Below are 144179 nucleotides of genomic sequence, written 5' to 3'. Positions count from 1 at the left end.
CAGTTACCCCTATATTATCTTTGAACAGTCGCTCACACCTATCCTTATCCTTTCTTTGTTTTTCCTCTGTGCTTCCTTCTATGCATTCCTCGACATTATATATTACCAGATTATTTTTCCTCTTTTCCTTTTCCATTATCTCTTTAACCTCTTCTCTAACTTCTTCCCTGATGGCTTCTATAGGCATATTAACTTGTCCTACCTGTGCCGAACCTATCGAGTCCTTTATTTCTATTATTGCATGTTCCAGTACCTGCAGCCTATCCATTAGCCTATCATTAATCTCCTTCATCTTTTTATACTCAACCTTCATATTCCTATATGATCCCCTACATTCTCTACAAAACCAAGAGAGACTTTTGTTATTCTGCAGCACTTTGTAATCTTCCCTGCTAATCTTTACACAACCATTGTGGAACCAAGACTCACAGTAGTCACAGGCGATTCCATATTGTTTCTTTGTTACCTCTCTGTCGCACATGGCACAGTCAGCCGGTTCCCTTTCCATTTCTTCGTCTAATGAGGTTTCTACATCCTCGTTCCTCACCATCTTCACCTTCGGCTTCGTTCCAGTCTTGCCCTTATTTTCCATTTTCGATTTTGAGCCCATAACACCTTTAAGTCCTTAATTTTCTTCACTTACATCAAATAACACAGGAGCTCACGTGCAACGTTTATCCTCTCCTGCAACGTTAAGAGGTTTTGCAGAGCAACGATTACAGTGTTTGCAGTACAGCGACCACGTCTTACGAACAGCTAAAAATTTGGAATAAAATACCCGTTTTCTATGCAAGCGGGACCTGGCCGCTAATCTACAAAGGCCCCCTAAAAACATATATTCATAGTAATGAGCAATTGGTTTGTATTCGTGTAGGAACAAATACTCTATGATTAATGCATTTTAGGTCAAAGCAACATTCCTGCTGTAGTGATTTGTACTAGATAAGAGAGATAAACTACCCTAGGCTAGGCTTTGACAAGCGTAATCTACGGTAACCTATGATAATCACTTCTCTTTATATAACAGCAATTAAAATCCAAAATACTTACTAGTGAGCACTCTGCCAAAAATTTCCAGCCATTTCGGAATTAAAACCAAATAAAGAGCCTTAATCGAAGAACAATAACACTAACGACACCTCGTAATGTTAGTAGTAAATATGGTTCCAGATTCTAGCTTTGCAACGGCTCCTTAAGTGATCTTGTAGAGTTTTTTTAATTATTATTATTATTATTATTATTATTATTATTATTATTATTATTATTATTATTATTTTGTCTCTTCTTGAATGACAAAATACTTTTTTTTTCTTTTTTAAAGTATCTTTACTGAACAGCAGTAGAGATTACCTCTGAAATACTCCCAAGTAGCTTATTGACATGAAAATAACTATTCAAAATATAATTTTAGCTTGTTTTCATCATGGTTTACAAATTTAAAGAATGGGTGCTTTCCTATAGACTTCTGTAGCACTTGATATTATCATCAATAGCATTAATTAGTAGTTTAAGAATTTGTATCTAGAAAATTTATAACATGTTCAAATGTTTTTATCACGCTTATATTTAGATATTTCTTTATATATAGTTTATTCTTAATCGGATTGTTGAACACCAAAATTTATATGAATATTAGCTAAGCCATGAAAAAAATCAGTTTCAGAAAATTAAACCACTATAGATTACATTGATGGTACAATCAGGCGTCTGTGAATTTTTCTTCACCATTAACCTCAGACACAAATTGATATGAATAAATTGGTTGTATTTTACTTGTTTCATTTTAGCTATAGAAAAAACTAATCTATGTTTATTTCTCCTATTATCCATTTATGTTTCAACTTGTGCAAGGAACATGGAAATGGTTTAAAGTATTTTTTTTACAATGATGCAAACTATAATTGTATCCTTTATCTAAGCCAAAATCTTAGTTGGAAAAGCAAGATGTTGTAAGCCTATGGGTTCCCTGGATAAGAAAATAGCCGAGTGAGGAAAGTAAACAAGGAAATTAATAAATTAGAATATATTTAATGAACACTCAAAAAATATTTTAAGAACAATACAAAATAAAAACAATGTTACTCTTTATAGCAATAAGTGGGTTATAGTATCCTGCTTTCCCAACTAAGGTTGTAGCTTAGAAAGTAATACATACATACATATACCAAGGCACTTCCCCCCATTTTAGGGGGTAGCTGACATCAAACAAATGAAACAAAAAAGGGGACGTCTCCTCTCTATGTTCCTCCCCGCCTGACAAGGGACTGAACCGAGTTCGGCTGGTACTACTAGGGTGGCACAGCCCACCCTTCCACATTATCCACCACAGATGAAGCTTCATAATGCTGAATCCCCTACTGCTGCTACCTCTGCGGTCATCCGAGGCACCGGAGGAAGCAGCAGGGCCTACCGGAACTGCATCAAAAGCGCTCGCCATTCATTCCTGTTTCTAGCACCACTCTTGCCTCTCTCCATTCTATCCTCCTATCACCCAGAGCTTCCTTCACTTCATCCATCCACCCAAATCTTGGCCTTCCTCTTGTACTTCTCCCATCAACTCTTGCATTCACCACCTTCTTTAGCAGACAGCCATTTTCCATTCTCTCAATATGGCCAAACCACCTCAACACATTCATATCCACTCTAACTGCTAACTAATTTCTTACACCCGTTCTCACCCTCACTACTTCGTTCCTAACCCTATCTACTCGAGATACACCAGCCATACCTTAGACACTTCATCTCAAACATTCAATTTCTGTCTCTCCGTCACTTTCATTCCCCACAACTCAGATCCATACATCACAGTTGGTAAAATCACTTTCTCATACAGAACTCTCTTTACATTCATGCCCAACCCTCTATTTTTTACTACTCCCTTAACTGCCCCCAACACTTTGCACCCTTCATTCACTCTCTGACGTACATCTGCTTCCACTCCACCATTTGCTGCAGCAACAGACCCCAAGTTACTTAAAACTGATCCATCTCCTCAAGTAACTCTCCATTCAACATGACATTCAACCTTGCATCACCTTCTCATACATCTCATAACCTTACTCTTACCCACATTAACTCTCAACTTCCTTCTCTCACACACCCTTCCAAATTCTGTCACTAATCGGCCAAGCTTCTCCTCCGCGTCTGCAACCAGTACAGTCTCATCCGCAAACAAAAACTGATTTACCTCCCATTCATGGTCATTCTTGTCTACCAGTTTCAATCCTTGTCCAAGCACTCGAACATTCACCTCTCTCACTACTCCATCAACATACAAGTTAAATAACCACGGTGACTTCACACATCCCAGTCTCAGTCCCACTCTCACCGGAAACCAATCGCTCACTTCATTTCCTATCCTAACACATGCTTTACTACCTTTGTAGAAACTTTTCACTGCTTGCAACAACCTTCCACCAACTCCATATAACTTCATCACATTCCACATTGCTTCCCTATCAACTCTATCATACACTTTCTCAAGATCCATAAACACAACATACACATCCTTACCTTTTGCTAAATATTTCTCGCATATCTGCTCAACTGTAAAACTCTGATTCGTACAACCCCTACCTCTTCTAAAACCACCCTGTACTTCTAAGATTGCATTCTCTGTTTTATCCTTAACCCTATTAATCAGTACTCTACCATACACTTTTCCAACTACACTCAACAAACTAATACCCCTTGAATTACAACACTCATGCACATCTCCCTTACCCTTGTATAGTGGTACAATACACGCACAAACCCAATCTACTGGTACCATTGACAACACAAAACACATATTAAACAATCTCACCAACCATTCAAGTACAGTCACACCCCCTTCCTTCAACATCCCAGCTCTCACACCATCCATACCAGATGCTTTTCCTACTCTCGTTTCATCTAGCGCTCTCCTCACTTCCTCTCTTGTAATCTCTCTCCCATTCTCATCTCCCATCACCAGCACCTCAACACCTGGAACATCAATTATATCTGCCTCCCTATTATCCTCAACATTCAGCAAACTTTCAAAATACTCTGCCCACCTTTTCCTTGCCTCCTCTCCTTTTAACAACCTTCCATTTCCATCTTTCACTGTCTCTTCAATTCTTGAACCAGCCTTCCTTACTCTCTTCCCTTCTTTCCAAAACTTCTTCTTATTCTCTTGATATGAATGACCCAATCCCTGACCCCACCTCAGGTCAGCTGCCCTCTTTGCCTCACTTACCTTGCGCTTTACTTCCACATTTTTCTCTCTATATCTTTCGTACTTCTCTACACTATTACTCTGCAGCCATTTATCAAAAGCCCTCTTTTTCTCTTCCACATTTACCTTCACTCCTTCATTCCACCATTCACTGCCCTTCCTCATGCTGCCTCCAACAAACTTCTTGCTACACACATCACTTGCAATCCCAACAAAATCTTCTTTTACTAACTTTCACTCCTCTAAATTACCAGTTTCACTTACTTTCCCTTCGTCATATGCCATTTTCAACTTTTCTTGATATTTACTTTTTACCCCCGTTTTTATTCGCTCTTCAACCCTCACTAGCTCTCTTTAACATCCACCTACTCTATTCCCCCATTCTTTGGTACAACTAATTTTCCTTCCACCAAAAAGTGATCAGACATACCGTTAGCCATACCCCTAAACATGTGCACGTCTTTCAATCTTCCAAACATTCTTTTAGTTATTAACACATAATCCATTAACGCCCTTTCTACCACTCTTCCATTTGCCACTCTTACCCATGTATACTTGTTTTTACCTTTCTTTTTGAAAAAGCTAGAACTTATCACCATCTCTTGCTCAACACATATATCTACCAGTCTCTCACCACTCTCATTTTCACCTGGTACACCATACTTCCCAATGACACCTACCTCTCCAGCACCCACTCTAGCATTTAAGTCACCCATGACAACTACATAATTCCTTCTACCCAGTCCTTCTACACACCTAGTTAATTCATTCCAGACCTCATTATGCCCATCTTCACTTCTCTAACAACCTGGCCCATACGCACTGACAAAAGCCCAAGATTCCCTACCAAACCTAACCCTTACCCACATTAACCTAGATGATATCTCCTTTCATTCCACTACTTAACCTGTCATCCATTCACTCAGCAATAAAGCCACGCCCTCTCTCGCTCTTCCCCTTTCAATCCCAGACACTCTACCAGACATTTCACCAAACATCACTTCACCCTTTCCTTTTATCTTTGTCCCTCACAAGGCCAATATATCCATCCTTCTATTCCTAAACATACTCCCAATCTCACATCTTTAACTCTCCATCGTACTACATCCACGCACATTCAAACACCCCAAAACTAGAATGCGGGGAGCAGGCACTCTCCCCCCAGCTCCACCTCTTTGATGTCTCACAGGATTATAATAATAATAATAATAATAATAATAATGATAATATAGTGAGGATAGAATGGTATTAAGAATACAAGGCTCTTATTGTTGTAGGAAGCTAATAGCTTCTAAGATGGTTTCCTACATTTTTGCTGAATCTCAAAACATATTGAAAATAAGTGGAATATTTTCAAATTACACAAAATAGAAATGTAGCTTGTATTTTCATACAAGCAAGTAAAGGTATCTTTTGTAGTAAAGAATTTTTACATAACTGTTTCTTCCACCTTTCCCCTTAAGCATCTATAGCCCTCCTCACTCATGAAATTACTCTCCAAACTACATTTAAATGCGTCTACTTTTATCTGATTTAGAGTTTTCAGTACAGTCCAAGTAAGATCATTTCCCTTTATACTTTTAGTATATGTGTATTGGTCAAAAACTTATTTTTCTCTCCAAAATAATTTGGTTTGTATCCTACTTGTTGAGCTCTAAGTAGGCTAGCAGTCCCAGCCTTCCTATGCCTATTTGACAGAGAAGACAAACCACAGTGAAAGTCTAGAAGCCCCTGAACATTTAACTATTTATTCATACTCATTTCCTTCATGTTATGGTTTAAAAAAAGGCGTGCAGCGTTAATAAATGTGGGTTATGGGAACGAGCAGTAGGCGATATATAAATAACATGCACGATTACATATTAATTACCAGGTGGTTTATTATATTGTGGTAGACAGTCCTCTATAATATACAAGGAAATATAAAGAGCGCACTATGTGGATACAGTACAACTAGCTGACTAGTTGAATGACTAAACAGAACAGAATTATGATATTTTAATTATAAAATAAATTTTTGAATATACTTACCCGGTGAATATATAATAGCTGACGCTCCGGCGGCTCGACAGAAAAACACAAAAACTCGCGAGCGATCGCTATGAAGGTTGCGGGTGTGCCCACCAGCGCCAACTATCGGCCAGATACCGCATATACATGTAAACAGCTCCAATTCTTCTCATCCCGCTGGGTCTCTATCGGGGAGGAAGGGGGGGGGGGGGGCCTTTAATTTATATATTCACCGGGTAAGTATATTCAAAAATTTATTTTATAATTAAAATATCATTTTTAAATATTTAACTTAGCCGGTGAATATATAATAGCTGATTCACACCCATGGTGGTGGGTAGAGACCAGAAATAATTAAGTTTACAGCGTATATGCTTAGAGTTTTTGACAGTTATATCATAACAAAACCCAAATATATATAGGTACCTGGTAAGGAAGTTGACTTAGACGATTACTCTGCCTTGTTAGTCTGTCTTCCTCACGAAGCCCAGCGATCCTCTTAGGATGCTGAAAGACTCCCAGGAGCTGAAGTATCAAGGGCTGCAACCCATACAACAGGACCTCATCAAACCCCTAATCTGGGCGCTCTCAAGAAATGACATTTGACCACCCGCCAAATCAACCAGGATGCGAAAGGCTTCTTAGCCTTCCGTACAACCCAAAAACAAGATTAACAACATTTCAAGAGACAGATTAAAAGGATATTGGAATTAAGGTAATGTAGTGGTAGAACCCTCACCCACTACTGCACTCGCTGCAACGAATGGACCCAGTGTGTAGCAGTCCTCGTAAAGAGTCTGGACATCTTTTAAGTAAAATGACGCGAATACCGACTTGCTTCTCCAAAAGGTCGCGTCCATAATACTTTGCAGAGATCTATTTTGCTTAAAGGCCACGGAAGTTGCTATAGCTCTTACTTCGTGCGTCTTAACCTTAATCAAGCATCGGTCTTTTTCATTCAAGTGAGAATGAGCCTCTCGTATTAAAAATCTGATAGAATATGACAAAGCATTCTTTGACATAGGCAATGATGGTTTCTTAACTGAGCACCATAATGCCTCAGATCCACCTCGTAAGGACTTAGTACGAGCTAAGTAGAACTTAAGAGCTCTAACTGGACACAGCACTCTTTCAAGTTCGTTGCCTACGATCTCTGACAGGCAAGGTATATCAAAGGACTTAGGCCAAGGACGAGAAGGCAGTTAATTTTTTGGCCAGGAAACCAAGTTGAAGTGAACATGTGGCTTTTTCTGTAGAAAAGCCGATGTTCTTACTGAAGGCATGAATTTCACTGACCCTTTTAGCCGAAGCCAAGCACACTAGGAGAAGCGTCTTGAGGGTGAGATCCTTCAGGGAGGCTGAATGTAATGGCTCAAACCTGTCTGACATGAGGAACCTTAGGACCACGTCTAAGTTCCATCCAGGAGTTGCCAAACGACGTTCCTTAGAGGTCTCGAAAGACTTAAGGAGATCTTGGAGATCTTTATTGTTGGAAAGATCTAAGCCTCTATGACGAAAGACCGAAGCCAACATGCTCCTGTAGCCCTTAATCGTGGGAGCTGAGAGGAAGCGAACATTTCTCAGATGTAAAAGAAAATCTGCGATTTGGGCTACAGAGGTACTGGAAGAGGACACAGATGCTGACTTGCACCAGTCTCGAAAGACTTCCCACTTCGACTGGTATACTCTGATGGTAGAAGCTCTCCTAGCTCTCGCAATCGCACTGGCTGCCTCCTTCAAAAAGCCTCGAGCTCTTGAGAGTCTCTCGATAGTCTGAAGGCAGTCAGACGAAGCGCGGGGAGGCTTTGATGAAAATTCTTTACGTGGGGCTGACGTAAGAGATCTACCCTTAGAGGAAGACTTCTTGGAATGTCTACCAGCCATTGAAGTACCTCGGTGAACCACTCTCTCGCGGGCCAGAGGGGAGCAACCAACGTCAACCTTGTCCCTTCGTGAGAGGCGAACTTCTGCAGTACCTTGTTGACTATCTTGAATGGTGGGAATGCATATAAGTCCAGATGAGACCAATCCAGTAGAAACGCGTCTATGTGGATTGCTTCTGGATCTGGGACTGGTGAGCAATAGATTGGTAACCTTTTGGTCAACGAGGTGGCAAAGAGGTCTATGGTGGGTTGACCCCAAGTCGCCCAAAGACTCTTGCACACGTCCTTGTGGAGGGTCCATTCCGTGGGTATCACCTGACCCCTCCGACTGAGACAGTCTGCCAAGACGTTCAAGTCCCCCTGGATGAATCTCGTCAACAGGGAGATGCCTCGATTTCTTGACCATATGAGAAGGTCCCTTGCGATCTCGTACAGCGTGAGGGAGTGTGTGCCTCCTTGCTTGGAGATGTACGCCAAAGCTGTGGTGTTGTCTGAGTTGACCTCTACCACTTTGTTTCGAAGAAAGCTTTCGAATTTCATCAAGGCCAAGTGGACTGCTAATAGCTCCTTGCCGTTGATGTGCATGCTCTTCTGACTTGAGGTCCACAGACCCGAGCATTCCCGACCGTTCAGGGTCGCACCCCAACCCAAATCCAACGCGTCTGAGAACAACACGTGGTTTGGGTTCTTGACTGCTAGGGATAGTCCCTCTCTCAGACTGATATTGCTGTCCCACCATTTCAGGCATGCCTTTACTGGTTCGGAGACTGGGATTGAGACCGTCTCTAACGTCTTGTCCTTGTTCCAGTGAGAGGCTAGATGGAACTGGAGAGGCTGAAGGTGTAGTCTCCCTAGCGAGACAAACTGCTCCAGGGATGAGAGAGTCCCTACGAGACTCATCCAACTCCTGACTGAACAACGTTCTCTTTTCAGCATTAGTTGGACTTTGAGCAGGGCTTGTTCTATTCGGGTGGCAGACGGAAAAGCCCGAAAAACTGAACTGCGAATCTCCATCCCCAAATATAGAATAGTCTGGGATGGGATCAGTTGGGACTTTTCTAGGTTGACCAAAAGTCCCAACTCCTTGGCCAGACCCAACGTCCAATGTAGATCCTGCAGACAGCGATGACTGGACGATGCTCTGAGAAGCCAGTCGTCCAAGTACAGGGAGGCTCGGATTCCCGATAGATGGAGGAATTTTGCCACATTCCTCATGAGCCTCGTAAACACGAGAGGAGCAGGACTGAGGCCAAAGCACAGGGCTCGAAACTGGTACACCACATTCCTGTAAACAAACCTCAGAAACGGTTGGGAATCCGGGTGTATAGGAATGTGGAAGTATGCATCCTGAAGGTCGAGAGAGACCATCCAGTCGCCTTCCATTAATGCTGTCAAGACAGCTTGGTAGACTTCATCGTGAAGTTTGTCTTGACAATGAACACATTAAGCGCACTTGCCTCTTACGTACTCCTGCAGTGAACGTGGCTGCCAGATCATTGGAGCCATCCCTGATAGTTTTGTTCCTGCAGAGAACGTGGCTGTCAGATTATTGGAGCCATCCCTGATAGCCTTGTTTATGCATGACATAATTGTACAGCAAAACTTCAATCGCTTGAAAAAACTCCTAACAGGAGATGGTCTAGCTCTGAAGCTGACCATAAAATCTTGGAGCGTCTCATGGCCAGGCGCCAGGGAGAGTCTATGAGGTTTGAGAAGTCTATCTGGGCAGAGGCAGGAACTCCCAAGCCGAGAACTTCTCCCGTGTCATACCAGACGCTCGCTCTATAAGCCAGTTTAAAAGGAGGGAAAGCAAAGGCTGTCTCCCCCAAACTCCTCCTGGTGTTCAACCAGTCGCCTAGCAAACGTAAAGCTCTCTTAGAAGAGCGAGAGAGCACTAGCTTAGAAAACAACGGCTTTGAAGTAGCTAGGCCTAGTGTAAACTCTGACGTTTAGGCGAACGAGGAGCAGCAGTTACAAAATGATCCGGACAAAGATCCTTAAAAATCAGCATGATTTATTTAAAGTCCATAGAGGGCTGAGCAGCTTTAGGCTCCTCTCCGTCTGACAGAGTCCACAAGGGAATATCAGTAGGAGGGGGATCAGCAACTTCCTCATCTGAAGGAACCTCGTCCGACAATTGCCGAGTCTCAAGCAAGGGAGAGACCTGCTGTGGTGGCAATGCTTGACAAGCAGAGTCCACACGCAAAGGAGCATCAGTAGCAGTCAAGGACGATACGTCATGTAACTGCTTAAAGGACTGACCAGCAACAACAACAGGTGCGGGAGGACGCTCGACGTCAACTCGAGACTGCCTTGACTGCCTAGACTGAGCAGTCAAAACAACTCTTGACTGCGGTGCTTGACGCTCAACGTCAAAACAAGTCAACTTCGCTGGTTGGCGAACGTCCTGAACGTCAACAAGAGCAAGCGGCAGCGGCTGAACGTCCACAAGCGGCTGAAAGTCAACACGGGACTGCATCGAGTGAGGCTCTACAAAACGTGATTGACGTGACTTTGTTGAACCTGCTCAGCAGAATAGTCCTCCATAAGAGAGGCAAGCTTATTCTGCATGTCTTGCAGTACAACCCATTTAGGATCAACGGGAATGGGTGCGGTAAGAGACGAGGGTAACGTCTGTGACTGCAAAACCTTGCCTACACTAAGACTCTCTGAGCCTGTGTTACGCTTCTGTTTAGGCGTCGAGCAGTCTTCCGATGACTGCACAGGGTCAGAGCTGTCCCAATGGCTACAACCAGGACGCTGGACCTGTCCTGAAGGGACTGACTTTCGCTTTAAGGGTCTCGAAACCTTGCTCCACGGTTTCTTACGCGATAAGCCTTCGGATGACGGGGAGAAAACCGTCTCGCTCGTCTTATGGTAGGGGCGGTCTTGACGAGACACGCCTGAAACCATAGAGGGAACGTCTGTTCGTTGTTTAAAGCCTCTCGAACCCATAAGTCCTACGACATTACTTCTCCCTGGGGCATGGGAGCTTGCAAGAGGTCTCGGACTAGGCGAACGACAGGCACGAACAGACGAACCCTCTGTCGCAACACTGATAACAATTTGAGCAATTATCACTTTATCACTACAATTTTCTGTTTTTGCACTTACTTCACTGAAATTGAATTTTTCAATAATTTCACATTAGGCATGAATAAAAACTGATTTCTACCTGAAGCACGCAATTCTCCCCTACCTCAAAAGGTTATAATTGCGAAATAAGTCGTATAATGTAAGCACATTAATACAAGCAAAAAAAGAGTAAACATATACTGTATATCAAATAAAACGGAAATATATAAAGTTAAAAGGATCATTGACTGAGGAGGAGACTAAACACTAGTTCATTAAAAACTACGTTTTCAATCTCTCACCGTACAGTGCCTTGGGACGAGAATAAAAACTAAAAACGTTTTATCCTTTCTCCCCGTACAGAGACTTGGGACGAGAGTAAAAAACTGACTCGAGAACAACGTTACTCGCTTGGGACGAGAATAAAGATCGGAACGTTCTCTCTTCCTCTCTCCCTCTCCGTCTCTCTCTCTCTCTCTCTCTCTTGATTTCACACAGAAGAGAAAAGCCCACTTACCCTTCGTCAATAAACAGGTTATTTGACCAAAGGAAAAAACTGAAAGGACTAAGAAATTGAAAATTAACAAGTTCCTTTAAATTAGTATTTAAAATATTTCAGTTTGAAAGCAGAATGAACAAAACGTCAGAATCGATTTACTCTTTCTGCAAAGTGAAACCGTGATTCTCTCTTTCTCTATCGTAACGATAGAACGCAAACTGCGTAGCATAAATAAACCAAACGTTAGTTCATCTTTGAAACAGCACGAAGACTATTCAAAGAAAATCTCATAAAATATCTACTAAAAAATATTCATTTAATAAGTTTTAAATCATTTGCTCTGTAAGAGTTATTAACGAAAATAAAAGTTGAAAGGGCTCAACGTTGTTTAACTTCGGTTTCCAAGTTAGGACCGCCTACTCTCGGATTAGGGGAGGAATAGGTAAGGCCGCATATAAACAAATCATTAAAATTTATCTTGATGTTTATTATAAATGGAAAGCTAATCGAAGAGGCCTAATAAAGGCGGGTGAGATATAAAATATATAGAGGAAAATCTATAATTAACAACAACAATTTATAACGTGATAAGATAATTGCTAAAAGCCTAAAACACACTTCCGTACTAAGGGAAGGGTCGGCCATTTTGAAAAGTCAAAGAAAGTCCAAAAAACAATCCAAAGTCATCAACAATTAAATCTATCCAAAAAGAGTTCAAGAGTTTAAGTTGAAGATAAAACACCTGCACTGCGAAAGCTCAAACCAAAAGGAAGTACTTCACCAAGACTGTTGAAAAATTTTATTTTTATAATAAAATAAATTTTTGAATATACTTACCCGGTGATTATATAAGCTGCAGCTCTGCTGCCCGACAGAAAAACTCTACGCTCAAAATCCGCCAGCGATCGCTATGCAGGTAGGGGGTGTACTTCAACAGCGCCATCTGTCGTGCAGGTATTCAGTACTCAATGTAAACACAGAACTCAATTTTCTCCTCGGTCCACTGGGTCTCTATTGGGGAGGAAGGGAGGGTCCTTTAATATATAATCACCGGGTAAGTATATTCAAAAATTTATTTTATTATAAAAATAACATTTTTCAATATTAAACTTAGCCGGTGATTATATAAGCTGATTCACACCCAGGGGGGTGGGTAGAGACCAGCATTAATTGTTTACATTATTATGAGCTAAGGATTTTGTATTTCATTTTAGCAGTTATTCAAAATAACAAACATAAAATAAATAAGTACCTGGTAAGGAAGTCGACTTGAACAATTACTCTGCCTTTTTTAAGTACGTCTTCCTTACTGAGCCTCGCGATCCTCTTGGGATGCTGAGCGACTCCTAGGAGCTGAAGTATCAAGGGTTGCAACCCATACTACAGGACCTCATCAAAACCTCTAATCTAGGCTCTTCTCAAGAAAAGAATTTGACCACCCGCCAAATCAACCAGGATGCGAAAGGCTTCTTAGCCTTCCGGACAACCCAAAAACAACAATAAAAAACATTTCAAGAGAAAGATTAAAAAAGGTTATGGAATTAGGGGAATGTAGTGGTTGAGCCCTCACCCACTACTGCACTCGCTGCTACGAATGGTCCCAGGGTGTAGCAGTTCTCGTAAAGAGACTGGACATCTTTAAGATAAAAAGACGCGAACACTGACTTGCTTCTCCAATAGGTTGCGTTCATTATACTCTGCAGAGATCTATTTTGTTTAAAGGCCACTGAAGTTGCGACAGCTCTAACTTCATGTGTCCTTACCTTCAGCAAAGCATGGTCTTCCTCATTCAGATGGGAATGAGCTTCTCGTATCAACAGTCTGATATAATAGGAAACTGCATTCTTTGACATAGGCAAAGAAGGTTTCTTAATAGAACACCATAAAGCTTCTGACTGTCCTCGTAAAGGTTTAGTTCGTCTTAAATAGAACTTAAGAGCTCTAACAGGGCATAAGACTCTTTCTAGTTCATTTCCAACCAAATTTGAAAGGCTTGGAATATCGAACGATTTCGGCCAAGGACGAGAAGGTAGCTCGTTTTTGGCTAGAAAACCAAGCTGTAAAGAACATGTAGCCGTTTCAGATGAAAATCCGATGTTCCTGCTGAAGGCGTGAATCTCACTGACTCTTTTAGCTGTTGCTAAGCAAACGAGGAAAAGAGTCTTTAAAGTGAGATCTTTAAAGGAGGCTGATTGTAGTGGCTCGAACCTTTCTGACATAAGGAATCTTAGTACCACGTCTAAATTCCAACCCGGTGTAGCCAAACGACGCTCCTTCGAGGTCTCAAAAGACTTAAGGAGGTCCTGTAGATCTTTGTTGTTCGAAAGATCTAAGCCTCTGTGACGGAAGACTGCTGCCAACATGCTTCTGTAACCTTTGATAGTGGGAGCTGAAAGAGATCTTTCCTTCCTCAGGTATAATAGGAAGTCAGCTATTTGGGTTACAGAGGTACTGGTCGAGGATACTGATACCGACTTGCACCAGTTTCGGAAGACTTCCCACTTCGACTGGTAGACTCTAAGAGTGGATGTCCTCCTTGCTCTAGCAATCGCCCTGGCTGCCTCCTTCGAAAAGCCTCTAGCTCTAGTGAGTCTTTCGATAGTCTGAAGGCAGTCAGACGAAGAGCGTGGAGGCCTGGGTGTACCTTCTTTACGTGTGGCTGACGTAGAAGGTCCACTCTTAGAGGAAGAGTTCTGGGAACGTCCACCAGCCATTGAAGTACCTCGGTGAACCATTCTCTCGCGGGCCAGAGGGGAGCAACTAACGTCAACCTTGTCCCTTCGTGAGAGGCGAACTTCTGCAGTACTTTGTTGACAATCTTTAACGGGGGGAATGCATAAAGGTCTAGATGGGACCAATCCAGTAGAAAGGCATCTATATGAACTGCTGCTGGGTCCGGGATTGGTGAGCAATATATTGGGAGCCTCTTGGTCATCGAGGTTGCAAAGAGATCTATGGTAGGTTGGCCCCATGTGGCCCATAGTCTCTTGCACACATCCTTGTGTAGGGTCCATTCTGTTGGAATGATTTGACCCTTCCGACTGAGGCAATCCGCCATGACATTCATGTTGCCTTGAATGAACCTCGTTACTAGAGAAAGGTTTAGATCTCTTGACCAGGTGAGGAGGTCCCTTGCGATCTCGTACGTCATAGAATGGGTCCCTCCTTGCTTGGAGATGTACGCCAAGGCCGTGGTGTTGTCTGAGTTCACCTCCACCACCTTGCCTTGAAGGAGGGACTTGAAGCTTTTCAAGGCCAGATGAACTGCCAGTAGCTCCTTGCAGTTGATATGTAACGTTCTTTGATTTGAGTTCCAAGTTCCCGAGCACTCCCGACCGTCTAATGTCGCACCCCAGCCCGTGTCCGATGTGTCCGAGAAGAGAACGTGGTTGGGGGTCTGAACAGCCAGGGGCAGACCCTCTCTGAGGTTGATGTTGTCCTTCCACCAAGTCAGTGATGACTTCATCTTCTCGGAAATGGGGATCGAGACCGCTTCTAGCGTCTTGTCCTTTTTCCAGTAAACAGCTAGGTGAAATTGAAGGGGACGGAGGTGTAGTCTCCCTAACGAAATGAACTGTTCCAGGGATGAAAGCGTCCCTATCAGACTCATCCACTGTCTGACTGAACATCGTTCCTTCTTTAGCATGTTCTGGATGCATCCTTGGGCTTGACTTGTTCTGGGGGCCGACGGAAAAGCCCGAAAAGCTTGACTGTGAATCTCCATCCCTAAGTACACTATAGTTTGGGATGGGACCAGTTGGGACTTTTCCATATTGACCAGGAGACCCAATTCCTTGGTCAGATCTAGAGTCCACTTTAGATTCTCCAGACAGCGACGACTGGAAGAAGCTCTTAGAAGCCAGTCGTCCAAATAGAGGGAGGCTCTGATATCCGCTAAATGCAGGAATTTGGCAATATTCCTCATCAGCCTCGTAAATACAAGAGGAGCTGTGCTTAGGCCAAAGCACAGGGCTTGAAATTGGTAGACAACCTTTTCGTAAGCGAATCTCAGAAAAGGTTGGGATTCTGGGTGGATGGGGACGTGAAAGTAAGCGTCCCTTAGGTCTAAAGAGACCATCCAGTCTTCCTTCCTGACCGCTGCTAGAACGGACTTTGTGGTCTCCATGGCGAACGTCTGCTTTGTGACAAAGACATTCAGCGCACTGACGTCTAGCACCGGCCTCCACCCTCCTGTCTTCTTTACCACTAAGAAGAGACGGTTGTAGAAGCCCGGGGATTGATGGTCCCGGACTTTGACTACCGCTCCCTTTTCTAGTAAGAGAGACACCTCCTGCTTCAAAGCAAGTCTCTTGTCTTCCTCTCTGTACCTGGGAGATAGATCGATGGGAGATGTTGCTAGAGGGGGTTTGCGTACAAACGGGATCTTGTACCCTTCTCTGAGCAACTTCACAGATTGTGCATCTGCGCCCTTTTTCTCCCAGGTCTGCCAGAAGTTCTTGAGTCTGGCTCCCACTGCTGTCTGAAGAAGGTGGCAGTCAGACTCTGCCTTTAAAGGACTTGGTACCTTTCTTCTTCCCACGTCTCCCTTCGGCACGAGCACCTCCTCTGCTGGAGGCTCTGCCACGAAAGGGCGGAATGAATCTGGACGCTGGAGTGTCCATCCTGGGTCTAGACAAGGTAGGCAAAGGGGTGGCTTTGCGGGCAGAGGACGCAACCAGGTCATGGGTGTCTTTCTGAATCAAGGAGGCAGCAATCTCCTTTATCAAGTCCTCTGGGAAAAGGCACTTTGAGAGAGGAGCAAACAGAAGTTCCGATCTCTGACACGGTGTTACTCCAGCTGACAGGAAAGAGCAAAGGTTTTCCCGTTTCTTGAGGACCCTGGATACGAACGAAGCCGCAAGCTCACTGGATCCGTCACGTATGGCCTTGTCCATGCAGGACATAATGAGCAAGGAAGCTTCCTTGTCAGAAGGGGAGATCTTCCTGCTCAAAGCTCCCAGACACCAGTCCAAAAAGTTAAAGACCTCGAAGGCTCTAAACACTCCTTTCAACAGATGGTCTAAGTCTGAAGGAGACCAACAAATCTTAGAGCGTCTCATGGCTAGCCTGCGGGGAGAGTCTACTAGACTTGAGAAGTCGCCCTGGGCAGAGGCTGGAACTCCCAAGCCGAGAACTTCTCCCGTGGCATACCAGACGCTCGATCTGGAAGAGAGTCTCGCAGGGGGAAACGTAAATGCTGTCTTCCCAAGGTTCTTTTTGGACTGCATCCAATCTCCTAAAACTCGTAAAGCTCTCTTGGACGAGCGGGTGAGGACGAGTTTCGTGAAGGCAGGCGCTGATGACTGCGTGCCTAAAGCGAACTCTGACGGAGGAGAGCGTGGAGCCGCAGGCACAAACTGATCAGGAAACATCTCCTTGAACAAAGCAAGAACTTTTCTAAAGTCCAAGGAGGGTTGCGTGGTCTTGGGTTCGTCGATGTCCGTATGCGGGTCGTCAATGTGTGCAGTGTCGTCATCATCAGAGAGTCCATCATCTGAAAACTGAGGAGGAAGCGGCAAAGGAGTAGGAATCGGCTGGTCAGCTGAGTCCGGCAGCACGGGTGCACGCGTGACTGAACCGGACGCAACGTCATGGAACTGTTGCCCAGTCTGTGAACTGGCAACAACCATAGCAGCGCGGGGACGCATAGCGTCTACTCCAGACTGTCTAGTCTGCTGTGGGCGAGTAGAGGTAACCACACTGGGTTGCGGAGGTTGACGCACCGCGTCAAAACAAAACAACTTAGGTTGTTGTTGTACCTCGCGAACGTCAACGGAAGGTTCCGTGCGTCGCTGAACGTCAACATGCGGCTGGCAGGGTACACTGGAACGCATGGGTGGCGGGACTCTCACAGCTGGAGTGCGGGAGAAGGTAGCCTCAGCGTCCACCGGACGCACAACCGTGGTTGGTTGTAGGCTAGAGGTTGGTGCAGCGTCAACCTTCTCCGCACGAAAGTCCTGCATCAATGACGTTAACTGTGACTGCATGGTCTGCAGCAAAGACCACTTAGGGTCTACAGGAGCAGGTGCGGCAACAGACGGTGTTACTGCCTGATGCGGTACCGCTTTACCTCTCTTAGGAGGTGAGCAGTCGTCGGAAGACTGCAGCGAGTCCGAACTGACCCAGTGGCTACAACTGGGCCGTTGGACTTGCGCGGAAGGGACCGACTTGCGCTTAAGAGGCCGCGAGACCTTGGTCCATGGTTTCTTATGAGAAACCTCTTCCGCAGACGAGGAATAAATGGGCTCTCTCGTCTTCGTGTGGGTGGGGCGATCTTGGGTAGATACGCCCGAAACCACGGAGGGAACGTCTGTTCGCTGATTAAAGCCTCTCGAACCCTTTGGTCGTACGACATTGCTTCTCCCCTGGGCTTGGGAGCTTGCAAGAGGTCCCGGACTGGGAGGACGACAGGCACGAACAGACGAACCCTCAAGCGCAACACTATCCACAACACTACCACTCACTTTATCACTACCCACTGCACTCTTGCACTTCAGCTCCTTGACGTCTGCCATGAGCTGGTTACGGTCACTAGCCAAGGACTCGACTCTCTCACCCAGAGCCTGAATGGCACGCATCATATCTGCCATCGAAGATTGTTGAGTGCTAGAAGGGGGATCAGGAGCAACCACTACAGGGGAAGGAATAGGTTGTGGGGCATGAGGAGAGGAAAATTCAACGGAGCGAGATGAACTTCTCCTGACTCTATCTCTCTCTAGCCTACGTGTATATTTCTGGAATTCGAGAAAATCGAATTCCGAAAGCCCAACGCATTCCTCACATCGATCTTCCAATTGACAGGTTTTATCCCGACAATTGGAACAAACGGTGTGAGGATCGATAGAGGCCTTCGGAAGACGCCTTGAACAGTCCCTAGCATTACACTTTCTGAATTTAGGGACTTGAGAAGGGTCAGCCATTTTGAATTAGTCAAAGGGGAATTCAAAAAACTATCCAAGTCGTCAACAAATAATCCGATATCAACAAAAGAATGCAAGGATGTATTGAAGATAACGTCTGCAAAGCGAAAGCTCAAAACTAGAAATGTGTACTTCACCAAAATATGTGAAAACCAATCCAGTAAGCAACAGCGAATTTAGTAGGTCTTGCCGGTGGCACGACAGAGAGAAAATTGAGTTCTGTGTTTACATTGAGTACTGAGTACCTGCACGACAGATGGCGCTGTTGAAGTACACCCCCTACCTGCATAGCGATCGCTGGCGGATTTTGAGCGTAGAGTTTTTCTGTCGGGCAGCAGAGCTGCAGCTTATATAATCACCGGCTAAGTTTAATATTGAAAAACTCCAGGTTAACAGCGAGTAATGGTACGTCTTGTCGATCAGACCGACAGAGAAGAATTGGAGCTGTTTACATGTATATGCGGTATCTGGCCGATAGTTGGCGCTGGTGGGCACACCCGCAACCTTCATAGCGATCGGTCGCGAGTTTTTGTGTTTTTCTGTCGAGCCGCTGGAGCGTCAGCTATTATATATTCACCGGCTAAGTTAAATATTTAAAAGAAGGTATTCACAGTTATGAACCTTATATCATAGAGAGTTGGGGAAGAAGATAAGGGTGGAAGGATCAGGTGGAAAAGTCTGAGAAGGATAAAGAAAGCATGTTTTTTTTCCTTTTCCTGACTCTCAACCCAGGCTCTGCATACAGAGCAGGCGAGATCTGAGCAACCAAAGCGATGATGCTCTCCCGAGGGGAACGGTTGGTCCAACAGGAACCACAACAATGGGGAACAGTCTCATCAGGGAGAGGGAAGGCACAATCACAGGGTCCCATAACACAGTAACAAGCGAGATTAAAGGCACAGAGGGAGCAGGGTTTAGGGGGATAGGACCCCCAGTAACAGGGGAAGGAGTGACTAACACAGCGAGTGACTGGGTCAAAGTTGACGAATTGGGTAATCCCAAGCACAAGGGCAACACAAACTTTTGGGCCTAGGACAGATGTCACCTTATGAGCTTTAACAGTCCTTTTGAGATGGAGGGGTACCAATGGGGTAATTGATACAAGATGCAATCACACCTTCCACTATTGACGTCACAAGGGAAGATACTAGCACTGGGGGATGCTGGATAAAAGGTAGCCTTAGTTACCAGCTCCCTCAAGTCATAGAGGGCCTACCTGAAAGACTTAAGGAGGCCTAAGCTTCCTTAAGATCAAATTCGGTGTTAGCATACTGCACAGAAACAGGTGAAGACGTTCTAACAATTAATAGGGTGAGGAAAATACTGGGGTACCCCACACAACACCAGAATCTAAAAATACTGTCGATGTATATCCGAGGGCTCCCTGCTCCCGATGCATACTTTCCGGGGACTGAACCAGGGGCATATGTGCAAGGGTGGCAGTAGCAGACACACTCACTGAGGAGATGGAAGAAGTAAGACTTTTTTGGTGTATTTTTGAGAGTTGCTAATACAGACCCCAAAGATTTATCTCTCTTAATCCCCCTCAGGGTGTACGCCTGCCACTGCACAGAATATCATGACCTAAACTCTGCATATGGTCAGTTACTTTTGTCAAGTTGCATATTATCAAAACTGTTCTAGTTGGTTTCCAACCTTTCATCTTCTCCAGGGGCTTTTTGACCTGTTCAGACATTAATGCTCTATGGGTACCTCTATTGTATCACAGCCCTAAAGCATTTGTTACTGCACTAGTGAAATATTTTTTCTAATATCTCTAATTGTACTAAAATGTTATTTTCATTAGTAAAATAAATTTTTGAATATACTTACCCGATAATCATGTAGCTGTCAACTCCGTTGCCCGACAGAATTCTACGGACGGGATACGCCAGCGATCGCTATACAAGAGGGGGGTGTACTCACCAGCGCCATCTGTGGCCAGGTACTGCAGTACTTCTTGTCAACACCACCTCAATTTTTCCTCGGTCCACTGGTTCTCTATGGGGAGGAAGGGTGGGTCAATTAAATCATGATTATCGGGTAAGTATATTCAAAAATTTATTTTACTAATGAAAATAACATTTTTCAATATTAATCTTACCCGATAATCATGTAGCTGATTCACACCCAGGGGGGTGGGTGAAAACCAGTGTACATGTTAATCAAGAAGCTAAGTATCCCGTATTTCATATTATCAGTTATTCAAAATAACAATGAAATTATAAGTACCTGGTAAGGAAGTCGACTTGAACCATTACTCTGCCTTTAATAAGTTCGTCTTCCTTACTGAGCGCAGCGTTCCTCTTAGGAGGCTGAACAACTCTAAGGTGCTGAAGTATAAAGGGCTGCAACCCATACTAAAGGACCTCTACACAACCTCTAACCTAGGCGCTTCTCAAGAAAGAATTGACCACCCGCCAAATCAACTAGGATGCGGAAGGCTTCTTAGCCTACCGTAACAACCCAAAAACAACAATAAAAGCATTCAAGAGAAAGGTTAAAAAAGGTTATGGGATTAAGGGAATGTAGTGGCTGAGCCCTCACCTACTACTGCACTCGCTGCTACGAATGGTCCCAGGGTGTAGCAGTTCTCGTAAAGAGACTGGACATCTTTGAGATAGAATGATGCAAACACTGACTTGCTCCTCCAATAGGTTGCATCCATAATACTCTGCAGAGAACGGTTCTGTTTGAAGGCCATCGAAGTAGCCACAGCTCTCACTTCGTGTGTCCTTACCTTCAGCAAAGCAAGGTCTTCATCCTTCATGTGAGAATGAGCTTCTCTAATCAGAAGCCTTATGTAATACGAAACTGCGTTCTTGGACATAGGCATTGAAGGTTTCTTAATGGCACACCATAAGGCCTCTGATTGTCCTCGTATAGGTTTTGACCTTTTAAGATAGTACTTTAGAGCTCTGACGTAGCAAAGAACTCTCTCTAGCTCGTTACCCACCATGTTGGAAAGGCTAGGAATTTCGAACGATCTAGGCCAAGGACGTGAAGGAAGTTCATTTTTTGCCAAAAACCCGAGCTGTAAGGAACATGTAGCTGTTTCGGATGTGAATCCTATGTTCCTGCTGAAGGCGTGAACCTCACTAACTCTTTTGGCTGTTGCAAGGCAGACGAGGAAAAGAGTTTTGAGAGTAAGGTCTTTGAAAGAGGCTGACTGGAGAGGTTCAAATCTAGGAGACATAAGGAACCTTAAGACTACGTCTAGATTCCAGCCTGGAGTGGACAAGCGACGTTCTTTAGAGGTCTCGAAAGACTTAAGGATGTCCTGTAGATCTTTGTTGGAGGAAAGATCCAAGCCTCTGTGGCGGAAAACTGTTGCCAACATACTTCTGTACCCTTTGATCGTAGGAGCCGAAAGAGATCTAACATTCCTAAGATGCAACAGGAAGTCAGCAACTTGGGTTACAGAGGTACTGGTAGAGGAAACTGCATTGGCTCTGCACCAGCTTCGGAAGACTTCCCACTTGGATTGATAGACTCTGCGAGTGGATATCCTCCTTGCTCTGGCAATCGCTCTGGCTGCCTCCTTCGAAAAGCCTCTAGCTCTAGAGAGTCTTTCGATAGTCTGAAGGCAGTCAGACGAAGAGCGTGGAGGCTTGGGTGTACCTTCTTTACGTGAGGTTGACGTAGAAGGTCCACTCTTAGAGGGAGAGTCCTGGGAACGTCGACCAGCCATTGCAGTACCTCTGTGAACCATTCTCTTGCAGGCCAAAGGGGAGCAACCAACGTCAGCCGTGTCCCTTCGTGAGAGACGAACTTCTGAATAACTCTGTTGATGATCTTGAACGGCGGGAATGCATATAGATCGAGGTGGGACCAATCCAGCAGAAAAGCATCCACGTGAACTGCTGCCGGGTCTGGGATTGGGGAACAGTACAATGGGAGCCTCTTGGTCATCGAGGTAGCGAACAGATCTATCGTTGGCTGACCCCACAAGGCCCAAAGCCTGTTGCACACGTTCTTGTGAAGGGTCCATTCTGTGGGGATGACTTGACCCTTCCTGCTGAGGCGATCTGCCGAGACATTCATATTGCCTTGAATGAATCTCGTTACCAGCGTGAGGTTTCGACTTCTTGACCAAATGAGGAGGTCCCTTGCTATCTCGTACAGCTTCCTCGAATGAGTCCCTCCCTGCTTGGAGATGTACGCCAAGGCTGTGGTGTTGTCGGAGTTCACCTCCACCACCTTGTTTAGCAGGAGGGACTTGAAGTTCATTAAGGCCAGATGTACTGCCAACAACTCCTTGCAATTGATGTGAAGCGTTTCCTGTTCCTTGTTCCATGTTCCCGAGCATTCCTGTCCGTCCAAGGTCGCGCCCCAGCCCGAGTCTGATGCGTCCGAATAGAGATGAAGATTGGGGGTCTGAACAGCTAACGAGAGACCCTCCTTGAGAAGGATGTTGCTCTTCCACCACATGAGAGTAGTCTTCATCTCTTTGGTAACAGGAATAGAGACCGCTTCGAGCGTCATATTCTTGTCCCAGTGAGCTGCTAGATGGTATTGAAGGGGGCGGAGGTGGAGTCTCCCTAACTCGGTGAACAGGGCTAACGATGACAGGGTCCCTGTTAGACTCATCCACTGTCTCACCGAGCATCTGTTCCTCTTCAGCATGCTCAAGATGCACTCTAGGGCTTGGTTGATTCTTGGGGCCGACGGAAAAGCCCGAAAAGCTTGACTCCGAATCTCCATTCCCAGGTAAACGATGGTTTGGGAAGGAATAAGCTGGGACTTCTCTAAGTTGACCAAAAGACCCAGTTCCTTGGTCAAGTCCAAAGTCCATCTGAGACTCTCCAGATAGCGACGACTTGTGGGGGCTCTTAAAAGCCAGTCGTCTAAATAAAGGGAGGCTCTGATGTCCGCCAAGTGGAGGAATTTCGCAATATTCCTCATCAGTCGCGTAAACACCAGAGGTGCCGTGCTTAGGCCAAAACACAGGGCTTGGAATTGGTACACAACCTTTCCAAAAACGAATCTCAGAAAAGGTTGGGAGTCTGGATGAATGGGGACGTGAAAGTAGGCGTCTTTCAGATCCAACGAGACCATCCAGTCCTCCTGCCTGACCGCTGCTAGGACCGACTTCGTCGTCTCCATAGTGAACGTCTGCTTGGTGACATAAGCATTGAGCGCACTGACGTCCAGCACCGGTCTCCAACCTCCTGTCTTCTTGGCCACCAGGAAGAGACGGTTGTAAAAGCCCGGGGATTGATGATCCCGGACTATCACCACTGCCTCCTTCTGTAACAGGAGCGACACCTCTTGATGTAACGCTAGCCTCTTGTCCTTTTCCTTGTAGTTGGGAGAGAGGTTGATGGGAGAAGTGGTCAGAGGGGGATTGCGGCAGAATGGGATCCTGTAACCCTCCCTTAGCCACTTGACAGACTGGGCGTCTGCACCTCTTCTTTCCCAAGCTTGCCAGGTCTTGAGTCTGGCTCCTACAGCTGTCTGGAGAGGAGGAGAGTCAATGTTTGCTTTTCGAAGACTTGGTACCTTTCTTGGACCTGCCCCTGTGACCGTCTGGGCGGGTACTTCCTCGGCTGGGGGCTCTGCCACGAAAGGGCGGAATAAATCTGGTAGCAGGAGTATCAGCCACTGGGGTGCGGTAAGTTCTTGGTACTGAAGGTGCAACCTTAGCCTTCCGTGCTGAAGAGGCCACGAGGTCATGCGTATCCTTCTGTATAAGAGCCGCAGACATTTCCTTGATAAGGTCCTCAGGAAACAGGAACTTAGAAAGAGGAGCAAAAAGTAACTGTGACCTTTGGCAAGAGGTGATACCAGTGGAAAGGAAGGAGCAAAGTTGTTCCCTTTTCTTGAGGACTCCCGATACAAACATAGAGGCAAGTTCGCCGGAACCATCGCGAATTGCTTTGTCCATACAGGACATGATCAGCATGGCCGAGTCTTTGTCAGAAGGGGCAGTCTTCTTGCTCAAGGCCCCCAGGCACCAGTCGAGGAAATTAAAAATTTCAAAGGCGCGAAAGACTCCCTTTAAGAAGTGGTCCAGGTCAGAAAAGGTCCAGCAGACCTTAGAGCGTCTCATAGCCGACCTTCGTGGAGAGTCAACCAAACTTGAGAAGTCAGCCTGGGCAGAGGCAGGGACCCCCAAGCCTGGTTCCTCTCCCGTGGCATACCAGACGCCCGCCTTAGAAGTCAGCTTAGGAGGCGGAAACATAAAAGACGTCCTTCCCAGTTGCTGCTTGGACTGCAACCAATCCCCTAACATTCTCAAAGCTCTCTTTGATGATCTAGCGAAGACAAGCTTAGTGTAGGCAGACTTAATAGGTTGCATGCCTAGAGAGAACTCGGATGGAGGAGAACGAGGGGTAGCAGAAACAAAGTGTTCAGGGTATAACTCTCTGAACAGAGTAAGGACCTTGCGAAAGTCAATGGAGGGTGGCAATGACTTGGGTTCCTCCACATCAGATGAAGGATCATCCAGGTGAGCAGCTTCATCCTCAGAAACCTCATCACCTGAGGGTTGAGAAGCGAGAGGTAACGATAAAGCGGTATGCTGAATGGCTGAATCCTGAAGAACGGGTGCATGCGCACTTGCGGATTCATCCTCAAGTCTCTGCTGAAGAGGATGAGGGCTGGTAATGACAAAGTCATGAGGCTGGGATGAAGGAGGTTCTGCGGGGGTCTGAGGAGCAAGCGTGGTGAGAGGCGAATGCTGTAAAGCATGAGGCTCATGCTGCATAGTCTGCGGTTCAAGTTGAATGGGAAGCGGCTCAAGCTGAGAAGAATGTGGTTGCTGCATGCGTTGAGGTGGCTGCCTCATAGCATGAGGTTCCTGCCTCAAGAGTTGCGCTTGCCTCAAGGGTTGAGGTGGCTGCGCAGAGAGAGGCTCTTGTCTCACGAGTTGAGGTTCTTGCCTCAAGAGTTGAGGTGCTTGCCTCGAGAGTTGAGGTTCTCGCCTCGAGGAAAGTGGAGGTGGCTGCCGCAAGAGTTGAGGTTGCTGCCTCAAGGATGGTGGAGGTTGTCGCACCGCAAGAGGTTGCTGCCTCGAGGATGGTTGCAACGCATGAGGCTCCTGCCTCAAGGGTAGAGGAGGTTGCTGCAAAGCATAAGGCTCCTGCCCCAAGTGTTGAGGAGGTTGCCGCGTGGCAAGAGGCTCCTGCCTCAAGGAAAGTGGAGGTTGCTGCACAGTGCTGGTATCTGGCAACTCCCAATGCGGCAGCTCACGCATGGAGGTAGCTTGAGGAACCTCAACATCATACGTCTGGCAGGCTGGACTGCGCAGAGGTGGAGGAGCGCTCGCAGGAGGAGGTGTGTTAACCTTCTCTGCCTGAAACTCCTGCATCAACACCGCAAGCTGCGACTGCATAGTCTGCAGCATAGCCAACTTGGGATCAACAGAAGTTGAGGTCTGTTGAGGCATAGCTTTAACAGAAGTTGAGGTCTGTTGAGGCATCGCTTTACCTCTCTTAGGAGGCGTGCAGCCATCCGATGACTGCGGCGAGTCCGAACTAGCCCAGTGGCTACACCTGGGCTGTTGGACTCGCGCGGTCTGGACCTTATGCTTAAGAGGCCTTGAGACCTGGGTCCAGCGTTTCCTCCCGGAAACATCTTCTGCAGACGAGGAAATTAAGGGCTCAATCGTCTGAGAGTGGAAGTGACGATCTCTATAAGATACGCCCGCAACCACTGAGGATACTACTGTGCGCCGATCAAGGCCTGCCGAACCCTTTTGCCCTTCGACATTGCTTCTCCCCTGGGCTTGGGAGCTTGCAAGAGGTCCCGGACTGGGAGGACGACTGGCACGCACAGAAGTATCCTCATGCGCAACACTGACACTGACACTAGGCACAGCACTGGCACTACCACTTCCCACTGCACTTTTCACTTTAAGTTCCTTGACATCTGCCAAGAGAAACTTGTGGTCACTCACTACCGACTCCACCTTATCACCTAAAGCCTGAATGGCACGTAAAACATCTGACATATCAGGCTGAGCACTAATAATAGGTTCGGGGGTAGCCACTACAGGGGGAGGAAAAGGTTGAGGATCATGGGGGGAGGAATAAAGCAAAGAGCGAGCAGAACTCCTCCTAACTCTCTCCCTCTCTAACTTAGTCGTATACTTGAGGAATTCAATAAAATCAAATTCCGAAAGCCCGGCACATTCCTCACATCGATCTTCCAACTGACAGGATTTTCCCCTACAGTCGGAACAAACGGTGTGAGGATCAACCGCGGCCTTCGGAAGACGCCTATTACAAGTCCTAACACTACATCGTCTTTGGGTAGGAGCTTGAGAATGGTCGGACATCTTGAATCAGAGAACAGTCAAGGGAGGTTTCCAAATTAAAGCAAAGATCGTTATACCATTAATCAAAATCAATCCAAAAGCTATCTAAGCTAAGGGAAAAGCTTCCTGTATAGCGAAAGCTGAAATCTCAGAGCAATACTTCACCAAAACCGTGAACAAAGACTCCAAAATCATAAGCATATCCATGTAGGTCTTGCCGGAAGCACGACAGAGGAAAAATTGAGGTGGTGTTGACAAGAAGTACTGCAGTACCTGGCCACAGATGGCGCTGGTGAGTACACCCCCCTCTTGTATAGCAATCGCTGGCGTATCCCGTCCATAGAATTCTGTCGGGCAACGGAGTTGACAGCTACATGATTATCGGGTAAGATTAATATTGAAAAAATTAATTTAACCTAATTTTTCTTTAAAAAAAGAGAGGCCCCTCCATACAGATTTTTTTTTTACCAGTGATATTGTAAAAGACAGCATGAGATTAAACAAATTCATACTCAATACATTTATTTAATCAACCTGAGTATTTCCATACAAAAATTCTAGATTTTTCACATATACTTCGCAAAACATTTGTAAGATTGTGATTGCAGAATTTCTATGTCATCATAAAAAAAAAAAAAAACTGAAAAATAAAGCACATCCATCCACAGAAGAACACCAACATGAGATACTTCATATCTAACAAACTTATAAACAATACAAAACAAAAACAAACTGAAAAATAAATGTACAAGAGACGAGCGTTATCTGTCAACTCAATCACGGGTACCTGTCACTTTTCTTTACACTGACCAAATACTGTATAAGTTGAATCCAAATAAATTTAAAAAAATTTAGGTTTACACTAAAGCGGGGTTTAGGCTACATGGTCGAACGGTTCGTTGAACCCCGTTGTCGCACCTGCTTCTCAAACGGTTCAAAGAGATGGAGTCAGTTACAAATGCATAGGATTCGTTGAACCCCATTGTTGCATCTACTTGTCAAATGGTTCAAAGAGGTGGAGTCCGTCACAAATACATAGGGTTCGTTGAACCCCGTTGTCGCACCTTCTTGTCCAACGGTTCAAAGAGGGGGAGTCAGTCACAAATGCATAGGATTTGTTGAACCCCGTTGTCGCACCTGCTTGTCAAACGGTTCAAAGAGATGGAGTCAGTCACAAATGCATAGGGTTTGTTGAACCCCATTGTCGCACCTGCTTGTCAAACGGTTCAAAGAGATGGAGTCAGTCACAAATGCATAGGGTTTGTTGAACCCCATTGTCGCACCTGCTTGTCAAACGGTTCAAAGAGATGGAGTCAGTCACAAATGCATAGGGTTTGTTGAACCCCGTTGTCGCACCTGCTTGTCAAACGGTTCAAAGAGGTGGAGTCAGTCACAAATGCATAGGATTTGTTGAACCCCGTTGTCGCACCTGCTTGTCAAACGGTTCAAAGAGGTGGAGTCAGTCACAAATGCATAGGATTTGTTGAACCCCGTTGTCGCACCTGCTTGTCAAACGGTTCAAAGAGATGGAGTCAGTCACAAATGCATAGGGTTTGTTGAACCCCATTGTCGCACCTGCTTGTCAAACGGTTCAAAGAGATGGAGTCAGTCACAAATGCATAGGGTTTGTTGAACCCCGTTGTCGCACCTGCTTGTCAAACGGTTCAAAGAGGTGGAGTCAGTCACAAATGCATAGGATTTGTTGAACCCCGTTGTCGCACCTGCTTGTCAAACGGTTCAAAGAGGTGGAGTCAGTCACAAATGCATAGGATTTGTTGAACCCCGTTGTCGCACCTGCTTGTCAAACGGTTCAAAGAGGTGGAGTCAGTCACAAATGCATAGGATTTGTTGAACCCCGTTGTCGCACCTGCTTGTCAAACGGTTCAAAGAGATGGAGTCAGTCACAAATGCATAGGGTTTGTTGAACCCCATTGTCGCACCTGCTTGTCAAACGGTTCAAAGAGGTGGAGTCAGTCACAAATGCATAGGATTTGTTGAACCCCGTTGTCGCACCTGCTTGTCAAACGGTTCAAAGAGATGGAGTCAGTCACAAATGCATAGGGTTTGTTGAACCCCATTGTCGCACCTGCTTGTCAAACGGTTCAAAGAGATGGAGTCAGTCACAAATGCATAGGGTTTGTTGAGCCCCATTGTCGCACCTGCTTGTCAAACTGTTCAGGGATGGAGTCGGTCACAAATGCATAGGGTTTGTGGACAACAAAGCCCTGCCCACAAAAGTCAGACGAGAACAGACTTTCTTCGAACCGTTCGATGAAAGTGTTCGACAACCAAATACCCCGTTTACACGTTCGAACATCACTTCAAACGCTTGTCTGTTGAACCACAATCGACGAACCGCTTGACCGTGTAAACCGGCCTTAAGAGAATGAAGGCACTCCAGCATTCATGAAGCTTACTAATTGAGCTAAGGAGGGAGATATATACATACAGTAAAGACAAACTTACAATTACAATAAAGTACAAAACAATGAAATAACAAATCATTGTAAAGCCAGGCTTACTTCATGTCCAGTTGAACAGCAGGAAAAACCATACAGTACTTTTAAGTTCATTCCTAAAAATTTGATAACATGTCTTTGATATATTTAAAGCCTCCATTCTTTTACAATTTAAAGAAAAACCTTCTCTGTACAATATAAATTTAACATCTCCACATTGCTTTGCAAAGGAGAATATACAACATTGCATTGATGCATTGCAAAGACTGCAAAACAAACAGTCACATAACTTAGACTACGTGATATACTGTACTACGCTATACTGTACAAGTACTAGCAGGGTATATACTGTACTATGCTATGCAAGTACTAGAAGGGTGTCAACACTCCATATATGCATATTTGCTCTTAACATAATTTACTTTGTACATCATTACAAAATACAGAAAATCTATTTTTTCTATTCCCTACAGCTACTACATTCTAAAGTTAGACAATTTACCAATGAACTTTATTAAGACTGCAATAAACCTGAAAGGGGCTACCCAACAAAGTGTCTAAAATCATAAGTTCATGAGAAAATAATGTAACTGCTCCCCATTCTATAAAAAGAAAGTATTGATTATTTCTTAGACTTTGAAATATAGCTAAGTCAAATATAAATAATTGGGATAAAATTCTGGCTCCTGTTGGCTACTTGAAAACAAATCTGTATAAACATTTCCCCCATAGTCTAAGTAAGTCTTAATTGGAATAAAGTACTTACACTTGTATGACAAATCTGAAAAATCCTTAGGATCACTCCAATTATTATCAATTTAGGGAAAACTAATATGGTTACATAAATTTTCTGTAAAATTCATGCACCCTTAAAATAAAGTGCTAATAAAAAACAAAATTACCTAAAAATTTTTCTAGTATTGAAACCAAAGGACAGTACACTTATTATTTTTGCCCTTTGATTCTCAAATAAAACATAAGACAAGAAATAGATAAGAAACATGTCCTGAGACAAGGTTTACTAATCATTCTCCCAGAGCCAAAGAAAAGCTCTCCATCCTATCATGAGACTTCTGGTTTAAATGGTAAGAAAATCATCATTTAGATTTCTTACTCAAACAAAAAAAATGTGGATTAAGAGATGAATGTAATGCAGGTAATGTTACTCTTTTACGATATATTCTAAAAACTTTCTTCTAAAAGCAATTTTGTTTAGCAGGTGCTAGTGTTTGTCTGGTCAGTTGTGGTTGTATTACAAATATGAAAAAATATTGATTAAAATTGAACATATCTTACATTATCATGATATGATATCTTTACAGAGCTGAACAGGCACATTTTTTATAAACCTCAAACTCTAATTACAGTATTGTACCACCGTCCTTTTTGCTTTTCCTTCTTCAAAAGCTCTCAACCATTTCCCCTTCTACAAAATACCTAACGTCTTCCGTCTCCCCTCTTCTATAAATAAAAATGGCAATAAAAGAAAAAGAGACATTATCAATGACCTGTGCCCAATTTATTTTTACATATACCTAGTTAAAAAATTGAATGCACAAACACACATAAAAGTAAACACTATACAGTATATATAACATTCATTTATACATACATCTCAACTCGTATCAAACATTCAAGGCATATTAATATGAGACTTGGAGATAGTGTTTCACTACATCCGAAAAATTCTATGCATCACATGAGTCTTGTTTGTACAGTACTTGCCCATGAAAAATGCCTGTAAGGGGAGAATTTTTCTTCATAGATCAATTCACTACTTGAAATACAATTTGATTTTGTAAGCTTGTATCCTGATTTGTTCATATTCAAAGTTACTTGTAAACTGGGGAAATACATTTTACAGTATGAGTATGATATGACCTGACATGCTTATTGCTAAATGGTAGTTTAGAGTTGCTGATAAAAGTCATTGTTTATCCATTTGATTTTTCATTATCGTATTAAAGTACGGTACTATTATTATTCTCATAATGACAGTACAGTATTATGTTATTACTATAGCAATAAGCAGAAAACAGTACAATGCAGTACTTGTATTTCTTATATGAGAGAGAGAGAGAGAGAGAGAGAGAGAGAGAGAGAGAGAGAGAGAGAGAGAGAGAGAGAGAGAGAGAAAGAGAGAGAGAGAGTATTACAATTTAATATACTGTAATGTACTAAATTATTATTATTACAGTACAGTACATTCACTACTGTAATGTATTTTACATCTAAAGTACAATTACAGTTCTTAAGTAGATAGTTACAAGTATGGTAGATAAAATTCCTAAGAGTTCAATTTGCCTATTAAAACACAAATAACCACAAGTTCAAACTCTACATGTAGCGGAAGGAGGCAGCAGTTCTCACTCAAATGGAAATCTGATCTTATCTATTGATTCCTAAAGATGTTTACTGGTATCTCTTATTTTGAAAAACAGAGGGTTTTTTTATGAAAACATCCCTCGTTTAAACATCTTTAATAATAGAACAACATATTTATCAGGATACAGCGTATATAAACTACGGGGTCACTCCTTTCAACTGGTAGAAATGTATTTGGTACAGATTTAAAAGTACCAGAGCAGATCTTCAGTCTTTCACTATGAATAGACTCCAAAGATTTTAAACTTACCTCTCACTCCAGAGCTAATCCAGTAGATCAGTCCCACATGTCAAAATGAGTAAAGAGTACTCGGTGATCTCTATTTACGTTAATAAACGATAATGACAAGAATGGAAGGATTTACAGTACAACCTTATACCTTTTCACTGGTATTACATATACACAAAATACACTCAAGTACAGTAAACATTACAGTATTATGAAAAAGTATAAAAAATCAAACTTATCTCCATTAAAGGGAAAAAAAATTTCACTCAAAACTATCAACAAAAGAGAGAGAGAGAGAGAGACTGACTATTCATGCACAATAGTTGAGTTTGTCTTTAGAGTTTTGTGGGCATAAATTTCAAGGACTTCATGTATTGTAGGTTTGACATGAAATAGATATATAAGTTCAAAACTTTATGTATATCTGGACATATATAAAAAAAAAGGTTTGACATGAAATACTGTAGATATATAAGTTCAAAGCTTTATGTATATCTGGAAATATAGAAAAAAAATAAACATGACTAAAACACTTGGAAATAAGAAAAAACTACTGTATTATACTTGTACTGTATATGCCCATATTTAACTAACAATGCAGGAAAATTAGTTATCTATTAAAATGTGAATCTAGGGTAAAATAACACATTATTTACAAAAATTGTGAAACATTGAGCCCAAAAATCTATTAACAGGGAAAACATGAAAGATTTCTCTCTCTTATTTTTCAATGAGAATCTACGGTATTACTTATATCTCAATTTCATTATTTCAAATACACTTTACTTGGCGATATGGGTATCATAAGTGTTCTTTCACTAAAACTGAATTTAAGGAAAACTAGTTTTGAATAAAATTCTATACTACTGTTAAACTTTTATGTTCTTTACCCTTACTTACTGGTAAACAACAATGGAAAAATAGTGCCATGTATTACTGTATAATCATAGGTTAGCCTACAGGGTATTAGGACATAGGTTTTATTATAATGAAACATTGCCACTATGCAACATGGTAATATCAATCCCATGTCAGCAGGGTTTTGGATGCATGACAGATAATAGTTTGAGCGCTTGCTTCTCCAAAAAAATAAGGCACTACTCTCAGACACATTTCATAAGTCTTCTATACTGTCTCGCAGTTGTCATAATTTTTATATGATCATAATTGTACTGTTCGTTCAATGGTCAACCTTATCATTTGCACAATCATAGAAAATGGCTCAAAAGTGAAGTAAGTCATTTAAAAAAATGTTCTTCTTTAAACATATTCCCTTACTTATAAAAGTATTAAAGGATGATTGCATATTGTCAGAAAAATAAGCTAGCAAACTTAAAATATATATAGATTCCTTCATATCTGCAATATTATTGGAAAAAACAACAGATTTCTTTATTAAAGATTTTTCTTGTGTCTAACTTTTAAAATATCTTTAGTTTCAATTTTATATTCCCTTTCTAAAGATGGCTTATTTAGGAACAGACAGGGGACATAGCCTACTGCATTGCCCTTACAAAATGTTTTAAGTGATGAGATAAAACAAGATAATAATACTTTATAATCAAATACTTCCTTACTTAATTTTGAGTTAATAAGCTATTACATTAGAAGTCCGTTTCATAACCTCATGAAATTAAAAATACTAAATTTCACATCTCTACACAAACCTCTCCCTTCCACAATTATATGAGTTATATGGCATCTGTCATGACAGGAAAAAAACCATTGACTCTTAACAAGAAGGGTGCTAACAACCATGAAATCAATCAAATCTAGACGAACAGCAGTAATACCACATCTCTTGTTTCTCGCCATGATCAAGGGTTTTTAAACAGACAATTTTTAATCTGTTACACCACTTCCATATGCTTGTAGTCAGAGAATTAAGAACCTAGATACTGCATTGCATAACATTATTCTTCTTCTTCTTCTTTGTCTGCATCTTTTCCCACGTCTATGTGGGGTCGATGTTTCTGGTCAGAAGAAGAAGAAGAAGAATGTAATGCAATACAGTATCTAGGTTCTTAATTCTCTGACTACAAGCATATGGAAGTGGTATAACAGATTAGAAATTGTCTGTTTAAAAACCCTCGATCATGGCGAGAAACAAGAGATGTGGTATTACTGCTGTTCGTCTAGATTTAATTGATTTCATCGTTGTTAGCACCCTTCTTGTTAGAGTCAATGTTTTTGCATAACATACAGCACAATATAGATATAAGCTATGTTTTATAAAAGCTACACTAAAGTAGAGAATATCATTCCAAAATAGTACTGTAACTTTACAATTCCTTTCTTGTATCTCCCACTTTAGTAAATAAAAGCGTAATAAGAATTACAAAAAATACTTATCACACAAACCCTTCTCTTAAACTATGGTTTAAATTTCACACTCATTCAAGCATAATTTGATAATATTTTAACACTATTAGACCAAAAAGTAAGCTTCACTTGCTGGATGTTTTTATATATCATTATCAAATACATATACAGTATTCCAACACATACATTTAAATAAAGTATAATTATAAAAACCTTGGTGCAAGAAATGAGAAAAAAAAACCTCATCAAATTTTGTAAATCTAAAAAACTGAAAAGTTATTCCTGTGGTGAAGGGATGTTTGAATAAAGTCAAGTGTATATAATAGTATGAAAAGTAAAGGAAAAAATCAGTTATTGAATAATATTTTTGTAATTTTGTGAGAAACCAAAAAGAAAATAAAAAAAATTAAATTAATAAGAAAATATCTAAATGGAACACATCTCTGTTACAAGTTGAACCTTTAATTTGGCAGCATTGAAGTCATATGCTTATTTACATAGCAATATTATTTTTTAAAACATAATACTAAGCTCAAAGTAGGATAAATTGTGTTACAACCAATAATGTTTTTAAACAATATTTAAATGCTTAAAGTACAGATTACTTAAATCTCAGTGACAAGCTAGTTTTCATACACCGTACACACAATTACGGTTTAGTTTCATACCATTTTGAGCTATCTGAGCTGTAAGAGATAAGGGTTGAAATGTGAAAAATTTTCAATAAAATTTTTGTATAAAAGGAATTAATGATTATGTTTTATCAAGATTGCCCAAACTGATATAATGATTAACAGATCTCACATTTTCAATAAAATATTAGGCAGGAACTTGCTGAAACGTTACAAGTAAAGTAAGTAAAGAGTTTTCTAAATTTAGTTTAGCAAGTTATTTCTCATTTACTCAATAATTTGTATAATTCTTCATAATGCCTTACCCCTAAAACATCATATTTCCTTGTCCTTATTACTTTTGCAGCCATTATATATGTGTTAATTTTCTTTCACAAAACTAAAACAGATTCAACAAAATTTTGTATTCATGCCATGCAGCACATGATTAATTATTACAATTTTTATAATAAAACAAAAAGTACTGTCAAAATATTACTTTGATAAAGTTCTAGTATCAAAACAATAACAATATAACAAATTATAATAGCTACTTCAATTCAGTAATTCATTTGTACCTGTAGTAATATCATTTCATATCATATAACACTGAAATGATAGCACTGCTGAAAAAAAAAACAGCAACAAATATCTCTAGATGGTTTAGTGATTAGTGAATAAAAAGCAGTAACTAGCTTAACTATTTGGAAACATCTCATGGATTGGATTAACGAAATTATTTATGTATCGTGGCATAGCATCAGCTATCAACTATTGTACTGTTTGATAAATGTATCAAGCACAGAATTAATATCTCTCTTCCCCCATCATAAAGAATAAATGCAGCCTAAACTAGCTTACCTCAATTTGAATGAATCATAGATGGTCTCATTTCCTAATAAACAAAATAAAAATTTTCTAGTATAATTTAATCACTTTATGAATTATAGTCTTCAACATTTGCAATATTTAAAAAATAAAGAAAATAACTGTACTTTGTTGATTGAATGTCATGTGTTTGATGAAATAATTAAGGAAATTTGTGGCGATATTGATACGTCTCCAAGTAGCTACTTTGAGTAAGTTACCACAGTACTGCACTTCCTTTACATAAAACCACTGTACCACACTCCCTTATGCAGCGTTCACACATATTGACTTTTTGCCATCCAAGACATGACGTCGCACATTCCAGAGAAAGCGTCGTTGTGAGGCCGTCCACATAGCACAACCATGTCCAACCTTTTCCTCTTTTTTATACCAGCTGCCCCCATTGTATACAGGTCAGTGTCTAGGAAATAACTAAAGTAGTGTTGCCGTTTACTCTAGACAGTGAAAGGTCGTCATGTCTGTACAGGTTCACCGAGTCCTGTGCACATTTCATACCATACATGACACTTTCTTGTGCCGTTTTAAATGGGAGCTATGATGACCAAGGATGGTACGTGTGAAGCGGCCATAGATGCCTGTGGTGATTTGAATGCATGACGTCGTGTTGCAGACGGCACTCGATACGTGTGAAAGTGACCTTACGTGAAACTAACTTTCATTCATACTGGGTTTAGTTCTCATAGCTATATAGGTTTGAACATATCTATCTTATTTTATATTTCTTGTGTAATTAAGGGTGACTACGATATAAATAAAAGTATGACACCTAATTGCACTGCTCAGTTGGTGGATCTGCAAAATGATGGCAGCAAACCAATAGAGGTGTCAGACCACAAAAATATGGCTTAGAGAGGTTCATCCTATATACCTGTATAAAAAATGCTATCATCTTTCCCTAAAAACACATGAAACTATACAGGTATTACAACCTTCAATATGAATTCATGGCAAGCATTTGCATTATCAAAAGTAAACTCAAAACACTATTTGCAAATTTGTCACTTGTGTTACCTTAATATCTTAAATAAAGATTGGCTTATTCCTGTGCCAAGAATTTCTGATGTTCTTCAAAATATTTGTGCATACATTAAATCTCTACGGTACAATCAACATGGGAATCATGTAATACCTTATCAAGTTTCAATGAGTTTCTAAGGCTATATGTCATTCCCCTTGTTCCTTCTACTATTTGTTTATAAGTAAAATATATTGACCAAAGTACTGCCTATGCAAAAATAAAGCTCTTGATTTTCTCATAAATTCTATATACTGTAAGTTCTCCTAGCTACATAAAATTCAGGCAACAGACACAACAAATTAAACCCATTGACGTGGCAGTACTAAACAGATATGCTGCCCTCCCTGAATTTAGATTTCCCAATCAGGACATTGGCAAGAACTGAGAGTTGTTCTTCCTTGTATATTCGCTGGACTTCCTTTATCCTTTCGGGCAAATCATCACCTCGGCCAATTAATACACCACGGGCTCCTAATCCTTCAACAGCCTTGTGATAGTCACAGTACTGGAAATGAAATAACAGACAATACAATGTTAAGCAAAACAAACTACAAAATATATCAAGAGTTATCTACATTATCTTAATAACAATTTAAATAGACCTTTCTGGGTGAGTTACTAGGGAATAATCTGATCAAAATCAGGTTATATGAATATTTATTATACATATTAAAACCAATAAAATATAAATATTACAGTTCATAATATGCAATCTATTCAGTTGCAAGTGTTTTATATCTTAAAAGACTGAAAAAGAAAACCATCCAAAACTTGATGTTAACTTCCTGTTGGCTACAAGCTATAGTTTTCATTATCATTAATATTAAAACCAAACAAGCTGCATATATAGGTGGAACAGCAAAATTATACAAGTCCAAGGACCATAAAAGGGAAAGCATGCTTGAATGGAAGAAGAAATTTAGAAGTTGATAAATCATACCAGATAAATAAAGAAATACAAATGATAAACTCCAAAGTAAAATAAATAAGTTAAAATAAACTTGTGTAACGTTGCTTATTATAAAGGTACTGAACCTTACATAAGAAAAAACAACTGTTTGAACTGACAGGTAAAAATAGTCTTTCAAGGTGGATGGTACCTTTAGAGAAAATATGAATACAAAGGATGTTCCCATAATAACGCTTTTAAACTTCATCCACATTACAATGAGCTTTCTGAAAGACTGGGTTAAAAGGAAAGCAACCACATCTCACAGACCTTACGACATTAGATGAATCTATTATGGAAGGTCAATACACAATACCTGTAGCAACTCCTATAATTCTGTGTTGAGCAATTCACCGAGTCAAGTAGAAATAAGAATAAGGATCTTATTAAAATACTGGGTGTATCAATAGAAAGATGGGAGTTGTACTCAAGAAGTGTTATATGAAAATCTAGTTTTGAGAATTAGATAACTTAAATACCTACATATTCATATGATGTCTTTGACTTACATATTCATGTGCTATTCCTCAATAAAAGTGAAAAAATCTGACCATAGCAGAATGAAAATACTGTAAAACATTTAAAAAATACTTTATATTTTTTTCCAGCTATACAAGCCCCGAGGCCTTTAAATGTGGAAATATGTTCAGCAGTGCTGAAACGGGTATTGAATCATCAACGGAGTAATAATTGGTTAATGACAGGTGGCACAAGGGGAACCCCTTTAACCCACCTTATGCAGAATTGCAACTTCTGTCCTTAAGCTAGGACTGAGAGGAAGGGGGGTTAAAGGAGGGAAATCTAATTCAAAGTACTAAGATTTTTAAAGCTAGGAAAATTACAAATTACTTTAATATTTTTGTTATTTGTTCATATGCACATCCAACCATTGATTTTTCTTATAGATATGGAAACACTCTTTCATAAGTGAGAGGAAGGCTATGAAGAGAGACTTGTCAGGCTGTTGAACATGAAAATATTCTCTGCAAGTTTGAACTTAATAAGTTCCAATGATTCAACAGCCTAATCAGGGAGATCAATACAAAACCTGGTCACAACTGGAATAAAACCTATAGAATACTAAGAAGTAATGAGCCTTATGATGAATGAGGCATGGCTGTTAGAATCACCTGTACACATAGTATTACATGCAGCATGGTACTGTCAGGGAAAATCTGAATACAAACGATGGTCGGAGTTAGGAAAAAACTTATGCAAGATGCACAATGAACTAATTGAACAATGCTATCAGAGATTAATACCTAGATCAGGAATAAGAAATTTAATAGACAAGAAGTTCTTGTCCGACAAATTAAGATGAGATTCAGCAGCTGAAGACAAAACAGGAGAAGACGACTCAAAACAAGGCTGAATGAAAGAATCAAAACACTTCTTCAGAATAGATTAATCACTAAAAATCTTAAAAGACTTTCTCAATAAGCCAATTTTTGTACAACTGAAGAAGATACATACCAAATGTGATTCTCAAAAGTAAATTTGCTATCAAGAATTACACCTAAAATTTTAAAACATCATATAGAGTTAAAGAAATATTACCAATGCTGAAATCTGGATGTTTAGGAGCCCCTGTCCTCGACCTACTTATAATAAGATCTTGAGTTTTGTTAAGATTCAACTTCATGCTCCATAATCTGCACCATGCACTAAGTTTTGCTAGATATCTATTGAGGGATTCAGCAAAGCCACACCTACATTCAGGAGATGAAATTGATACAAAGAGTAGCATCATCTGTATATGCAACAAGCTTATTTTCTAGGCCAAACCACATGTGTAAGCCTACAGGTACTCTTCATTTAGCGACACTTCGTTTAACAACAAATTCAAAGTTACGATGGCTTTTTTTGAGCCGGCCAGTATCTGTTTAATGGTAATCTCGTGAAGTTACGACACACGGCATGCAGTGGCAGCACAGTTGTGAGCGTAACTGTATGCAATTGTGTGTAACACCAACTAACGTGAGTCAAAACTTTGTTAGATCAAAGAACCTCCATTTTTCTACATATGTCAAGAGAACCTGTGCTTCTTGTTTTGCAGGGTTTGTGCAGAGTTAAAGCCTTGGTACTACCAACTTCCAGCAGGTACTCTCATAAAGGCCACACGATCAATGAAGAGACTCGGTATAGACTTCACGGGACCTCTACCTACTGCTTCTTGTAATCCATACATGCTTACAGCTGTTGACGAGTATTCACGGTTTCCATTTGCTTTTGCATGTCTTAACAAAAGTACCGACACTGTAATTAGATGCCTGGAGCTGATATTTAACTTGTGTGGGGTGCCAGGTTATATTCACTCTGACCAAGGTGCATCCTTTATGTCAAAATATGTTAGGGAATATCTTTTGAAAAAATGGGCGGTGACAAGCCGCACAACTCCACATCACCCAGATGGGAATAGCCAGGTAGAGATTCAATGGCAATACATGGAAAGCAGTCAAGCTAGCTCTCGGGTCATGGAACTTGCCTGATAGTCCAATAAAACTAGGACTTCCAGAAGAACTACGTTCTTTAAGGTCGCTGCTGTGTACGTTTATAGATACCACCCCTCATGAGCAGTTCTTTAAATTACAGTGTTGTTCCAGTCACGAAAACTCCTTACTTTCATGGCTAAGGGCTCCTGGACCCATATTGTTGAGGAGATTTGTACCAAATAGGAATAAGCCATTGGTAGATGAGGTTGAGCATGTGGATAGCAAATGACTTATTCCAATATAAGGTACTCTGATGGAAGAGAACCTACCATGTCTGTTCATGACCTAAATTCTTGTCCTGAGGGTCAGCTCTCCCATCATCTGTTAACTGAAGGAACGAGTAGTGTTCATCATGACACCTCCGAAGAACCAACAATCAGGACTCCACCAGAACCAGTGTCACAAGAGGAGACTGTAGCAGATTCAACTCGCCAAGAACGAATGAGCACTGACGTTGGGCCTGAACTGGGAATATTATTTGTGCTTCTAGATCTGCAATGCACTATGGCTGGGACTAGACTTTATTAGTTTTTATTCTGCGTTTTATTCTACGAGGGGAGAATATGGTATATTTATTACTTAAGGATGATATGTTTTGCTCTTGCCTTTTTCTTCTCTATTTAATTACCAAAGTTTGATATGAGTGTTGTCCCATCATTAAGAAGCATTACTTCACTTTGTTTCTACCCAGAACTCAGAGACAATGGTGATCAATATACCAAACCTACATATATGTTTGGTATTTATTAGTAATATCAAGGGTAATAGGATACTGTAAATATATTAAGGTAAGGATTACTATCATTGTAAGGGATATCACCATTTACTATACTGCATATCATTGTAAGTTTAATATTGTACTAGATTATCAAGGAAAATAATGAGTTTATTTCAGACTATTAATGGTTTAAATTGAGGAAAGCTGGGAAGCTGCAGCCAAGTGTTTTATTGTCAGCAAATGGTAGTGTAAAGCAAGCTATAATTCAATTAAGTTCTTGTGCCTAATATAAACCTCTAGTGCCTCGATTTACCAAACCAGTCAGTGGATACTGTAGCAGACATCCAAGCTTTGCTGTTGGGCCTACAAAGAATCCCATCTTTACATTGATCATGCCCATTAATGATACATGATGAACTGTCAATCGAATAATGGTCTGTGTATTAGATGGCCACATTCACACAAATTTATAGTGACACTGTACAATGCTTGGAAGGTTTGTGACCTTAGGTATCCTTTCTTTTCTAAAGAAGGTAGAAGATGGAGTCAATTCAAGATTAGGCCAGAATCATCTTTCCTAAACCTCAAAGATACATCATGGTCCTTCTCTTATATGGTGGTTTGAACATCTGTTTTAATGTATATACTGCTGCTCCTCAATTGCAAACACTGCCTCAAATAAAGTAAGCATATTGTAACTAATTAAATGAAAAAAAGGTATTGACTTTCAAGAAGTTTAAAAGACAATTTGGATAGTCTACTTACTGTACACTAACAAAGACAAAACATAAAAGAAAGAAATACCTGTAATGATATAAACTTTTGAAAGGAACAGGGTTAACTTACTGCTAAATCGCATGCTACACTAGTGCCAAACATAGGGACTTGTTCGCGTGCAATCTGTGTCCAACCAGCATCATTCCCGACGAACGCTATAACTGGAGTCTTATGACGCGTGTATGTATCAAACTCGGATAAAGAGTAGCCAAGTGAGCCATCACCATATATGATCCACACCTGTCAAAATAATTACAGTACTTTACATGTTATTCAAGTATAGCCTAAAAAAAAAACTAACATTTAGAAACTTTTTAATTTTCTATACAGTGCTATATTACTAATACATAGTGCTAAGAGTAAAAATACTTGACCTATGAGAGCCTAATGTATGTTACAAATGTCTTCCATATTTAGCTTACCAAATAAAAAACCATTCAATTCTATATAAAATGTACTTAATGTATCAGGATTTCCATTCATTTACCACAAATTACGGCATATAAGTTGACTTGAAGTCTAAAAAAATAAAATTAATATATACTGTAGATTGAAATTAGTCCATGTCAGGAATTAATGATTGTTTGTTTTGGTGAATCAATGTTTGATTTGACAGTTTCAACTCATAAATTTCTAAACAATTGGAAAATGTTTAAAGACCTCAATAAGCATTAAGTAAGGGACTAGTCATTGTACTGTAGCACAATATCTAAGAGACTGAACATATGCGTGTATGATCAACAGTAAAGACTTACTACACCTGGAGAAGTAAGACAATATGCTTCAATACCTAAAACCATCAACTGTGAAATAAAATAATCAAATAAATCATAACTATACTGTACCTCTGAATCTGGTCGACACAGTTTGGCCCCAAGGGCAAAACCACCACCAACTCCCAAGGTACCGAAAGCTCCTGGATCCAACCAAGTCAGAGGACCTCTAGGCCTGGATAATGAAATATTTATCTTACATAATTTTATTTTTATCTAAACAAAATCAAAACTTAGTCTATGTGATTTCAGATTAATTGAAAATACTGATAAATCTTCAAAGAAATTATCATTTTCTGTAATTACACAAAAATTTAGCTCATCTCTTGTCCAAACTGCTACACTGAGGGTAAAAAAATCATTATTTCCTTAATGACTTAATCTCTATATGCCCTTAAATTCGGAGACAAATTTTATAAATGATGTATTCAATTAACGTGCCAGCTTAGAGACTAAGCAATACAATTTTCTAACAAAAACAAACCTGCAAATGTACCAAATTAAGAGAACTATTTTGCAAAAAGACAGTAAGAATCAGAGTATCATTTTGGTATCATGTGCAAAAGCTAACTTTACAACAAACTTGCATCATAGGTCCCACTACCATGAGCATGGAGTAATGTACACAGAATCCACACAGGAAAAATTATGCATACACTGTGCCTTGTGAGGCACACTGTGGATGAGACTAAAGGTTTTAGGCAGTTATCCCTCAGCCCCCTTGCATTACTTTCAGGAAATTAGTTTTCAGGGGGGGGGGGCACATAAATAGATCTTCAACTTACAAACTTAATTGGTTCCAAGAAGCTGTTTGTAAGTCAAATTGTTTGTAAGTCCAATTTTGTTAAATTTTGGCTTAGTGTAGGCCTAACCTGAATTCCATGCCTATGGTTCCCAGCTACAAGTCAACAAATAGTAAGGTTTCATATGAAATAGATATCAGGTTATTACAAAAGTTGTTTTGCTTACTGTATCAAATGATACAATTTTGTTTTATTACATTATTTCCAGTAGGCGATGCAGTTCCGGTAGGCCCTGCTGCTTCCTCCGGTGCCTTAGATGACCGCAGAGGTAGCAGCAGTAGGGGATTCAGCATTATGAAGCTTCATCTGTGGTGGATAATGTGGGAGGTTGGGCTGTGGCACCCTAGAAGTACCAGCTGAACTCGGCTGAGTCCCTGGTTAGGCTGGAGGAACGTAGAGAGTAGAGGTCCCCTTTTTTGTTTTGTTTAATTGTTGATGTCGGCTACCCCCCAAAATTGGGGGAAGTGCCTTTGGTATATGTATGTATGATCTTTGTTATTTTCAGTTGGATTTGTGTTTGTATCTCAAAGTGTTTGTAAGTTGAGAACCTTCTGAATTACAATTAAAAATGAGATGGTATGGATGCTCCATGCCCCTCTTATTACACTAGTGTAACCTTTGTCTCTGAAAAACCAGATTCTCACTATAGTTCTTCTCAATTTTCCCTATTTGTGTGCTTGCATTATATTAGAAGGCTTAAATGCTGGTTTTTATAGGTTTTTGAACAAGAGACTGTAAATAACGAATGTTGCATAAACTTCTACAATTTACCTGAGTTGAATTAAAATACACACTAAATATGACCAAAATTTTTCCATGTAAATATAAGCTATTTTGTCAGTAGAACTGCTTTTGTAAATATTAATTTCCCTTTAAAAATATAAACTATTTTGTCATCAGAATTACTTTTGAAAATATAAACTATCCTTTTAAAGCCTTCTTATGAGTTCAACAAAGTTATCTTGTAATTGTATGGCTTTCTTTTATTAGAGAGCAGAATGCTACAAGCAATAATGCCACAACAAAGAAATGACCCCAGTACAACAAAGAGAGAATAGAAAATAATCTGTAAAAGAGAAACAAAATGATGATATGAACATGACCAAATACAAAAAAAGATAGTAGTAATGGTTATGAAAATGATCAAAGATGAAGGTATAAACAAAAGAAAGTGAAAAGACAACCTCTTGAAAAACAACCAGGTATCCTTGGCCATTCTATTCAGAGTGCCTAAAACACCATTTGGTAAAAACAAGGATGAGAAACTGATTGAATTAGTCCTACGGTGATCCAATAAGGCATTTCCTTGTAAAATTGCAGTGAAACCAAAGAGCAATGAAATGAGGCTCAATACTACACAGTATTCTAGAAATTTTATTCCAGCTGTGACCAAGTTGTGGAATGATCTTACTAATAATTGAATCAGTAGAACTTCAAAAGTTCAAACTTGCAGCAAATGTTTTTATGTTGAACAGGCTAACATAAGTCTTTTTAAAGAAAGAGAAAAACTAATTTCATGAAAAAAATAAACATTCCTGTAATGAGAAAAAATCAGACGAGTTTAATCTAGCAATACAAAATAATTTTGCCCAGATACATGATGAAATGGAAGCAAGTAAAGAAGAAATAAACAGTAATTTTTATTGTAATCAACAAAAATGATCAGTGGAAAAGTTCCTAAACAAGATCAAGGAAAAATATCAGAAAACACCAAAAACCTAATACCTGTATAGAAAAGATTGGAAATGAGGGTAAAACCCAAGAGAAATGAAATAGAATTAAAACCCCAAGACATTCGTAATAAATTCAGACTAAAATTGAGAAAACACAAAAGAAAGGACATACATACATACATACATATACCAAGGCACTTCCACCAATTTTGGGGGGTAGCCGACACCAACAATGAAACAAAACAAAAAAAGGGGACCTCTACTCTCTACGTTCCTTCAGCCTAACCAGGGACTCAACCGAGTTCAGCTGGTACTGCTAGGGTGCCACAGCCCAACTTCCCACATTTCCACCACAGATGAAGCTTCATAATGCTGAGTCCCCTACTGCTGCTACCTCCGCGGTCATCTAAGGCACCGGAGGAAGCAGCAGGGCCTACTGGAACTGCGTCACAATCGCTCTCCATTCATTCCTATTTCTAGCACGCTCTCTTGCCTCTCTTACATCTATCCTCCTATCACCCAGAGCTTTCTTCACACCATCCATCCACCCAAACCTTGGCCTTCCTCTTGTACTTCTCCCATCAACTCTTGCATTCATCACCTTCTTTAGCAGACAACCATTTTCCATTCTCTCAACATGGCCAAACCACCTCAACACATTCATATCCACTCTAGCCGCTAACTCATTTCTTACACCCGTTCTCTCCCTCACCACTTCGTTCCTAACCCTATCTACTCGAGATACACCAGCCATACTCCTTAGACACTTCATCTCAAACACATTCAATTTCTGTCTCTCCATCACTTTCATTCCCCACAACTCCGATCCATACATCACAGTTGGTACAATCACTTTCTCATATAGAACTCTCTTTACATTCATGCCCAACCCTCTATTTTTTACTACTCCCTTAACTGCCCCCAACACTTTGCAACCTTCATTCACTCTCTGACGTACATCTGCTTCCACTCCACCATTTGCTGCAACAACAGACCCCAACTACTTAAACTGATCCACCTCCTCAAGTAACTCTCCATTCAACATGACATTCAACCTTGCACCACCTTCCCTTCTCGTACATCTCATAACCTTACTCTTACCCACATTTACTCTCAACTTCCTTCTCTCACACACCCTTCCAAATTCTGTCACTAGTCGGTCAAGCTTCTCTTCTGTGTCTGCTACCAGTACAGTATCATCCGCAAACAACAACTGATTTACCTCCCATTCATGGTCATTCTCGCCTACCAGTTTTAATCCTCGTCCAAGCACTCGAACATTCACCTCTCTCACCACTCCATCAACATACAAGTTAAACAACCACGGCGACATCACACATCCCTGTCTCAGCCCCACTCTCACCGGAAACCAATCACTCACTTCATTTCCTATTCTAACACATGCTTTACTACCTTTGTAGAAACTTTTCACTGCTTGCAACAACCTTCCACCAACTCCATATAACCTCATCACATTCCACATTGCTTCCCTATCAACTCTATCATATGCTTTCTCCAGATCCATAAACGCAACATACACCTCCTTACCTTTTGCTAAATATTTCTCGCATATCTGCCTAACTGCAAAAATCTGATTCATACAACCCCTACCTCTTCTAAAACCACCCTGTACTTCCAAGATTGCATTCTCTGTTTTATCCTTAATCCTATTAATCAATACTCTACCATACACTTTTCCAACTACACTCAACAAACTAATACCTCTTGAATTACAACACTCATGCACATCTCCCTTACCCTTATATAGTGGTACAATACATGCACAAACCCAATCTACTGGTACCATTGACAACACAAAACACACATTAAACAATCTCACCAACCATTCAAGTACAGTCACACCCCCTTCCTTCAACATCTCAGCTTTCACACCATCCATACCAGATGCTTTTCCTACTCTCGTTTCATCTAGTGCTCTCCTCACTTCCTCTATTGTAATCTCTCTCTCATTCTCATCTCCCATCACTGGCACCTCAACACCTGGAACAGCAATTATATCTGCCTCCTCTATTATCCTCAACATTCAGCAAACTTTCAAAATATTCCGCCCACCTTTTCCTTGCCTCCTCTCCTTTTAACAACCTTCCATTTCCATCTTTCACCGTCTCTTCAATTCTTCCGCCAGCCTTCCTTACTCTCTTCACTTCTTTCCAAAACTTCTTCTTATTCTCTTCATATGACTGACCCAATCCCTGACCCCACCTCAGGTCAGCTGCCCTCTTTGCCTCACGTACCTTGCGCTTTACTTCCACATTTTTCTCTCTATATTTTTCATACTTCCCTATACTATTATTCTGCAGCCATTCCTCAAAAGCCCTCTTTTTCTCTTCCACTTTTACCTTCACTCCTTCATTCCACCATTCACTGCCCTTCCTCATGCTGCCTCCAACAACCTTCTTGCCACATACATCACTTGCAATCCCAACAAAATTTTCTTTTACTAACTTCCACTCCTCCTCTAAATTACCAGTTTCTCTTACTCTCACCTCGTCATATGCCATTTTCAACCTTTCCTGATATTTACTTTTTACCCCCGGTTTTATTAACTCATCAACCTTCACTACCTCCCTTTTACATCCACCTACTCTATTCCCCCACTCTTTTGCTACAACTAATTTTCCTTCCACCAAAAAATGATCAGACATACCGTTTGCCATACCCCTAAACACGTGCACGTCTTTCAATCTTCCAAACATTCTTCTAGTTATCAACACATAATCCATTAATGCCCTTTCTACTACTCTTCCATTTGCCACTCTTACCCATGTATACTTATTCTTATCTTTCTTTTTAAAGAAGCTAGCACTTATTACCATCTCTTGTTCAACACACATATCTACCAGTCTCTCACCACTCTCATTTTCACCTGGTACACCATACTTCCCAATGACACCTTCTACCTCTCCAGCGCCCACTCTAGCATTTAAGTCACCCAATACAACTACATAATTCCTTCTACCCAGTCCTTCTACACACCTAGTTAATTCATTCCAGAACTCATTCCACTCTTCTTCACTTTTCTCACTACCTGGCCCATACGCACTGACAAACGCCCAACATTCCCTACCCAACCTAACCCTTACCCACATTAACCTAGATGATATCTCCTTCCATTCCACTACTTTACCTGTCATCCATTCACTCAGCAATAACGCCACACCCTCTCTCGCTCTTCCCCTTTCAATCCCAGACACTCTACCACACATTTCACCAAACATCACTTCACCCTTTCCTTTCATCTTTGTCTCACACAAGGCCAATACATCCATCCTTCTACTTCTAAACATACTTCCAATCTCACATCTTTTACTCTCTATCGTACTACATCCACGCACATTCAAACACCCCAAAACTAGAGTGCGGGGAGCAGTCACTCTCCCCCCAGCTCCATCTCCTTGTCGGTGTCTCGTAGGAATTTTATACAGGAGACTTGGAACAAGACACCAACACATGTTTGCTTTAATGGATGAAAATGGAAATATTATCAACAAAAGAGATAGTGTTAAAAATTGCAGAGGAATTCTATACCATGCTGTACAATAGTGATATAAGAAATAACTTCAACAATGGAAATAACAAAACACCTTAGTCAGTACCAAATGTAATAGTAAGAGAAGTAAAGAAAGTATTAAAGGTATGAAAAGAGGCAAAGCATTGGGATAAGATGGTCTAACAATTGATTTAATAATAGATGGAGGAGATTTCAAAGTAGTAAAACTTGTTGAGCTTTACACAAAATGTCTGCAAGAATGCTTTATACCTACAGCTTGGAAAAACATACTAATTCACAAAGAGGGAGAAAGTAAAGACCTGGAAAAATGATTGCCCAATAAGTTTACTCTCAGTAATATACAAGATATTTACAAGATCATATTAGGCTGAATAGAAAGACAGCTAGACTTTAATCAACCACGAGAGCAGGCAGGATCTAGAAGTGGTTATTAAACAACTGACCATATCTATGTAATTAACCAGCTAATGGAAAAATCAACAGAGTATAACCAACAATTATGTATGGCATTTCTAAACTATGAGAATGCTTTTGATCCTGTCAAAACTTCAGCAGTAATGAAAGTCCTGTAAACACAATGAATAGATGACTCTTATGTTAGAATATTTGAAGATATCTATATAGGAAGTACAGCCATCCTGAATTACACAAAGACAGTGAGAAAATACAGATTGAGAAAGGGGTTAGATAAGAAGACTACATCTCTCCAAAATCATTCACAGCATGCATAGATGTTTTTAGGAATTTGGATTGGGAAAATGTAGGAATTAATATTATTGGGGAATACCTTAACAATTTAAGGTTTGCAAATGACATAGTTCTGTTTAAAATCATGGGAGGAATAGCAAAAGATGATTGAAGATTCGAATAGAGAAAGCGGAAATGTAGGAGTGAAAATGAATATGAGTAAAACTAAGATAATATTCAATGAAAATGCAGAGACAACAAATAAGGGTTAGAGATGAACCTCTAGAGATTGCTAATGGATATACGTGCTCAGGATACACAGTAACTGTTTCCCCAGGACATGAGAAGGAAATTAAAAGAAGGATAAGCATGGGATGAAGATTATGAAAAGTAAAATCAGATGGTCCTACCAGTATTAACTTACGCAATGCAACCTTGGAACCTTACTAAAGCCTTAGAACATAAGGTAGTTAATACTTAAAAGAGCTAAGGAAAGAATAATGATAGGAATAACACTAAGAGACAGAAAAAGAGCAATATGGATATGAGAGCAAACTAAAGTATAGGATATTCTAACATGCTGTAAGAAAAAGACATGGACATGGGCAGAACATATAATGAGAATGACAGATAATAGATGGACATTAAGAATAACAGAAAGGGTTCCTAGAGATTGCAAATATATATGGGGAAGATGATGGATTGATGAGCTAAGAAAATTTGCGGGTATAAACTGGCATAGAAAGACCATAAACAGATGAGAGTGGAAGGATATATCTGAGGCCTTTGTCCTGCAGTGGACTAGTAAAGGCTGATGATGATGATGATGACAATATATCATTGACTTTAAAGGTCACTATGAGTAGAGGAGGCAAAGGACAGGACAGTGTCCTAGAGACCGATAATTTATACATGTGATCAGCGAACCAAGCCCCTCTCTACCCAAGCTAGAGTCAAGGAGGGCCAAACAATGACTACTGACGAATTAACCGGTAGACATATAGGTTTCTAAAAAACCCCCATTCCCAGCTCACAGGGATAGTGAGGTTTTGACCACTAGTGAGAATTAGCTGTCACAAGACCTGAATTGAACGCTAAACTTGTGAACCATCCATTTTTAATGTACCATACCATACCACAAACTGTTATTCCCATACACATCCTTCCATCCAACAGATATTTTGTCTGAAAATACAAAAGTACTGACCTGAGTATATAAGCAGCTGTAGCAACAAAGTCTCCACCATCCGCAACAAGAATTGCATCATCAGGCAAATGTTTTTCTAGCTCCATGAAGACTTTCATAGGATTTAAATGCTTTTCGGGAACTACCTCTGCCATCTTTAAAAGAATATAAAAAATAAATTTACACACCGCTAATTTGTAGTACATGGACAGTATTTTCTTCAGTTTCTTCTATGACAAATGTGAATATCGAAAATGTTATAGACCTTATTACACTTACAAACCAATTAACAGTACATTACAAGAAAAAATTTTACTAATTAAAATGCCACTTTCATCAAATGTAGTAGCAGCTACTAAGGGTAGATTGATCTAAAAGAAAAAAAGTCAAAATAACAAATAAAAAATAATGCACTGGTTTTCAGCCACTTTATCTGACATATAAATAAACCTGATCACTAAATTCACACCAAATCTGTGCAATGATGCTATTCGGACAAAATATTTCCAACCAATCAACTATTAGGAAACTTTTCCGAGATAAAAGGACATCCCAGCTAGTGAGTGCAAATCTGCCTCATTAAAAAAAGTGAGTATAGACACCTTTCCGGACTGGGTAAATTTATAACACTATCAGAAAGACCCTTGTACTTCTCATCAGCTTCTTCTTTAAGCACCAGCTTCATTTCTAAGTGGTTGATTTCTTATTCTCTACAATGTTACTCATCTATTCACTGATTACTTTCATCTAGATACCTCAGTATATATTAATATAAGTTACATACATTATCACCCACATCCTTAAGTAAGCTTGCCAATGTAAAACATGGAATTACCTTAAAATAAAAAGATATACCCTAACATTCAGCATATTTTGTCTACATTCAAGAAAAAGATATAGTAATATAAAATTCAGACAACCTATTCTTGAAGTTGGTAGATAATTACATGAAACTTGGATGTTATGAAAACAGGAAAATATGCATTTGATACCATCAATACAAAAACAAAAATTTAAATTGGTCGTAAGGTAAAATGACCTACAAAAAACATAAATCAACTTTTAGGAAAAATAAGAATATGTAAAATTAATATATAAAAAGAGGCATTACCTTCAAATTTGAAGCCTCCTTTGCTTCATCCCTATCTCGGAGAGTGGCAACCCACTCGGGATCACACTTATAGTCCATTATATGAGCAGCCAGATCCCTGACAAAAGTTCCCACATCTCCTAAAACTGCTACAGTTGGCTTCCAAAACATATCAGCATTCTGTGAATGAATCATTTAATATTTAAAAACTCATATTTGAAAGTAAATACTTTCATGGTATAAAGAAAACATAAAAACTAATTATTTCAATACTTAGTGACGTTCATTGTCGTTCCCTCCTTGGAAAAAGAATTCTGTAGCTATTCTAATCACTACAATATATTGCCATGTGATGGTCATACAAAGGACAAGAGTTGTATATGGTTAAGAACAATAACAAATCTAAAAAGTAATTTGTATTTTTCCTAGTACAAAGCAGTGTTTTAAATAAGATTTCCCATCTCAACCGCCCCTCTCGGTGCTACGCATAAGAACAAAAGTGGGAGATGGTGTTGGCAGTGTCAAATTCAGCACAACAAGAGAAATGTTTAGTAAGACACCAACTTATCCTCCCCCTTGCCAGAAGGATAAGAGACTAGCTTCTTGACAAATGTAGTTTGAAAAGAGAGATGCTCCCTTGTGCAACTCACCAGTATCAGATATCCGACAAGCATTTAACAGCTGTATTCCCTTCAGAGAGGAACAACAAAGAGGTAGAACTCTTAGTCATTCAAACTCTCCTCAAACCTTATGCCAGCTGTGCTGAAAACAGAATGGTTCCATAACACATAAAAAATGGCTTAAGTAAATTTTAATCATTTCAATTTTTTCTGGGAAATATTACACAATACTGTAAAGTACTGTGAAACCTACAAATTTGCAGATCTGCAGTGAAAGGGTTAAAGAGAATAAGAGTAACCATGTAGTCCTCACTAGGTAGTCCTCTGTTATGACTACAGCCTCAATGGCTGTAAAGAGCTATAAAGGGCAGCGTTTTATTCGGATGATGAGAGCTGCTGAAATTTCTGCTTAAAATCTATGGGTCAGGGCTGTCCTCTCCAGAGGAGGAAGGGCAATGAAGTTTAGGAAGATTCATGGAAATAATTACTATTATCATCACTAGAGAGTCTAACCACATTTAAACAATGCTTAATCAAATCATCAGTCATACTATAGTAATCATAAAAGCATATTAAAATACCATAACACTATCACTCATTAGGGAAAAAATTCCTGTCCTTAATCTGCAAACTATTAAGGTAGATTACAAATTGAAAAGGGTAAACATCTTTATTAAAAGATGAACTGCAGTGAAACTATACTCCCTTAACAAAGCCAAATTATAAAAGAGAAGTACAAAGAAATCAAGACCACAAGATACTAACCTTGTACAGTTGCTCCTTGTTGCGATTCACAGCAATAATTTTAGCCTTACGTCCCAAACTTCGTCCATAACCCAATCTAAAATCACACACAGCACCAGCAAGTATAATAACATCAGCTTCCTTTAAGGCATCTTTTCTACACTGCCTCATTTGTATAGGACTTTTCTGCCCTATAATGACAAAAAAAATCCAATTAAAACCTTCAGTTACGATATTAGTATTATCTTACTAACTACAATAAGATTCATGATTTAATGGTTTACTGATAACTGTGACATCAAAATATCTAGGATAAATATACAGGCTTGAAGAATGGAAGATAAAGATAAAATTCCAGATGGAAATGAAGAGCTAAGAAGAAAACACAAAACACCAAACTATCATGAGATACCATATATCAATGATAGCTTATGCATAAAACTACTTACCTAGTAAACCTCTGGACATTCCTCCAAGGAAACATGGTATACCAAGTCTCTCTAACGACCGCCTCAAATCATCCACAGGTGTTGGTGGAAGGGTAGACTGGCTTCCCAAGACGAATACTGGCTTTTTCGCTTTTGATATTAGCTGAGCACATTGGTCAACTAAAAAAAAAAAAAAAAAGGTATCATGATAAAAAATAATGCACAATCACATATCCAGATCAGTTGATGTCTCATGTCAAATACACATCAGTATTTGTCTTCTATTACTGTACATGAATGATCACACACAGCCTTTAAATAAGCTGAGGGGCTGAAAATGGAAAGAGTATGTTACTGCCAGATATGATAAAGCAAGCATTAAAAAAGAACAAGTTGAAATTGCAAATTAATTTTGTAATCAAAATAAACATTCAGCCATACAATCAAATAACACAAATATAACAGATTTCTAAAGTACTGGTAATTTGTATATTTCCTAGCTATACAAACATAAATCCTTTGAATAGGGAGATGTTTTCAGAGTGAGCTATGAGTTAGAATGCTCGTTGAATTTGTTGACGAGGTAGTTAGCAACCGTTGGTAATTGTGGGTGGGAATCCTTGCTTTTCAATCTGTTGGAAGAGCCTCACTTTAATCTTCTAGCTCAGGACTGAGGGGAGGGGGTGAGGAGGAAAGTTTAACTTATAGGACTCAGGCTTTTATAGCTCGGAAGGATACAAATTAGTTTAAAAATTTATTTGTTCCTACACCCTATACAAACCTTTTGTCCTTTAAATATGGAGACTCAATGCTTAGTGGGTTGTAAGTACCCCTAAAACCAAACTGGTTTGTTTTATTTTTGTTCCCTGGAAATGTCTATCTGCAGGAGCCCCTACGGGAGAGGAGAGGACTCCAGCAACTTCCTGTCTGTCTCTCAAAAGGATGAGTAGACTCATAGTGCCCGGTCTGTCCAAAATGAATTGTGCATGATCTAATAAAGAATCCCATCCAGAATGATATACCTGGCATATGATGATCAATGGGTTAGTACAAATTCCACAAACCTCCCCATCATTAAAATGTATGGGGGAGATAGTTCTTTAGATTAAAGAATTGAACTCAGAAGTGTAACTTAACATCATCAAGTCTTGTGAGTCAGAAGTCTGTCAGACGACCTTCTCAAAGGCTTGAATGGAGTACAGTTGAACCTCACAATAACAGACTAATAAGGGGGAAGGGGTGTCTGATACCGCCAATAGTCCAGTGTATTCGCAAAAAGTTTCCCGAAGCATAAAATCAAGCAAAATTATATTAAACTCTACTATATAGGCTATAGGTCGGCCATATATGCCCAACATGTGAGTAACATAAAAAAAAGCAGGTGAGATTAACACTATTTTGTTTTCACCTTTGAATGTCATAATTAAGGAATATAAACTAAACAAAATTCATGAAAATGAAATAATATAATCAAGGAATGTAAAATGAAACTCACGAAAACAAAGATTACTTCAAGCATGGGCCATATCAAAACAGATTGAATACAGCACTGAAAAACACTAGGAAGTAATCTGGGTACTACTATTACTTCTTTCATTACATTCAAGTTGAAGAAAATCATAAAATAATGTATACAAGAATGCAATAAAACAATAAAATAATTTCTGTATGCAAAAAAGTCCTCAACTTACAAACTTAATAGGTTCCAACCTGTTTGTAAGTGGAATTGTTTACAAGTTGTATTTTTTTAAATTTTGGCCTAGAGTAGGTTTCACTTAACTCACATGCCTATGATTTTCATCTGCAAAGGTAAAAAAAAAAAAAAGTCCCATTTCATATTGCAAATGTCATCTTGCTTACTGCAATAAATTATATAATACTGATTCATTACTGTATTTCATTTTGAATTTTTTATACAATATCTTATATTTATGACTTCAGTTAGATTTCTGTTTGTAAGTGGAATTTTTGCAAGTTGGGGAGCTTAGGCTGATTGAATATACCAAGTAGTAATTCAAGAATGATTTACAGTAACATCCATTACTATCTATACAGCAAGGTGATTTGATTATGGATGAAAGATAACCAATATGCAGTGCACATGTCCAATTGTTTGTGAACTGTACGTTTCTATCGTATAATGAAATAATAAAATGATAGACAAACCATTATAAAATCTAATACAGTAAGAAAATATTTGCAGTAACCTGATATTTATTTCACATGATACACTACTATTTGTTGACTTTTGCAACTGGAAATCCCATGCACGTGAGTTAGGTTAGGCCAACCCTAGGCCAAAATTTAACAAATGACTTACAAACAGCTTCTTGGAACCTATTAAAATTGTAAGTTGAGGATCTTCTATAGAGTATAGAGAGAAATTTAGAGTCAATATGGGAGGAAAAATTTCCCTAAGGACGAAAGACCTCTTGCCGGTCGGTTACAAGGCTTCAACATGGAAATAATATTCTATTTTGAAGCCGAATGACTTCACCAAGGAATTCTATCATTAATAGGGAAAGGGGAAGTGGCTAACATCTGAGTGACTGGGTCAAGGGTGATAAATGGGGTAACATAGAGCACAATTTCAGATGTGGCTACAGGTGCAGGAGCTTTGCCCACTGGCACAATTGAAACTTTACAAGCCTTTAACAATCCTTTTGGGCTTAGGGGGATACCATCAGTCACTGACACTACTGGTGTCAACACAGGAGACACTTGCACAAGGGGTACTGTGGGAGAGGTAGCCATAGCTACTAGCTACCACAACAGCCATAGAGAGCCTAAGTGAAAACCTCAGGTGGTCCAAGCCTCCCTTAAGGCAAGCTTATCGTCAGCGGTTTATACGGAAAAGGGTGGAGAGCCTCCAACCTCGACGGGGTGCGACAAACACTGGGGAAACCCCACACAATACCATAACCTGAAAAGCCTGCCAATGTAGATCAGATGGCTCCTTGCTCCTGATGCATACTTTCTGGGGACCAAGCCAGGGGTATATGCGCAGGGGCTGCGGTGGCCGGCACACTGAGTGAGAAGACGGAAGAAACTAAAGACTTTTACGGCTTCTTCTCGCCTTTACCAAGACACACCAACAGACCCCAGAGAAGGCTTAGATTTTTTCCCAAACTCAAGGTACAGTATACACATGCCACAGCACAGAAAGCGAGGATCTACACTCGGCACACAGGCATGATTGCTAACAATAGTGCCCCCTACAAAAAGCACAGGGTGTTGATCTACAGCTGGTTTATGCATAAGCTGGTTGCAATGTCCACCCTTTCCCAGTAAGTACGAATTTCTTGCTACCTGTCCATCACCAAAGCAAACAACAGCCAGTATTGACTTCCTGAAAGAAAAAGAAATTCAAAAGTTTGATTGAGGGTGCAACAGTACTCCAATTCAGGTTGCGGCTGAAAACAAAAGTGGAGATCTTTCGAGAGATGGAGGTGCTCGGCTTCTCACCCATGCTCAACATCTGTCATTAAAACCTTAAAAAACCAATTCAACGGCCATTCCAGCTCTCTCTGAAAACATCTCCCTATTTAAAGAACGAAAGGTTTGCATATGCGCAGGAACAAACACTGATTTTGTGTTCGATCATTAGACTGTATGCTGTATTTTAGAGGCATTATTTACAACCACTTCCCATATAGTCCTCTGAAAGACATAAAAGAAAACCTAAGATAATTTACGAAAAATTTAAAATCTTCAACATGATTTTTCGATCATTAAATCAATCTACCAATTTGTAGAAGGAAAACTATATATACTTGGCTTGAGGTTATTTATAAAAACTAATTCCTGGATTTCAGCGTGACACTAAAATTTCCAGGAACCAGGTCCCACAGATAATGCCTATTTTATTTAAATCTTCTAAATAGTTATTAAATAATGGTACTCATCAACTCCAGCAGCTTACAAGAGTTAAAAATATGAAGGTAATATCCAATTATTCTTACCTACGTCAATTGTTGCAAATGGTATGCTCAATTTAAGAGGTTTGGTATCCCTGGGTTCCCATGCACCAGCGAATAAGTTACTGATGTAGTTATCAAGGTACCTAGGAAAAAAAAAAACAATCACTAGCCATATGAAGATTTGAAACAATGTAAATGGATCACACAAGAGAAAATTTACAAATACATCAATTGTTTATATAAACAATACCTATACTGTATCTACCATTTAATCATTGAATATGTACAGTATCTTTAATTATATTGTTTCCCCTGCTCTAGGGCCAGTATTTCAGTATACAAACCACATGCTCGGTGACTATATGGAAGACCAGCAAGTTCAGACTCATTTAAACATGCCAGAGCACCTCAGCAGCTGAAAGTCATCTGCTATGAGTGACATCATGCACGGCGTCCTAGAAACGAACCATCCTTTCAGTTACTGTTGGCGTACCTATGTCACAACAAACCCTCAACCACCATTTGTGATCAAAGTTATATAAACAATGCTCCTCTTTCCTGCAAGAAGCTAGGGAAGGAGGGAGGGTGGGTTTTGGAGACCCCATAGCTACCCCAAAATAACTTTTTCCTTAGTCAAAAACACTTTTCTGGGGGTTAAAGGTGTTGTGTGGTCACCAAGGACTTAGTAGCAGAGTATTAATAAGTAAACTTATGCCCATTCTAGGACAAATGACAGCTACCAACCACAACTTACAGTTCATGCACACGTTTCCTTAAGTAAGAAGAAAAACTAACAAGTCTGACTTTTATTTCACAAGGATGACTGACGAATACTGGCTGCTCGACATTCCATTATAATCTTCTTCTCCTGAAGGGCCTGGTGATTTACCTTCCCTCGGAACTACCATTGCATGAGTTATGAATGGGCCAAATACCAAGCATGAATATTGTTCTGCTTTGATTTGTTTCAGGTAGTGTTTAATAAACAACCTATTTCCAGACCAACCAGTAAAACTTTGGATGTCTTGATATAGCATATTAGGGAGGGAACGTTAGTGAAGAGGTAATATTTCTCAAATCCTGGGTTTTAGGAATGCAGACAGGATTAACTTTTTAATTAATGAGGTCATCAAAATTTGGATAGCCTCTGTTGAAAGGGACTTGTTGGTCTGGGTATTTTCGGACTACCTTTTAAAGACTTGGATTTCTCTAAGTATAATTTTAAAGTCGACACTGGACAATATTGCTATCCTTTGACTCTAGAGACGGAATATAGAGTGGATCCTGTCTCTGAAGAGGCTTTTCTTTTTTGGCAGGAAAAAGAGAGAGAGAGAGAGAGAGAGAGAGAGAGAGAGAGAGAGAGAGAGAGAGACCCGGAATCAGGATTAAGAGACGACCTAGGATTATTGTAATAAATTCGTGGTCCCTCCAAAAGGCTGCCAATTCACCGACTCTTGCACAGGGGGAGCATACTTCCCAGATGGTTCACTCCATACCTTACTCATGGAATCGCACCAAAACAGATATGGAATCACAATTGTAAGCTAAACCCACCTGTTAGAACCGAGACCAAAAAAACTTGGAAGCATCCTTACCGGCCAGAAGCCTAGAGTTGGATCCCCCTAATTCTGATGACCAACCCTTGATAATAATTCCACCAAAAAAGGTTCAAACCATCTTCATGATGTCTGAGATCATTCAATACTCTCACATATAGCTTTGAATGCAAATCCTGTACCTCTCAACAGTGATCCCTTCTCCCATCCATCTGAGCAAGCAGAAATAACGAATGTGGAAATATCCACATCATTTAAGAGACAAAATATATTAATTATGAATGTGGAAATATCCTCAGCATTTAAGAAGCAAAATATATAAATAAACAAAAAATATATATTAAGATAAGAGAATATTACCCATAGAGTAGGGACAGCAAGATGAAAGGAAGTTGTTAAAATTAGGAGAGGGTTGGAGTATGTTGAGAAGTAGAAATAGAATAGAGATAGGAATTTAGATTTAAACTGGGGGAGCAGTTTCCCTAAATTCAAGAGCCCTCTTACTCCTCCCAATGTTTCAACATGGAAACAGTATTTCTTATTGAAGCACAATGATTTCATCAAGCATTCTCTTGTTAAGCGTACTTTTGGGGACGGAGATATGAACATCAGGCGAGTATAAAAATAAATTTAATTATTAATTTCCATTATTTGGCCACCATTAGTTTTTGCTCTCTCCAGTAATGTGGGCCTTTTTATTTAGTAGTTGCTTGACATCCTCACTTTACTCCATTTTCTTCATGCTACTGCCACTTTTTGTTAATTACAGTTCTCTTGATTCCTGCCTTGCAAGACAACACACCCACTGGTTGATGAACTGGTGTGTCAAAATGGTAACCACTCAGCTCCCCCATAAAACCAAGTCCGTGAACCCTCTTTTTCTCGGGGTCACTTAGGTTTTGAGATAAAGCGAAGTACGATATGGTGCCAAACCAGTGGTCCAAACAAGATGTTGTTTGTAAGTTAGTCATTGTGGAGTCTTTCTTGGCAGTCGATTCAGATGAAGAGACAATCATGCTTTCGGTGACCAATCTCTCTACTAATATGCCAGGAGTCAGTGTTATGATACCCATATCAATTGGTAGGGGAAAAGGGTTCCATGCCTAGGGGACGTACCACCTGATGGGAGAGAGTTGGGGTTAAACTCCTTTTGTTCTTGGAGAGTTTTTAGGCCCACAGATCTGGTCATTGACACTGTCGATCACTTTGATCCCCTAAGTGCCTGTCAATGGCAGTTATGCCTTATATTACTGGGTTTCTCAATGCTTTCTCTAGGCTATTTTATTTCCTGATCAGGGTAAGACAATTACAAAGATACTCAGTCTCGGGGTTTTTTGCTTCAGCTAGTTTGGGCCCTTGGTCTAGCTCGATTCATCTTCCCGTCGAGGAGACCATCTTTCATAGTCTTCTGTCACCTCCTGATTCCCCTGTCCAAAGGGCTTCCCTAGGTCTAGCATTTGCCTTTGATGACTGGGCTGCTCCATGTACCTCTGAAGGGTTTACACTATCTTGTCAGAAGGACCCTTGGATGATGGTCTGGAGAATGCCTCCATGAGGAGGTGGCCAGAAGGGAAACGTGACGTACAAAAATCACATCCTGGATATCTCCCTTGTGAGACCGCCCCTACGAAGAGTATTACAGAAATTTGATTTCCTAAAGAAGGAAGAGCGCCAACAGGTTTTCTTGATTTTGAGGATAATCCTGACTGCCAAAAATCTCATTTCGGTTCCTTCTTTTTCTTCCTGTATACCAACTACTGCGCTGATGCCCAATTCCTACACTCGTTGCAGGGAGAGGACTGAGAACAGTCATACCCCTACAATAGATGCATAAAGCACGAGGATCCACATGAACCCCGCTCATGAAGGTGCTGCCCTTCTGTTTACCAACTCCGAGGAAGGACCGCATGTCCACTCAAGGTTTCTCTATCACAAAAACACGCACACAATTTCACTGTAAAAGAGAAGGAAGAAAATGGTTCAAACGCTAAGGAAGGACGCAGAGAATACATCTGTACACATAGGAGGCCGAAGTCAAAATGGCATTTCAGTGTGCTGGCGAAGGGCGGACCTTCAATTGCTACCCACCAGTAATTACCGACACTCCTTGTTAAAATTTCAACTGATGAATTCCAGTTAAGCTAAAATCATACTCTTATTGAAGGATAAGGATTTATATCTAAGTAAATGCTCAAGATAAATATTTAACAGCTTAGATTTATTTGATTATTTGCCCGTTGATTCATTATTTTTAAATATTTTTTTGAGATGCATAAATGAAAAAAAAAGCACAAAAACTGATCATTGAATGTGTTGAGGTGGTTTGGCCATGTTGAGAGAATGGAGAATGGTTGTCTGCTAAAGAAGGTGATGAATGCAAGAGTTGATGGGAGAAGTACAAGAGGAAGGCCAAGGTTTGGGTGGATGGATGGTGTGAAGAAAGCTCTGGGTGATAGGAGGATAGATGTGAGAGAGGCAAGAGAGCGTGCTAGAAATAGGAATGAATGGCGAGCGATTGTGACGCAGTTCCAGTAGGCCCTGCTGCTTCCTCCGGTGCCTTAGATGACCGCGGAGGTAGCAGCAGTAGGGGATTCAGCATTATGAAGCTTCATCTGTGGTGGATAATGTGGGAGGTTGGGCTGTGGCACCCTAGCAGTACCAGCTGAACTCGGCTGAGTCCCTGGTTAGGCTGAAGGAACGTAGAGAGTAGAGGTCCCCTTTTTGTTTTGTTTCATTGTTGGTGTCGGCTACCCCCCAAAATGGGGGGAAGTGCCTTGGTATATGGATGGATGGATATCCATTTACTTCAAACTACTAACTATGGAATTCTTACTTAGATTTGACTGCTGAAATTTTGATTCACAGTTTTCTACCTGTAGAAAAATGATAAAAGTGGCATTTGAAGGTTGCCATTTTTAAAGCTGAACAAACTTGTTTGTCAGACAAGAAAAATTGTGCTCATGACAGCTGGTATGATGAGTTTCTTTTAGGAAATGGTTAACAATAGGTATTAGGTTGGCCATGGTACCAGCCACCCATTGTGATACTACCACTAGAGAGTTATGGGGTCCTTTGACTGGCCAGAAAGTACGAAATTGGATCTTTCTCTCTGGTTACTGTTCATTTTCCCTTTGCCTACACATAAACTGAATAATCTGGCCTATTCTTTACATATTCTCCTCTGGCCTCATACACCTGACAACACTGAGATTACCAACCAATTCTTCTTCACCCAATGGGTTACTGCACTGTAATAGTTCATTGGCCACTTTCCTCTTGGTAAGGGTAGAAGGGACTCTTTAGCTATGGTAAGCAACTCTTCTAGGAGAAGGACACTCCAAAATTTAACCATTGTTCTCTAGTCTAGGGTAGTGTCATAGCCTCTGTACCATGGTCTTCCACTGTCTTGGGTTAGAGTTCTCTTGTTTGAGGGTACACTCGAGCACACTATTCTATCTTATTTCTCCTTTGATTTGTTAAAACTTTTACAGTTTATATAGGAAATACAGTATTTATTTTAATGTTGTTACTGTTCTTAAAATGTTTTATTTTTCCTCGTTTCCTTTCCTCACTGGGCTATTATCCCTGTTGGAGCCCCTGGGCTTATAGCATCCTGCTTTTCCAACTAGGGTTGTAGCTTAGCAAGTAGTAGTAATAATAATAATAATAATAATAATAATAATAATAATAATAATAATAAGGTAGTTAACCTTATAAATAAGTTTCCGTAATACAGTACTGTAATATGGAATAAGTCAGTACTATGGCAAAAAGGGACTATTACTATAAATCAGAGAATTTGTGTAGGCATGCTACAACTTAAACATGAGAGAATCTAAAGCAGGAAATAAAAATCAGGATAAAATGTTCATAATCTCTAAAAACTTACCAGGTAACAATCTTCTGAATCAGGGACTTTCCTCCACCAGATGATACAATTTCCTTAGCTACAGTCTCATATGGGTAAAGGACATCAATGGGGAATTCAATGAAGACAGGGCCTTAAAAGAAATTCAAATGCAGTAATTTAGTTACCAAAACTTTTTGAGATTTTATCAAAATCAAAATGAAACTATCAATATCAGGAAAACAATAGAAACTTTTATAGCAGCCTTTTGGTTTCCTAACTATGCAAAACTACATTTTATGCAATTTTCATCACCTAAAGGCAGACATGGAGAATCCTTTTAATTGACAAAGCTCATAGTAAGATATCAATAATTACCACTGAATTAGGATGAGTTTTCCAGTTTTCCTGGAAATGAGCAGAGCCAACAATACACAAGATGGATCTGAAGGCATGCACATGCATACTTGTAATAATTGAGTTTCTAATACACAAACATATTATACTTATATGAAACAGCTTTTTTTTCATTATAAATGAAACAGCTTACAAGTTATTTAATCCGACAAAATGGATACAATAACCGAATAATTATTAGAAACCAAACAGGAAAATATAGAATATGAAAAAAAAATTTTCTCGACAGAATAATTCATTTCAATAGATAAGTTCATTGCTGTTCCTAATCTGGAAGAAACACATTCGACACCTTAACCTGGAAGAAAAAATCAAAGCCCTCCCTTTCAGCTATAATAATACCACTTTCCCACATGATCCCTAGCCATATGCGCCGCTGTATTGTGGCAACATTTAGCAAATTCATGGTTCGCCAATCGTGCATGGGGGCACTATAGTGAAACGTGACAAGGGAGCACTCGTAGGAGCATAAACATTCGTTAATGGTTTTCTAGAGGTGGGCACGTGATCCTGTACTGCAAGCGCTGATGCACGCACAAATGAGAGTGCGTCTGCTATCGGGTCGTGTAAAAGGGGCGCGTGAGCATATGCTGCATATGCTGGAGCATGAACACTCACAAGAGCTCTCTTTGAGGGTTCACTAACAACTGCCAATATTCATAAATAGGCAAAACCAACAGCTGGATTTAAGGCCTTTAAAGATTGACTGATACATTTCTTCTTTGGGGAAGTGTAGCTGGTTACAAAATGAAGAGCATCAAATAAAATTAATAAAAATATGCTAACAGTTAATTAATGGTATAACACAAAAGTGTGGATGACTGTACTGCTCTTTGAAGATAAGTTTGTGAACCGCTTTATCTCTAAAATTAGAGCATACTATACATAAAAAAAGCATTTTCTTCATAATTGTCTTTATAATGGACAATGCTCACAGCCACCATCAATATATCAGTAATATTGATCTGGACATTAAATTTGTGTTCCCTCTCCCAAATACTCCCATGCAACCTATGGATCAAGTCCTATTATCTGAAGAACATGTTAATGTAGGCTATTGAGGTGACAGAAAAGAAAGACCTCAGAGTATTCTAAAAGGGTTTCAAAATTCCCAACATCACTTGTTCCTACGCAACATACAAACCATCGTCCTTTAATTAGGGCGATTACTTTGGTGCAAATGGGGGGAGGGAAAGGCGATTGGAGTTGTGTTAAAATAAGAACATCCTAGGCAACATCCTAGCATAATAGACCTCGTACGCTACTGCATTTGCCTGTCGCACGAAATTGACACTACCATACAATTTTATTATCGCAAGATTAAAATATCCCAAGTCGGGGATTATATAAAGTCAGAAAAGCATTACATACTACACTAAAAGTTTGAAGTCTTGTAGGAAGCAAAGAAATCCCCCCAAAAAAGACAGACCTGATAAGAAATAATGAAACAAATGCACATGATGCAAAAGAATGGAGGGAATTAATTTAATTTCTAATTCCATAAAGGGAGAGGCTAACATAAAGAGAGTTCAAGATTTGTATTTTCATACGAACACGTTACTAATAGTAGTGATATAACATTCAATTGTGGGCAGAAAATCTGTTTACTGTATCAAAAGAATGGAGTAGAAGAAATGTATTCAAAATAATAACACAATACATATGAAGTAAAAAGAAAAAAATGTGTGAACTGCAATACATTTCTTTAATCCTTTAAAAATTTTGCTCATTAAAATAAAGTATCATGATACCAAAGAATTCTCTTCTACCTACCTGGTGTTCCTGATTGAGCTTCTTTCAGAGCTTTCTGGACTGTAGGAATAATATCTCTTATGCACGTTACAGTGGCGTAGAATTTGCAGAGGGGTTTAAACAAGGAAATCTGATCAATATCTTGTAAAGCTCCACGACCCTTTAGGATTGAGGCAGCAGCTCCACCTGTGGGAAAGTATTTTTATAAAACCTTAAGGATTCTAACAACGTAAGTAACTTGGATTTAAGTTTAAAACTAACCTCAAAACCTTAATATACAGAGTGAGATTGTCTTCATGGAATAAATTTCCTAATTTGGTGATGCATATCTGTCAATGCAAAAAAAAATATACACAAATCATCGACATTTCAGCACAATTATTGCACGGCAATTTTATCGTGAAATCTCAAGGGTATCTTCCTCAATTTGTAGATCCAGAAATAATTCAAAACAGCTTCACTTCTATCATAACTATTACAAAAATCTGAATCTTATTTTAAAAAGTTGATCACATTTTTGTGTGAATTCTTTCAACACATTTAATAATGAAGAAAACATTCAATGTAAATACCCCATTTTATTGGAAAATTATTTCCAAAGTTGGTTTCTATCAACATGGCTACCTCAATGGAAGCATACAGATAAGAGATATGCATATGGTGCAAAGAGTGGTAAAATCAGAACTACCTACAGAACTGTATTTGAATAACAAAATCAAACCTATTTCCTTAAACACAGATACTGATAGCAACGTATCTTTACTTTTATTTTATTTTGACACTTGCATAATCATTTCCATATTCCTGGAGCATTATACATGAATGAAATTACTGTAAATATTCTGTCGAAAGGTCTTTTATAGTAGCTTTTAGTGAAAGGCTTGAAAAAATCTAAACAACTGTCAGATTCATTCTTTAACTGTATGAACCAATTCTAAGAAACCACATACACTATATCTCCATAGAAGACTGCTCAGATGTCATTGGCCGTTCCATAATATAACAACACCATCATTCATCTTTCTATACTGTATTCCAAGATATTCTCGTTCTCTATCCTCATATATGTTCAGCTCCATATATTCTATATTTTTCTAGTCTTCCTCTCCTCCTTCCTCCAACAAATTTAAATTTGCATAGGCCTACATTTCCTATCACCCCTTATTTTCTTATTGAAAAAAAAAAGCATCTTGAAACAAAACATTCATCTTCTTAACCTGTGCAAATGTTTTGACCCCACTATATACTATATAAATTTCTCACCTTCTTGGACATTTCCTCATAGACATAATCTACGCAAATTACATACTGTATATAATTTTTGTCTTGCATTCAAATTCAACATCATTATTTCACTACCATACAAGACAGTTGGTTTCATAATCATTTCGCACACTCAAAGTACTGTATTTGTTCCCACAGATGCTCCTCTTATTTTACAAAAATGCTTTCCAAAATCCTGTTTGCTTCCCTGCTTCACGACCCATTTCATAAAACAAAAATGTCTACACACCAACTGAGTACTTCCTCCTATCCTCCTTAACGTTATTCTTTTCTTTTCCCTGCTTTCATTCATAGTCACTACCTCAGAGAGATAACATTTACTTTCAAATCTTATAAACACTTTTAAAAGTGTCTGCAACTCCTTTTCTCACACCAACTAACACTGTATCACTAGCAAACATTAGTCATTTGACACTTGGTAAACATCGTAAAATTTAGAAATACTGTAATATGTATTTTCCTTAACCATACAATCCTGAGACCTTTAATAGAGTATGACTCCAGCGAAGCTGGAATGGCTGTTTAAACTTTTAACGCAGAAGAAGAAAGAATAGTAGCTAGAGGGACTCGCTAGGAGGTGCGTTGAGACAGGCAGCGTAACTTTGAGGTTTTAGGTTTGCATGGCTATGAAAAATACCATTAGTTTTAAGATTTGTGATTTGTTCCTTTACCTAATACAAAGCTTCAATCATTAATAGACTAATCCTTAGGAGGGAGGAGTCACTACATTCAATCTAGCAATTTACTAACAGGGGAAATGTCACAGAACTTTCATCTTGGGGAAGAACAAAAGTGAAGACTCCTGTCAACCTCCTAACAACCCCAGCATGAAGATGTCACAAGCATTAGGCTAGATCCTTACCCTGGTATGTGATCGTGGATGAACCTATGTCCACAAGGATATCGTGTCTGAATGAGAAATTATGAAGAATTGGAAGAATGCATTTCATACTTCCTTCCCTTTGTCTAGGAGGATGGGGGAGACACTTCAACACAAAACTTTTCACTTAAAGAAAAGTCACTCGATCGTAAGGCTAGCCTATGATACAGTCTATAGCGGAGCAACTGTTTCACCCCCAAAGGGAAAGAGGAGAACAGCCAGACATTCTATCTCTGGGTAGATGGAGGATCACGTAAATAACTGCGAGCTCCAGAGAACCTAGCTCCGAAAAGCCAGCACACTCTGGTGACAAGTCGCACTGGAAAATAGATCAGGATCGTGACATGCCAGTGGTTCGCAATCTTGATCGAGACTTGACACTGGCGTGGGCTCGTGAAACGAGACTTGCCCCGGCATGTGCCTGTGAAACTAGACTTGCCTGGCGAGAGCCCATTAAACGAGACTCGTCCCTGGCAAGCGTTTACCAAACGAGATTTGCCCCTGGCGAGTGCTCGTGAAACAAGACTTGCCCCTAACACAGGCTTGTGATACGAGACTCGCCCCTGGCGCATGCTCATGAACGACACTTACCCCAGGCTCACGCTCGTGGACGAAACTTATCTCTGATTAAGATTTACTACTGGTGCTTGCTCGTGATCGCAATTTGTTATTAGTTCGTGATCGAGTGCGAGACTTCCCAAAGTGTGATAACTTATTTTCCACACTATACCTTGTGGGACAGAAAGTATGAAAGTGACACAGACAGCTGTGCTGAAAGCTTGAGTCGGTGTCTGCCAAAAGGCTCCGAAGGGTCAGCGAGTTCAAAAAGATGAGGATACAGATGCCTATCTTCGCACTGAGAAAGTTCAGGGAGCGAACCCGTTCTGAGAGAAGGAAGTAATGGGAAAGCGTTGTCCTGAGCACTATCTTGCAGATCCTCAAATGAAAGAGGATCCGTTGCTGCCAAAGGTCTAAGGAAGCTAGCTCCCTTTGCTACTATATTGGTGTATTGCCTATTAGAGCCCTTAGGAAATAAATGCTCGGGTCTGTATTTACTTTTCACTTGCTAACTAACCTGCTTGGAGGTGTCACTTCCTGGGCAGACAGGGGAGGAAATACGACTTGCAAACGTTTGCTATATCATGCCACTCTTTTAAAAATGTGCAAACTCCTTCAAGTCTATCTAGTGTAGCTTTACTGAGAGTGACATAGCGAAGGAACTACTAGAAAGATTAGCAGACACAAGCTAACTTCCACTTAAGCACATGAGGGTGCCGAGAGGTACCTTAAAAAGCAAAACCTCCCAAATTGCTAAAGACAAATTCAGGCAATCACAAAGCAACTACTTCCAGTAATCAAGGGTTAAATGTTGAATCAACAGCCCTCACTAAGAGGCAAGTTGCTTGCGTGTGTCTACCGATAAATCGGCAAACATAGACTGAACAGACTTCCTTTCTAGATGATTTTGATAGAAAGACTTCAGAAAAGTTTGACTCCATAGCAGTAAAGGTAAGCCCCTGGCTACAGTTTCTTACCTTTAACCAACCTAAAGAGTTAATAGAGTCCTGAGTCTAATCAAGTCTTCAACTCAAGGAAAAATCCCCGAGACGCGAGCATCAGCAGGAAAAATCCTAAGAGTAAAGTTTCATTTGCCACAGCCAGTGAATGTGGAAGGACACGTCTGTCTCTAACCAACGCTTAGATCAAAGTGAAGAAGATAAAAGTGAGGGGGGGGGGTGCTGCTTCACCCCACGACCACTGATAACAACCAGAATGGTTATTGACACCTCGCTTAAAGTTTTATAGCTGTTTGGTCGCTTGCGATAACATCTATCCATCCATATACCAAGGCACTTCCCCAAATTTTGGGAGGTAGCCGACACCAACAATGAAACAAAACAAAAAGGGGACCTCTACTCTCTATGTTCCTTCAGCCTAATCAGGGACTCAACCGAGTTCAGCTGGTACTGCTAGGGTGCCACAGCCCAACCTCCCACATTTCCACCACAGATGAAGCTTCATAATGCTGACTCCCCTACTGCTGCTACCTCCGCGGTCATCTAAGGCACCGGAGGAAGCAGCAGGGCCTACTGGAACTGCGTCACAATCGCTCGCCATTCATTCCTATTTCTAGCACGCTCTCTTGCCTCTCTCACATCTATCCTCCTATCACCCAGAGCTTTCTTCACACCATCCATCCACCCAAACCTTGGCCTTCCTCTTGTACTTCTCCCATCAACTCTTGCATTCATCACCTTCTTTAGCAGACAACCATTTTCCATTCTCTCAACATGGCCAAACCACCTCAACACATTCATATCCACTCTAGCCGCTAACTCATTTCTTACACCCGTTCTCTCCCTCACTACTTCGTTCCTAACCCTATCTACTCGAGATACACCAGCCATACTCCTTAGACACTTCATCTCAAACACATTCAATTTCTGTCTCTCCATCACTTTCATTCCCTACAACTCCGATCCATACATCACAGTTGGTACAATCACTTTCTCATATAGAACTCTCTTTACATTCATGCCCAACCCTCTATTTTTTACTACTCCCTTAACTGCCCCCAACACTTTGCAACCTTCATTCACTCTCTGACGTACATCTGCTTCCACTCCACCATTTGCTGCAACAATAGACCCCAAGTACTTAAACTGATCCACCTCCTCAAGTAACTCTCCATTCAACCTGACATTCAACCTTGCACCACCTTCCCTTCTCATACATCTCATAACCTTACTCTTACCCACATTAACTCTCAACTTCCTTCTCTCACACACCTTTCCAAATTCTGTCACTAGTCGGTCAAGCTTCTCTTCTGTGTCTGCTACCAGTACAGTATCATCCGCAAACAACAACTGATTTACCTCCCATTCATGGTCATTCTCGCCTACCAGTTTTAATCCTCGTCCAAGCACTCGAGCATTCACCTCTCTCACCACTCCATCAACATACAAGTTAAACAACCACGGCGACATCACACATCCCTGTCTCAGCCCCACTCTCACCGGAAACCAATCACTCACTTCATTTCCTATTCTAACACATGCTTTACTACCTTTGTAGAAACTTTTCACTGCTTGCAACAACCTTCCACCAACTCCATATAACCTCATCACATTCCACATTGCTTCCCTATCAACTCTATCATATGCTTTCTCCAGATCCATAAACGCAACATACACCTCCTTACCTTTTGCTAAATATTTCTCGCATATCTGCCTAACTGTAAAAATCTGATTCATACAACCCCTACCTCTTCTAAAACCCCATTGTACTTCCAAGATTGCATTCTCTGTTTTATCCTTAATCCTATTAATCAATACTCTACCATACACTTTTCCAACTACACTCAACAAACTAATACCTCTTGAATTACAACACTCATGCACATCTCCCTTACCCTTATATAGTGGTACAATACATGCACAAACCCAATCTACTGGTATCATTGACAACACAAAACACATATTAAACAATCTCACCAACCATTCAAGTACAGTCACACCCCCTTCCTTCAACATCTCAGCTTTCACACCATCCATACCAGATGCTTTTCCTACTCTCGTTTCATCTAGTGCTCTCCTCACTTCATCTATTGTAATCTCTCTCTCATTCTCATCTCCCATCACTGGCACCTCAACACCTGGAACAGCAATTATATCTGCCTCCCTATTATCCTCAACATTCAGCAAACTTTCAAAATATTCCGCCCACCTTTTCCTTGCCTCCTCTCCTTTTAACAACCTTCCATTTCCATCTTTCACTGTCTCTTCAATTCTTGCGCCAGCCTTCCTTACTCTCTTCACTTCTTTCCAAAACTTCTTCTTATTCTCTTCATATGACTGACCCAATCCCTGACCCCACCTCAGGTCAGCTGCCCTCTTTGCCTCACGTACCTTGCGCTTTACTTACACATTTTTCTCTCTATATTTTTCATACTTCTCTATACTATTACTCTGCAGCCATTCTTCAAAAGCCCTCTTTTTCTCTTCCACTTTTACCTTCACTCCTTCATTCCACCATTCACTGCCCTTCCTCATGCTGCCTCCAACAACCTTCTTACCACATACATCACTTGCAATCCCAACAAAATTTTCTTTTACTAACTTCCACTCCTCCTCTAAATTACCAGTTTCTCTTACTCTCACCTCGTCATATGCCATTTTCAACCTTTCCTGATATTTACTTTTTACCCCCGGTTTTATTAGCTCTTCAATCCTCACTACCTCCCTTTTACATCCACCTACTCTATTCCCCCACTCTTTTGCTACAACTAATTTTCCTTCCACCAAAAAATGATCAGACATACAGTCAGCCATACCCCTAAACACGTGCACGTCTTTCAATCTTCCAAACATTCTATATCCATAGTAAAGAGCGAATGGTTTGTATTTGTGTAGGAACAAAAAAACCTTTAGTGAAATACTAAATATTTCCAATCTAAAATAAAATACTGCAATATCTACAATATGTTACCTAATAACCACTAACAGAAAATTCTTAAATGCACACATTACCTATGAGGAGAAGAGGACTTTCAGCCATTTGAGCATTCTTGACTGCTGTAACAGTGTTGGTAAGTCCAGGACCAGCAGTTACTGCAGCAACTCCAACTGTGCCAGACATACGAGCTACAGCATCTGCTGCAAATACTGCAGCCACCTGTGTATTAGAAAAAAAAATGAAACTAGAGGGGTACTCAGTATAGTGCACACCTCCACCACAGAAGCTTATTTCTTGACCTTTTGCTCAACCTTGACTTTGACCTTTGACCTTAATATGTATAAGTTGCATTGGTTTTTCATACATCAAATATGAACCGAGTTTGATGTCTCCGTGACAATGATGTGCAAACTTATGCTTATGACTGATTAAGTAAATTGGACATTTTGCTTGACCTTGACCTTCCAAAATTTAATCATTTCCAGCTTTTTACATAACAGTTAATCCCTACACAACATGAATTTCTTCCAACTTTGATGGCGGAGGTAACTTGCAAGATGAAAAGTAACAGAGGATGAACAAATGGATATCAAAATGTAATCCATAGTACAGAATTTATTGGAATATTCTAACAAACTCTTTAAATGATTATGAAAAATGTTATTTTCATTAGTAAAATAAATTTTTGAATATACTTACCCGATAATCATGTAGCTGTAAACTCTGTTGCCGACAGAAATCTACGGTCGGGATACGCCAGCGATCGCTATACAGGTGGGGGTGAACACCACAGCGCCATCTGTGGTCAGGTACTCCAGTACTTCTTGTCAACATCACCTCAATTTTTTCCTCGGTCCACTGGTTCTCTATGGGGAGGAAGGGTGGGTCAATTAAATCATGATTATCGGGTAAGTATATTCAAAAATTTATTTTACTAATGAAAATAACATTTTTCAATATTAATCTTACCCGATAATCATGTAGCTGATTCACACCCAGGGTGGTGGGTGGAGACCAGCATACATGTTAACAAAGAAGCTAAGTATCCCGTATTTTATTTTATTAGTTATTCAAAAATAACATAAAATAAATAAGTACCTGGTAAGGAAGACGACTTGAACCATTACGTCTTCCTTACTGAGCGTAGCGGTCCTCTTAGGATGCTGAACGACTCTTAGGTGCTGAAGTATAAAGGGCTGCAACCCATACTAAAGGACCTCATCACAACCTTTAACCTCGGCGCTTCTCAAGAAAGAATTGACCACCCGCCAAATCAACAAGGATGTGGAAGGCTTCTTAGCCGACCGTACAACCCATAAAAAGTATTCAAGAGAAAGGTTAAAAAGGTTATGGGATTATGGGAATGTAGTGGCTGAGCCCCCGCCTACTACTGCATTCGTTGCTACGAATGGTCCCAGGGTGTAGCAGTTCTCGTAAAGAGACTGGACATCTTTGAGATAGAATGATGCGAACACTGACTTGCTTCTCCAATAGGTTGCATCCATAACACTCTGCAGAGAACGGTTCTGTTTGAGGGCCACTGAAGTAGCCACAGCTCTCACTTCATGTGTCCTTACCTTCAGCAAAGCAAGGTCTTCTTCCTTCAGATGAGAATGTGCTTCCCTAATCAGGAGCCTGAATAGGTAAGAAACTGAGTTCTTAGACCTTGGAAGAGAAGGCTTCTTGATAGCACACCATAAGGCTTCTGATTGTCCTCGTAAAGGTTATGACCTTTTTAGATAGTACCTAAGAGCTCTAACTGGGCAAAGTACTCTCTCCAGTTCGTCCCCCACCAAGTTGGACAGCCTTGGGATCTCGAACGACTTAGGCCAAGGACGTGAAGGAAGCTCGTTTTAGCAAAAAACCGAGCTGCAAGGAACATGTAGCCGTTTCAGATGTGAAAACTATGTTCCTGCTGAAGGCGTGGATCTCACTTACTCTTTTAGCTGTTGTCAAGCACACGAGGAAAAGAGTTTTTAATGTGAGGTCCTTAAAAGAGGCTGATTGGAGAGGTTCAAATCTTGATGACATAAGGAACCTTAGGACCACGTCTAGATTCCAGCCTGGAGTGGACAACCGACGTTCCTTTGAGGTCTCAAAAGACCTAAGGAGGTCCTGTAGATCTTTGTTGGTGGAAAGATCCAAGCCTCTGTGGCGGAAAACCGCTGCCAACATACTTCTGTAACCCTTAATCGTAGGAGCTGAAAGGGATCTTACGTTCCTTAGATGTAACAGGAAGTCAGCAATCTGGGTTACAGTGGTACTGGATGAGGAAACTGCATTGGCCTTGTACCAGCTTCGGAAGACTTCCCCTTTAGACTGATAGACTCTGAGAGTGGATGTCCTCCTTGCTCTGGCAATCGCTCTGGCTGCCTCCTTCGAAAAGCCCCTAGCTCTTGAGAGTCTTTCGAAAGTCTGAAGGCAGTCAGACGAAGAGCGTGGAGGTTTGGATGTACCTTCTTTACGTGAGGTAGACGTAGAAGGTCCACTCCTAGAGGAAGAGTCCTGGGAATGTCGACCAGCCATTGCAGTACCTCTATGAACCATTCTCTCGCGGGCCAGAGCGGAGCCAACCAACGTCAGCCGTGTCCCTTTGCGAGAGGCGAACTTCTGAAGTACCCTGTTGACAATCTTGAACGGCGGGAATGCATACAGGTCGAGATGGGACCAATCCAGCAGAAAAGCATCCACGTGAACTGCTGCTGGGTCTGGAATCGGAGAACAATACAACGGGAGCCTCTAGGTTATCGAGGTAGCGAACAGATCTATGGTTGGCTGACCCCACAGGGCCCAAAGTCTGCTGCAAACATTCTTGTGAAGGGTCCACTCTATGGGGATGACCTGACCCTTCTGGCTAAGGCGATCTGCCATGACATTCATATCGCCCTGAATGAACCTCGTTACCAGCGTGAGCTTTCGATCTTTTAACCAGATGAGGAGGTCCCTTGCGATCTAGAACAACTTCCACGAATGAGTCCCTCCCTGCTTGGAGATGTAAGCCAAGGCTGTGGTGTTGTCAGAGTCCACCTCCACCACCTTGTTAAGCTGGAGGGACTTGAAGTTTATCAAGGCCAGATGAACCGCCAACAGCTCCTTGCAATAGATGTGAAGTGTCCTTAGCTCCTGATTCCATGTTCCCGAGCATTCCTGTCCGTCCAAAGTCGCACCCCAGCCCGTGTCTGATGCGTCAGAAAAGAGACGGCGGTCGGGTTTCTGAACAGCCAAAGGTAGACTTCCTTGAGAAGAAAGCTGTTCTTTCACCACGTGAGAGTAGACCTCCTCTCTTCGGAAACAGGAACTGAGATCGTCTCTAGCGTCATGTCCTTTATCCAGTGAGCCGCTAGATGATACTGAAGGGGGCGGAGGTGGCGTCTCCCTAACTCGATGAACAGGGCCAGCGATGAAAGTGTCCCTGTTAGACTCATCCACTACCTGACTGAGCATCGGTTCCTTCTCAGCATGCTCTGGATGCAATCTAGGGCTTAGTAGATCCTTGGGGCCGACGGAAAAGCCCGAAAAGCTCGACTCTGAAGATCCATACCCAGGTAGACAATGGTCTGGGATGGGACGAGCTGGGACTCCTCAAAATTGACCAGGAGGCCCAGTTCCTTGGTCAGATCCATAGTCCATCTGAGAATCTCCAGACAGCGACGACTTGTGGGAGCTCTTAAAAGCTAGTCGTCTGACGGAGCCGGACACAAGATCATGGTACTGCTGCACAGTCTGTGAACTGTCAACCATGGGGAAGCGAGGAAGTACAGCGACAACCCGAAGCTGTCTAGACTGTCTGGGTCGTACAGACAACTCCTTATCGGGTTGCTGAGGTTGCCGCACTGCGTCACAACAAGTCACTCTGCTGGTTGTTGAACGTCTTCCCAGTGACACACTGACTCCGTAAACAAAAAATCCTCTAACAAGGACTAAGCTTGGACTGCATGTCTTGCAACAAAGCTCAAGGTCTATGGGAGCAGGTGTGGTAACAGACGGGGTTAGCGACTGAAGTGGAACCATTACCCTCCCTGGAAGCATGTTATGCTTAAATAAAAGTCCATAGGAGGCTAAGCAGCTAAAGGCTCCTCTCCAAATGACAGAGTCCTCAAGGGAATATCAGAAGGAGGGAGAATAGCACTTTCTCATCTACAGGAACCATATCCGAGAAAAGCTAAGTTCTCTCAGTGAGGGTTTCACTGGTGCAAAAGCAGCAGACTAGAAGGCAACGTTATGAAACTGCTTGACAGTCTAGTGAGTTGGCAACAACCAAAGATGTGTGACTGAGGAGCATGCGGTAAGGTATGCAGAGCATGCTGTATGCAGAGCATGCTGTATGTAGAGCATGCTGTAAGGTAAGCAGAGCATGTTGCATGGCGTGCGGCTTATGCTGCATGGGATGAGGCTCATGCTGCATGGGATGAGGCTCATGCTGCATGGTATGAGGCTCATGCTGCATGGGATGAGGCTCATGCTGCAAGGGATGAGGCTCATGCCGCATGCGTTGAGGAGGATGCCGCATAGTATGAGGCTCCTGCCTCATGGGTTGAGGCGGTTGCCGCATAGCATGAGGCTCCTGCCTCATGGTTTGAGGAGGATGCCGCATAGCATGAGGCTCCTCATAGCATGAGACTCCTGCCTCATGGGTTGAGGAGGATGCCGCATAGCATGAGGCTCCTGCCTCATGGGTTGAGGAGGATGCCGCATAGCATGAGGCTGCCTCATGGGTAGAGGAGGTTGCCGCATAGCATGAGGCTCCTGCCTCATGGGTTGAGGAGGATGCCGCATAGCATGAGGCTCCTGCCTCATGGTTTGAGGAGGATGCCGCATAGCATGAGGCTCCTGTGAGGTTCCTGCCTCAAGAGTTGCGTCTGCCTCAAGGGTTGAGGAGGTAGCTGCGCAGAGAGAGGCTCATGCTGTGAAGAATGCGGTTGCTGCATGCGTTGAGGCGGCTGCCTCATAGCATGAGGTTCCTGCCTCAAGAGTTGCGTCTGCCTCAAGGGTTGAGGAGGTGGCTGCGCAGAGAGAGGCTCTTGCCTCAAGAGTTGAGGCTCTTGCCTCAAGAGTTGAGGTTCTTGCCTCAAGAGTTGAGGTTCTTGCCTCAAGAGTTGAGGGTCTTGCCTCAAGAGTTGAGGTTCTTGCCTCAAGAGTTGAGGTTCTTGCCTCAAGAGTTGAGGCTCTTGCCTCAAGAGTTGAGGTTCTTGCCTCAAGAGTTGAGGCTCTTGCCTCAAGAGTTGAGGTTCTTGCCTCAAGAGTTGAGGTTCTTGCCTCAAGAGTTGAGGCTCTTGCCTCAAGAGTTGAGGTTCTTGCCTCAAGAGTTGAGGCTCTTGCCTCAAGAGTTGAGGTTCTTGCCTCAAGAGTTGAGGCTCTTGCTTCAAGAGTTGAGGTTCTTGCCTCAAGAGTTGAGGCTCTTGCCTCAAGAGTTGAGGCGGTTGCCGCATAGCATGAGGCTCCTGCCTCAAGGAAAGTGGAGGTTGCTGCATAGCGCTGGTACCTGACAACTCCCAATGCGGCAGCTCACGCATGGAGGCAGGAGGAGCCTCAACATCATACGTCTGGCAGGGTGGACTGCGCAGAGGTGGAGGAGCGCTCGCAGGGGGAGGTGTGCTAACCTTCTCTGCCTGAAACTCCTGCATCAACACCGCAAGCTGAGACTGCATTGTCTGCAGCATAGACCACTAGAGTTTAAGAAAGACAACAACAAACGGAGCTACTGTCCGTTGAGACTGAGGGTCTAAAACAGCTGGTGCGGCAACAGACGGAGTTACTGCCTGTTGCGATACCACCTTGCCTCTCTGGGAGGTGTGCAGTTGTCGTACTGCAGCAAGTCCGAACTGACCCAGTGCTAATGGCACCACCTAGGGGTTGGACTTGCGCGGAAGGGACCGACTTGCACTTAAAAGCTGCAAGATTTGGTCCATGGTTTCTGCGAGAAACCTCTTCCGCAGACGAGGAATAAAAGGGCTCTCTCGTCTTTGTGTGGGTGGGGTGATCACGTCGGCTACGTGAGTTGGTTACACCCGAAACCACGGAGGGAAACGTCTGTTCGTCGATCAAGGCCTGATGAACCCATAAGTCCTTCGACGTTACTTCTCCCCTGGCTTGGGAGCTTGTAAGAGGTCCCAGACTAGGCGAACAACTGGCACGAACAGACGAACCCTCGAACGCAACACTGTAACACTTTGCGCTTATCACTTTATCACTTTTGATTTTCTGTTTGCACTTATTTCACTGAACTCGAAACTTTAAGTGGTTTGTACCTGAAACACGCAATTCTATCCTTCATTAAAAGTTAGTAATTGCGAAAACAGTATTACAATGTAACAGAAAAACATAATGAAAGATAAATAATTCAGTGGCTGGAAAAGAGACTAAACACTAGATCAAATAAACTACGTTTAAAATCTCTCACCGCATAAAGCCTGAGAACAGGAATAAAACTCTAGAAACGTTTACCTTCTTCCCCTAAAGAGACTAGGGAGAAGAGCAAAAACGATAACAACGTTACCCGCTTGAACGAAACGTTTATCCTCCTCTCTCTCCCTCCGTCTCTATCTCTCTCTCTCTCTCTCTTGACTTAGAACCTGAGAGATGAGCCCAATTATATATATCGTTAAAACATATTATTGTTAAAGGAAAAAAACTGAAAGATTTCCCAAATAAAAAGTTCCTTTATTAGAATTAAAACCATTTAAGCTAAGAAAGAATGAACAAAACGCTAGAATCGTTCTACTCTTACTGCAACGTGACACCGTGAATACTCTCTCTCTATCGTAACGATAGAGCGCAAGTTGAACGTTCTGAACGTCAACAACTGCAGAGACAAAACAAAACGTTAGTTCAACTTTGAAAACAGTACGAGACTATCAAAGAAATTCTTTCAAGAACATTAAAATAGCATAATATGTTAACAGGTAAAAAGGAAATGACGGGCTCAATGTTAATTAACTTCGGTTCCAAGAAAAGACCGCCTACTATTAGGAAAGGTCGAATATAAACAAATATAAAAATTAATTTTAATAAGTTTATAATAAAAGGAAGTTAATCGAAGAGGCCTATAAAAGGCGGAGAGATATAAAATAAATCTATAACTTTTGTTAAGCAAAATTAAGAAAGAGTCTATACTCTCTTCGACACCAACACTTCCGTCTAAGGGAAGGGTCGGCCATTAAAAGTGAAAGAGAGTTCATACTCTCTTCGTCACCAAAAATAAATAAAAAATTAAATCAAATTAATTCCAAAAACTTGCTAAGCTAATGATAAAGCTTCCTGAATAGCGAAGGCTAAACTCTAGAGCAAATACATCACCAAATCGTGAGCAATAACTCCAGAATCAACAGCGTATCCATGTAGGTCTAGCCGGAGGCACGACAGAGGAAAAATTGAGGTGGTGTTGACAAGAAGTACTGGAGTACCTGACCACAGATGGCGCTGTGGTGTTCACCCCCACCTGTATAGCGATCGCTGGCGTATCCCGACCGTAGATTTCTGTCAGCAACAGAGTTGACAGCTACATGATTATCGGGTAAGATTAATATTGAAAAATCTAGAATAATTTCTGATATAACATATTTCTTTCAATAGTTTTATTTGAAATACTTCTCTCATATTTTATTTACAGTTTGAGTTTAATTGCACATAGAAGTTTACCGGAGTTTCCTCCATGTTGCCAATACCCGATAATTTATAATTTTTAGGTTTGGGGTGCTTGATTATAAAGCTTAAGAAAATTATTTATATCGTGTTATAACAACTATTTTCTTGGTTTACATACCCTTTTTCATGATATCTTCTAAATTCAGTATTCACATTTAATAATGCAATTTGCACATTTACAAGTTTGCACCAATCTATTTTTGCTTCCTCTAGTTTCAGACAGCTTTCATCAATTTCAAATAGAATAGCAGCTATTAACATTGTTTTTCACCTTCAAATACAACTTGTTTATATTTGGCATTACATATAATTTCTTGATCTTTTCTTCATAGTGAATAAGGGTATAATGTAAAAATGCTACTTAACTTCTTAACAACTATGGGAATTGCTTATTATTGTATGATGATTGAAATACAATCAAAACAGCTGCTATCTGATTTGATTGTTCATAATAAATCAGCTGTAATTTCCTCAGTTGTACTGTGCTCCTAACTAGTTACTAAACCTCTTAGCTAGATAAAGCACTCCTAACTCTCTTTCTTATGCTTTGCTTCTCTGTGTTCTATAATTCCACATAAATAAAGACAAACCAGCACTGTATGGATTGAATGACCTTCACACTCCTCCCATCTTGTAAAGCCTCCTCCCTTTTCTAAATAAAGCAAACATGCTATTTAACAAACTTAGGAGATGTACCTTAATACATTGACAAATAAAACTCACATAAATTGTTTATAAACTGTAAAAAGAAACAAAACTAGAAGAGGTGCTAAGGGTACATATTGGCAATGCTACTGTCACCGACCAGGTGAGAATAGATAATGAGAGGCAACCATCTACTAAGGCAGAAGCTTAATATGACAGGGGTGCACAACACAGGGTAGTGAATCATACCAATGGGGAAAGCTAAAAAAAATTTTACTTTAAATTTACGAGTTGGGGTGTACCTGTCATAACTTAGGGATGACTCCTTAAAATCAAATAAAAGTTACTAAACTAAGCAGTCCTTGGATTATCTGTATTAATCGTAACACAAATAGTATTAAGCTATCGCCTACCTCATGGCGAGTGTCTACAATCCTTATTCCCAGCTTTTCCGAAGCCACAATAATTGGAGAAATGTGACCTCCAGGTAATGTAAATATATATTTTACACCATGAGCATGAAGAACTTCGGCTACCAGTTCACCTCCATGACGTTTACTTTTCTTGTCAATCTGAAAGACATAAAAGCATATTCATTCAGGTAGTTAAAACATCAATAGGGCTCCTTAAAACAGCATTACGGAATCCAGGATATCAATGATGTTTAAAATTACTGTAGTCAAAAGTGGACAGTAGCCTTAAAAAAAATGCTATGACAAGGCATACAAATTCTTGATAACAATATAAACTTGAATTTCCAAATTGGAATTCTGACAATTCTGAAACTGAAACTCTTCCTTTAATACTAGTAAGAAGGGAATGCATTAAAGGGTGAGTCACAGACTTACTCTAATTAGTGCTTTACTACGATAACACCAAACTGAAACCAAAAATACAGTAATAAAATTTTCACTTAATATTACAGGGCAAAATCACACATTTTGAAAGTGATTTGTTTATCCTAGCTAAACAAACCTGAGTTCTTTAACAGAAGATTGATTCAAGTCAAGTGCAGTTGGATCTCGGTAGTTAAAACTTATAACTAGGTGTCAGCAGTGGCCAGTAGTTATCGGCTGGCCAAGTCCCTTGCAGGTACACTGAAGTCACTTTAATTGCATATGGGGCTTTCGCAGGGAGGTGATGGTAGGAAGTTGAGTTAAAAGACTCAGGTTTGAATAGTTAGGAAAGATACAAATTACTTTTAAAGCTTGTGACCTGTTCCTACACTAATACAAACCTTTGTCCTTTCGTAGGAGAGTCAGCCTTGGGTGAGAGGAAGTCCCTGTTACAAAAATAATTGGCTAAAATACCGGGATAGCTAATCTCAGACCTGCTAAGGTGCGGAAAAAAAGCATCCATGTCATTTCACGAACCAGGGTCAAAAGTATCGTTAGGTTCAGGGCCCAGGCAACCAAGGCTGTTACAAAAAATACAAAAAGAAAATCTCTTTTTCATAGACAAGCAAGTCTGTCGACTTAGGCATGAACAATCTGATGGGTTTGCTTATACATATCCATCCTTCCCCTCGTAAGGAGGATGGTGGAGTGAAGACTGCTCTTCAACATCAATAGAAAAGCTGCTAACTAAAGGTGAGGCTTACCTGTATCTACGTCTATCCAGCCATACAGTATAGGATTCCAACAGCTATACCCAAAGAAGGGAAAGAAAAGAGGAAAAGGGCCAGACACTTTCACTCTAGACCTAGAATTACATTGTAACCACTATCTTATAGGGGATACTTTTAATCCTGTAAAGGTGCTTGGGTCCCTATACCACCTGCTGAGCAGCAATCACAGGTCCAAGTGAAAACATGTCTAAAGACCTGTAAGTGTATCCCCACAAATAATGCGCAATAACGGTTGTCGACGCTTCCATACTCCAGCATCTAAAACTTGAGCCACCGAGAGATATTTCCTACAGGCTAGAGTAGCCCAATTACTCTGATCTCATGAGCATGCACCTTAACTTGTTCTGAAACACCTAGGGATCTAAGCATAATGCTGTTCATTGTCTCCTGCAGTCAAACTGAGATTGAAGTTTTGGTGATTTTTTTTACTCTACCACTACTTACAAACAGCTTCTGTAACTTGGGTCTGGCAGCTTGGGTTCTTTGAAGGTAGAACCTTAAGAGCTCTTACCGGACACAAAAGTAATTAATCCAGATTGACAGTTACTTACCAAAGCAACAACACTGTAAAGGATGAAGACCTGGAATCCAGGATTGACGGATTTTGAGTTTTCACTACGAAGCCAGAAACAAGAAATAAAAAGACCTCCCTTTAATTCTCAGAATGAGACAAGAAATACAAGAGTCCATGTAATTCACCTATTTGCTTTGTCAAAGCCAATGCAAGCAGTAAAACAGTTTTCAGGATAAGGTCTCCTTCTGAGGCTAGCCTCAACAGTTCAAAGATCACAGCACCTTGGTTACATCCCAAGCTGGAGGTCAAATTTCAGATTTCACAGGGAAGATAGGTGTGCTCCATACATCTGATAACTGCAGATAATCCCCTTGAAGAGGAAATATCAACTCTCATTCTAAGCACCAGGCTCAAGGCCGAACAAAACCTTTTTAACACTGAGAAAGAGAGATGTCTTCCCTTTCATAGAGAAGCTGAAAAGTCTGCTACTAATAGGATAGAGGCTCTGAGAAGATAACAACATGCTTGGTTAATGATGATTTGATGTTACAATGGCCTCTATACAAAGAGCAACCATACATTAATTTGCAGACTTTTTTTATGTTCTGTATCATATGTAATCTTAAGTTTCATAAAAAACAATGGTTTGTAAATCAAGTTTGAGCTTCTTTTTTTTTTTAAAGATAAATATCTGATATACAGTATATTTCAATCAGCTTCCTACTACAATATACAGAACCACTAGCAGCTGAGAGTTGCCCATAATGTAAATTATTTCTTTATATCTGATTATTTCTTTATTTTACCATAACAGTTTTAAGAAACTCACAAATCTTTATATGTACAGCATTTGTAACATCAATACAGTAACACTGGCAACAGCCTTTAAGGTTAGAGAGGGAGAGAGAGAAAGAAACAACCAACCACTATGAATTCATCATTAGACTAAGCTATAGGCTGTGGCTCACACTAAACAATACCCTATGATTTAATCATAATAAGCCACCCTTTCAATCAAATTTTATTAGCTGCACATGTATATTGTTTATAAAATAATTTTTCTCCATATCTTATGCATTATACAGTCAGCCCTTGTTATTCGCAGGTTCTATCTTTGTGGATTCGGTCAGAGAACTGTAAAACCTTATCAATGAAAAAATCATATATTCATGGTTTCACGATAATTACTCTTGCGGCATGACAATTTCAAACCGACCACACTCTTTTGCACCAACGTGCTTCACTCCAGTTTCCTTTCCACACAGCACAACACCCCATCTCTCAATGACTCGGCCCCAGCCTCGCATTGTCTCTTCTCGCTTGTGTATCTCCTCCTTCAGTCTATTTTGTGTAGAATCCCGTAGCAATGTAGAAATGGAGACACTCTTCTATGTCCTCAAAAGAGACTGTCACCTACAACTTGCTGTCCCAAGAGGGTCCATAAAACGGGCATCGTGTCGTCAACCCGCAATCCACTGAGAAGGTGACCCCTACCGCCACTGTAAACCAGATGATAAGGCCTCCTCAAGACGGCGAAGCCACTTCCACTCCTTCAAGGGAAACAGGGAAGGTCTTCCGACCTCGAGACTTGGCCTAAAGTTAAAGGGCAACCATTCTTATACGATCAGCTTCCCAAAAAACAGAAGGGGAAGGGTCGGAGGAAAGCATACCAGGGGTCACAGGAAGAGGTGGTGATTTTTTTGACTTTGAGGATAACCCTTAAGGGGAAGAATCCCTTTTGAACCTATCTTCCTCCTCCAGCCATCCCTGGAAAGAAAAAGAATTAATAGGCCAAAATTCCAGCTAGTGGAAAAAAATCTGTTCTCACTGACAGCTGAATTCAAAGTGAGTGCTCAGTGAGCCAGGAGGGGGACGGGGCTTTCCTGATCCCTACAGGTAACTACTGACCACCTGTTTACACCTCGTTATAAAAGTTTAACCAACGTATACTCAAGCTTCAGTGATATTTTATCCTATGTAAAGGACAAAGGTTTGTATTTGTGACAACAAATGAGGATCTACCTCCCTGCTGCTCATAAAAGCACAGCATTTTCCCGACGTTCCTGGGTAGGTATACACACACACTCTGAAAAGAGAAACAAAAGGTTTCTAGAAACCAAGTTTCACGAGACGCAGATAGCACGTTATAGTGGGTGGCTGGAATCAAAGTGACTGTTCAGTGTACCAGCATGAGGGGAGTGGGGCTTTCCTGCCACTGCCTGGTAATTACAGGCCACTACCGAAACCTTATTACTTTAACTGCCTAGTTCCAGCTGCACTTGAATCAATCTCTTATTAAAGGACAAAGGATTTTATTCATGTACGAACAAATATCTTTCAAGTGTATGGTATCTAACACCTACAAGGAAAGACCACAGTATAGTACTGTACTGTAAAATGTAAAAACAAGTGCTATACAGTAATAGACAATATATATAATTCTCACTCTTACTTACTGGATGAGCCCAAATGTAGGGCAAGTGGAATTTAGAGAGAATAGTTCCGATCCCTAAGCCTAAAATAGCTGTAGAAATAAACAGAAGCACGTGAGCATAGAGTGCCTCGTCCATGGTTAAAGATGTCACTCAAGAAGGTCAACTGCAGATCCTGTAAAAGATATTTCTATTATTAATTTGAGAATATACAAATAGAGTAACATATCCAATAAGTATTATTTTATAATTGTTCACTTTTTAATACTATACATCATGTACAGTATATGTAAAATATATAAAAAAAAAAAAATACTGTCATATTAAAAGCAAAATTGGTTAAAGAAAATGTAATATATAAAATAAAAAATTTTTAACTTTTTTTCTTGTCCATAAAAAGAAATTTCTTAATTTAACTCAAATCAATTATGTACAGTTTAGGGATGACAAATCTGACCACTACACACAGCACTATACCTCTTTACGTCGGTTCAACACACATCACATCAATTCTTACTTTACATTGTTTAATATTACAAATTCTAAACATAATTTATATTTTTCTAACCATACAAACTAGAGTTCTTTAATAGGAAGCCACTTCATCCTTCACCTATAATTTACGGGGTGATGAGGCAGGAAGTACAGAACAGTATAACGTGAAGGACTCGGTATTCTTGATAAGAAAAAATACAAATTACTTTCAAATTTATAACTTGTTCCTATACGGATACAAAACTTAGTCCTTTAATAGGAAACTTATTCTCAGTAGGGAGGAGGTTCCTCTAACCAAACAGCTTGGATTAAAATCCTAGGATTTCTAACACTCAGTCCTTATGAGGAAGGCTGTTAACTCCAATTCACTTCCTATTTCTTGAGTATCAGGGATAGGGCTAGGTTACTGTCTTAGGCAGGGTATAGATCTTCTGAAAGAACTATATCCTTAAAGGGTATGGCGTTTGTTATGTAAGGCTCAGAAAAGTGATGGGTTCATATTAGTATTCATGTTTGCCCTCATCAAGAGGAAGAGGGGAAAACTACAACTATCTTAAAATTAAAAGAATAGTTATTCAGTATGGTGTGTTACCTGCTTCAGAGTCAATTCCAGTAACATAGCAGTCCTTCTGCTGCCCTCTAAAGGAGGGGAAGGAGAAGAGGAAAAGGGCCAGATATACATAACTCTCACCTAGACTGATGTTATAACAGTTATCTTAGCCAAGATGCTTCTTGTCCTCTACGAGAACTAGGTACATTACAGAACCTGCTACCACAGATCCTAAAGATAAAGTGTTGTGTGACTTGTGGGTTCATTCCCTGGATAGTGATAAGGTCATCTGACATTTCCATACTCTTCACTTCATTTCAGTACTTTGCCTACTGACAGGTCTTCTAAAAGGCTAATGTTACACCAACTCCTCAGACTTTGTGAGTGCGAGCCGGTCTCAGTTGTCCCAGGTCACTCATCTGGTTCAGCACTGTATTTTCAAAACCAGAAAGATATGAAGTTTCTCTTCAGCCTTGTTGCACTGATGAAAAAGTTCTGCAGTCGTGGTCTGAATGGTAAAGTTCTTTTGAGGTACTGTAGCATCTTAGTTCCCTCACAGGGCATAGAAGCAACTCATTAAGATCGTCGATTACCTCCTAAAGGGAGGAGATTGAAAATTAATATCTTAGGTTGTTTACAGCTGAATTATACATTTTTTCTATGAATTCTGGGATGAAAGGAAAAGATACATTCCTCCAACCCTCTAAGTGGTTGACAAGATATGACAGCCCGTGCAGCTTGCTTATCCGTTTTTTTGAAGGCACAGCAAGAAAAATGGTTTTGAGGGAGAGGTCCCTATCCAAAGTTTGATTTATTGGCTCATATGGGGACTTTTTTAAAGACTTGGGTCAAGGCTGAGCTGTAGCCTTTTACTACTGAAACTGAAAGTTTCTCTTCAAAAGAGAACTAAGAAGTCGGCTATCAGCTAGGTAGAAGTTCTGAGAGAAGCAATGGCCATTCTATGGAACTAATCACAGAAGATGGCCCATTTGCCTAGTAGACTGCCCTAGATGATCTTCTGAGGTATCCAGACATCTCCTGTGCAGTGTTTTGAAAATTTTCTCGCTGGATAACCTCCACCTGAGAAAAGACAGGTACAGTACGTCAGGAAACTGTAATGTCTCTGAAGACATGATTAGCAGAGAACATATGGTCGATTAGGTACCTGTCTTGGAATCTTGGATAGCAGTATAAAGTCTAGGTACAATTCTGCATATAGCCACTTGGGAGCTATCAATGTCATCCTGAGGTTCGGGGTATGCCACACTTAGTTGATTACCCTTCTGATCAGGAAAAATGGTGGAAAATCATAAACGTCTAAGCTTTCCCACGATGTTGGAAGGCTAAAACCATTTAGACGAGTAGTGAATCATAGATAATCTTACTTTAAATTTCAGCCACTTACATGAACCATATATTTCTTCCAACTGGTTACCTTATGTGTATTTTGCATTTCTGTCCATAACAATTGCTACAAGGAGTTCTTATCAGCCACTGCTCGCGTCCGCCCGTCAAAGCTGAGCGACCGTTGGGCGAGCAGCAGAGGAAGAGGCCAAAGAAGTCTTGCTACCTTCCTTGCACAGGGAACCCGTGTAAGGTAACAGCTTCAAAAGAAATATGACAAATTCGAAGATAATTTGTATTTTTCCTAACCATACAAACCTTAGCTATTTACAAAGGGTTATTACTTTTAGCGTAGCTGAAATGGCGAGCCATTAGAATTTAACGAGGGTGTATTACCCCCCACGCTAGTTAGCGGGGGGGTAGGGGAGTGGTAGCTAGCTACCCCTCCTCCCCCTCACACACACGTGAATACTCACTTTCACTTAGAGGTAGGACTTGTCTTGGGGGACAGGGCTGGCGGGCAAATATGTGTAAATAGCTAAGGTTTGTATGGTTAGGAAAAATACAAATTATCTTCGAATTTGTCATTTGTTCCGTAACCGAAATACAAACCACGCTATTTACAAAGGGTGACTTATCCCTTAGGAAGGGTGGAAAGTCCCCAGCCATACTGGCTTTGGCTTTACCCGGGGACTCAGAATCCGAGTTGAGTCGCACTCGAGAAAAGGAGTCCCTGCACCTCACAAGTTCCTTGCTCCGCAAGGAACCATGTGGCCTACGTAAGCTTGTGTGTGAAGGAAGAAGTGTGACCCGTCTTAGGCAGTTGACCTGGAGTTCCAGAAGGAACTCTGGGTTAGGACGTTCCCAATACCACCTCGTCAGGGTATGGGGGACGCGACAGTATTGACTCAATACTCGGAACACAAGGAAGCATGGTTTACCTGCAGAGGTTCGAGGTCAGCTATGCAGAGACCAGGATGCTGCTTCCCCGTAGAGGGGATGATGAAGAAAGAAGTAAGGGCCAGACATACTTCTTTCGTTCATGCAGACTAAAACCTGATAACAATGCCCTCAACCTTCTGCTACCTGTCCAAAAAGGAGCCTGAGGTTAGACCAGCTGTTGTGTAGCCACCACAGAGCGATAGAAAACGTATCGAGACTCCTGTGGGTCACGCCCTGCAGGAAGCGGGCTGCGAAGGTCATCAGACGCTTCCAGACTCCAGCTTGTAGCACCTGCGTCACAGAGAAGTATTACTCGAAGGCGAGGACGTTGCGATGTATCCAACATCGTGCTGTAGGGCGACGTGACGGGGGAGGGTTTGAAGACAGGTCGAGATGAATGTACTCGAGTCCGGGCTGAAGAGGTATACTGGTGACTCTCCCCCCATGTCCTCCATGTGTTCCCAAATCGGCTGCAACTGAGGCCAAAATGCAGCTGTTCCCAGCGCTAACCTCTCGATTCCTTACTGGCAAGAAAGAGAAGGTCTTGGGACATAACACACAGAATGGAGACTCGAAATCTTGAATGAATCGGACCGAAGGGTCGGGACCCTCAGATTCTGAGTCTAGCCAACAACTCAGGAGCGAGCCTGAATGTTGCCTTCCCCTCTTCCTTAGAAAGGGGGGAGTAGTAAGAGACCAAGAAGATTGCTTACACACTGGCCGTGGCCAGAGTGAGCAGAAGACCCAAGGCGGAATACAATCCGAGGCCTGTCGTAAAAGGGTCTTGAGAAGATCTCTTAAAGGACTAAAAGTCCGAGCCATGCTCCAAGTTGGAGGTCTTCCTCCGACTAGGGCAGGGACGATCGTAGCTTCGCATGAGCGAGGATAGATCCAGCGGGCAGGAAAAAGTTATTCCTTTAAGCCTGAAGGTCAGGGAAAGGCTGAGCGACAGGCTTCATTGCCGAGAGCGGAAAGGAGCTTCCTCCCGCCGAAAGGCAATAAGACCGTTACTGCTGGAGAAGAGGCCTCACGGGAAGAGGTATATCTCCCACGGCACCCACCACCTTAGACTCTTCACTTTGCCTGGGAGACCCCTGTGGATGACTATCGCAGATGACGCAACCTCCGTACCGCGACTGTAGCGGGTTGTCTCTTCTAGAGGAGGAAGCGTAGTGTCTCCAGGCATGAAGCCGAAGCGATGCCCCGGTTCGGGAGAGATGTCGCAGTGTGGTTGCTTGAGTAGTCTGCGCCGTGGGAGAAGCTCTCCCGGGAGTTCTGTCAGGGGAAGCAGAGGGTCCAGAAACCGTTCTGCGCATAGTCCCAGTGGAGCTCTCCCATTGAAAGGTTGACAGACAACCTGGTTTTGTTGAGACCCATTGTCCGCAGACAAAAAGGAGGGAAGACGCAGGCGTCAAATTTGTCCCACCATCACCGGAATGCATCTTGCCAGAGTCTCGGGGTCTGAGACTGGGGGTAAGACTAGTGGAAGCTTGAGGTTCCAAGGTGTTGCGATCAGGTCCCCCAGACCAGCACTTGCTGGTTACCCAAGGTCAAAGACCCCTAGGTACACTCTCTCTATGAGGCTCTGCTCGGATAGTCTGAGAGAGACATTCCCCTGCCTGGAATGAGAGAGCCGATGGTGGAATTGAGAGAATCTCAATCATCCCGGTATCTCTACTACAAGATGTGAAGGTGTGAAAATGCGTCCCCTGCTGGTTAGGATGAAGTCGACGCGCAACGGGGCGACTTGGCAGGAGCTGTAGGATCTGAAGAGGGGCCAGAATAATGGCCCTTAAGCCTGCCTGAATGATGGAGAGGTATCCTTCAGGTCTTGACCATAGGCCTGGACCGGAACATGCCCCCCCCCCCCCCCTTTCCTTTGACGAGTCCGAGAACCGCATCAAGAATGTGGGGAAAGGACGAGAATATCCACTACCATCAAGAGGCTCCATAGGTCAACACCCATTGCAGGTTTAATAGTTCCGCTGGTCCCATAGGGCCAGGGAGTCCGGTTAAACATTGCCTGAAGCCACCGGGACTTGGATCGCCCCACATGGAACTTATCCTGAGGCGACCGTTCGGACTATAGACGGGTCAATGAGGAAAGAAGAACTAGGAAACGTTCCAAGGTAGGGCTGAAAGCTCTGCTTGACTGAGAACAGGTACTGCGACTCTCCTCAGTCTTGCCACAGTCAACCGAAAGGAAGGCTCGGAGGATGCGGTAACAGAATCTGGCGTCCCCAGGTGGTCACCCATCCAAGTACCGACGTTGCTTAACCTCGCTGGACGGACGAGAAGCGGGGTTTCCAATGTGGTAAGGCGGTTGACTCAAAATCATGGCCAGATACTCCAGATGTTGAGGCAGAGGAAGAGAAGGCTCCAAGCAAAATACCATGAGCCCACACTCATGGTCACATTCCGGAAGCTAGTCCCGGCGCTGAAGAAGGTCGAAACCCGAGCCTACCGGAGTTGACCAGCCCTCCAAACAGCAGAGGAGGCGGAAGCCTGCACCTGAGTGGCCAAGAGGAAGGCAGGGAGAGTTCTCTGGGGAAACAAACCTGCTATGCCACGGCGGGATAGCCACACTGCATCATAAGCAGGAATACTTGCAGTCTAGGCTGAATTCGACGAGCACCCTGGAAGATGGATGGAATGGAAACTGAAAGTACCCGTCCTTCCGATCCAGGGTTAAAGGAGTCCTGTCGCCTCGTTACCAGTCTGATCGATTCTGCTGGTCTACGCTGGCCGAAGTTTGTTCGACAAACTTGATCAGGACTGAGAGGTCGACTATGGACATCCCCTCTCAGATCCTTCGTTACAAGAAAGGATCGACTGAGGGGACCGGGGGTGAAGCCGTCGATGATCCTAAGGAAGACCTTCGCCTAAGGTATGGATCATTCTGCCCAACCGGGCAACTCTGCTGACGCTATGGCATAGAGGTTCAGAGACACTGAATTCGCTGACAGAGACAGCAGGCGCGATATCCTTGGCTACTCACAGAGATTGTGCGGGAATGGGCATCGGGAAGCTGTCATTCGGATGAGTAACCTTAAGCATCCTCCCAGCGAAAAAACCTGCAATCCTAGAGTTCGTGAACTCCTTTTAGGCCTATGCCCCCCCGGGGGAATCTCCCGTGCCATCTGTTCCTGACAGGAGGAAACTGCAATTGGACACCTTGTCCCAGTTGTCGTAGCCGATAACTTAGGCCGACGTGGTTGAAAGAAAAGGGCGCTGGAGCCCTGCAGAGTCTGGAAGAAAGCGCCTTGGAGGAGTGAAACCGGAAGTCGATTTACTCCGCACAGCAGCTGTCTAAGTCTCTGTCCTTGGGCACAGACAAAACTCTTCTCAAGGATGGAAGGGTGTCTGAGGTCGTCGACCTCCACAGATGAGACACCCGAAGGAAGCCTTCAGTCAGCGCGTCCAGATGGTACAACATCGAGCTTGTCCGCAAGTAGATACTTAACGACGAAAGGCCAAGGTGTCTGAGCTCGAGAGGAGGAAAGTACCCTTGATCTTCCTGTAGCTTCCTTGAACCAAACCTCGGGCCGTAACCGAGGAGGGAAAGAACCTGGTAAGCTCCCAGAGGAAGAGGTAAGCAGTCACCCCTTGTCCGATGGAGAAATCTTGAACGGAAAGCCCCCCCGCCAAAAATCCTTCCAGGGCAGGAGAAGGAGAGAGTACTCGTACAGGAGAGGGGACCCTCGAGACCGACCTCTTGGGAACCAACTTCGCCCTGGGGAAAGTCACCACGAAGTCCACTCCTCTCTTTCTCTTCAGCGTAGGAGAGACAGCCGCTGGTTTGTTACCCTGGCCGGCGAGTACTGGTTTCATAACCCTCATTAACGCCCGTGCCAGCGGACCAAACCATGTCTGCTGCTCCAAGGACACAGAGTCCGAAATCCTCGCTAAGGTGAAAGGGATCGGGCGATCCTTTGGAGTGGACCCGACGGTACCTGCCTGAAAAGAAGGTGGGGAAGAATGCTGTACTGACCTGTCTTCGTCCTGCACTACCAACCTGTGCTTGGATGGAGGTGATCCCGAGTGCCGTCTAGGAGCACGCGTCCCTACTGCTACCACCAGCTGTGGAATTCGCCGCGAACTATGGTCGCGCGAGGGCGAACGGTTGCGCAAAGGCGAACGGTCGCGCGGGCGCGCAGGCGAGCGGTCGCGCGGGCGCGCAGGCGAGCGGTCGCGCGGGCGCGCAGGCGAGCGATCGCGCGGGCGCGCAGGCGAGCGATCGCGCGGGCGCGCAGGCGAGCGATCGCGCAGGCGAGTGGGCAGGTAAATGAACACGTGTCCGAGGCGACGAACGCAAGCGATGGCGTGACGACGAGGGATCGTGCTGCCGCGTAGGTGAAGAAGATCGCTGGCGATAATGACCGCGTGATGGTAAGCGATGGCGAGCAGCATGTGTAGGTGAATGATCGCGCGAAAGGGTGCGATGGTGATCAGCATCCGCAGGAGGGCGATCGTTCAGGGTTGTGCGATGAGGAGCAGCATGCGTAAGCGGGCAATCGTGCAGGGTTGTGCGATGGCGAGCAGCATGCGCAGGTGAATGATCGCGTGAAAGGGTGCGATGGTGATCAGCATCCGCAGGAGGGCGATCGTTCAGGGTTGTGCGATGAGGAGCAGCATGCGTAAGCGGGCAATCGTGCAGGGTTGTGCGATGGCGAGCAGCATGCGCAGGTGAATGATCGCGTGAAAGGGTGCGATGGTGATCAGCATCCGCAGGAGGGCGATCGTTCAGGGTTGTGCGATGAGGAGCAGCATGCGTAAGCGGGCAATCGTGCAGGGTTGTGCGATGGCGAGCAGCATGCGCAGGTGAATGATCGCGTGAAAGGGTGCGATGGTGATCAGCATCCGCAGGAGGGCGATCGTTCAGGGTTGTGCGATGAGGAGCAGCATGCGTAAGCGGGCAATCGTGCAGGGTTGTGCGATGGCGAGCAGCATGCGCAGGTGAATGATCGCGTGAAAGGGTGCGATGGTGATCAGCATCCGCAGGAGGGCGATCGTTCAGGGTTGTGCGATGAGGAGCAGCATGCGTAAGCGGGCAATCGTGCAGGGTTGTGAGGAGCATCCGCAGTTGAGGGTCGCGCGATGGCGATCAGCATGCGCAGGTGAGCTAGTAGCTGGCGAACCATGTTCCTTCAAAAGTGTTGGAGAACGTTGGCGTGCCAGCTGTAACACACGTGGGCGATCCGGAGATCGCTGGCGAGCTGATGATCGCTGGCGAGCTGATGATCGCTGACGAGCAGAAGGCTACGCGTGGAAGCCTGCGCAAAGAAGAAGTCCTTGACCCCGACCTGAACCGAAGTTCTAGATCGCGAGGGCGAACGTGGGCGCACAGGGCACGTAACAGGAACCGCAGGGAAGATCATCTTGAAAGCGCTGACGAACAGGAGAGCGCTGATGAGCAGAAGGGCGCGCAGGGAAACCCTGACACGCAAGGGAAGAACCCCCGTGGGGGCGACCCTTTGCCCCGAAGGAATCGTTGTCCGCCGGGAGACTGAGGTCCGTCGGAAGACCGCTGTCCGTCGGGCAGACCGTTGTCCGTCGGGAAGACCGTTGCCCGTCGGAAGACGAGATCAGACTGCTGTCCATCTGCACCAAGGCGGAAGATCGAGAAAAAAAGGAGTGTAGGCTGCAAACGGAGATCCAAAAAGGGCGCCTCAAGCACCCTTATAGGGAGATGAGAGGCCCTTACGACGAGGCGGACGGAGGGCCTTACGGCGAGGGAGGCCAACAGCAACAGCAACAGAAGAAACCTCCGAAGAGGAGTCTCTATGAGTGTACTCTCTCGCGAACGAAGGAGAAACACTTCGAGGAAGAGACTGGTCAGCCAGTGACCTAAATGGAGCAATCCTCCGAAGAGGAGCTCCTGCAGTTGCCCAGCCCCTTGAGCGAAACTGCAGGTGCGACCGCTCAGCACCAAGAGCATAGTCGCACGAAAAAAAGACAAGAGAAGAACCCCCCAAAAGGGGAAAAACTCAAGCCTGGACAGGAAAAACTTCCCTCGGAAGGAAAGTTATCCGCCCAAGGAGGCAAGCCTCCTGACTGTTCTAAAAAGAACTGGAGAGCTGTCCGTCGACACGGGAGTACTACCAGTAGAAGGAGACACGCCCCTGACGAAAATACAAGGGGGGAGGCAGCAACAGCCGAATCCCCAGGACTCAACCAGACAGCTCACACCGTTGCTATATTACAGAAACGAACTAGATCGGTAACTGTAAAAAAATAAAACAAATAATATTAGTACACATTCATTCCCCCGGGAAGGCTCCAAAGAGGAATCCCGAGGGAAAGGAACAAGAATTACACAACAGGCACGTGCCCTCACAACCACTTACACTCGCGGAAGGAGAGCTGTAACCAAAACAGAATTATAACAATTATAATTATGTAACTATGTAATTATGTAATTAAAAATGAATGAACACTAAAGAAAGAACGAAAACCCCGAAAGGAATCGTTCTACAAGCTGAAAAACAAAAAACAACTACAATTAGATTCATAACTAATTGATACAAACGTACGCGTAGCAACCCCCCACACGGAAAGGAAGCTAGGCTACAAGGGCGTAGTAACACGTAGTAAAAGGGTGAACGACCTCAAGAGAGAGAGAGAGAGAGAAAGACATAAGTCAAACTCGATCGCCACCCATAAAATACGCCGTGGTGGCCTAACTGCCGAGGCCTCCACGTAGATATCGTACACTACACACACACATCTGAAAAGGAAACTTACTTATTTCTATACTCAAATATATATACAAACATGAAAACATGTTTACATATATATTGAGTAAAAGAAAAGTAAGCGATTAAGTAAAGACAAAACAGACAATGGCTGCCAAGCGAGGACCAAGACAGAGACGTCTGTCACAGTCCGAGCCAAAAGTGAAAGTGAGTATTCACGTGTGTGTGAGGGGGAGGAGGGGTAGCTAGCTACCACTCCCCTACCCCCCCGCTAACTAGCGTGGGGGGTAATACACCCTCGTTAAATTCTAATGGCTCGCCATTTCAGCTACGCTAAAAGTAATAACCCTTTGTAAATAGCGTGGTTTGTATTTCGGTTACGGAACAATGACATTTTATAAAGCTTTAGGCCAGTTGCTTTTTACCATAAGCTGGTTCAAAAGGTTTGTCGGGAGAAGAAGACTACGTCTTACTCTACTGAACCGAAATAAAAAAAAAAGTGACGGTTAGTTGCTAGTACTGGTGTGAGCTGGAGGGTTAACCTACCCAGCTCCCCCGAAATAATATTCCATAGTAAAGAGCGGAAGGTCTGTATTTTAGACAGAAACTAATACTGTTTATCAGTTGATTATATATTCAAATTAAGTTTTTCCAACTTTGTTGTTTTGCCATTCATCACCATCAAAGTGCAGTCATTGTAATAAAAAAAATAGTAACCATAATCAAAACCCAGTAACAGTTATGAAACATGTTATTTTCATTAGTAAAATAAATTTTTGAATATACTTACCCGATAATCATGTAGCTGTCAACTCCGTTGCCCGACAGAATTCTACGGAAGGGATACGCCAGCGATCGCTATACAAGAGGGGGGTGTACTCACAAGCGCCACCTGTGGCCAGGTACTGCAGTACTTCTTGTTGACACCACCTCAATTTTTCCTCGGTCCACTGGTTCTATGGGGAGGAAGGGTGGGTCAATTAAATCATGATTATCGGGTAAGTATATTCAAAAATTTATTTTACTAATGAAAATAACATTTTTCAATATTAAACTTACCCGATAATCATGTAGCTGATTCACACCCAGGGAGGTGGGTGAAAACCAGTGTACATGTATATCAAGAAGCTAAGTATCCCGTATTTCATATTATCAGTTATTCAAAATAACAATGAAATTACAAGTACCTGGTAAGGAAGTCGACTTGAGCCATTACTCTGCCTTAAATAAGTTCGTCTTCCTTACTGAGCGCAGCGTTCCTCTTAGGAGGCTGAACAACTCTAAGGTGCTGAAGTATCAAGGGCTGCAACCCATACTAAAGGACCTCATCACAACCTTTAACCTCGGCGCTTCTCAAGAAAGAATTGACCACCCGCCAAATCAACAAGGATGTGGAAGGCTTCTTAGCCGACCGTACAACCCATAAAAAGTATTCAAGAGAAAGGTTAAAAGGTTATGGGATTATGGGAATGTAGTGGCTGAGCCCTCGCCTACTACTGCATTCGTTGCTACGAATGGTCCCAGGGTGTAGCAGTACTCGTAAAGAGACTGGACATCTTTGAGATAGAATGATGCGAACACTGACTTGCTTCTCCAATAGGTTGCATCCATAACACTCTGCAGAGAATGGCTCTGTTTGAAGGCCACTGAAGTAGCCACAGCTCCCACTTCATGTGTCCTTACCTTCAGCAAAGCAAGGTCTTCTTCCTTCAGATGAGAATGTGCTTCCCTAATCAGAAGCCTGAATAGTAAGAAACTGAGTTCTTAGAACTTGGAAAAGAAGGTTTCTTGATAGCACACCATAAGGCTTCTGATTGTCCTCGTAAAGGTTAAGACCTTTTTAGATAGTACCTAAGAGCTCTAACTGGGCAAAGTACTCTCTCCAGTTCATTCCCCACCAAGTTGGACAGGCTTGGGATCTCGAACGACTTAGGCCAAGGACGTGAAGGAAGCTCGTTTAGCAAAAACCGAGCTGCAAGGAACATGTAGCCGTTTCAGATGTGAAAACTATGATCCTGCTGAAGGCGTGGATCTCACTTACTCTTTTAGCTGTTGTCAAGCACACGAGGAAAAGAGTTTTTAATGTGAGGTCCTAAAAAGAGGCTGATTGGAGAGGTTCAAATCTTGATGACATAAGGAACCTTAGGACCACGTCTAGATTCCAGCCTGGAGTGGACAACCGACGTTCCTTTGAGGTCTCAAAAGACCTAGGGAGGTCCTGTAGATCTTTGTTGGTGGAAAGATCCAAGCCTCTGTGGCGGAAAACCGCTGCCAACATACTTCTGTAACCCTTGATCGTAGGAGCTGAAAGGGATCTTACTTTCCTAAGATGTAACAGGAAGTCAGCAATCTGGGTTACAGTGGTACTGGTTGAGGAAACTGCATTGGTCTTGTACCAGCTACGGAAGACTTCCCCTTGAGACTGATAGATTCTGAGAGTGGATGTTCTCCTTGCTTTGGCAATCGCTCTGGCTGCCTCCTTCGAAAAGCCCCTAGCTCTTGAGAGTCTTTCGAAAGTCTGAAGGCAGTCAGACGAAGAGCGTGGAGGTTTGGGTGTACCTTCTTTACGTGAGGTTGACGTAGAAGGTTCACTCCTAGAGGAAGAGTCCTGGGAATGTCGACCAGCCATTGCAGTACCTCTATGAACCATTCTCTCGCGGGCCAGAGCGGAGCCAACCAACGTCAGCCGTGTCCCTTTGCGAGAGGAGAACTTCTGAAGTACCCTGTTGACAATCTTGAACGGCGGGAATGCATACAGGTCGAGATGGAACCAATCCAGCAGAAAAGCATCCACGTGAACTGCTGCTGGGTCTGGAATCGGAGAACAATACAACAGGAGTCTCTAGGTTATCGAGGTAGCGAACAGATCTATGGTTGGCTGACCCCACAGGGCCCAAAGTCTGCTGCAAACATTCTTGTGAAGGGTCCACTCTGTGGGGATGACCTGACCCTTCCGGCTGAGGCGATCTGCCATGACATTCATACCGCCCTGAATGAACCTCGTTACCAGCGTGAGCTTTCGATCTTTAGACCAGATGAGGAGGTCCCTTGCGATCTAGAACAACTTCCACGAAAGAATCCCTCCCTGCTTGAAGATGTAAGCCAGGGCTGTGGTGTTGTCAGAGTCCACCTCCACCACCTTGTTAAGCTGGAGGGACTTGAAGTTTATCAAGGCCAGAAGAACCGCCAACAACTCCTTGCAATTGATGTGAAGTGTCCTTTGCTCCTGATTCCATGTTCCCAAGCATTCCTGTCCGTCCAAAGTCGCACCCCAGCCCGTGTCTGATGCGTCCGAGAGGAGACGGCGGTCGGGTTTCTGAACAGCCAAAGGTAGACTTCCATGAGAAGAAAGCTGTTCTTACACCACGCGAGAGAAGACCTCCTCTCTTCGGAAACAGGAACTGAGACCGTCTCTAGCGTCATGTCCTTTATCCAGTGAGCAGCTAGATGATACTGAAGGGGGGGGAGGTGGAGTCTCCCTAACACGATGAACAGGGCCAGCGATGAAAGTGTCCCTGTTAGACTCATCCACTACCTGACTGAGCATCGGTTCCTTCTCAGCATGCTCTGGATGCATTCTAGGGCTTGGAAGATCCTTGGGGCCGACGGAAAAGCCCGAAAAGCTCGACTCTGAAGATCCATACCCAAGGAGACAATGGTCTGGGATGGGACGAGCTGAGACTCCTCAAAATTGACCAGGAGGCCCAGTTCCTTGGTCAGATCCATAGTCCATCTGAGAATCTCCAGACAGCGACGACTTGTGGGAGCTCTTAAAAGCCAGTCGTCTGACGGAGCCGGACACAAGATCATGGTACTGCTGCACAGTCTGTGAACTGTCAACCATGGGGAAGCGAGGAAGTACAGTGACAACCCGAAGCTGTCTAGACTGTCTGGGTCGTACAGACAACTCCTATCGGGTTGCTGAGGTTGCCGCACTGCGTCACAACAAGTCACTTCTGCTGGTTGTTGAACGTCTTCCCAGTGACACACTGACTCCGTAAACAAAAAATCCTCTAACAAGGACTAAGCTTGGACTGCATGTCTTGCAACACAGCTCAAGGTCTATGGGAGCAGGTGTGGTAACAGACGGGGTTAGCGACTGAAGTGGAACCATTACCTTCCCTGGAAGCATGTTACGCTTAAATAAAAGTCCATAGGAGGCTACGCAGCTAAAGGCTCCTCTCCAAATGACAGAGTCCTCAAGGGAATATCAGAAGGAGGGAGAAAAGCACTTTCTCATCTACAGGGACCATATCCGAGAAAAGCTAAGTTCTCTCAGTGAGGGTTTCACTGGTGCAAAAGCAGCAGACTAGAAGGCAACGTTATGAAACTGCTTGACAGTCTAGTGAGTTGGCAACAACCAAAGATGTGTGACTGAGAAGCATGCGGTAAGGTATGCAGAGCATGCTGTATGCAGAGCATGCTGTATGTAGAGCATGCTGTAAGGTAAGCAGAGCATGTTGCATGGCGTGTAACATTTCTCAGAAATTCCATGACCAGTGCTAGATTGAGTAATATCGCATTACTGTCCATTGAAAGTGCACGTGCCGAGGGAATTGATTTAGACTGTTTTGATGATGAATTTGATAGCCGGCATGATAATCGTAGAATTAAGCTGCACTAAATGTACTATAATCTACTTCACCTCAGGAAAGGGAAACTCGCCCTGTTGGCAACACTGCATTACTTCATGCATGCTTGCATGGGGTTTTAATATCAACATAATATTTACCTTACATTCATAACTCATGATTCATTTTTGTTTTGAAGATAATTTTTGCCATATTTTGCGATTTTGTTAAAAATATATTGCAAGGAATACATATATATTTTTTATATTTAAGTAATACAAATAACCTCCATTATCATAATGTTTGTGTAGGCATACATGTATATGATTACAAATGCAAGTTATGAAAGTAATGAGGTGTTATTATTGTCATTTGTTATTTCCAAGTTGAATGGGAAGAGGCTCAAGTTGAGGAGAAAGTGGCAGATGCATGCGTTGAGGTGGCTGACTCATAGCATGAGGTTGCTGCCTCAAGAGTTGCGCTTGCCTCATGGTTGAGGTGGCTGCGCAGAGAGAGGCTCTTGACTCACGAGTTGAGGTTCTTGAGGTGTGAGCTGCGAGAGTTGAGGTAGTGGCTGCGCAGAACGCAGTTCCTGTCTCACGAGTTGAGGTTCCTGAGGAGCTAGCCTCAAGAGTTGAGGCTCTCGCCTTAAGGAAAGTTGAGGTAGCAGCTGCGAGAGCTGAGGTGGTTGCCTCAAGGATGGTAGAGGTTGTCGTACCTCAAGAGGTTGTTGCCTCGAAGATGGTCTAACTGCAAGAAAATCTTGCCTCAAGGCATAAGACTCCTGCTCCCATTGTTGAGGTTGCCTTAAGGAAGGTTAAGGTTGCTGCACAACGCTGGTAACTGGCAACTCCGAACGCGGTAAGGTAGCTTGAGGAACCTCAACTTCGTACGCCTGGCAGACTGGACTGCGGTGAGGCGGAGCTCTCGCAGGAGGAGGTGTAACCTTCTCAGCCTGAAACTCACGCATTAAGACCGCAAGCTGCGACTGCATGGACTGCAGCAAAGTCGTCTTGGGATCAACAGACGATAAGGTCTGTTGAGGCAAAGCCTTAATAGAAGATGAGGTCTGTTGAGGCATCGCCTTACCTCTCTTAGGAGGTGTGCAGTCACCTGATGACTGCGGAGAGTCAGAGCTAACCCCATGACTGCATCCGGGTTGTTGAACTCTAGAGGTCTGGACTTTACGTTTAAGAGGTCTTGAGACCTGAGTCCAGCGTTTTCTCCCCGAAATTTCTTCTGCAGACGAGCAAAATAAGGGCTCAATCGTCTGCGGGTGGGAGTGACGGTCTCTGTAAGACACGCCCGCAACCACCGAGGATACTTCTGTGCGCCGATCAAGGCCTGCCGAACCCTTTTGCCCTTCGACATTGCTTCTCCCCTGGGCTTGGGAGCTTGCAAGAGGTCCCGGACTGGGAGGACGACTGGCACGCACAGAAGTACCCTCACGCACAACACTGAAACACTTTGCGCTAATCACTTATCACTTTTGAATTTCTGTTTGCACTTATTTCACTGAACTCGAAACTTTAAGTGGTTGTACCTGAAACACGCAATTCTATCCTTCCTTAAAAGATAGTAATTGCGAAAACAGAATTACAATGTAACAGAAAAATCTAATGAAAGATAAATAATTCAGTGGCTGGAAAGAGACTAAACACTAGATCAAATAAACTACGTTTAAAATCTCTCACCGCATAAAGCTTGAGAACAAGAATAAACTCTAGAAACGTTTACCTTCTTCCCCTAAAGAGACTAGGGAGAAGAGCAAAAACGATAACAACGTTACTCGCTTGAACGAAACGTTTATCCAGCTCTCTCTCCCTCCGTCTCTATCTCTCTCTCTCTCTCTCTCTTTTGACTTAGAACCTGAGAGAAGAGCCCAATCATATATATCGTTAAAACATATTATTGTTAAAGGAAAAAAACTGAAAGATTTCCCAAATAAAAAGTTCCTTTATTAGAATTAAAACCATTAAGCTAAGAAAGAATGAACAAAACGCTAGAAACGGTTTACTCTTACTGCAACGTGACACCGTGAAAATTCTCTCTCTATCGTAACGATAGAGCGCAAGTTGAACGTTCTGAACGTCAACAACTGCAGAGAAAAAACGTTAGTTCCAATTTGAAACAGTACGAGACTATCAAAGAAATTCTTTCAAAAACATTAAAATAGCATAATATGTTAACAGGTAAAACCGAAATGACGGGCTCAATGTTAATTAACTTCGGTACAAGAAAAGACCGCCTACTATTAGGAAAGGTCGAATATAAACAAATATAAAAATTAATTTTAATAAGTTTATAAAAAAGGAAGTTAATCGAAGAGGCCTATAAAAGGCGGAGAGATAAAAAATAAATCTATAACTTTTGTTAAGCAAAATTAAGAAAGAGAGTCTATATTCTCTTAGACACCAACACTTCCGTCTAAGGGAAGGGTCGGCCATTAAAAGGTGAAAGAGAGTTCATACTCTCTTCGTCACCATAATTAATCAAATTAATTCCAAAAGCTAGCTAAGCTAATAATAAAACTTCCTGAATAGCGAAAGCTGAAATCTTAGAGCAATACTTCACCAAAAACCGTGAACAAAACTCCAAAATTATAAGCGTATCCATGAACGTCTTGCCGGAAGCACGACAGAGGAAAAATTGAGGTGGTGTCAACAAGAAGTACTGCAGTACCTGGCCACAGGTGGCGCTTGTGAGTACACCCCCCTCTTGTATAGCGATCGCTGGCGTATCCCTTCCGTAGAATTCTGTCGGGCAACGGAGTTGACAGCTACATGATTATCGGGTAAGTTTAATATTGAAAAATGTTACTTCTGGAAGCATAGAAAACATGATTTTTCGGTGCTACTTTAGCATGAGGTCTACCACCATATGTAGCCTACCTACGTGAAACCTGAGGTCTACCGCGTGACCTGTCGCTCCCGCTCTCCCCGGAATTTTTCCAATATACAGACATAAAAAACAAATTTGTCTAACCTAACCTTTGCTGGAAGGTGATGAGAAAAATTCCAATGATCTCTTTGTGTCATTCTTAGAAGATGTATGAAGTGTGTATCGCTAGAATAAATGTATGTATATTTATGATAACATTTTTATTTTTACCTTTCTTCCTCATTTAATTCAGTCTTTCCTAGGATATGTTTAATTTAATTGTTTATCATTAAAATAAATGTGTGATGTCGATGAGGGAGGGTTTAAACAGCGGTAGCCGTCATCGTTAGTGCTCACGGGAGGTAGACCTCACGCTAATGTGCTAACGGGAGGTAGATCTCACACTAAAGTGTGATAGACCTCACGCTAAAGTAGCACTGATTTTTCAATTCCATTTTCTATGTACAGTATTCGTTCGTAGTCATGACCATCTTCCAAAGAAAAAATCCTCATATAGTTAAGCATATTTACCTGTCTGTTGTTACTATGACAAATTAACATTATCTATTGGTTTTTGTTCCACTGTACCTCGGTTCCCTCGCGAATTGACATTATCTCATTGTTCTCATGTTTTGGCTAGCACAATATGTTTCACTATGTGCGTTAGCCCCGTTTGATAGTATTTTGGTGTTATTTTGATTATTTAATTCATCACTTATTTCAATTGGTTTTTGATCCAACATAGCTTGCTGCGTCGCAATTTAACATTACAGTACTGTATCTCATTTCTAATATGTTCTGTCAAGTGGAACATGTTTTGCTATGCACGTTAATTCCGTTGGCTAACATCTACAATAGTCTTTAACATTTTGACTTTAATTCTGCTTACAACCGATATACAGTATGTTCCTATTTCAATTAGCTAGATGTATGATGATAAAGCAGAACCACAAACTGAATTACATTCATATCATAATACTTAAAAAGATTGTACAATAGACTGAATAAAACCAATGATATACAAACTAAACAAAGGGGGGAGGTGTAGCTTTGTGCTACAGCCTTTACTTGAACATGGACTTGACTTCAATTTCCAATTATCAGACTAATACTGTATAACAAACACATATTACTACCCTAGCCTTTAATTATTAACATGATAAATAAAATAAGAGCCATAATTATATTGTATATTCCAAAAATAAAAACCAAATAACAGAAAGATTTAGAATAGAAAATATTGGCCCCTTATTCTGTTAAAATATGTAAGTTATGACAGAAGCACCACCTACCACTCTTTTCCTGAGCGTGGTGTATGTAGTTGGTTGGGACTGACAAAAACTTTCTCAATACTTACAAAATAGATTTTCTTTATGGGAAAATGTTGGGAGTGAATGTAGTTTCCGGGTAAGCTAGGAACATGGTAGTCTAAGGGAGATCACAAGGGGGCTATGGTAGGTAAGGAGGTAAGGATACAGCACCTATGTTAGGTTAGGCTAGGAACCTTAGGTTAGATAGTTTTCTTAAGTATGCTTCCTCTTGTAAAATATGGTATTTCACTCTGGTTCAATGAACTACAAAGGCTCTAAACGTTGTTGATTTTTGTCTGGGATATGGTAATATGAAAATAGTTTTACAATTTATGAAATATTACGATTTAGTATTACCCTGCCAGGAGTGAAGCCAGTTGGATGCAAACACAGGGTTGAGTGTGTTTTAAGCTAAGGATTTGACAGTCTAAAGGTAAGTCACAGGGGTAGGTAAGTAGGTAAGAATACGACTCCTAGGTTAGGTTAGATTGGGAATCGTATGTGAGGTGGGATTCATTTATTTGTTTCCTTTTTAAAACCTGGTTTTTCAATTATAACTTTTAACATTTTTTTATCTGGTTCGTCCCAACCAACTGCAAAGGCTCCTTCTGAACTACCGGGCAGGATGAGGCTCCTGTAGAAGATGTCAAGATAACAAAAGTTGCAAAACATTTTGTTTTCATTGAGATATTCAACTTAGTCAATGGAGGTTTCTGCCTGTAGTATATGGAGTTCAAAACAGTGTATTTGCAAAGATGTATTCAATTTTGTGAAATGGAATGTCCCAACTAATATTGCACTATTCTATAATATAACCAAGTTAGTCTAGCTAACTTTGTTCTTAATGGAGGTGTAGAACATCGGGGGCATTAAACTCACAGAAGCTAATAAAATGGTTTCAAATTCACTAACCGATTGTAACTTCAAGAAAAGAAAATATTATAAGCCGGTTCAGTTGTCTTTGGATGAATGAGATTCACCCAAGCATCAGCTCACGTCAGACAGCCAGATGAACGTTTCAAATCCATATGTAGTTTACAAGAGGCTTAACACACACTGGTAAAGTCTTTAAAGTCTTGCACAAATCAACTGCCACAATTAGCAACCGCAAACCAATCTCTATGGATGGAGACTTATCTTATCCCGAAGTCCAAAGGTAATGACAATCATCGTGACACGAATACGAGATCAGCTGATCACAGATCCGGCTCAGCTGTTGTTGTCTGGACTTTGTACTTGCAGACGAAACTCGATGGTCGCTTGGGAAACTAAAGTTCTAAAGTGATATAATTTATTTTATAATTTTTCGGGAATGTTAAAGAAACTTAGAAAAAGGAATTGGGAAAATATTCCGGTAAAATTAAATTTCAGATAAGGGCAACATGTTTTCTAATAGAAAATACAGCTCGGGTCTCATTGGGTGGACCCATTATCGGTAAATATTTATAGTATATCTCACTAAACTATTTATTAGACCATAAAATAAATGTAATTTTCGAAAAAATAGGATTTGTCATATAGTAAAATCTTTTTTTTTTAATTAGAAAATATTGTCTTGACCGGAACTATAATAAAATTAACATTTCATCTTGCTTAAGGGCCTCCATGAAGTGGGACTGTGATCACTATCAAAACAAATTTGGATTTATATGAATTTTAAACGCAGCTTCACACGATTGAATTCCTTTGATATAAACATTGTAAACATTTGAATATAAGTAATATTGAATATATTCATCATGTCATTTTGAATTCTATTATAAAGTGATTGATAGAAAAAAAAGGAACACCACTTACAGATATTATCCTTATAGTCATATAGGGTATCTTATCAGATTGTTTTTTCTTTTCATTTTCCTTTAATCACTTTTATTTTCTAATCAAATTGTTGTAAAGATAAAGATAATCAATAGTGAAGGTCATCCCATTTAATCAGTAAAGATCAAAATAATCAATTTTGAAGGTCATCCACTCAGAGTGATATATAAAAAGGAAAAACTGCAGTACACACACACACACACACACACAAATATATATATATATATATATATATATATATATATATATATATATATATATATATATATATATATATATATATATATATATATATATATATATATATATATATATATATATATATATATATATATATGGGTCTCTTATTTGTTATGAAAGATTTTTTTGTGGGAAACTTGTTCCTCCCTATAGAACAGGCAACGAAGACCTTATTCCCAGAGATACATCGGACGTTGCAATTCGTAAACCTTACTTACATTCAATAACGACTGCTTTCTTTACTCTATACTTGATCTACAAAATCCGTTTATCGTATACATTCATATGTATTTTGCATATCACACTGTATAACATGTTTACTATTAAACCGTCTCAGTATTATCATATCCAGAGAATTACTTCTACACAAATATTAGCCTCTGTATTAGATTTGTCAATACTAATACCAACCCAATGCTCATAAGGGTATCCGGTCATTTCGCCCACATGCCATTTCGCCACACTGTGGAGTCATTTCGCCCACAGGTCATTTCGCCCACACCATGGAGTCATTTCGCCCACACTGTTAAGTCATTTCGCCCACAAGTACGATAATAGCTCTAGTATGTCACTTAATGATAATGGTGATAATGATAATAATAACAACAACAACAACTGCGTGTGCATTATAATAATAATAATGATAATAATAATAATGATAATAATAATAATGATAATAATGATAACAACAACAACAACAACAACAACAACAACAACAACAATAATAATAATAATAATAATAATAATAATAATAATAATAATAATAATAATAATAATAATAATAATAATAATAATAATAATAATAATAATAATAAATGTTTTTTTAGTAAGGCAGTCAGAGTGAAAATATACATTTGGGGGAATAGGCCTATTTAAAGTTTACTGAATCTAAACTACAACTGGCTCTTAACAAGCTACGTAACTTAATTCATATGAAACTATTTACAAAGTCTATGGAAGTGTGTATGTGTGTGTGTGTGTGTGTGTGTGGAGGAAAGGAGGGTTCATTAGTTCAGTTAAATTATCTGACTTGTTTGGTGGTTCATTACCTATGTATTGTAATTGGCCATGACCATAGAATTAAAACAGTTCCTGGCAAGATGGTAGACTGCACAGACGATTGTATTCAGTGCCTCGTACCTGTAAGGGCAAGGCAAGAAGGTCTGCAGTGCGACATGTGTGGGAGGTGGCAACACAGGAAATGCAATACTGGCGTATCTCGTGCTGATTACTGGGCAGCTGTGAAATCCGGTAATTCCATTGATTGGAATTGTAATACTTGTACCTTCACTGACGAACCAACCTCCCATCCAGTGGACGACCCATCCACCCCTGACATGGAACACGAACCACACATCCCTGCAGTTGAACAAGAGTCTTCAGTTGATGACCCACCTGACTTGCCAATGGAACTAGAGGATTCACTTGACGACCCAGCCATACAAGATCCAATGTAACTTACTGGCAATGTACTAATCGCCCTAAAAGTAACCCATGCAAGGCACTAGTAACGCAGAGAAATGGAAAATATGTAAAGAACAACGTGTTGCACAACCATTCACCATCAACTGGCTCTGATATTGTCACTAAAGTAACATTACAGGTAAAGAAACTGGCAGCACAAGATCTGTTTAAACCAGCATCTGCTATAGTGGATGATGTGTTGCTACAAGAGATAGGAAATGCACCATGTCCTAGTCTGCCTAAGCCAGAGCACTTGGCAAGAACAGCAAACAGACAAAGACAAATTTTAAGACCGACAGAACCCAAAAACCTGAATTTTGAGGTAGATGTAAATCACATTCCTGACGACTTTCTTATAGCTGACGTATCAGTTCGTGAACGCCGCCATTTGATATTTGCAACAACAGAACAAATAAAACATCTAACAAGGGCAAAGTCATGGTACATTGACAGCACGTTTAAGCTATGCAGGCACCCTTTTACACAGCTGATGACAGTCAATGCTTTTGTGAGGGCAGACGACTATGCAAAACAAGTCCCCTTACTATTTGTCATTATGTCTGGGAGAAAGAAGAGTGACTACAGAAAAGTTTTCCACGAAGTTTTAACTAGTCTACCAAATGAGCCTTCTGTTAAACACATAACAATCGACTATGAGAAAGCAATGTGGAAAGTCTTGCCTGAGGTTTTGCCTAATGCCAAGGTCAAGGGATGCGTATTCCATTGGACGCAAGCTGTATGGAGAAAGGTTAGTCAATTTAGCTAATTGCCTACAGATTTTTTTTTATATATACCTGTCGAATAGTAGTTTTAAAACAAATTGTATCACCATAATGTGACCAGATTTTTTTTCTTGTGTACAATACAATGTCTAATTTCTTTGTTCTGAAATACTTACGTATAGGTTCAAGAGGTTGGTCTCCAGCATGCTTACAAACATGATGACGAGACATACAAATACTTGCGGCAAGTGATGGCCCTTCCATTTCTGCCTGAGGCAGATATAGGTCCCGTGTTTGAACGTCTCTCACGTCAAGCTGCCACAGCCCAATTACAAACTATAATGCAGTATATATCAAGAACATGGATCCACAACTCCTTATGGCCAACTTCTAGCTGGAGTATTTTCTATCAGTCAATCCGTACTAATAATGATATTGAAGGCTGGCACAATCGCCTCAACAAACATGCTGCAGGTAGATGTAACCTCCAGTTTTACCTCCTCGTAAGCCTTCTCCACAAAGAGGCTAAATTGACATCCGTCTACATAAGGCTAGTATCCGAAAAAAAGCTACGAAGGATTCAGCGGAAAAAATATAGGGACTTGCAGGGTAAAATATTTACTCTTTGGGAGGAACACATGAGGGGTGAGAGATCTGCATATCAGTTGCTGAAAGCGTGTGCTTATCTCAATGGCCCAGTGCGCAGTTGAAACTTGCATGTACAGTATGTACTGTAGCTGTTTTTTTTTTTAAATTCTTTTTAATTCTTTGACACTATTCTTTTAATCTTGCATATATATGTAGCTATATTTTAATAAAAGTTTCTTTAATTATTTGTCACTATCTGAATATTACATGTATGTAACTGTCTTTTAATCAGTTTTTTTTTTAACTCTTTGTAACTACTGTTTGGTTATTACTTTCTGAATATTAGGCTACATTTATGTAACTGTCTTTTAAGAAAAGTTGACGAGGGCGATTTAATAGAAAAGAATTTTACAAGAGTAAACAAAACAAAACAGTGAGGTGGTTAAAAAAAATAATAATAATATAATAAGTAGCAATTACACTTAGTTACATAACATGATAAAAATGAGCACTGAGGTTAGTGAGAATCGAATCAACATCATAGCTTTCCTTAATTTCCAAGACATCATTAATAGGTACACAAGTAAATAAACTTCTTACATCAAAGCTCACCATAATATTAGGCTGAGGAGTACGTTTGCACAATATATCAACAAAATGAACGGAATTCTTTATATGGGATTTCTTTTTTTAAATATATGTGGGCGAATTGACTCTTATATGTGGGCGAATTGACTCTTATATGTGGGCGAATTGACCTGTGGGCGAATTGACTTGTGGGCGAATTGACATGTGGGCGAAATGACCGTAATTCCTTATAAGAGATATTTCGACTGCGTCCTAGAGGACAGGTCATCAATTTACAGACATTATCAATTAAAGCAGAAATATGAGAAGAGGCATATGTGCTATTTATTTACCTGAATTCTGCTTCTTGACTTTAACTCAGAATTTGGGTCTTCAGTTTTCGAAGCACTTGAAAAAGTACACTTGGTTACACCAGTCTTACCATAATTTGCTTATTAGTTAATCTCCTCAGTTGTCTGGAGGATATAATAATTTCAAATAAACTCTGGTGGAACTGAACTATGTTTTTTAAGCAATTCATGACTTTTAGTTCTCAATAATTCTGTGAATATTTCTTTTTAAACCTTTTTTTTCCACGTCAGTTTTTCGCGTAAGCATAATTTATTATAGTTACCCCTGATATGTCCATATTTTCATTTTCTCCCTTTTCGCTTTCTTCTACCAAGACCTGGGTAGACTACGGTAAAGGTGCCATTGATATAAACGTCTTGCTTCATGACAGTTGTTGTTGTTGTTGTTGTTGTTGTTGTTGTTGTTGTTGTTGTTGTTCTTCTTCTTCTTCTTCTTCTTGTTAGCTAAGCTACAACCCTAGTTGGAAAGTAAGATTCTATAAGCCCAAGGGCTCCAACAGGGAAAAAATAGCCCAGTGAGGAAAGGAAATAAATGAACGCTATGAGAAATAATGAACAAATAAAATAAAACATTTTAAAAACAGTAGCTACTACAAAACCGATATTTCATATATAAAGTATAAAAAGATATATGTCAGCCTGTGCAACATAAAAACATTTGCTGCAATTTGAACTTCTGAAGCTCTACCGATTCAATTACCTGATTAGGAAGACCATTCTACATCTTAGTCACATCTGGAATAGAACATCTAGAATACAATATAGTATTGAGGCTCATGGTGGAGAAGGGCTGAAAATTATAATTAATTGCATGCCTAGTATCATGAACAGGATGGAACTGTCAGGGAAGATCTAAATGTAAAAGATGATCAGAAATATGAAAAATCTTATGCAACAACCATAACAAACCAATTGAACGACGGTGCCAGAGATTAATATCTAGATCAGGAATAAGTAATTTAATAGACATTAAGTTCCTGTCCAACAAATTAAGATGAGAATCAGCAGCTGAAGATCAGACAGGAGAACAATACTCGAAACAAGGTATAGAATGAAAGAACTAAAACACTTCTTCAGAATAGATTGATCTCCAAAATCTTAAAAGACTTTCTCATTAAGCCAATTTTTTGTTCAATTGAAGAAGACACAGACCTAGTGTGTTTCTCAAAAGTAAATTTGTTGTCGAGAATCACACCTAAAATTTTAAAAGAGCCAAACAAAAGTTAAAGAGGCATTATCAATGCAAAGATCTGGATTTTGAGGAGCCACTGTCATTGATCTACTTACAATCTTACTTTGAGTTTTGTTAAGACTCAACTTCATGCCCCATAATTTGCAGCATGAACTAACTGGCATGGCTAGTAGGTGTACCCCACCGCAATAAATGACTGGAAGTGGAACCTAGAAATATGTCTACTTCAGGCTCCAGAGCCTTTAGATATGTGGCCCCGAGGCTATATAATAAGCTCCCACCAAACATTCGAATGATTGAAGACATTAAGGCTTTCAAGAGGAAACTGAAGACTTTCTTATTTCATGAGTCTTTTGACAGCGACGATTTAACGGTAAATGAACAATATGTGATATGAAATGTTAAATACTCTGAACGAACAAGGTAAAACGACAGTGGAGGTCCTGTAGAGAGTGGGGTTCCCCTGCTGTATGGGACCGGAAAAGCAGCCATCAAAATAAGTAAAAGTAAGATTATAAATACCTGAGACTACTGAAGATTTTGCAGTTGTTGTGAAATGTTTATCTTATAGAGCTGACCTAGGCTATTTCTGGTGGCTTATTTAGCCTAGTTATGACTGGGTTGCATACCCCACTATGTGAAATGACAGGAATTTAAGTTTTCTAGTATTAAAGTTGTTGGTAATAAAAAATATCGATTGAATTATCTAGTTAACAAAAAAGCTGATCTAGATCATTTCAATTCAAATGTTGATATTTCGTCATGACCACACTAACTACCTCCGCCTCGCCAGTTGTTCATTGTCTGTTGTAGAAGACGATGTTCTATCGTATCCTCTAGCCTACTGCAAAGGAAAATGTTACACATTCCGAGCTGCCAAGCCTCCCCCACACTGGACTTCTATTCTAATCAGTGAAAAGTGTGATCATGGGCGGGTAGGAAGCAGTGACTGAACACAATGAATTGAAATTTTCAAAGGGATGTGTTCATTAATACCTGGAAGGTTGAAAATCTTCCGTTTTTCAAAAGATATTTTCAACGCATTCCCTTTTCAAGGGATGTTTAAAAAGGTTGTTATGAAGCAGCGGTCCCACAAAGAAATGAGAAAATAAATTAAAAGAATCTTTCTAAAGTTGCAGGATTAATCATATAATTTAGAATTAAACAAACTCCTTTAGCGAGCCAAACTATTCTTCTGCCTTCAAGGGGGTAAACTACTGCATTATAATTATTCAGTAGCTACTTTCCTCTTGACAAGGGTAGAAGAGACTCTTTAGTTATGGCAAGTAGCTCTTCTAGGAGAAGGGCATTAAAAATCAACTCATTGTTCTCTATTCTTGGGTAGTGTCATAGCCTCTGTACTACGATATTCCACTGCCTTGTGTCAGAGTTCTCTTGCTTGAGGGTATACTTACTTGTTTACTTGTTTTGGGTTTAAATCCAACCCTCCACTGAAGTCAAGTGAACTACTTTTCGGGCGGGTCCATATCAATCATCTAACGAAACATTTTCATTATAACTTATACTATTCTTTGATTGTAGCATCTTCCAAATCATATGATCTTGTGAAAAGTAATGTCTTTGGTTTCTTCTTAAATTCAATTGCTCCTTTAGGTCCTTCATTTCAGTTGGCAGTTTATTATAATGTCTAGGCGCACAGTAGCTAAAAGCCCTTTCACCAAACTTACTATTTGTTCTTGGTTCAGATAGTCTATGTTTGTCACTCATGTGTCTTATAGTAACATTTGTTTCTAGTTCTAGTTTTTTCAGGCATTATTTTAGATATTTTGGTTCAGTATCTTAAACGTTAGTAAGAGTAGCTTGTATTCGATTCTCGCCTTTACCGGAAGCCAGTGTAATTTAATTAGTGCAGGGGTAATTCTATCCATATTGTGTAGTCCTAGAGCACACTATTCTATCTTATTATCAGTCCTCTTGTTTTTTAAACGTTTATAGTTTGTATATGTCAGATCTAGTTTATTGTTGTTACTGTTCTTCGAATATTTTATGTTAACTGTTTATTATTTCTAGTGTATTTATTTTCTTTTTTCCTCTCCTCACTGGGCTATTTTTCCCTGTTGAAGCCCTTGGTCTTATAGCATCCTGCTTTTCCAACTATGGTTAGCTTAGCTTGTAATAATAATAATAATAATAATAATAATAATAATAATAATAATAATAATAATAATAATAATAATCTGATAAAATAATGAAAGAAATTCTTTTGTAAAACGAGAGAGAGAGAGAGAGAGAGAGAGAGAGAGAGAGAGAGAGAGAGAGAGAGAGAGAGAGAGAGAGAGAGAGAGAGAGAGAGAGAGAGAGAGAGTGTGTGTGTGTGTGTGTGTGTGTGTGTGTGTGTGTGTGTGTGTGTACAGGTTCAGGTTCAGGTTCTGGGGTGAGGCATAGCATTTACAACGGCGCCTCTAACGTTTATCTTCTTGTACTGTTTTGTCTTTTCTTCCACATTATGTTTAATAATTCTTTTTTCTTTTCTATATTTGTTTCACTAAATAAAAATAATCCTACTATTTTCTTTGGGTCTTCGTCGTATGGTTGTTGTAGCCCAATTACCCTATTCCTTTCTTTTCTATATTCCTGGCAAAATAACAAAAAAAATATCAAATCTTCCTCCTCATTTTACAAAAAAATACAATTATATTCCCTCCATTGTGTCTATTTACAATATTTGGCTTTAATGTATTAGTTCTTGCTCTAAAAAATATCACTGAAGCAAATGTATTGTCACAAATTAACTCTTCTTTAATTTCTTTCTTCCACGTTCTATATATTTCTAAGCTCACTTTACTTTCTATTTCTTCTTTCCACTTTTCAGTATCCCCCTTTCTGGTTTCCGTCTTTATTTCTGCCTTGTTCATTCTTCTTATTTGTCTTATGCCTAAACTTAATTCTTCCAAATACTTTGCAGGTTGTTTCCACCATCTTCTTTCTTTTTCTTGAATATCCTGGATAATTATTTTCAGTATTTCCTTCTTTCCATTCAGGGTACGATTTAAGTACTGCAGCTTCCCATCCATCACCCTTGCTTTCATAGAAGATGCACCTATCTCCCCTATTTTAGCAGTATTAGCTGTGCTTTTAGTGGCACCTAAAATCTTCCTATATACCCCATTCTCTATTCTTTGTAGTTTCTCTATTTCAGTTTCTGTTAGATTTATAACATTTGTTCCATACAAAATAGATGGTAAAGCAATACTTTTCCAGAACGTTTTTCCTATCATTACTTTATTGCAACTTTTCTCTATAACTGAATATGTTAGATTAGCTAATTTTTTTGCCTTTTCTATCATTACCCTTTTCTGAGTTTTAAATATATTCCTACTATTGTCTAGCTTTATTTCTAAGTATGTAAACTTTCTACTACTTTGATTCCCTCTATGTTATCTGGCTTTTCTTTCGTATTGTAAATCATAGTATTACTCTTTTCTTTATTAATTCCCAACCCACATTTTTTACTAGTTTCTACTAAAATCTGGATGTTACGCTTTGCATTATGTATATCCTGTGCAATTATTAAGGCATCATCTGCAAAAAATAATGATTCTATCTTTATTAATTGATTTCTGAAACCGTTTCCTTCCGCTTCTATTTTCTTCATGACAATATACGTAATCAGTTTAAAAAGTGAAGTTGATCCTGTGCAACCTTGTTTAATTCCACTTGTAACCTCCATTTCTTGTTCTATAACTGCTCCTAAGTCAATGCCCGTAGTATCTCCTTGATAAATATTTGCAATTGCACTTATGATTTTGGTGTTAATTTTATATTCTTTTAAAACTTCTATTAATACCTCCCTTTTTACAGAGTCAAATGCTTTACTAAAGTCTATCGCGGTTATTATTAGGGGTTTCTTGTTACTATAGCTCTCTTCCACACAATACTGTAATATAAAGATATTGTCCTCTATCCTGCCTCCACCTGTAAATCCTGCTTGACATTCATTGTCTTCTTCATTCATTCTTATGTGGTTTTCTATTTCCTCTTTCACCATCATCATGAATATTTTATAAGAAATATTCAATAGAGCTATGGGTCTTAGGTCTTTTGCCATTGGCCTTCTTTTCTTCTCAATCATCTTTGTTCTTGACTTCTTCCACATATTTGGTTTTTCTTTTTCGTCCAACTCATTTTGATAACATTTCTGTAAGGTTTCAAGACATATTTTGCTTTTTCCTAGTGCCTTATATAGCTCGGGTTTTAGGCCATCTGGTCCCAGGCAATTCTTTACTCTTTCTGTTGTGATTTTTGGATTTTTTCATTGGTTTTATTTTCCCTTTTGTTACCATTACAAGGTCATAGTGTTCCCTAAGTATGTCCGGGATATTATATTAATCTATTATTATTATTATTATTATTAATTGATAAGCTACAACCCTAGTTGGAAAAGCAGAATGCTATAAGCTCAGGGGCTCCAACAGGGAAAATAGCCCAGTAAGGAAAGGAAACAAAGTGTGGTGTCTTCCTGATGCGCTGTTTCATTTTCATATTCTATCTGTTTTTCTTCATTCCAAACCGAGTCTATTTTATTTTCATACTTACAATATATAGTTTTCCAGTACTTGATTAATTCCTCTTTTGTTTCTTCCTTATTCAGAAAACTTTCAATCAATCAATCAATCTCCATTAAGTTGTATGACAGTTGAAACAGCCGCTTCTTGTAATTTACGATGTAAATGTTCGGACGGGATTATATGTTATAAAACATACACAAAAGCCAGTATTCTAAAAAAAATAAGTATAAAATGCCTATTTTTTATCTTATGTTAATTATTAAAGCAATTTATAACACATAAATATATTAATATTATTTATTTTTTTCTGTTATAAAAGTACATATTTATTAAAGTCATCGATAAAGGAATCGAACACAGCCTGTTTACAAGCACAAAATATGGCGAAAATCTTTAGATACGGGTCATAAAAGAAACAATTTATATTACTGAAATTCTATAATTTTGTTAAATAGACGTCAATAAAATAATTCAAATAATAAAAATAATAAAATTTAAATTATTTAACAAGGTTTTATTCATATATTATGTATGTATAAAATGTAAAATTAGTTATATATCTATAACTTAATCCGTACGTAAATAGTTGTTTGTAGGGGGCCTTAAGAAAGACATTGAAGTCTGTTGACGTTGTGTTTTCCTTTTTAGGTAAATGGAGGATTTGTTCACAGAGGTTGTAATGGGGTATTTATATTTTATGTTTACATATTTTTTTCTGTTTTATGCAGATACAGGAGTTGTTGTAGCGTAGGGTGGAACAGGCTAGGTACAGTATTTTGTAAAGCAGACCTCCTGTACCCTGAGGTAATTGGTATTGAATGATATAAATAATCTGGTTATGGATGATGTAAATAATCTGGTATTGAATGCTATAAATAATCTGGTTATAATTATATAAATAATCTGGTTATGGATGATGTAAATAATCTGGTATTGAATGCTATAAATAATCTGGTTATAATTATATAAATAATCTGGTTATGGATGATGTAAATAATCTGGTTATGAATGATATAAATGATTTAGTTATGAATGGTATAAATAATCTGGTTATGAATGATATAAATGATTTAGTTATGAATGGTATAAATAATCTGGTTATGAATGATTTAAATAATCTGGTTATGAATTGTATAAATCTGGTTATGAATGATATGAATAATATGGTTATGAAAGATATAAATAATCTGGTTATGAATGATATAAATAATCTGGTTATGAATGATATAAATAATCTGGTTATGAATGATATAAATAATCTAGTTATGAATGATATAAATAATCTGGTTATGAATGATATAAATGATTTAGTTATGAATTATATAAATAATCTGGTTATGAATTATATAAATCTGGTTATGAATGATATGAATAATCTGGTTATGAATGATATAAATAATCTGGTTATGAATGATATAAATAATCTGGTTATGAATTATATAAATAATCTGGTTATGAATGATAATTTGGTTATGAATGATATAAATAATCTGGTTATGAATGATAATTTGGTTATGAATGATATAAATAATCTGGTTATGAATGATATAAATAATCTGGTTATGATTGATATGAATAATGTAGTTATGAATGATATAAATAATCTGGTTATGAATGATATAAATAATCTGGTTATGAATGATATAAATAATCTGGTTATGAATGATATAAATAATCTGGTTATGAATGATATAAATAATCTAGTTATGAATGATATAAATAATCTGGTTATGAATTATATAAATGATTTAGTTATGAATTATATAAATAATCTGGTTATGAATGATAATCTGGTTATGAATGATAATCTGGTTATGAATGATGTAAATAATATAGTTATGAATGATATAAATAATCTGGTTATGAATTATATAAATCTGGTTTTGAACGATATAAATAATCTGGTTATGAATGATATAAATAATCTGGTTATGAATTATATAAATCTGGTTTTGAACGATATAAATAATCTGGTTATGAATGATATAAATAATATGGTTATGAAAGATATAAATAATCTAGTTATGAATGCTATAAATAATCTGGTTATGAATGATATAAATAATCTGGTTATGAAAGATATAAATAATCTGGTTATGAATGATATAAATAATCTGGTTATGAAAGATATAAATAATCTGGTTATGAATGATATAAATAATCTGGCTATAAAAGATAAGAAAAGGATAATATTTTCTTTACCATTACTTATGTTTTCCCCAGTATATTTTCCCCACCCTAAACGCCCTATTCCCAATTGGGTAGACCCCATTACCGTAAGATATTTTAGGGTATATCTCAATAATTATTCATTAGCCCCCAAAATTAATGTTATTTTCGAAGAAAATGAATGTTTGCCTATAGGAGAAACAGTAGATTTTATTAGAAAATGTTTTCCTCACCAGAACTTTAATAAAACCATTAATTTTGTGATAGTGTGCTGTAATTTCTGACTAGGTACAGAACCAATGTATTTTTGTATCGGGTTATATTTAATCAATTTCTGACCAGGTACAGAACCATATATATTTTTGTATCATGTTATATTTAATTAATTTCTTACCAGGTACATAACCAATGTATTTTTGTATCGGGTTATATTTGATTAATTTCTTACCAGGTACAGAAGCGATATATTTTTGTATCGGGTTATATTTAATCAATTTCTAACCAGGTACAGAACCTTATATATTTTTGTATCAGGTTATATTTGATTATTTACTGACCAGGTACAGAAGCGATATATTTTTGTATCGGGTTATATTTAATTATTTTCTGACCAGGTACAGAACCGATATATTTTGTATATCAGATCATAATAAAGAACATTTTCCCAAAAAAGAAAATCGGTTTGACAAGTACAGTAATAAGAAAGATATCGCCTGTCCCAATAAACTACATTCTACCCTATTAATTTCTGACCAAGTACAGAACCGATATATTTTTGTATCTGGTTATATTTGATTAATTTCTGACCAGCATTGTTTTTTGTTTTTCCAGGTCCTATTTAATACAATAATTTGAGGAGTTCGTAATAGGAAATTGGGGATTTTTAAATAAGCAATTAAACAATAAATGTATAGCACCAGTTTTAAATGGGAAATATCCTTAAACTATCTCATAACTAGATGTAAAAAATGAATAGTTATTCATGAATGCATCAAGTATACAAATGAGTATAAAGAATATAAACTTACGGTAGCAAGAATGCGGTCTTACCCAACCTTACCATACCTAGCTTAACCAAGTAAGCTAGGTCTTAGCATAACTTGATCTATAGGACCATTATTCATAGAAAATAGTAACAGTATGATGCTTTAATTTATCTCCAACTTAAACGATTACTTTTTCTGCATATGTTTACAACTTTACCTAGCATTAATAAGATTAGGTATATTTATTCAAGTCCCTAATCTTGTTCTTTCCAAATGAATTCCTTCCATTCAATTTTTCCCTAAATGCTGTTTGTTCCAACACGAATACTTACCTCGAACTACTTTCTTAGGCGTTGCGGACCAGGAGGTGAGATTACCAGTAACTCCTAAGAAAGTAGTTCTCGGTAAGTATGTTAGGAAAAATAAAAATTACTAAAAATTTTTGATTTGTTCCAACACAAATACTTACCTCGAACTACTTTCTTAGGAGTTACTGGTAATCTCACCTCCTGGTCCGCAACGCCTATGAAAGTAGTTCTCGGTAAGTATGTTAGGGAAAATAAAAATTACTTAAAATTTTTGATTTTAGTGTTAAAAATCATTTACTTCACCTTCCCTTCATAATAGAAGCCAAAGACAGTTGTGAAAATGCTAGGGAGGTTGCAGGGACAAAGTCCACCAGGTAAGGTTAGGTTAGGGTAGGTTATGGGGTTTTACCTTAGGTTTGGTTTGGTTATGTGGTTCTACCTTAGGGTAGGTTAAGGGGTTTAACTTTAGGTTAGGTTAGGTTTTGGGGTTTTACAGTAGGCTAGTACATGTCCAAACAGCCTAATGATTATTATTATTATTATTATTATTACTACTATCCAAGCTACAACCCTAGTTGGAAAAGCAAGATGCTATAAGCCCAGGGGCTCCAACAGGGAAAAATAGCCCAGTGAGGAAAGGAAATAAGGAAATAAATAAATGAAAAGTACAAATTAACAATAAATCATTCTAAAAACAGTAACAACGTCAAAACAGACATGGAATACAATGAGTTAGAGAGGCACCCTTTACTGTAGTAGGAATATTCCTTAAGAGTGTAATTTGACTACTTTGTGCTTTCGACATAGAAATTGTTTTAATTTACATAACTTTGTTTTAGGATCAATTTCTAGTACTTTATAGATTTTTAGGGTTTCATTTATAGATGTTAATGTTTATGTAGATGAGAGAATTTCCTTCATCATGTGTTTTGATTTTCTGTAATTGCTTATACTATGATTTCTTGCAGGACACAAAATGGATCACTTTCTTTGTGGCTTAGACAGTACTCAAAATGCATGGTATAATCCTCGGCCAGTACCCAGCACACATGAATTTGCAATTGGAAATAGTAAGTTTTCTAAACAAGTTTGCTTATGACTGATAGATGTTAAATGCTTGGTTTTTCCATTAATGTAAAGAACATTTAGAATTTTTTCCATGAAAACTACAAGTGAAACTGACAATTGACTTAGTATTAAAATTTAAAAACTGATATACAATTTACATTAACTTGGGGAATGAGCCATTGGTTATCCAAACTTTGCCAAACAATATGTCAATACAACAGCCTTAAGTCATTGTCAATGATAGAATTTTGTAACTTAGCCTCCATCAGAGTTTTTCTTTTTTGAACCTCTAGAATCTTCAGCATCAGTTATTAGTTACTATTTGGATACAAACCTTTCATCCATTGAAATAGGGTACTGATAGGTGGGCATGGCTTCCCCACCACCTGTCAGTAGTTAACTACAGTACCTCATCAAAATCTCAACTGCCGTTACAGTTTTGCTGAAGTTATGCTCCTATTAAAGGCCTCAAGAAAAATGAAAATTACTTTTAATATTTGAGGTTTTTAAAATGAAAAGTTATTTCAATACTTACTGAAGTTCAATAATGTTCCACCTTTTCTTCACTTACAGTAGTATGGATTGATTGGTCTTAATTTACAGCTCTGCTATGTGAAATGAATAGTGATTACAGTATTACAAATGGACCTGTGCATTTTGTTAGGTGGCCCCTATCCAGAGGCGATGGCTGGCTATATGGCTAATGGGGAGTGTTAGAGTTATATAGTACCTTGAGAGGAAGAAAACGAACATCAAATGGTGTTATTTAAAAAAAATCCTATTTTTTCAATATTAAACTTACCCGATAATCATGTAGCTGTCAACTCCGTTGCCCGACAGAATTCTACGGGAGGGATACGCCAGCTATCACTATACTAGAAGGGGGTGTACTCACAAGCGCCACCTGTGGCCAGGTACTACAGTACTTGTTGTTGACGCCACCTCACTTTTTCCTCTGTCGTGCTTCCGGCAAGACGTTCTTGGATACGCTTATGATTTTGGAGTATTGTTCACGGTTTGGTGAAGTATTTCTCTAAAATTTGCAGCTATTCGCTATACTGGAAACTTCTATATTATCTTAGTTAGCTTTTGGAATTAATTTGATTAATTATGGTGACGAAGAGAGTATGAACTCTCTTTCACCTTTCAATGGCCGACCCTTCCCTTAGACGGAAGTGTTGGTGTCTAAGAGAGTATAGACTCTTTTTCTTAATTTTGCTTAACAAAAGTTATAGATTTATTTTATATCTCTCCGCCTCTTATAGGCCTCTTCGATTAACTTCCTTTTATTATAAACTTATTAAAATTAATTTTTATATTTGTTTATATTCGACCTTCCTAATAGTAGGCGGTCTTTTCTTGGTACCGAAGTTAATTAACATTGAGCCCGTCATTTCGGTTTTACCTGTTAACATATTATGCTATTTTAATGTCTTTGAAAGAATTTCTTTGATAGTCTCGTACTGTTTTCAAAGTTGAACTAATGTTTTGTTTTGTCTCTGCAGTTGTTGACGTTCAGAACGTTCAACTTGCGCTCTATCGTTACGATAGAGAAAGAATTTTCACGGTTTCACGTTGCAGTAAGAGTAACCGTGTCTAGCGTTTTGTTCATTCTTTCTTAACTTAATGGTTTTAATCCTAATAAAGGAACTTTTCATTTTGGGAAATATTTCAGTTTTTTCCTTTAACAATAATATGTTTTAACGATATATATGATTGGGCTCTTCTCTCAGGTTCTAAGTCAAGAGAGAGAGAGAGAGAGAGAGATAGAGACGGAGGGAGAAAGAGGAGGATAAACGTTTCATTCAAGCGAGTAACGTTGTTATCGTTTTTGCTCTTCTCCCTAGTCTCTTTAGGGGAAGAAGGTAAACGTTTCTAGAGTGATCTAGTGTTTAGTCTCTTTCCAGCCACTGAATTATTTATCTTTCATTAGATTTTTCTGTTACATTGTAATTCTGTTTTCGCAATTACTAACTTTGAGAAAGGATAGAATTGCGTGTTTCAGGTACAAACCACTTAAAGTTTCGAGTTCAGTGAAATAAGTGCAAACAGAAAATCAAAGTGATAAGTGATTAGCGCAAAGTGTGTCAGTGTTGTGCGTGAGGGTACTTCTGTGCGCGCCAGTCGTCCTCCCAGTCCGGGACCTCTTGCAAGCTCCCAAGCCCAGGGGAGAAGCAATGTCGAAGGGCAAAAGGGTTCAGCAGGCCTTGATCGGCGCACAGAAGTATCCTCGGTGGTTGCGGGCGTGTCTTACCGAGACCGTCACTCCCACCCGCAGACGATTGAGCCCTTATTTTGCTCGTCTGCAGAAGAATTTAGGGGAGAAAACGCTGGTCTCAGGTCTCAAGACCTCTTAAACGTAAAGTCCAGACCTATGCCAGACGTACGAAGTTAGAGTTCAACAACCCGGATGCAGTCATTGGGTTAGCTCTGACTCGCCGCAGTCATCAGTTGAGTGCACTCCGCCTTAGAGGAGTAAGGTTCTGCCGCAACAGATCTCTGCTGTTAAGGCTTTACCTCAGCAGACCTTAGTGTCTGCCGACCCCAAGTTGACTCTACTGCAGTCCATGCAGTCACAACTTTCGGTCTTGATGCGTGAGTGTCGGGCTGAGAAGGTTGCGCCTCCGCCTGCGCTCGCTCCGCCTGCGCTCGCTCCGCCTGCGCTCCCTCCGCCTGCGCTCGCTCCGCCTGCGCTCGCTCCGTCTGCGCTCGCTCCGCCTGACCGCAGTACCGCCTGCCAGGCGTATGATGTTGAGCCACGTTATGAGTTTACTGATCCCAGTGGTGTGCAGCTCCCTCCGCCTTCCTTAAGGCAACCTCAGCAATGGGAACAGGAGGCTTATACCTCTCTTCCTCCGCTTCCACTTGCTGTTCCACCAGTGAGGCAACACTCGCTTGAGGTACAACAACCTCTCCCATCCATGAGTCAGTCTCCTCAGCTCTCGCTGCAGCGAGCTCAACCCTCCTCAAGGCAAGCACCTCAACACCTTAGCCTTGCGCCTCAGGAGCCTCAACTTGCGAGACTTTTACTGCGTTCTGCGCAGCCACTACCTTTTCGCTCTCAGCTCACACCGCAGGAACCTCAACTCGTTCCTCAGGAACTTGCTACTGCGCATCCGCCAACCACTCAGCAAGCGCAACCCTTGAGTTCAGCCACTCATGCCAGGAGTCAGCCTCCTCCACCCATGCGCCTACCTTCTGCTACTTCTTTTGATCAGCCTTTGCAGACTGAGCCTCAGGTGTTCCCTCAACAGAGTCTTGAAGAGGAAACCACAACTATTGTTGTTCCAGCTCGTTCTGACTCTGCTGTTCAGCATACCTTACCTCCATTTTCAAACATTATGATAATGGAGGTTATTTGTATTACTTATAAAAATATATTTGTATTCCTTGCAATATATTTTTAACAATATCGCAAAATATGGCAAAAATATGAATCATGAGTTATGAATGTAAGGTAAATATTATGTTGATATTAAAACCCCATGCAAGCATGCATAAAGCACTCTAGCACTGGTCATGGAATTTCTGAGAAATGTTAAACGCCATGCACACGCTCTGCTTACCTTACAGCATGCTCTACATACAGCATGCTCTGCTTACAGCATGCTCTGCATACAACATGCTCTGCATACAGTATGCTCTGCATTCAGCATGCTCTGCATACAACATGCTCTACATACAGCATGCTCTGCATACAGCATGCTCTGCATACAACATGCTCTGCATACAGCATGCTCTGCATTCAGCATGCTCTGCATACAACATGCTCTGCATACAGCATGCTCTGCATTCAGCATGCTCTGCATACAACATGCTCTACATACAGCATGCTCTGCATACAGCATACTCTGCATACAACATGCTCTGCATACCTTACCGCATGCTTCTCAGTCACACATCTTTGGTTGTTGCCAACTCACTAGACTGTCAAGCAGTTTCATAACGTTGCCTTCTAGTCTGCTGCTTTTGCACCAGTGAACCCTCACTGAGAGAACTTAGCTTTTCTAGGATATGGTCCCTGTAGATGAGAAAGTTCTTTTCTCCCTCCTTCTGATATTCCCTTGAGGACTCTGTCATTTGGAGGGAGCCTTTAGCTGCGTAGCCTCCTATGGACTTTTATTTAAGCATAACATGCTTCCAGGGAAGGTAATGGTTCCACTTCAGTCGCTAATCCCGTCTGTTACCACACCTGCTCCCATAGACCTTGAGCTGTGTTGCAAGACATGCAGTCCAAGCTTAGTCCTTGTTAGAGGATTTTTTGTTTACGGAGTCAATGTGTCACGGGGAAGACGTTCAACAACCAGCAGAAGTGACTTGTTGTGACGCAGTGCGGCAACCTCAGCAACCCGATAAGGAGTTGTCTGTACGACCCAGACAGTCTAGACAGATTCGGGTTGTCACTGTACTTCCTCGCTTGCCCATGGTTGACAGTTCACAGACTGTGCAGCAGTACCATGATCTTGTGTCCGGCTCCGTCAGACGACTGGCTTTTAAGAGCTCCCACAAGTCGTCGCTGTCAGGAGATTTTCAAATGGACTATGGATCTGACCAAGGAACTGGGCCTCCTGGTCAATTTTGAGGAGTCTCAGCTCGTCCCATCCCAGACCATTGTCTCCTTGGGTATGGATCTTCAGAGTCGAGCTTTTCGGGCTTTTCCGTCGGCCCCAAGGATCTTCCAAGCCCTAGAATGCATCCAGAGCATGCTGAGAAGGAACCGATGCTCAGTCAGGTAGTGGATGAGTCTAACAGGGACACTTTCATCGCTGGCCCTGTTCATCGTGTTAGGGAGACTCCACCTCCCCCCCCTTCAGTATCATCTAGCTGCTCACTGGATAAAGGACATGACGCTAGAGACGGTCTCAGTTCCTGTTTCCGAAGAGAGGAGGTCTTCTCTCGCGTGGTGTAAGAACAGCTTTCTTCTCAAGGAAGTCTACCTTTGGCTGTTCAGAAACACGACCGCCGTCTCCTCTCGGACGCATCAGACACGGGCTGGGGTGCGACTTTGGACGGACAAGAATGCTCGGGAACATGGAATCAGGAGCAAAGGACACTTCACATCAATTGCAAGGAGTTGTTGGCGGTTATTCTGGCCTTGATAAACTTCAAGTCCCTCCAGCTTAACAAAGTGGTGGAGGTGGACTCTGACAACACCACAGCCCTGGCTTACATCTTCAAGCAGGGAGGGACTCTTTCGTGGAAGTTGTTCTAGATCGCAAGGGACCTACTCATCTGGTCTAAAGATCGAAAGCTAACTGGTAACGAGGTTCATTCAGGGCGGTATGAATGTCATGGCAGATCACCTCAGCCGGAAGGGTCAGGTCATCCCCACAGAGTGGACCCTTCTCAAGAATGTTTGCAGCAGACTTTGGGCCCTGTGGGGTCAGCCAACCATAGATCTGTTCGCTACCTCGATAACCTAGAGACTCCTGTTGTATTGTTCTCCGATTCCAGACCCAGCAACAGTTCACGTGGATGCTTTTCTGCTGGATTGGTTCCATCTCGACCTGTATGCATTCCCGCCGTTCAAGATTGTCAACAGGGTACTTCAGAAGTTCTCCTCTCACAAAGGGACACGGCTGACGTTGGTTGGCTCCGCTCTGGCCCGCGAGAGAATGGTTCTTAGAGGTACTGCAATGGCTGGTCGACATTCCCAGGACTCTTCCTCTAGGAGTGAACCTTCTAAGTCTACCTCACGTAAAGAAGGTACACCCAATCCTCCACGCTCTTCGTCTGACTGCCTTCAGACTTTCGAAAGACTCTCAAGAGCTAGGGGCTTTTCGAAGGAGGCAGCCAGAGCGATTGCCAAAGCAAGGAGAACATCCACTCTCAGAATCTTTCAGTCTCAAGGGGAAGTCTTCCGTAGCTGGTACAAGGCCAATGCAGTTTCCTCAACCAGTACCACTGTAACCCAGATTGCTGACTTCCTGTTATATCTAAGGAAAGTTAGATCCCTTTCAGCTCCTACGATCAAGGGTTACAGAAGTATGTTGGCAGCGGTTTTCCGCCACAGAGGCTTGGATCTTTCCACCAACAAAGATCTACAGGACCTCCCTAGGTCTTTTGAGACCTCAAAGGAACGTCGGTTGTCCACTCCAGGCTGGAATCTAGACGTGGTCCTAAGGTTCCTTATGTCATCAAGATTTGAACCTCTCCAATCAGCCTCTTTTTAGGACCTCACATTAAAAACTCTTTTCCTCGTGTGCTTGACAACAGCTAAAAGAGTAAGTGAGATCCACGCCTTCAGCAGGATCATTGTTTTCACATCTGAAACGGCTACATGTTCCTTGCAGCTCGGTTTTTGCTAAACGAGCTTCCTTCATGTCCTTGGCCTAAGTCGTTCGAGATCCCAAGCCTGTCCAACTTGGTGGGGAATGAACTGAAGAGAGTACTTTGCCCAGTTAGAGCTCTTAGGTACTATCTAAAAAGGTCTTAACCTTTACAAGGACAATCAGAAGCCTTATAGTGTGCTATCAAGAAACCTTCTTTTCCAAGTTCTAAGAACTCAGTTTCTTACTATTCAGGCTTCTGATTAGAGAAACACATTCTCATCTGAAGGAAGAAGACCTTGCTTTGCTGAAGGTAAGGACACATGAAGTGGGAGCTGTGGCTACTTCAGTGGCCTTCAAACAGAGCCATTCTCTGCAGTGTGTTATGGATGCAACCTATTGGAGAAGCAAGTCAGTGTTCGCATCATTCTATCTCAAAGATGTCCAGTCTCTTTACGAGTACTGCTACACCCTGGGACCATTCGTAGCAACGAATGCAGTAGTAGGCGAGGGCTCAGCCACTACATTCCCATAATCCCATAACCTTTTAACCTTTCTCTTGAATACTTTTTATGGGTTGTACGGTCGGCTAAGAAGCCTTCCACATCCTTGTTGATTTGGCGGGTGGTCAATTCTTTCTTGAGAAGCGCCGAGGTTAAAGGTTGTGATGAGGTCCTTTAGTATGGGTTGCAGCCCTGTATACTTTAGCACCTTTGAGTTGATTCAGCCTTCCAAGAGGAACGCTGCGCTCAGTAAGGAAGACGATCTTATTAAAGGCAGAGTAACTGTTCAATTCGACTTCCTTACCAGGTACTTATTATTTCATTGTTATTGTGGATAACTGATTATATGAAATACGGGATACTTAGCTATCCTTTAGTCTTGTACACTGGTTTTCCACCCACCCCCCTGGGTGTGAATCAGCTACATGATTATCGGGTAAGTTTAATATTGAAAAATGTTATTTTCATTAGTAAAATAAATTTTTGAATATACTTACCCGATAATCATGATTTAATTGACCCACCCTTCCTCCCCATAGAGAACCAGTGGACCGAGGAAAAAGTGAGGTGGCGTCAACAACAAGTACTGTAGTACCTGGCCACAGGTGGCGCTTGTGAGTACACCCCCTTCTAGTATAGTGATAGCTGGCGTATCCCTCCCGTAGAATTCTGTCGGGCAACGGAGTTGACAGCTACATGATTATCGGGTAAGTATATTCAAAAATTTATTTTACTAATGAAAATAACATATTTAAAGTGACTTTACATCACATAACAGAAGTACATATTCAGAAAATAGATATCATTTGTTGAGATTCTAGAGAAGTGTTTAACCCTTTTACCTCCAAGCTATTTGGAACTTCCCAACCCTTAACCCCCAGGCATTTTCTTTTTCAAGCACATTTTGCAATATTTTTTTTTAAAAATTGCTCTAACAGCCTTAATTTTTGTCATAGAGAGGTCAGGTTGATCTCATTCTTTTGGAAAATGCCTGAAGTTTCTCATAAAATTATCAAAAATATGCAAAAAAAAATGTAAATAGCCGTTTTTTTGCAAGGACGTACCGGTACGTCTATTGGGATAAAGGGATGAGTTTTGTGAAACGTACCAGTACGTCCACTGGAGGAAAAAGGGTTAAAGGAAGGGAAATGTATCATGTACGTAGTTTCAAATTATCTGGAGTGAGTGTAAGCCATCAAGTAATTTACTTCAGAGGTGATATCCGAAGGTGGTAAAGGAGGCGATGAGATTTGTGTATGTTACCCATAAATTGGATAGTAATTTTCTTAATTTATCTATCTCTTTTGCAGGTTCATTTCAATTAATTCCAATTACTACTTCAAGTATTACGGCAGGTATTCATAACGTGACTGATGCCACAGAGTTTTGCAACAGTAATAGCGGGAGTGATAGCAGCTCTACCAACCCTAATTCAGCTTTCAAGCCCCTTCATGAAGTGAAGGTTAAAAGTGAAGAGGACGGTGGGACAGAGCAGGGCAGACGGGAAAATGAATCACTAGTTCCATCTATAGCTCTTACACCCTTGTCTACAAATAAGGCTCACCAAGGTCACAAATCGAAGTCTGGCAAGTATTTACAATTCGTAAATGTTGGTGTCTTGATAAATATAAGAAAGGGTATTATTTGAGTATGTTGGATTTTTCTAGATCTCTTAATGTTGAAATTAATGATCTGAAATGTTCTAACTTATATCTTTTTAGGTGTATGACTTGAATAGCTTTAAGACTAACAGTGGTAACAGTTATCCAAAAGAAAAGTCAAAAGACTCAATAATTTAGTAAGGATGGCTTACAGAAATATAAAATCATTACATATATAAAGAGAATGCTGTATACACTTTTTCAAAATATCACTTACTGCAATAAAGTGGTATCAAGCAGGCTTTACTTTACACATTCTTTATAATCTTTATTGTAACCTCTCGATCCAGACTCCCCTGTACTAATTCTGGAGAAATCTCAATAGTACTGTGTTCAATTAAAGAAAAGACACTTGGGTGCTGCTTTCAGACAAGAGGACTGTTCTGTATCGAGAAATTAATTTCAATCAACAGATTAGTACCACTTAACTCCATAACGCGACAGCGGATCGCCCGTCAGTAGCTGCATGCATGATTTTTCACCATCGCATATACATTCACACTTGCTCTATGATACCCAAAATTTCCATGTTTATTTGTTTTACTGCTGATTACAGAATAAGATTTTTAAAAGTTTGCTTCATTTTCTTTTGTATTTTACTTTGCACAACCGAAAAATTCTTCTTATTATGAAGTGAATATAGGATAGTTTTTTCAGAAAATTTTTTTGTTATATTATTTATATTATTTTACTCTTAAATAATAATGAGGCACTATGATTCTATGTGTACAGAGAGTTCGTATTCATTGTGATGTGATTATGCAGTTGCATAATAATTCCACGATAGATAGCCGTCGAAAGATGGAAAACTACTCCATAATGGACCTTATGTTATACAGAATTGTAAAGAAAATATCCATTGGTTTTCTTTGACACAACAAATCTATAATAATTTATAATTATAGGGCATAGGATGAAAAAAATAATCTGATGACAAAAGAAACTAATGTTTCTGCCCCCTCCCATAGAGAGAGAGAGAGAGAGAGAGAGAGAGAGAGAGAGAGAGAGAGAGAGAGAGAGAGAGAGAGAGAGAGAGAGCGCGTGTGTGTACGCAGTTGACTCTTACATGGCAAATACTTGGTAGAATACTGATAGATAAAGGGAAACAATTATAGTTAACTAACTTCTACTCGCAAAAAACAATGTACAATACTAGTATGAAATATATTACATATCTGAGATATGAAAATTATATAATTGTGTAGAAATGATAACCAAGAAAACAAGGTGTAAAAGAAAGAAAATATAAATCTTGTCGTCTGTCATGTTTACAACTATCAGGATTACAATTGTAATCAGTTATACACGATATTAAGGAAATTCCTGAAGTTCTGTGAAATACTAGTAAATGATGTAGGAATATGTAAATTCATAAAAATAAGTTGAAGATGTAGATGGAGACATTTAGGTAATTATGTATATTATGGAGATAATTTGGTGCTCTTCGCACTCCTCAAGAGAGATTAGTTCACAAAATGTTTAATTGGGCTCCACAAGGCACTAAAAGATTTGAAAGACTCAGGCCTACATGGCTGAGGACTATAAAGCATAAAGTAAGAGATGATAAATGAAGAAGTGTTGATTTAAAAGCCCCAAGAGAGAGACGACTGGCGAAATCTAACCGAGGCCCTTTGTGTCAATAGGAATTCAACTAAAGAGATTTTAACTACTGTACAGTACTTGTATGGCTGGTGTCTATGGTGGCATCATGTTTGAGAGTCAGAAGGGGAGTGGGGGAGAGCAACGCAGCCTTGTCTCACTTTAGAGAATACTTCCCACGTAATTTGACCACCTATGCCAACATAGAAATACGCTAAAATAGCCTTTACACAATCATGAATAAAGACTAGAATTGCAAGTGTCTCAGTTGGTGGTAGGGTGAGGTGTGAAGATAGCTAAATCGCTAAACCGGGCGTGTGTCATGGGGGTCAGAGCAGTGCTTCACATAGGGAATGTTGCCATTGGTTAAAGAGAGTAGTGTACTGTAATTATAAATGGTAACATTAAAACACACTACTAAAATACCATAGCCTTTAGACAATTAGGAATCGAGGCTTGAATCTGAAAGTGTTTGTTGGTTGGCTGGAAAAAAAAGGGGCTAAAATCAAGGATGGGAAGAGATCTTTTAGTGAAATATCCTAGGTGTGATATACTCAATGTTTTGTACTTTTTTGTGGGATATATGAGTGATTTTAACTTCCATATTGTTTATATCTGTAAATGACATATCCAATTTGTCTTGACATTCAGCGTATGTCATCAAGACGAAAGGGTTAATGGCTTTAATGGCAAGTTACATAAAAGTTTAAGCTTAGTAATATACAGTGATAAAACAGTGATTATTACAGAGATTTTAGCACTTCCTTTGCTTACAAAAATTCTCACAATAAATGTTACTATGTTTAGACAATTATATTGATTAAATTAACTGGAATGCCAAGCAATTCAAACTAAAAAATGGTAGTAGACTTTCATTTAAATTGATTGGAATGCCAAGCAATTCAAACTAAGAAAATGGTAGTAGACTTTCATTTAAATTAATTGAAATGCCAAGCAATTCAAACTCAAAGATGGTATTAGGCTGGATTAACACTGGAATGCCAAGCATTTCATACTAAAAAAATTATTATGCTTTGTCACTTATATTGTCACTTTATTACAGTATATAGGAAAACGATATCTGGTGTTCCTCAGGGTAGTGTTCTTGGCCCATTACTTTTCATACCATATACACGACATGTGGTTTGGCCTAGAAAACACTCATTGTATATGCAGTTGATTATACTGTCTTTGCACCAATTCCATCTCCTGAATGTAGAGCCAGGATTGCTGAATCCCCTAGTAGAGATCTAGCTAAAATTAATGCATGGTGCAAATTATGGGGCATGAAGTTGAACCCTAACAAAACTCAAAGTATGATTGTAAGTAGGTCAAGGATAGTGGCTCCTCAACATCTAGATCTCAACATTGATAATGTTTCTCTTTAACTCTGTAACACTTCTAAAATTATAGGTGTGATTCTTGATACCAAATTTACTTTTGAGAAACACATAAGGGTTGTCTTTTCTTCAATTTTATAAAAGCTTGGTTGTCGAGAAAGTCTTTAAAATTTTTGGTGATCAATGTATTCTGAAGTGTTTTAATTCTCATCACAGCTGGAATAAAACTTCTAGAATAATGTATAGTATGAAGCCTTATGATGGAGAAGGCATGACTATTAGAATTAACTACATACATAGTACTGTATCACAAACAGGATGATACTGTCCAGGAGGATCTAAATGCCAAGGATGGTCAGAATTATGGAACATGCTTAATGAACTAACTGAACGATGGTGCCAGATATTAATATCTAAAGCTGGAATAAGAAATTTAATAGACTGTAAGTTCCTGTCCAACAAAGTAAGATGAGATTCAGCTGCTAAAGATCAGACAGGAGAACAATACTCGAGGCAAAAATACTTTTTCATGAAAGGGCCCGTGAGGCAAGTGCACTCCTCACAACTGTTATTTAAATCGCAGTATTACCCTCGATACGATACACAGGGAATGCCTATCATGATCTCTCAGAAACAAGTCCCTTGAACATTCCTGGCAATAATTGTTAACAAATCCAGAGGAAGACATCTTAATGGGCAGTAATACAGTAAGTAAATAATCTGAAGAACATCTGAATTAAACTGTGATGACAGAGAAACTGAAAGGATAAAGAGACTCTGGCATGTCAGTACTAGGCTTCTTGCCACTTGCCGCTAGAATGTTACGTTCCTTCTTAAGAGGCGTGTGTTTATTGAAAGAAAAGAAAATAGGAAAGGTTCAAAGTTTGTTTAAAAACTTTGCTGGTAAATGTTGATTAAACTGAGCTTCTAGAGAAGAAGTAATATGAACATCAAGTGAGTATAGAAATAAGAAATTTAAATATGATACTGTACAGTAATTTTGTTTTTTTAGTTTTTCCTTTTCTTATTTAGTCATGTATTTTAGTATTGGTTAGTGTATCAAATTTGATTAGTTATTTCTAGTTGCTATGTTTTTTTTTTTTTTTTTGCTTTTGATCCCCCTTTTTCCTGTTTAGAATGAGAAAATTGTCTTCGTTAATAAATTGTAGTGTGTGAATCAGAATAATGAAATGTCATTTTATTTTTTTATACTGTATATTTTTTTTTTTATCATTTTACATTTTTTATTATAATTTTTTATATGTTTTTACAGGTGAAAGATGGGATGCCAAAAAGATTTGCAATATTTGTGGGAAGGTTTTATCTCGAGGCGACAAATTAAAGAATCACATTCGAACGCACACCAACAATTTCCCGTATCACTGTGATGCCTGTGGCCAGGGGTTTCTAAGATCTGAAGGTTTAAGAGTTCATACTCGTATTCATACTGGTGAACGGCCATATGTATGTATGTTATGTGGAAAAGCATACACCCGCAAGGACAAGCTTACGCGCCATGCAATTATTCACACTGGTGAAAGGCCTTTTGTTTGTCAGCATTGTGGGAAATCTTTTACCCGAAAAGATAAAATGCAACGTCATGAGCTGATTCATCGAGTGGACAAACCATTTTCTTGCTCTCCCTGTAATTTAGACTTTGTTCGTCAAGAAACACTTAATACTCATCTAGAGAAGAAGCATCCTGAGCGGTTACCTTACACGCTTCTCCATCAGGCAAGATTAGCCACTCCAGGTTATCATCAAGAAATTGATTTTAGTTGTTTAATTGATAGCAAGAGTGGTATATTAAAAATAGCAAATGAGAGTGGAAGAGCTACAGGCAGTGAAACACCTCCGTCTAAGGCTGCTGCATCTAACACCTCTAGTGATTCAGGTCCATCTAGGAATAGTAATTCAGAGGTGAATCCAAGTTCTTCTGTTGATGGCGGTAATGTTCCACTGTATAGTGATCTGACAGATCCAAATGCCACAACAACTGTTGACACCTCAGCAATCAGTAGTGGTCCTCTGCTAACTAACCATCCTGTTATGAATGGCTTCAGTAGTAGTTCACCATTCACAAATGCTTCAGTTTCTAGTGGAGGTCGAGTGGAATCTCGTCCTGCTCAGTCATGAACTAGAATATACTAAGAGTAGAGTAAAAGATAGGACTTGAACTTAATCTGTTGCCACTGGATTGTGTGTGCTGGATAAAGAAAATTTCCTCCATATCATAAATGTTTTGATCATCAGAACTAGTTCTGTGTAGTGGCACCAGTATTTTGATTTAATTGGTTAGCCAAGACGTCCTAGGTTATATAATAACTTATTGAAAACTGAAACTCGTCAGTATTTGCATATGAAATATTTTGATTTTAGTTATTAAATTTTTTTTAAGAGAATGTAAATGTTTTTAGCGATTTTAACTTCTAGTTAATAGTAGGCTTGTATATACAAGTTAAATAATTTATCTGGAAAATAGTGTACTGTAACAGTAAATATGAAGTTTGCTTGTGTATGAAATAGATATTAAACTTTTAAACATATTGCACTTGGGTTCCACACCATATTCCCTTTAATGAGTACTGTACAGTATTGTTATTGTTATGAATCTATGGTCTTAAGGGCCTTGCCACAACTTATTCTTCAGAGGTGAAAATTGTTCAAGTAAAAAAAAGTTTACTAAAGTATTCTTTTGGGAAAAAGTCAGATTGTACAGTACAGTATTGCTTTATAAACAGATCAGTATGATTTGAATAATTGTCTCAGTTTCTAGGATAATACTCCCTCCAATTGACAGGGTATACAGTGAAGTGGTGACTTTTATAGATTTTAGGAATGTAGCTATGAGGCTGCTGACCAAGAATACATGCTTGAAGTCAAGCATTTCTAACCACTAGGCCTTGGTTGACAAGTAAATGGTATGCTTTAGACAATCACACTACTATTAAATATCATTATCTGTTAATATAAAAGTTACAACATTAGCAGATGTATAAGGGAATTTAATACATGATCATTAACACTTCCATTCTTCACCTTGCTATCCGGACCCCTTAACTGTTACTTCACAGAGCAATTGTGAAGATGTCCTACAGCTTCACCTTTAGGTCTCTACCCTTCATCTCGTTTACTTCCCAAATCCTTCATCTTGCTGTCCAACTCCCTATCTAGATAATGTACTAAGTAAAGTAGTGGTACCAATTTCAGATCATCACCCCAAATTTTCATAAATCGAAAAAGTGTAGCATAAAGTGAGCAAGATTCATATGATGCATTATAAATGGAAATGCTAGGAGAAATTAGTCAAAATGTCCTTGAAGTTAGAAGAAAAAAGAGCTCCGAAATACAAAAAAAATTTGATAACTATAATGAAAAGGATTTATCTGTCAAACAGAAGCAAATGAAAGAGAACCAGCCATATGAGGCAAACAAAAAATACTCCATCAGCATCACAAATAAACCAAATTATGAAGTTTTCAAATCAAAATACAGGTAAACTATACGAAAAAGAAATCATAAATCAAAATGGAAATATAGTGGGTTATGTAATAAACTAATTGCCAGTAATTAGCAATTAAAATTTCACTAATAACTTGAGACATACATAATGCCACATGTTAATGCAATACTGTACTTTTTTAGTGGATAGTTGTAATAAATAACGTACAGTATAACAGAAGATAGAATAAATTTGCTCCCAAAATGTGGAAATAAAAACTGCCCAAAACTCATGAAAAAATGTTAATTATTATTTTATATATAAAAGCAAATACTGTATATGTAGAGAGTAGGTAAATACAAGAAATAAATAATATTGTAATAGAAGATTGGATTTTTAAAATACTGTACTGCAAAAATGTAATCAATTGTGAGATAAATATTAACACCAACTTTTATAAATCTTAAAAACCTAACCATTTTTGCAAGACATTCCATGGTTATATAATCTAGTGAACCAGAACATACTATTTTCAGACCTGATTATACTTTAGAGGTACAGTATGCTGTATCTTTTCAAAGGCTACAAAACCTTAGTATTGTGTGTTGGAAAACTTTGTCCATAAAGCCTTGATAATTCAGCAAAGTACCACTGTCTGAACTTCCAAATTATCAAAACAATTAGTGCTGTTTTGAAGTAATTTATAATTTTCCTAACTACAAACTTGAGTCCTTTAATAACATGATTTCAGCTTTGCTAAAATCATATTCCTATTGAAGAATGAGAGTTTTTATCCGTGTAGGAACAAATTCCGATTCTATATTTAAAAAAAAAAAAAAAAAAAAAAAAAAAAAAAAGAGTTTTACCTCACAAAGCACCAATCTCATTTTCTATTACAGCATTTGTAACTTCTCTGCAAATATTCCAAGGTATTCATATTGCTTCTCCAGAAGCCTGGTTTAATAGACACTTTCCCATAAAATTTTAAAGATTTGAAAATTTAAGAATATTTCTTTGGCTTGAAACAATACATGACCTTAACAAAAGAAAAGAGCTCTTTAGCGAAGCCCAGGTTGTTGTCTTGGGAAAATTTAGCTCTCGGTTTGCTTCTCTCTGATTGGTTACATAATGTGTGTGGTCCAGTACAAAAAAAAAAGAAAAAAGAAAAACATCCCTTACATTGGAGAAATTGTAGTGAAGCTTGAAAATGCAGCTATTAAAAATTTCATAACGATTTGTAAATGGGTAGCGAGTAATTGCCTGGCTGGGAGCGGGGAAAACCTGCCCCTCTGCCTGCTCATTGAGTTGTCCCTTTGATAGCAGCTGTCAGTGGGGTCATGTTTTTCCACTGGCTAGAGATTTTGGTAGATTTTTGCTTTCAAGCTTATTTTCTTCTGAACTTTGATATTGTTCCCAGTATGATACAGTACTACAGTATAATGTATTGCAGCAAACATGAAATTTATGTTTTAATTGTTATGGTAACCTTCACGTGCTGGTGCCAGACATAAAGTATTAAAGCTGTAACTAAGCCATAAATAGCTAAAAGTCACCATTTTATGCAAATATTCATAATACAGTTGGCCGTTCTTATTCGAGATCTTTGTGGATTTGGTCAATTGTGATACAGAAAATGCATATAACATTAGATAAAGATCACCTAGTCGCAGTTTCCTGATAATTACTCGCGCGTGCCGATGTTTTTAAACTAACCTTGCAAAGCAGAACAGACAAACTCAATTAAAGCACTTGTCTTCCCTGACTGATAAAGAAACATGCCAAGGCTCAACTTCACAAGCATACAGCATTTAGTTGAAAGCTTTCTGTATAAAAGCAAACGTTTTTACCGACGTTTGTTCATACCTTAAGTTCCTCTGTCTCAGAAACGTAGTCAGTCAGCTGCCTTTGCTCTGTGGACTCGATTAAGTACATTTTCAGAACCTAAGAAATATTACTTTCACTCTTTCTCTCCTTGGCCTACACACATTAAATCTAAATGATATAATTCATGAACATATATTTTTACACATCCACAAGTCACTGAAGTTTTCCTGACTCTGTCACTCTCTAGCTCTACACCTACTAGAGATTTCAAATCCAATCGTTCTTTGTTGTTCTAATTCTTTGTCAGACTGCTCATCCGCTAGATGCTTCTCTAAAAGGGCTATGGTGCAGTAGGATTTCAAGCCAGAATACTTCCCAGTATAGCAGTGTCCCCACGGTACTGCTCACTAGAGCCCGTGTCTTGCATAAGGTAAGGCAATCTTATAAGTAAGAATCACGGTATTGCTCACTACTCTGCAAAAGCTGCCACTCCTAACTAACACACACACACATAAATATATTACATTATATATATATATATATATATATATATATATATATATATATATATATATATATATATATATATATATATATATATATATATATATATATATATATATATATATATATATATATATATATATATATATATATATATATATATATATATATATATATATATATATATATATATACATATATATACATATATATATAACGGATTTTGAGCGAAGCGAAAAATCTATTTTTGGGTGAGATAGCCATGGCGTCCTGATGGAAGGTTCCTTTTTGGTAGCTTCCTTGGGTATAAGACTACTAAGATATTCCCAGAGAATTTAACCACAGGTTATCACAGAATTCTAACTTCTGGAGCGAGAATCTCAAAGGTTTCCCTTTAAGACATCGTAATACAACAGGGGACGCGCATGTCTGAACGCGCCACATAGCTATCTTCACCCCGAACAGAGTTAATGCTTCGGTGTGTAAGGACTGAGAATAGCTGGGAGCCGTTCCACAGCTAATCTCACTCGTGGCTACTACTGATACTCGAGACGTAAACAAACGGACGCCATTGCTCTAATGACGTCACGCCCGTCTTCATCCTGAAGCCAGTTGCTGCCCATCACCATGATACAGTAGCACAGGGTGGGAACAAAACTGGACGAAGTAGTAGGGAGGGTCCATCAGGACGCCATGGCTATCTCACCCAAAAATAGATTTTTCGCTTCGCTCAAAATCCGTTTTTTGGGCTCAAGCCATGGCGTCCTGATGGAAGAGTACCAGAGAATCAATGTATCGTGGTAGATTTTCCCCCAGTATTAAGTGCCTAGGCATTGACAAAACAGCAAAGTAATCTTAGATAAAGAACCATAGGGACGAAGTATCCTGCCCCCCTTGGCAGTGAAGTTCCCATGGGCTATGCCGACGTCAAAGTGGTATTGAAGGGCTATTCATCCTGAGAGAAGAACTTGAAGAACTTAGAGATGAAGCTGAATGTTTGGTATTTGTATAGGAACATTCTGAAATTAGACCAGTGGTGGTTGGACACTGTGTATAGAGTTCATCTCTTGGGTATCAGAAGTAAGTATTCGTGTAGGAACCTTACTTAGTCAGGGTGAATATAATTTAGGATTAGACATCTTAAATTCTTCATAACCATAAGAAAGGAGGAATAAATAAAACTATGACAGGTATGTATTTCATAGTAAGTAGGAGCTGATAGAGACGCACAAGTAATAAAATAGAAATTTCATTTCACAAATGCAGAAATTAAATAATTTACAGCAAAAAGTAAAGTTCATTTACAGTAATAATAATGTACATAGAAATAAAGGCTTGCTCTTGAATCTGAAAAGGAATTTCAGGATATTAGTAGGTACTCGTTCTCGAGGAACGCAAGTCTTTAAATAAAACACATCATGCTCAAGGCATGCGGCACTTGTGTGACACTATGACATTTCACCTGGGATAAGAACAGTTATAAAAGCACTAAGTGTTTTTCGACATCACTATGAATCGCTCGAGGGTCAACATAGGCACCCGAAGAGTTAGAGTCCCAAGTAACTCACTGTTCTACGCAGAGTTAGGTGCAGGTTTCATAACACTACCTGCGGCTACCACAAAATGTTTGACTTCGTGCACTTGTTTCGCATAGTGTTTAAAGAAAACTCGCGAGGACTTCCAGCCCGTGAAGTTTTTAAGGCTTTCAAAGTCCATGCTCTGAAAGAAATTCAGAGAAGATGCCACTTTTCTAGGATCATGACCAGCGGGTGTACTGTTCGGATCCGCTCTGCGAATGAAGTAGGTGATTTTCGCTCTTAATTGTTTCAGTGACAGGTCGCTGCCCGATGTTTCTCCTTTGAAGAGTTGGCCTCCACCAAAGTTCGAAGTTCTGCGAAGATAGACCTTGAGGCTCTCTACTGGACATAGAGAGACATCCTCCTTCAGGGGGCATATTCTCCAAGGGCCCCATCTTTTGGTGGGTAATTCATTTTTAGCGAGAAACGTCGGATCAGGGGAGAGGGTCACTTCTCCTGAATCGGTAAACAGGATGTGTCCTTCTTCTCTTGATAATGCCACTATTTCGCTGACTCGAGCTCCCGAAGCGAGAGCAAATAAAAATATAACTTTCTGAGTCAGATCCTTGAGGGGGCATGAATCGTTGTCCAAGTTGGAGGCGAACTGGAGTACCTTGTCTAGTGACCAGGAGATCGGTTTCGGTGGGGGTGCTGGACGTAGGCGAGCACATGCTTTTGGTAGTTTGTTGAAGATGTCGTTGGACAGATCAATTTGGAAAGCATATAGAATTGGTCTAGTCAAGGCCGATTTGCAGGTTGAAATCGTATTGGCTGCTAATCCTTGTCCATGAAGGTGAATAAAGAAGGACATACAGAAATCAATCGTGATTTCTTTAGGATTTTTTGTCTTGACAAAGGAGACCCATTTCCTCCAGGATGATTCATATTGCCGTCTCGTGGATTCGGTCTTGTATTCCTCTAGGAAGTCTAGACTTTTCTTCGAGATCCCAAACCTCTTCTTTGCGGCAAGGGAGAGAAAATCATGAGATGAAGGTCCTTGATTTTCGATGATGAAGCGAAGACAGTCGACTTCTGTACTTGTTGAGAGAGAACTGGGCCCGGAAGAGGGATCAGCTTGGGCTGCAGCTCCAGGACCAGGGGGTACCAGTTGCTCCGGGGCCACTTGGGAGCCACTAGGGCCGCTGTCCCTTTGAAGGTTCTCAGTTTGGAGAGGACTTTCAACAGAAGGTTGGTGGGAGGGAACAGGTAGATCTTGGACCATCTGTTCCAGTCCAGTGACATGGCGTCCACTGCTTCTGCTTTGGGGTCCTCGTACGGGGCTACGTACAGAGGAAGTTGATTGTTGTCGCTCGTTGCAAAGAGATCTATCTGAAGTTCTGGGACTTGGTGAGAGATGAAGGAGAACGATCTTGCGTCTAGAGACCATTCCGACTCTATCGGGTTTGTCCGAGATAGAGCATCCGCTGTCACGTTGCGGAATCCTTGTAGGTGAACTGCAGACAGGTGCCACTTCTTCTTCTCTGCCAGACGGAAGATTGGGAGAAGCACCTGATTTATCTGGGGCAATCTTGAGCCTTGGCGATTGAGACAACGAACTACCACCGAGTTGTCTAGGGTTAGACGGATGTGGATCGAGGGCGGCGGGGATAACTTCTTCAGTGTTAGAAGGACCGCCATGGCCTCCAAGATGTTTATGTGGAACGTCTTGAATAGTGGAGACCAGGTACCTTGAACCTGTTTCTGGTGGGAGTGACCTCCCCAACCTTCCAGTGAGGCATCCGTGTGGATGTTGAGTGATGGAGGAGGGTGTTGGAGAGGAATGGACCTTTTCAGGGCCTTTTCTTCCGACCACGGCTTTAGGAGGCGTCGCAGTCTGTGTGGAAGCCGTCTCTTGAGGTCTCTTCGAGCGATGGATGCCGAGCGTCTCCAGACTCCCGCGGCATCCTTTAGCTGTGCACGAAGCACTGGGTTTGTCACTGAGGCGAATTGTAGAGAGCCTAGAACTCGTTCCTGCTGTCGTCTTGAAATGCGTTTGGATTTCAGTAGTCGCTTGACAGACCCTGCTATTTCCTTCCTTTTCTTCTGGGGGATGGAAAGGCGGTGTGACTGAAGATTCCAGTGGATTCCCAACCACTGAAACTTCTGAGCTGGAGAGAGGCGAGATTTTTTCTCGTTGATCTTGAATCCCAGGTGTTCTAGGTACTGGGTAACTTCGTTGCAAGACTTTGCACACTCTTCGGGCGATGGAGCCCAGACTAGCCAGTCGTCGAGGTAGGCCATCACCTGGACGTTTCTTAGGCGGAGTTGTTGTACTATGGCATCCGCCAGTTTTGTGAAGATCCGAGGGGCCACGTTGAGGCCGAAGGGCATGGCCCGGAAGGCGTAGCTTTTCCTTTGGAGTCGAAATCCTAGGTAGGAGGAAGCGTGATGGTTCATTGGAACGTGCCAGTAGGCATCCGCCAGGTCTATAGAGACCGTATAGGAACCTTGAGGCAGAAGGGTCCTTATTTGTTGAAGCGTCAGCATCTTGAATTTGTTGTTCGCTATGAACTTGTTGAGGGGGGATAAGTCCAGAATGACTCTGAGTTTGTCTGAGTCCTTCTTGGGAACACAAAAGTCTCCCTTGGAACCTGGTGGACTTTACCTTCCTTATCACCTTCTTGTTCAAGAGGTCTAGAACATATTCTTCCAGAAGGGGGGTTGATTGTTGGAAGAATTGCTGGAAGATTGGGGGTGGTTGAGTCCAACTCCAGCCTAGACCCTTCTTGACGATGCTGTGTGCCCAGGGATCGAAGGTCCAACGATCCTGGAATTGGCGGAGTCTTCCTCCCACCGGAAGCACTTCATTGCTTCTGGTGTCCCGAGGACTTGCTGCCTCGGCCGCTAGCTCCCTTTCCTCCTCTACCTCTGGAGGGACGGCGAGATGCGTCTTTGCTTGCACCCCTGAATGAGCCTCTACCTTTGGCATGAAAGGTAGTTGATTGTTGCTCAAAGGCAGGGGTGAAGACCGGTGACTGTGACAACACCGGTTGGGGGACCAATTGAAAGGTCTGTTGTGGTTGGGCAACCACTTGGGAGGTAGCGGGTCCCGGAAACTGATGTCTTTGCTGACGTTGCTGGGGTTTTGGCTTTTGGGGTTTCCTCTTAGGCTGAGGTCCGTCGTCCTGAGAGGGTTTCCTTTTCCTGGACATGCCCCACTTGTGGAGAAGGTTCCTATTCTCCGTGGCGGCTCTGTCAGTGATTTCCTTCACAAGGTCAGAAGGAAAAAGGTGTTTTCCCCAGATGTTGGAGGAAATCAGCCTCCGGGGTTCGTGTTTCACGGTGGCACCGGCGAACACGAATTCACGACAGGCTCTTCGAGCCTTTATGAAGTGGTACAAGTCCTTCATTACAGTCAGTAAGTGGGATTTGGAGAGTACCATGTAGTGGTCTGGTACTCTAGTGTCACAGGCCATAACTTCAAGTTGGACTTGATGAGAAAGAGATGCCGCGAGCCTCTCCTTCGTGTCTTGTTCCCGACGAAGGAGGTGATCGTTGAGCTTAGGGAGGTCTTCGTTAAACTGACGTCCGGCGACGTCAGGATCGAGCCTTCCCACGACGAAAGTATGTTGAACATCTTTCCAGTGTCGAGCGTCAGGGGGGGTCACGATGGAGAAGGGTCTGCACTCCTCCAATGCAGGGCAGGGTTTCCCTTCGTCCGCCGCTTTAAGGCATGCAGCTAAGGCCTTTTCCAAGAATGGAAGAACCGCAGTTTCAGGTGCAACGTAAGTAGGGTGCTTCTTGCTCAATGCCGGAAGCTTAGAGCAGGTAAAGCCTCTACTCTTGAATGCGGAGGCTAGCATAGCCTGGGCCTTTGCGAGATCGAACACTATCTCTTCCTTAGGTTCGGTCTCTTCCTTCGAGGCAGGTTCGGAACGAAGCCGGACGTAACAGTCCGGGTAGGCCTCAAAGTTTGGGAAGAACTCCACATCTTCCAAAGGGACCGTGCCGATCTTATCACTGACAAAGATCCTGCCGGTCGCAATAACCATATGCTCTGCATACCTCCACGGGTTGGCATGAGAGCAAGCGGGGAGATCCTTGACCGAAATCTTCTTCGGCTCTCTGGATCCTATCATCGACCTGATGGACTCCTGGTTCTCCTTCAGCCTGTCATCCATGACGGCTCTAATCAGTCGGATCAATTCTTGAGTGGAAGAAGAAGGATCCGGAGTCGAGGAGGTAGACGGAATAGACATTTCCGTCGGTGTAGGAGTAGGAGGGGGGATGGACGGGGGAGCGACCTCTTGCTCTGACTCGGTGTATTCCACCTTGTCTTCGTCATCTTCGGCTCCTTGAGCCATAAACGTTTTCTCCGTGTCTTCCGAGACATCCGAAATCTGTTCGTCATCTTCGGAATCCAAACGACACTCGTGCATGGACTGAGCCATGACTACATCAGGTTCCACCGTAATTTGGACAGTGGGGATCACGTCTTTGGGTACCACTGAGTCAGGGGAGGCCTTAGGGAACAATAGTGACCTCAGTTCTTCGGTGGCCAGGTACGGTCCGGTAGCATTTTTCTGGAAGCCACGCACCCACTTGCGCAGCTTTTCACGAGAAATGTCTCTAATCTCCGCTGAGGGAGGATTATGGAAGGCCTCAACTAGGTGAGCCTGACAGACCGTACAATCCAGTGGATTCCAAAACTTCAAATCCCCTTTCTTGTCTGCACAAGGGGCGTGAGTCCTGCAAGCCGTATGCCCGTAAAACTGCGGGCGTTTCACAGCGCAGAAGGCGAAATCACACTTCATCTGCTCCTCCTGTGGAAGAAAGAGAAAATGAGTATGGGGGAGTCATAAGAATGGCTCTTAAACTAAGTTAATATTAATTATTAATTTTAACTTAATGAAGGTGTGATGCATAGAGAATGAAAATAGTAAAGGAGAACATGCTCCATGCATCTCGCCCGGCTGGTTACCATAAGCTTGGTCCCTGGATAATCCGAGTGACCGAGGGCACCGGATATAATTCCTTAGAGCTCCAAGTATTTTGGAATTCCATGGAAAAATCCAAGGACAAGATTTGGACCGAATTCATTCTGTTCCCAGTTAAGGGCCAGAAGGCCTCTTTTAAAAGGTAACTGCTTCTGGCAACCAGCCGTGCTAAGATGCACATAGCATGCTGGAATTAGAAGAATGCAAAGAGACAGCATGATCACTAATAGAGCAGTACTAGGTACTGATCTTAATAGCAGAAACAGCCTATCTGTTTGCGATATAGGGCTATCATTGTCTTATGATAGCTACAGGAAGGGGGTGCAAGTATTCTTGACGCCTCCGGGGCATCCGGCAAGCCGCCGGCATGCCGGAGCTCGCTTCAGCATAGATTCTGGCATTAGGACAGACAATGTTCAAAGTCAGTCAAATACCAGGATGGCGGCCGCCGGCACAACGGCGGCCCGCCGGCAGGGAGCGGCGGCTCCGGCAGTCGGAGGATGCCGGATTGGTGACTGGGATAAGGATGGTTAAAGCTGTACCGGGTTGCCGGCAGTATATGCCGACACTCCGGCGGCCGACCGGCAAGCGGACGACAAGCTAGGAGGAGGAGAGCCGCCGGTAGTAGCCGGCGGCAGCCGGCAGTCCCTCGGTACACGGGGGATGGCGGCAAGGTTAGGAAGAGTCACCAAGTAGGAGGCAGGTATTGCCGACAGTAGAGGCGGCAAGAGACCGGCACCCGGATAGGGAGAGAGACAGGGGGGAGGGGGGAAGGGATGTAGGAAGTACCATCAGGATTCCAGACATCCCTCCCCCTCCCTGAGAGGGTGTACCCATGATAGAGGCAGGCTCTAACATCCATGAGCAGGGGTCACTAGGGACCGGGAGCAAGGTAGCCCAAGGGAGGGCTAGGGAACACCCAAAAGGGGGGGGGGGAGACTCCCATATGCAGAACTATACTAGTAATTAACCTTATAGGACACTATGAAGGTATATGTACCAGAGCGGACTGCACAAGGAAGCTCGGGTAGCCCTACTATTCCACCCTAAGGAGGAGTTGTAGGACAGGGGACAGATGGGTATAAACTAACCTAAGCATAGGCTAGGCTATACAAGAGATAGATGGGGAGGGAGAAGAGAGAAGTCTTCCCAGGAAGGGTTTCTGTACCAGAGCGGCCACTAAGGAAAGGGAGGACACTCCCTAACCTAAGATCAGGCAGATCAGCTAAAACGGTGCAAGAGTACAGTTTCAGCATGGAACAGAGAAACCTTCCTAACCTAACCTAGAGCAGGGCTAAGAGTCCTGAACTAGGAAAGGAAGAAGACATATCGCTATCGCAGGAAAGTCATAGACTATCCTAGCCATAGAGGTAGGGCTAGCCTAACCTCACTCTCGGACGCAACCCTAAAGGGGGTTCATTCCTTTAGGGAGGACAGAGAGGCGATATATACTCTATTAGACAATTAATCCCTTTACTCAGAAAAGGAATCAAGGCTAAATAGAGGGAA

General features: G+C 40.8%; 5 protein-coding genes across 8 annotated transcripts in view; 2 read left to right on the top strand and 3 right to left on the bottom strand.

Moving 5' to 3' along the window:
- Positions 1 to 1196, bottom strand: part of LOC137649571 (cyclin-C-like) — a 45852-nt gene extending 44656 nt beyond the window's left edge. Inside the window, exon 1 of the mRNA XM_068382547.1 lies at positions 1051 to 1196. Within this exon, the coding sequence (XP_068238648.1) occupies positions 1051 to 1082 (32 nt within the window). The 5' untranslated portion in view covers positions 1083 to 1196. The remainder of the gene's footprint in view (positions 1 to 1050) is intronic.
- Positions 1197 to 31380: 30184 nt separating this feature from the next.
- Positions 31381 to 104199, bottom strand: LOC137649951 (2-hydroxyacyl-CoA lyase 2-like). Its single transcript, XM_068382919.1, has 14 exons — positions 103905 to 104199; positions 84230 to 84380; positions 80046 to 80204; positions 71418 to 71562; positions 64746 to 64910; positions 62598 to 62709; positions 57195 to 57295; positions 53254 to 53412; positions 52826 to 52995; positions 51462 to 51620; positions 50372 to 50505; positions 42542 to 42644; positions 41766 to 41936; positions 31381 to 37265 (listed from the first exon to the last, which is right to left on the bottom strand). The coding sequence occupies exons 2-14, from the start codon at positions 84341 to 84343 to the stop codon at positions 37083 to 37085; spliced, it is 1875 nt and encodes a 624-aa protein (XP_068239020.1). The 5' UTR covers positions 84344 to 84380; positions 103905 to 104199; the 3' UTR covers positions 31381 to 37082.
- Positions 103696 to 115234, top strand: LOC137649889 (uncharacterized). Its single transcript, XM_068382830.1, has 4 exons — positions 103696 to 103811; positions 106488 to 107262; positions 107419 to 107710; positions 115212 to 115234. The coding sequence occupies exons 1-4, from the start codon at positions 103696 to 103698 to the stop codon at positions 115232 to 115234; spliced, it is 1206 nt and encodes a 401-aa protein (XP_068238931.1).
- On the top strand, positions 115072 to 134257 carry LOC137649950 (uncharacterized). 4 transcript variants are annotated; one of them, XM_068382918.1, is made up of 4 exons: positions 115072 to 115131; positions 118915 to 119016; positions 127142 to 127372; positions 131660 to 134257. In XM_068382918.1, the coding sequence occupies exons 2-4, from the start codon at positions 118923 to 118925 to the stop codon at positions 132520 to 132522; spliced, it is 1188 nt and encodes a 395-aa protein (XP_068239019.1). In that variant the 5' UTR covers positions 115072 to 115131; positions 118915 to 118922; the 3' UTR covers positions 132523 to 134257. The 4 variants fall into 4 exon arrangements, with proteins under 4 accessions (XP_068239019.1, XP_068239015.1, XP_068239016.1 ...); XM_068382914.1 differs by having other exon boundaries at positions 127097 to 127372; positions 131660 to 134255; XM_068382915.1 differs by lacking the exon at positions 115072 to 115131 and adding an exon at positions 115142 to 115167 and having other exon boundaries at positions 127097 to 127372; positions 131660 to 134256.
- LOC137649888 (DNA-directed RNA polymerase subunit beta-like) lies at positions 115374 to 117055 on the bottom strand. Its single transcript, XM_068382829.1, has 3 exons — positions 117047 to 117055; positions 116262 to 116453; positions 115374 to 115499 (listed from the first exon to the last, which is right to left on the bottom strand). The coding sequence occupies exons 1-3, from the start codon at positions 117053 to 117055 to the stop codon at positions 115374 to 115376; spliced, it is 327 nt and encodes a 108-aa protein (XP_068238930.1).
- Positions 134258 to 144179: the final 9922 nt, after the last annotated feature.

This window comes from Palaemon carinicauda, chromosome 11 (assembly GCF_036898095.1).
Source record: "Palaemon carinicauda isolate YSFRI2023 chromosome 11, ASM3689809v2, whole genome shotgun sequence".
Taxonomy (NCBI): Eukaryota; Metazoa; Arthropoda; class Malacostraca; order Decapoda; family Palaemonidae; genus Palaemon; species Palaemon carinicauda.
This window is presented reverse-complemented; position numbering and strand designations above follow the sequence as displayed.

What these genes read in the sequence shown, in the direction of transcription:
- LOC137649951 (XM_068382919.1), bottom strand. Translation starts at nt 84,343, where the DNA reads ATGGACGAGGCACTCTATGCTCACGTGCTTCTGTTTATTTCTACAGCT. An exon ending in ATTTGCAACAATTGACGTAG is followed by an intron (nt 53,413 to 57,194) that starts GTAAGAATAATT and finishes TTTTTTTTTTAG; the next exon opens with TTGACCAATGTGCTCAGCTA. An exon ending in ACAGCTGCTTATATACTCAG is followed by an intron (nt 42,645 to 50,371) that starts GTCAGTACTTTT and finishes TTCATTATCCAG; the next exon opens with GCCTAGAGGTCCTCTGACTT.
- LOC137649889 (XM_068382830.1), top strand. Translation starts at nt 103,696, where the DNA reads ATGGAGGTTTCTGCCTGTAGTATATGGAGTTCAAAACAGTGTATTTGC. An exon ending in CGCAAGCTGTATGGAGAAAG is followed by an intron (nt 107,263 to 107,418) that starts GTTAGTCAATTT and finishes ACTTACGTATAG; the next exon opens with GTTCAAGAGGTTGGTCTCCA. An exon ending in CCTCAACAAACATGCTGCAG is followed by an intron (nt 107,711 to 115,211) that starts GTAGATGTAACC and finishes TGTTTTATGCAG; the next exon opens with ATACAGGAGTTGTTGTAGCG.
- LOC137649888 (XM_068382829.1), bottom strand. An exon ending in ATAACCAGATTATCATTCAT is followed by an intron (nt 115,500 to 116,261) that starts AACCAGATTATT and finishes AACTAAATCATT; the next exon opens with TATATCATTCATAACCAGAT.
- LOC137649950 (XM_068382915.1), top strand. Translation starts at nt 118,923, where the DNA reads ATGGATCACTTTCTTTGTGGCTTAGACAGTACTCAAAATGCATGGTAT. An exon ending in TGAATTTGCAATTGGAAATA is followed by an intron (nt 119,017 to 127,096) that starts GTAAGTTTTCTA and finishes TCTCTTTTGCAG; the next exon opens with GTTCATTTCAATTAATTCCA. An exon ending in AGGTCACAAATCGAAGTCTG is followed by an intron (nt 127,373 to 131,659) that starts GCAAGTATTTAC and finishes ATGTTTTTACAG; the next exon opens with GTGAAAGATGGGATGCCAAA.